The sequence below is a fragment of the Sparus aurata genome, chromosome 4 (genome assembly GCF_900880675.1).
Source record: "Sparus aurata chromosome 4, fSpaAur1.1, whole genome shotgun sequence".
NCBI lineage: Eukaryota > Metazoa > Chordata > Actinopteri > Spariformes > Sparidae > Sparus > Sparus aurata.
In genome coordinates, this window is record NC_044190.1 from 33,095,937 (window position 1) to 33,240,115 (window position 144,179).

General features: G+C 42.9%; 1 protein-coding gene and 1 long non-coding RNA gene across 4 annotated transcripts; one reads left to right on the forward strand and one right to left on the reverse strand.

The window, feature by feature from the left end:
- The first annotated feature begins 10,321 nt into the window (after nucleotides 1-10,321).
- unc13c (unc-13 homolog C (C. elegans)) lies at nucleotides 10,322-115,340 on the forward strand. Of its 3 annotated transcripts, XM_030413846.1 has the most exons (34): nucleotides 10,322-10,953; nucleotides 16,781-21,217; nucleotides 30,239-30,261; nucleotides 30,919-30,965; nucleotides 32,030-32,108; nucleotides 34,723-34,728; nucleotides 35,050-35,121; nucleotides 39,164-39,383; nucleotides 40,429-40,656; nucleotides 43,875-44,016; nucleotides 46,289-46,458; nucleotides 48,817-48,932; nucleotides 49,211-49,374; nucleotides 54,322-54,478; nucleotides 54,923-54,991; nucleotides 63,535-63,624; nucleotides 64,689-64,817; nucleotides 71,258-71,391; nucleotides 73,569-73,654; nucleotides 89,380-89,506; nucleotides 91,031-91,127; nucleotides 92,240-92,383; nucleotides 92,612-92,689; nucleotides 95,000-95,077; nucleotides 95,879-95,905; nucleotides 99,163-99,251; nucleotides 99,617-99,754; nucleotides 101,739-101,862; nucleotides 102,355-102,414; nucleotides 104,517-104,597; nucleotides 107,753-107,900; nucleotides 110,827-110,919; nucleotides 112,557-112,716; nucleotides 113,600-115,340. In XM_030413846.1, exons 2-34 carry the CDS (start codon nucleotides 16,975-16,977, stop codon nucleotides 113,883-113,885), a joined length of 7,905 nt encoding a protein of 2,634 aa, XP_030269706.1. In that variant the 5' UTR covers nucleotides 10,322-10,953; nucleotides 16,781-16,974; the 3' UTR covers nucleotides 113,886-115,340. The 3 variants fall into 3 exon arrangements, with proteins under 3 accessions (XP_030269706.1, XP_030269707.1, XP_030269708.1); XM_030413847.1 differs by lacking the exon at nucleotides 34,723-34,728 and having other exon boundaries at nucleotides 35,068-35,121; XM_030413848.1 differs by lacking the exon at nucleotides 95,879-95,905 and having other exon boundaries at nucleotides 10,323-10,953.
- Nucleotides 115,341-138,037: 22,697 nt separating this feature from the next.
- Nucleotides 138,038-139,356, reverse strand: LOC115580016 (uncharacterized). Its single transcript, XR_003983789.1, has 2 exons — nucleotides 139,009-139,356; nucleotides 138,038-138,437 (listed from the first exon to the last, which is right to left on the reverse strand). It is a non-coding gene; the product is annotated as an uncharacterized LOC115580016 (long non-coding RNA).
- Nucleotides 139,357-144,179: the final 4,823 nt, after the last annotated feature.

The following is a 144,179-nucleotide window of genomic DNA, read 5'->3' on the forward strand; positions in this document are numbered from 1 at the left end:
CAGCAGGCAGTCATCAGGTTCACTGGCCTGCTAACAGCTACAGTTATAGTCACAGTCATTTTAATCAATATGTTTTGTGTTGTTTTCTATTGTAGTTTAAAAGGAATGGTTAAACATTTTAGTAAATATGTGTATTGATTTGTCTTTTTGAGAGTTAGATGAGAAGATTGATACCACTCTCAGCTCTGTGTTTATTCAGTATTATATACTCTCTATATAGCCAGTGTTGGGGAGACTTAAACTACATGTAGTTGAACTACATAGCTTAACTACCATTTGCTGTTACTTGCTAGTAGCTACACTACATTCATATTTTGTGCTTCACAAGTATTTCAGCTACTTTTTGGGTCATTTTTTGTAGTTTAACTACTCAATTTACAAACAATTTTGGCCAATAACATGAAATATATTTTTTTTTTTATAAAAAAAGACCTGTATAATATAAATCTTATTTGATTTTTCTTTGAAAAAAGGCATGAAACATGTCATGACATGCTAAGCCAACGCTGCCTCTGATTGGCTTGCCCTGGCAGCACTCAAATGCTTCACAGAGTGGGCGGGTCTTTGTCCCAAGTAAGGCAGTGCTCATATGGCACAAGCACGTCATGGACAACCCCCCCGCTACTCCTGATGCGCCCCTGAACGCACCAGCCCAACCACGGCCATATTTGAGCATGTACATGTTGGATATAGATGCATCTACAGACACGACCTACATGTTCACATGTTCGGGCTTAAGTGTTAGTGCCTCTGAAGTTCCTGTGATGTTGACCAAAAATGTCAGCTTTTGTTCTTTAAAAAATAAAAGCATATTTCTGCTGGCATGTGAATTTTTTGTAGGCTATTGTAATTTGTGTCATATACACTATATGTTGTTTTATTCAGCGCTGAGTTCAATATGAGTATAATGAGTATAAGTAGGTGCTAAAGCTACTTTTTTTTAGCAGCACCTAGTGTAAACTATCATTTGTGGCTTCATGGAGTTATGTGCTTGACTATTTCTTGACTGGGAAAGATGACTACATAGAGACTCAGCTGGTTTACCGGTAACATAGCTGTGATGACATGATGTCATGCTATAATGGTCTACGTGTGACTAAACTATTAATCACATCGGGTGACAGAAATTTTTGCTGCCAATGACAAAAAGGCATGTGTTTATGAGGTGGGCAGCCAGATGGTGAAGATGTTTCACATCAAGCAGTGGTCCAGTCAGACCTTCTCTGACAAACAAGATATTAATCATATTATTGCTATCATGATGGTGAGGATTCATTGGAGGTGACTGGACTGCTCTTTCTAAAAAGAGGCAGGAGTTTGGTTTTCATGTTCACAGCCTGAACAGCGGTAAGCCAACTTTACCTCAATATATGAATCAACTCTACTTATGAACCTTACACTGTGAATAGGGACCAAACTGTGTAATCACATCATCACATAATGCCCAATTTGAGCTTTTTTGGCTTCAAAGTGCCACTGAGCAGCTCTCATAGGAATGAATCTCCAACGTTGTGTCCAAATTTTATGTAATGTCCTTGGTAACATCCCAGTTATCATGTAATCCCCATTTAGATCCATAAGCATAACATAACAGGGTATCTTGATTGGCTGACAAAGACTGGTCTTCTCAATGTGTTCTGGGATGTTTTAATGCAAGTAACTCTGCAGAAGCCAGACCAGATTATACAAACTTACGCAACTCATGTGCGACCTGAAACCCAGGTGTCGAACAACATGTCCACCAGCTTTCTTGTGGTAACAATCAAGACAGCAACTGTAGAGCCACATGGAATTCCCATCATCCATTTCCCATTGTGCATTACAGTCTGACAAATTGCTTCCAACTCCAAACTGACGGCTAATCACAGTTAGTTAGGTTGTAAGCAGAAGCAATTGAGACCATTCTGTGGTTAGGTAGCGTGAGCAGCAAGAATGATGATTGTGATCTGAGCTGTGAAATGCTCCACTCAAAAAAGACGAGGGGGTTTCAGGGGAGCAGGACAGCTTGTCATCTGGGGCCTGACATGCTGTTTCCTGGGGATAAGCTCTCGGCCCATTAAGGTTTTAAGTGCAGAGCCTCCCTCAGTCGCAAAACATCCAAGTTCACCTGTCAACAGCGAAGATGATAATTAGCTTAGTGAGGCAACGCCGTTCTGTAGTTGAGTCGAAACAAATTGCTTCGCCGCATCTGAATTCTGTTAGCGTACATGTAATCCAAATGCTAAACAGATGCTCTTTCACTGTTATCAAATGGCTGTTTGAGTGAACCACATCACGTCATTATGAAACCCAACGGCAACAAAACAAGGCGATAGCGCTGGATTTTTTTCTGCCATGAATTGTTTATTTTACTGGCAGCATGTTCCACATCAGCGTCATTTCCATCTATATTATGTTGGTGTCTTTGTAACTTCTAATATTACGATTTAATTTCCATTATTATTGTTTGTAGTAGTAGTTCAGTGTTTCTCATGCTATATCTAGGAAACTAAACTACCCTGGAAGATTCACAAGCTTTAACTGTATCAAACTTTTAATTGCGTACCATAAAATATCTCATTAATGACAACAATTGAGGCCCCAGAGTTAATATCTTGTCATCTTGCCATCTTGTCATAATGCAGTGATGTCTATCTGCAGTCTGACATTTCCACTGATATGTCTTTACTCTGTGTATATATCTGGTATGGAGAGTAGAAGGTAATGATACGTACAAGTAACCCTGTGGATGTGAGAAACTGTATTTTAGTCTGACGCCACGTGCATGTCAATATTAGACTCAACATGTGAACACCAGCCCTGAAGTGATAATTACAAGATATTTTAGTGGAATTTATGTATATATATGTATGTATGTATATATATATGCATGTGTGTATATATATATAGATATATATATATATATCTATATATATATGTATATATATATATATATATACATATATATATGTATATTCAACTAAAATAAAGCTACTTTTTTAGCAGCACCTAGTGTAAACTATCATTTGTGGCTTCATGAATTTATGTATATATATATATATATATATATACATACATTTAACTAAAATATCTTGTAATTATCACTTCAGGGCTGGTGTTGACGTGTTGAGTCTAATATTAGACATGCATGTGGCATCAGACTATATATATATATATGTATATATATATATACATATATATATATATATATATATATATATATATATGTATATGTATATATATATAAAAAGAGAGAGAGAGAGAGAGAGAGAGAGAGAAAGAGAGAGAGATGTTTCTGCAGTATTCTTTTTTATCCACCGGACATTGAAGTGCAATTAAGCAAAGCAACTATAGCAGCACATTCCCCAATGGCATTATATTAATAAACCATACTTACTACACAGAATGAAAGATGTCATGAATGCAAATATTTTTGAATGTGCAGTGCATTAATAACTGTGTTCAAGTTTCTTCAGGTATGACATGAGTGCAACAGCAAAGACGGAAGGACTTGATAAACATCACACTGACTGCTACAACGTTGAAATTATATACGTACAGAGAGATAATATATTTATCCTATGCTATGTTATGTTTGGAAGTGTTAAGGAGATGTTTTTTAACCATTAGCTGCAGAGCTAAATGACAATTTCAACAATCTAGTGGAATAAAACTAATCTTGCAAATAACCACAATTATTCCTCCATCTAATCCCCACCTTCGTAACACATCGACTCAGCTCTTTTCAGTAATACCACAGATGGATTTCTCCCATAAATTCTTGGTGCATTACAGGCCATGTATTGTAAGTGTGATGTGAAATGGGCAGAAATGTCAAGAGCTCCACATTTGTGTGTTTGGTATACTATACTTTCCCAACTTAATGTATAACAAAAAGTGACTGCTGAAAAACATATCCGCTAACTGATAGAGTGTGATTTATTGAGTTTAGGACGTCAGCTGGTCCCTGTTGTGTGTAAAAGGTGTCTGGCAGAGCAGAGGGATTTTTTTTTTTATCTGCAATGCAGCAGTTGGGCGAACTGAGGAGAGGACTCTGACTCTGCCAGGGACTTAAACACCCTCTGATTGATCCATTGCATCTCTCTCGACAACTTGCGACCCACAGAGCTCTCTCTAAAACTGTAGGCTGAAATCCAAGTGAGCTGGTGGTGTTCTGTGATCCTGCATGATGAACAAAGAAATAAACACGGGAGTACAGGAAATCTCGGCCAAACACAGCCTTCGTCTTGACCCTGATACTCCAACAATTGTATTAAATCTTCACAGACTCACCAGCTTTCTTCATTTAATCAGGTCTCAGCAGAGTCGTCAACCACCACCAGTGTGTGGACTCCTTGGGGGATTTTTCTTGCTGCTGCTCAAGGCAGATGCCAAAATCTCCCTGTAGAGAGGAGGCGCCAAAGACTTCCTGACAAGACTCAATTATCACCTATTGTCTGCTGTAATAAATCATTATATTAACTTCATTCACTTGTCTCTTCTTATAGAAATGTCTTTCCGTCAGTGGACAGATTTTTGTCAGTGCGATACCGTAACAGCTGTGCAAGATGTAGTCGCAAAACTCTACAGGTGAGTTGTTGAGATGAAAATGAAGGATGAGTTCAGGTCTGATGTAATAATGTAGTAATGACTACTCATGGGTCAGAATGCTGACAGGTGTCGTGGCTGGTGTGATCCCAACGCTGTCCAGGTCATTCTTAGGTTCGATTCAATTGATCAGCTGCTACCACACTCCAGTGAGCTCCAAGGACTGACAGTATACGTTATTGAGCAGTTGTAATTCTACCCCCCCCATGGTAAAAGTGAGTCTTCAGGATGGAAAAAGAAAGATCATTTTTTATGACTTTCGTAGTCTCCCTTGAGCATTGTTGTCCTACAAAACATTTGCTTTCTCGAGAGAGAGACCAGGGCTCTCCTGGGAAATATTTTCCCTGTGTTCTGACAGAAGCAACATCAATAAGACTGAAACCTTCTGAATTAAAATGCCATCTCTGCTGACACAATAAACTTATATTTTTTTGACAAACTGGACAAATAATATGTTGGACCAGGTTGATACTTTATTCATACTGTATCTCTTTCTATGATTGTTTCAGAAACACCACTGGTCGATAATTGATGGTGACATTTTGTGTAGTAAAAGAGCTTTGAATGTGAATACACAAGTGACTTTCAACTTGCACCTGCTGACCTGTATTTACTCCTCACACTATTGTAAGTAAAAGTTGTTATTTTTAAATTTTTCTCTAATCTTCTTAAATTTCTCCCCCATTATTATTGGTTGTTACACAACCTCAGCTGCAGAATTTCTTCTAAAATATTTCAACAACTAATGATGGATTGCCGAAGATGTTCATGGTTCCTAGAAGATGTATCCTGATTGTTTTGGTGATCACCTGACTTTTTTTGCAGTGAGAGAGGCAGGTTGCAACTTCCACTTATCCAGTAAACTATCTCAACAGCTCCATGTTGGATTGCAACATCATTTTGAACTGATTCTTGACTTTTGACAACGTGACTTTTCCCTTAATTCTACCTGATTTTGACATTTGTGGTTTTGGGTAAATTATCTCACATCTGTTGAATTTATTTCAGTGACATTTGGTAAAAGCATTCATGTCCCCCAGAGGATGAATGTCACAACTCTGATGATCCCTCACCTTCCATATTGCACCATCATCAGTTTAAAATTAGTTTGTCCAATACTTTGACATTTCCATCGGCTTCAGTTGTACTTCCTGTTTGCAAATGATGCCGCGCTAACATGCTAAACTGAGATGGTGAACATTAAACTGCTGAGCACCAACGTTAAGCATTGTCATCCTTAACATATTAGCATTATGACATTGGCATTTATTACTAAGGAGAGCTGTGCAGAACTACAGTCTTACAGATTTGCTATAACGGTGGACGAGTCCCAGTCTTGTTTTCTTGACAAAAAATTGGGAAACAGTAACAACTATGATAAACAGAACTGGATCTTTTATACAATTAGATCATAATGGACCTCTGGAAACATGGTCCTGTATTCACGTCAGGTGTGAATTTACTCAAGCGCAGCTTTCAGACTTCATCACCACTGGATGGTTGATTGGGTGTGAAAAATATTCCACCACCATCATTACTTTCCCTCGTCTTCTCAACCCACAACATGTTTTCTTTGTTATTCTGTAGACCCCCAGTAACAATATTAAATTCTCTCTGGTTCACCAGGTGCTAATATGATGAAAATGTTAATCCTCTCCTATAGTGCTGAAGGCAGCGTGAATTGATGCCAGCTGTGTGTCGACAGCTGTGTGATCTAAGTCTTCTTCCTTTAATGTGCTCACTCTCTTCTCAACATAAATGAAAAAATGTTTTCCTTCAAGCTGATGGTCATGTGCTAGATTTAATGCTACATCAGCCCACGGCTATCTCTTTATGCTTCAATGGAAGGATTTTAACCACCAAAGGGCTAATATAAAGGCCATCTGCCTGTCTTATTGGTGCCAACTTTTCCTGTGTTTTTTCCTCAAGAGGATAAAGGTCTGTCATGGGAGATAATTGTACGATGTTTTTGATTCTTCTTGGTGAAGAGCAACTCTTGGGCCAGGAGGTTTTTTTAGGCATACAAACCTTGTTTCTTCAAAGGTCACACATACTCAGCAGCTCAGATTTTTGTGTTCCCTCTGCAGAAAACAAAACAAACAGCAAAAGTGTGTATGGATATTGACAAGCTCAGCCAGATGTGCAGTTCTCTGGCTCTGGGCTTTATGTAGACTAGTAGCCAACATAATAGAGGCGGGGAGGGAGTTTCAGTTTGGTAGGAAAAGGTGAAATAGCAATTACGTTGGCAGATTTGAGGAAAAAACAAAATACGGTTTTACTGGGGAGCAGTAAAGTTTGAACTGATAGAAGTTAGAAATCACTTTAGAAATCATTTGTATTGACTTTGCTTGACTCTGAGGCTTATAGGAAAGCTGTTTCAAGATAATGATGTGTAATCAACATATTCATTTTTCAGCCTTGACAGTGAAACAGCAAACAGTTCCTGGACCTGAGACTTGTAATGGATTGTCAGCCAAAAATGAAATTTTGAAATGCACTGAAAGGAACACGTAATCATTTGTAAACTCTGTCTTGTTTTTTCAAAAGCCTTTCTGTGAAGTCCATTACTGTTTGGATCTGAGCTAGTGCTGTGTGCTGGTCTGTTTGTCTGTTTTAGAAACAGCTGGTATGTGTTTTATGTTGTTGTTATCTGTGTCTGGACAGCCTAAGACAAATGTCCACCCTGATTGGAAAAAAAAAGGTTTATTCTGTTGTATTCTATTCTGTTCCATAATCGTCTATTATCCGCGTGACAAGAAAAAAAGAGCCAAAATTGCAAAATACAGGTTGCAAAATACACAGAATATGACTGGACCAAGAACTGATCCCTGAGGCACACCACTAACGGAGAATGCGAGGAACAACATTAATTTGTAAGTAAGTTGCAGAAATGTCTTTAAGACAGATTTACTTTAGAGTTTATCCAAAAAGATCAATACTGTCAAGTTCCGCACTGATATGAAGCAGAAGCAGCAGGTAACAGCCACCAGAGTCAGCCCACCAAATGTCATCAAAATGTCAAACGATGGTGATCTCTGTTGAGTCAAATTGCCAATAACAGACACAAGTATTGATCACAAATACTTTTGTCCTCTGTCATTTCCAAGAAGTGCACAGAAAATGTACATCTGAATACGAACAGAGATAGATCTACAGTATAATCTATATAGTGGAACTGTGCAATGGCTTCTCAAAGTACATAGTATGGGACACAGCTGTAAGAGAGCTCTTCACATGTGGACTGAGACCAATAGTGTCAGTAAATCTTTCAGAACAGATGGTGGTACATTGTCAAAGAGGGTAGAAGATGGATTCATATGTGACAATAATATCTAAAAGGTGGATTAAGTGAGCTCTGCACAGCAGGAAAATCATCTTCTGAATTACGATGTCACGTTGACATGATTTTATATGGGATGCATGTGATTCTATTGATGAGCATAACAGATTGAGTGATTTCTTAAAAGCCTGTTGGCAGTCCAGGAAAAGAAGTCAGACATCCTTGAGCCGGGAGCTATTTCAGAAATAACAGATGCAACTCAAGTTTGTTTCCCTTCTAATCAGCACTCGGACTGACTGAACTTGAATTTCAAATGACGCTATAGTATCTTTGTATAGAATGATTGACAGCTGTAACAAAACTTGTTTTTAACGGCTCAGTGGAATTTAAAGAAGGACTGCTTGTTAAACCTCCATATATCAGGATATTTTGCTGAAAAGTAGAGAAAATACTCCCTGTCAACAGTTAAATCCACAATAAAGCGAGAAAAAAAAAGCATTATTAATTGAAGACATGCATGTGTTTAATATGGAATGTGTTTACACTAAGCGCCATCAAGATCTGAGAGAGACAGAATGGGAGAAAGAATGGACGATATTTGTTACACAAGCTTGAAGAGGCAAGGGCTGGAGAGAGGAGAGGAGGGTGGGGGATGGAGGTGGAGAAGACCTCGGGAGTCTTGGCTAGCTGTCCCTTGGCAGCTGAAGGCACAAACGGGAGCAAGGATCTCTGTTTCCAGAGAAGGCAGAAAGTGGGAGAGTGAAATACACGAGAGAGGAAGGGTTGGAGGATGAAACTGAAATGGAGCCACAGCAGTAGGCATTGTTGTTGTTGTTGTAGGGAAATGGATTTTGGTACCGATAGGCATTAATCGTGACAGAATTGAATATATTTCCAGACAAAACTAATTTACCATAGTCTTAGATCACATTAACACTTGAACTGAGCCGTGTCAGATTCTACAATAAATGAGCATTTTCTCTGATATCTTTGCCTGAACACAAGCGCTGCAGTAATTGGAGAGGATCATTTGGGTCAGATTGGGCTCAACGCTAGCTGACGATGCAGGGTGCGGTTGCCTCTACCGCCGGCAGGGGGCGATCAGCAGCCACACACACACACACACACACAGCATCAGCATCTGCGCCGCCCCCCCTCTCTCTCCCCTCTCATCCAGCCCCCATCTGCAGGCGCTTGCGCACACAACCGCACACATCTCCCAACATCCTACCTCTCTCCCATGTGACGGAGAAGGAGAGAGAGGGAGGGAAATGTGATTTCGCTAGAAGGCCAGACAATTAGTGGCTGTTGGAGGAACGCATGACACACATCTCAGCTGAGACGGGAGAGCAAGACTGACAGAGGGAGGCAGACTCACGCACGGGGGAGCGGGGAGGGGAAATAGGGGGGAAGAAGGGGGGAGATGGCTTTTATTTGGAGCTTAATCAGCACCAAGGCTGGGGGGAGTGGGTGAAATGATATGGACCATCATGTGACACTCTACCTGCAATGTTTTCATTTCACTGTGTCCGTCTTCATTTGTCCCTGTCAACGCGAAATTAAAGCCTCAATTAGCCAAATGTCACACAAGGACAGATTAGAGCAATTGGCTAAAATTGCCTCCGTCGGACTGCCTTTATTGTCGCGAGTGTATTTTTCACTCTTAAATAATTGATTTTTGGTTGCACGGCTGTGAATCCCGGCCCCGCGCGCCTTTGCACGACGCTGATGGTGTTTTAATACAGCAGATTACATCTTTGACTAATCTGCCGCGCGGATGAGCGATCATGTATGACGACATTTCCAGTGAGAGACGTAATTAGATGATGTGTGGCGTGTGTGCGTGGATGGGAAAAGGTGCTCTGTGGAGACTGGAGGCTGGGTCGGATTAGAAAGTGCGCGTTTTGACGGAAGGAGATGAAAGTGCGCTCCCCGTGCCCCGCGGGCATGCCCAAGAACCCCTCGCGCGCGCACGCGTAAAAGCAGTGGCGCACGTGCACGACAAAAGGCACGCGCCCCTGACGAAAAAATTTAAAGCAATACCCCTGAAGCCTAACACTGTTCTTCAGTGTGCGGGATCTGCGGTGTTCGAGGCTTTTTGACCTATTACATCACTGGAATGTTTCCATCGGAATGTGTAGGGTTCTTGCGGTGCTGGGATCAGACAGTTATCCAGCCACACACACACACACACACACACACACACACACACACACACTTCTTCATCCTCACTCACTTCCCCATCCCTGTTTTTCTTTTTTTTCTTTCACTCAGCGCGCAAGCCCGTGTGTGTGTGTGTATGTGTGTGTTTTGGGTTATCGTGTGTGTGTGTGTGTGAGAGAGAGAGAGAGAGAGAGAGAGAGAGAGAGAGAGAGAGAGAGAGAGAGAGAGAGAGAGTGAGTGAGTGAGTGAGTGAGAGAGAGAGAGAGAGAGAGAGAGAGAGAGAGAGAGAGAGAGAGAGAGTTTAGTACAGGGGAGGGAGAGACATTCTCCAGCCGTGGAGCACAGTTTCAGTCTGGGCATCCAGCAGCAGCAGTAGCGCTGTCTGCCTTCCCCATCAGCGACACCGCCACCCGTCTGCATCCATTTTTGGACTAGACACCCCGTGCTGTGACACTGTCTACGAGCTGGGGTGTGTGTATCTGAGCGCGCGCGCGCGTGTGTGTATGTATGTGTGTGTGTGTGTGTGAGTGTGTGTGTCAGTCGGGGAGCAAATAAAACCCAGCCGCTTGTGGCGTTAAAAGGCAGCGTCTTCGGGCCCCCCCATTAAGCGAGCAGGGGGGAGCGCACAGCAAGAGGAGCGAGAGAGAACAGCGGCGGGATGCAGAAGGTGGCATGGAGGAGAGGTGTGTGTGCGTTTGTGCGCGGAGGCAGGGCAGTGGGATGTGGCGTCTGACGGACGCGGAGAGATGCTGTGAGCTCTGGTATTAGCAGGCAGCTGCGCACCGAGCCGCTCTCTCCCCTCCCTCCCCTCCCCGGCTGCTCTCCTCGCACCGACCATTCGCTGAAACCGGGGAATCGGCTCCACACGGCTCGCTCTGCTCTCTTAAAAGCTGGCGTCCTGCGCGGGGATTTGACACAACCAGGTATGTGCAGCGGCGGAGCCCGTTTGGGCGCCGGATGCCTGTTTGCATGGCGGGGAGGGGTGGGGGGTGGTGGGGGGGGGATCTTAACTGTTTGACTTCATCCTGTATCTTCTTGTTGCTTCCCTCCCCTCCCTCTGTGGCCCTGTCAGTGGAATAATGAAACGTTCTTTGAGAATGGTGCGGTTAGATGGAGTCATCTGTCCATGTAGCTGAGGTGAAAATACACAAGAATCAGAAGGTGTAAGTGTTAGTGATCCTTCTGTTGTCTTTTCTTAATAAAAAAAAAAATAATAATAATCCACGTCCGATACAAACACTGTCGATTCCACAAATGGCCCACTGCTCTCATTCACACCTCTCCTATGTTGTTATGCACATGGACGCATGTGAGCAATGCTGTTGTTTCACACTGGGCAAATGCGATGAGACTGCCACTCGTCCTGCCGGCCAAAGAAATGGAAATATTTTGATTTATGAGGGGAGACAATCTGTTGTGATGTTGGCTGGTGTCCTAGGGCTGCAGGCAGATATTCCACTGTTGGGAAAATACACAGGTTAGGGGAAGGGAGGTAGAATGTAGCCGAGGATGGGCGTGAGGGCAATACGATCCGAGGATGCACACACCCTCACACACTCATCTCCCCCCCCCCGCTGCTCTGCTCCGCTCCGCTCGTCTCTCAGAGAGCACAGAAATGCATGCTTAAAAGCAATCATGCACGGAGGCATGCATGTCGCACATGTGTGTGCACGCACGGCTGCACACATGGGCGCGCGCGAACACACACACAAACAAACACACACACACACACACACACACACACACACACACACACACGTGCACTAATCCACACTGGGCAATAATCCACAATCATGTGTTCTGGAGACATGACGTAACACACGAGCATCTCTCATACATTTCTAAAGGTTTGCATAAAATATTCCCTCAGTCTCTGACAGGATGATGAGAGAATGAGCCGCAGATCGCAGCATGCAGTATAATTGCAGTATAATAACCACCAATTGGCATACTCTGGTTTTTGTGAGGAGAAGAGAGCAGATTGTACTACGGTGAGAAAATAGGTTAGCATGCCTCCAACTGACACTCATTTTCATTTAAGGGAGAGTGGCAGAGATTTGTAGGACTGTGAGAAATGGAGTGTGTTGAGAGTGCACTGCTCATTGGATGCATTAGGAAAAAGAGTGAAATTGGTCCCTGGGCAGTAATGCAGGGCCCCGGGAAGCAGAGCCTCAAAGCACAGGGAGTGGGTGTGGTTGAGGTGCTCCCCCTTTTCTCTGGAGGTTTCTCTAGTGTGACTCACAGATGGGAGGGGCTCTACCTCAGGACCACAGGAATTCCCAGATTTTCTTTCATGGCAACGATTTTGTTTTGGGGACACTCATATTCCCCCCGAGCATGTTGATTGTGGAACAACTTTTTTTACATCATACTACACAAGTAGCTGTCAAGGAACACACACATTGGAGCAGTTTGAGGTCTGGTGCCTTGGTCAAAGGCCTCAAACAGAAACCCAAAAATCTTATACTGGAATGTCACCAGCTGTAGAGCTTGTTAACATGTTTGAACATGTTATGTCATGTCTAAAAACACATTATTGTATGTTCCAGGTCAGTTGATGTGTAACCTCAATAATTACAACCGATTAAAGGGACTGTGTGTGTGTGAGCAAATGCCTCTGAGATAAATTCATTGTTTATGACTCGTTCTATTATAAAAACCAATAGCTACGGTCCACTGATCACTGCATAGGTGCTATAGAAAGAGTTCAATACTTGAATCAGCTTATATGAACAATAGAGGAGCTACCGCAGATCAAGATAACCCAGTATGTAATATCATTCTCACATGCTCTCGTCATGCTGGCTCGGAATAAATGATACCATTTCATTTGTAGCTCACACGCACGAGTGGGATAAGGTGATCTAGTTATCTGTCATCCCTTTCTCCTAATTCTTGCATCATTACCCCCTAATGGCATGATACAGGCGATACCTCTTGGGTATTATCAAGTCATTTGCCTATCAACTCTAGCTCTAGAAGTGGGTGAATGCTTCATTTGTCAAACCTTAACATGCAGATGTCAGGATGTTGGCTCTGTAAAGAGAACGGCAGTCCCCTAATAGGTAATCAACACTCATTAAACACTAGTACTCTCTTAGTGTGATTCGTCCAGACAGAGTGCAGCGCAGTGCTTTGCTACAGTAAACAGTGACATATTCTAGATGCTCTCAGCCATGATTGTTATGGATCGCCTGATAGAGTGTTGTTAGGGTGATGCCGTTTTTTCCTAATCAAGGAGAACGTTGACTGATTTTTTTAACTGATACACATTCATAGTAAAATAAATATCTCAGCCTGAAATTGTCGAATAACCAGCAGATTGTATACAATCAATTGTATACTATCCAATTTGGAGGTGCTTTACTTGCATATTTCCATTTTCCACTACTTTATACTTTCACTCCACATCTTATACTTGTGACGTGTAACCAATAAGATGTTGTCATGGGTGGGACATCGATCGGGACCACAGAATGGTGACTGCAGACAACGGACGGATTCTGCATCAACCAAAGTATTGCATTTTTAAATTGATTTACTTTATTGGCTATCGGACACAAAAAACACTGATCTGGTAATCGCAAACATTTTGAATATTGGCCCCGATAATCAGCCAGGCAACTCCCTAGAGACTGTAGCTGAGTTTTGGACAACTGAAGGTTGGCTCAGATTAGTCAAAGTGGGATTTTAATGAGGTGCCTTTGCCACAACTTTTTCTCAACCATATAACACACAATGTATTATACTACGAATCAGTTGTTTGGGTCAGAGATTCAGCTGTGGATGGATGAGCAAATGTTGTGTCCAATGACTTGTCAGTCACAAGTCGGTCACACACAAAAACGAAAACCCTGCTTCATCGTCCATTTCGCTCTAAATGGGACCATTTTTTACAAAATGACCAACATACTGTGGAGTCGCCACCTGCTGGCCAAGAGAAATAATGTAGGTCAGAGGCAATGCACTGGCTTAACTTTTCAGGAAGTTCCCTCCACTATTTTTGGACTCCATTTTTTGCTGCTGCCCCTGTCCACAGCAGTACATTGCTTACCATCTGTGGTGGTACTCCTACTTGATTCCCCAAACTGGGGATGTCTTGACCGCCATCTACTGTAGGTAATAAACTGATAAACTGGTAATAATACTTGCTGTCTTTGGCTAAGAAAGGTTGTCAGTTATTATTATCATTCACCATATTCCTGCAATTGTTTTGCACCTAATTGATTTAGTTTGTTTAATCTGTTATGGTGCCACCCAAATTTGTAAGTCATTTATAGTTTGGTCGTATATTTTTTTCAGTTTCATATTTATTCCATTCCCACATTCAATTCTGCTTATTATATTGTGCTTTTCAACTGTGTAGTCAATAAATAAGTAAATTATTATACAATCAGGCTGTTTCGAACACCCTATGGTATAAAAAAATCCCTGACTGGGAAAAGATTGACTGATTATAAGTAAAAGACTTGTTCTCCAACTAATTAAATAGTGCCTCTCAAGACTGTATAATATTAATATTCTTGTCTTAGTTCATCATGCTGAAATCCTCCATAGTCACCACGCTTCTCAATCAGCAAAGCCGAGTGCACCCACATAGGCGTTTTCAATTACTCTGGCTGATTAATTAGACCTTTGCTCAGGTTAAAAGTTGTGCTGAGCTGTGCTGGGAATTCAGTGATGTCACCAAAGATGAGAATGATAACAGAGTAACTTTTCCGCTACAACAGATAGAACGAAACTAACTAGAGATTGAGGGAGATGACAGTCAAGTGCAGTCAGTTCACACAAACACAGTCCTGAGAAGATGTCTAATTAGGCCACAGAAGTGAAAATGTCTGTGTGGGTGTGTTGCGGCTTGAAATATTCAACTAAATTGCAAATTGATTGAAAAAATTGGAAAGCCATTAACTATTTTATGGACACAAGAATCCCATAAAAATGTCTTATTCACTTATCCTGCTGGAGAAAGTGAATGAACTATCATTTTTCTACCCTACAGTTTCCCTTGAGCAAGGCACTTAACCCTCAGCTGCTCACTGATTAACACAAGTTGGTTGGGAATGGTTGGGAATCTCTCAGTTTTTGCATGCAGCTTGGAGACAAACATTTCTATGAGAGCTCAAAATGTCAGTGAAAGTAGTTGAGGCCGAATGTCAGTACATGTTTAAACAATATCTTATGTGCTGTATTTATGGGAGGGGTAGTTTTGGGTTGTGACCCATCAGTTGCGAAAGGCTGCTCTTGGCGTGAAGCCAGTCTTCAAGAGCGCTGAGTCATGAACCTTCTCATACTTTCAAATATACTGTAGTCCCTTGTTACCTCATTCTGTTTTAGTTCCATTTCTAGCTCTAAAATGACAACTTTCTATGCTGCTTTTCTCTTATTTTCATGACTGACCTGTAATGAGCCATAATTCTCAAGGAATGTTTAATTAATGTTTGAAGGATGGTTTTAAGTACTTCATACGGCAGTCAGTAAATTGCAGCTCGTCCATTACAATTGGTACTACTTCATAATACCTTTCAATATTAATTTAAAAAATCTTTTACTTTTAAAAACATTTCTGCCCCAGACCTGCCTCAAACCTTATTCTGTCAAGTGAACAAATAGTCAAGCTCCTGGATTCATTCACTTGAATCTGGCAGAAATTGCATAGACATCTATGCTGGCAAACTTAAGCAATATTTGCTAATGCCTGGTCATTCTTCAGAGCCCTGCAATAAAAGCTAACTGTGATGTTGTGTTTCACAGCTCATTTAAAGTGGGCATGTCTCTGTGGTCATGAGACTGTAGACACATCAAGCTCTAAACCCCAGAACTAATGTGGAGCAGCTGTCAGATCCTCTGCACAACAAACATCCCACTTTGGACTCAGTTGGCCAGTTTTACTCTATAGAAACATAAACCTATCAGAACCACTCCAAGCTATTGAAGGTATTGCACTATGCAGAGTCATTCCAGAGTCTATGACCTCTTCTCCGTGAGACTAAGATGGCCATTTTGTTCTCTTTGTAGCAATATAATCTGCTGCACATATTCATTATGATACCTAACCGATTCAGGTGCTGAACAATTCCAATTAAACTAATTGGGACATTAAATGTATGACAACATGGGTCATTAAATTAATCTAAATCAGTGAAAGCATGCACATCATCCTCATCATTATAATGAATAAGTTGCATATAGCCAGCACAACTGATATATTGTACCACTGTATTTAGACCAAATATCATCTTTAGCTGAGCTGATTTTGCATCCAGCTAGATATCTATATATGGTGAACACAATGTTGAGGTACAATCATGGTTTGATTTGGTGCTCCCTGTGTTTCACACACTCTGTCAAGAGTATTGTAGCACAGAGGCAATTAGAATAATGTATACTCCTGTAGAAGCTGGATACATCAATGCAGCCAGTGGGTCTATTGACCTTGACTGACACATACACACGAATCTACGCATACACACGTGCAATTGATTACCCCTCAAACCCCCTTACTTGCACCCACAGACAAGCACATACTTCAGTCTCTGTCTTTGTCTCTCCTGCTCTCTCTGCATTAGTACCTTTGGCATACACTTTAAATGGTGTCTATTATGGCTGAGTCTTCTGAATCATCAGTTTCTTTGTATAATAAGTTTCTAAACTGAGCAGTTTGACATTTACATTCTTCTGTTTGTGCTAAGTGTGATGTGGGAATCTATAACCAAATTGTAAATATTCTTATTTTTCTTTGTCTTTCAGGGAGATGTTCCTTTTCTGGAAGAAGACAACTGGATTTAAAACTTTTAATGAGCCTCTTTGTGGACAGTGGTTTTAGAGATTGCGAGCTGGTCCCACTGTCAAGCACAGGTTGATTGTGCTTGGCTCATCACTGCTGTATTCTCAGCCAACTTCTTTCACTGGATGATAAAAAACAGTCCACAGGATTGCCATCCATGGTTTCTGCTCTAATAAAGACTATATCATCCTACATTAATAAGATTTGCAAAGGAATGTTTACAAAGAAACTGGCAAACCCAATCAAGAAGAAAGAGAGAAGCGAAAATAAAGAGCCCAAATTGACCACTGATTTGCAAGCACACAATCTAACTCTCTCTACCACACTAAAGACTACAGTTAAAAAGATTTCCAAATGCTCTTCGGCACGTAACATATCGCTTGAAGAAGACGACGGGAAGAACGACTGCTCATCCCTGTCACCTACTTTCAGTTATCGGGTAGCTATTGCAAATGGACTCCCGAAAAGCGCTCCTTTTTTGAATAACAATGAAAGTATCTTTCCTGAGGTTCTTTCAATTGATAGTAGTTACTCTGACTCCTTGAGTGAGCCAAAACCTGTCAGGAGACTTGATGAGCATAAATCATACACTATGCCAGTAAGACGAAACAGGAAGAGCCTCATCAGTTTGGCTCCTTCTGATGGCAGTTCTGAGGGTGAACGAGTGGAACGCTCTAGTCTACACACACTTAGGCTGGGTGCTCTACGCAAATTAAGAAAATGGAAGAAGAGTCAGGAATGTGTCTCCTCAGACTCCGAGGTGAGCAATTGGAGGAAAACCCTGGGCATCAGGAGCAAGTCCTTGGATCGTGCTGGAAGGCAGCAAAAGAGCTCAACCCTGGAGCCTGGCTCCTCCTCCACAGGTTGCATCAGTCAGACCCAAGATGTAATGGAGATGATCTTTAAGGAGCTTCAGGGTATCAGTCAGATAGAAACAGAACTGTCTGAATTACGTGGCCATGTGAATGCCCTAAAAAGCTCCATTGATGAGATCTCTAGCAGTGTTGAAGTAGTTCAGAGTGAGATTGAGCAACTTCGTTCAGGATTTGTCCAGTCTAGAAGAGAAACTCGTGATATTCATGACTACATAAAACAAATTAGCCACCAGGCCAATAATTCAACCTTGCGATTCATCAATGTTCCTGAAGAGAAGCCAGAGAAAACAGAGATTCTAATATATAAAGTACTAAAAGACAAAATGGGTTTCATTGATGCCCATAAAACAATTAAAATTGAGCTTGCTCATAGGTTAGGGCAACAAAGAGAATGTTCTAATGCAAAACCCCGCCCAATTATTGTTATTTTTGCAACACCCCAAGATAGGGATGTAGTCTTGAAAAAATGCTATAAACTAAAAGGAACAGGCATTACAGTCTCTACTGATAGCTTAACTCATGATGGGAAGGAGAGAAAAGACAAAGCAATGTCCTCCTCACAAACCTATGAAAGCATGGATATAAAGGTCTCAGGAAAGGATAAAGTAGTGGAGAGTGATGACTGGGACTCAATGGACAGTGATAAAGAGTTGGATGAATTAAGCAGAAATAAATATGCAATGGTAATTTCAAAGCCAGTACACAAGGGCAAATCAGAAAAGCGGCGATCCCACGACCATAGCAGGTCAGGAGATGAAGCAGGCTACTCAGGCACAGTTCACTATGCTGATGACACTTACTATGACCCAGACAAGCACGGAAAGGCCTACTACTCTGATTTGACCCCTGGTTGGCTTTCCCAGAGTGACTATTCCACCCCCAAACTCAGCCGCTCTGAGTCCGACTGCTCAAAACTTTGCCAGTCATACTCAGAGGACTTTTCAGAGAGTCAGTACTTTACACGGGCCAATGGCTGCTCCCTGCTGTCCTCCTCAGATCAGGAACTGTGGCAGAGAAAACAAGAAGACATGGCATCCTCTTGGTATGCTAGCCCTAGTCATCAACTTGGTGATGAGAGTCAAACCTATGAACACAATGAGGTTGAGACTACAGAAACCATTGACAGTGGAGTGAGCAATGGACTTGTCTGCATGTCTGGGGACAGAAGCCACTACAGTGGCTCCCAGGTCTCTTTGCAAGGTGACCTTTCACCCTGGAAAGACTGGCATCATCTGGAGCAGGGCGCTGACTCTGGCTTGGAAGCCTCCATAGAGGTCAGCAGTCCCTTTGACCCATCAACTATCCCTGGTTTTCCAGAAAACATCACTAAATGTCAGGAGGTTGACTTACAATTTGAAGGAGATGAGGAATTCATGATGCTCGACAGGGAATCTCCCCTACCACCTATTACTACCCACATTATTCCTCCCATCACAGAACGGGAGTCTGTCAAGACACCTGCCCGTCAGTCTAAAGAGGGATGTAAGGTGACTACAAAAGAAAGCACTAAGGTATCTTCTAAAGATGCCCCTAAAGCAACAGCTAAAGTGACACATAAACAAACTAAATTGACTCAGAAAGAAGAAAACACCAAAATATTGCCAAAGGAAAACCCCAAGATATCTGCTAAAGTTGCACCTAAAGTGACCTCTAAAGCAGCTCCTAAAGAGTCATCTAAAGATATTCAGAAATCGGCAGCGAAAGAATCCTCTCAAGCACTCCAGAAAGACATCCCTAAACTCACACATAAAGATGCCACAAAGCCCACTGTTAAAGAAGTATCTAAAGTAACATCTAAGGTAACTTCTACTGAGGCTGCTAAAGTCACTCCTAAAGTGACCCCAAAAGATAGCCCAATAATGACTCCTAGAGAAAGTCCTAAAGAGTCGCCTAAGGAAAGCCCCAAAATAACCCCATTTGAGAGCCCTGTCTCGACCCCTAAAGAGTCCCCTAAAGAATCACCTAAAGAATCCCCTAAAGTCATTGCTAAAGAACCCCCAAAAGTCATTGCTAAAGAAACCCCAAAAGTTGCATCTAAAGAAGGTCCAAAAGTTGCATCTAAAGAAGGTCCAAAAGTTGCATCTAAAGAAGGTCCAAAAGTTGCATCTAAAGAAGGTCCAAAAGTTGCATCTAAAGAAGGTCCAAAAGTTGTTGCTAAAGAGGTTAACAAAGAGGCTTCAAAACTACCGCCAAAAGAAGTCCCAACAGAGATGCCAAAAGTAACATCTAAGGAGACTGGTAAAGTACCCACTAAAGAGGTTTCTAAGATTCCACCACAAGAAGCCCCGAAGGCAACTCCTAAAGAGAGTCCTAAGTTACCCCCTAAAGAGACCCCTAACATGCCACCTAAAGAGAGCCCTAAAGCTTCCCCAACAGAAGCCCCTAAAGAAGCACCCAAAGTAGTCCCTAAAGAAACACCCAAAGTAGTAAGTAAAAATGCTGTTAAGGAAGGCTCTAAAACACTTCCTAAAGAAAGGGAAAAATTTCCAGAACTGGATGTCAATCACAGCTTTCACCAGACCCAGAATAAGTCTTCAACTATGTACCGCAGTCAGAGTGAGATTCGAACAGAGAAGGTTGAGGAGGTTCCTAAGTCTTGGAGCAGTAGGCTCAGCATAGATCTCAGTGAGAAGTCCTTTGGCTTTGGCTTTGGGTCTACACTGCAGAGGGCTAAGTCAGCTCTGGAGGTTGTTTGGAAGTCTGGTGCACAGCCTACCCCTGCTCCCCCTGAAGAGCCCACTAACCCCCCTTCTTCATTTATGGGGCGTTTCCGCACCCTGTCCACTTCTGGTGTAAATAACTCTAGTACTACAGGAGACTCAGATGTCTGCACAGAGCCTGTCACCTACAAGGCAGAGGACAAGAAAACAGGTGCAGAGGAGGAAGTTGGGGAACAACAAGTAGACAGTGAGACCCACTATGTTGAAGTGATGGAGCAGGTATTAGCTAACTTGGAGAACAGAACTAATGCTAATGAGACAGAGGAGACAGATGAGCCCACACAGGAGACTGAGACTTCTCAGGACTATGATGTGTCCGATGAAATTGAGGCCTCTCAAGACAATGATGCTTCTCAGGATTTTGACGCTGCTCAAGATTTTGAAGCCACAGAGGACTATGAAGCAAGTACACAGGCACGTGTTCTGGAGTATGATTGCAGTTTGGATGAGCAGTATGATGAAGAGTACAGTGAGGATTATGAAACCCAACTCACTGAGGACACTGCTGAATATGATGCAATGGTGGAGTATGTAGATGTAGAAGAACCAGATGAGGACAATGATATGACAGAGGAGATGGAGGAGGGTGACGAGGAGTTAGAGGAGGTAGAGGAGATAGCAGAGGAGGCCACTGAGGTGTCTGTAAAAGTTGGAGAACAGCAGGAAGACGAAAACAAAAATGTTCCAGAGGAGAAACCCGTAGAGGCCCCACCCAAGAAACGCATTCGACCAACATTTAAGGAGGCAGCACTGAGGGCCTACAGGAAACAGATGGCTGAACTGGAGCAGCAGATCCTGGCAGGGGGTATGACTCTTCTTTTTGTTTGTCACAGTGTCACTTTGATTTTGTACAAGGCTTTACATTGGCAATTCATGGCAGGTCATAACCTTGTTCCTCTATAACACATATAAACATATTTGCCAACTATCCTGATTTTCTTGGGAGACTCCAGTTTTTCATTGCCCTCTTTCGGTTTCCTCCGGGGGTCACAATTATCCTGTATTTCTCCCAATTTATGACAATTTTTCACACTTTTTCCACTTTTAGTTATCGCAACCTTTTTCTTGCTCTCTACAGTGTGTAGTCTGCTGTGCTGTTGCGCCTTGTCCTCCTTAGTGAGTGAGAGATGGACACAGAAATGGAGAGGAGAAAGAATATTTAACCAAATTTCAGACACCCTGGAGAGAAGAATTCCCCTCTCTTAAATTTTTAAAAGAAAGGGGCTATGAAATCTTCCACATCCAATTTTCTGTCAATCAGTGGGGGACACGACGTCAATCCTCATCAAGAGGCTGACATGGTGCAGTGACTTGCACAGCGGCATGGGCATGAGAGATATGAAGGAATAAAAGGTGATAAATATTACTATATTACTTACTATAGCAGTAGTAACATTAACAAGTTGTTACAACCACCTGAAACCTTAAGAGCAATTATCAGTGGCTGCTTTCTAAGATTTGTCTGAAAGACAACAAGCAAACATGGACACTTGTGCTGCGCTCAGAAGATACTGCAATCAACTCTTATGTCTTAGATGTTGGCTTATTCCTGACAAGTTTCTTAGTATCATGTGGTAGTCCTTAACATCTACTGGGTCCTCTGTGTTCTTAGTGAAAGTCTGAGTTCTGTCTGATTTCTTTGGTGGTGGCAAGGCAAAGACTTTAATCTTGCTAGTTTAATATGGTTAGATTTATGGGACGCTCTGACTTTGATCCACTCGAAGGATCTCTCTTTGAATTGGTAATTTACTTGAGAAACTGAGGAGTGGACTCTCTCTGAAGGTGGACGGCAGTGTTTCTGGTGGCATTGACTTTGTATTCATATTCCACTGGCGCAGGGCTAGATGGCTCTTGTAGCGGACTGTGGCTCAAGAGATAAGACTGTCAAACATGTTTCTGGAGGTTTATCATTTATCATTAAAATTTCATAGACCTCAAAAGCTACAGTTGGGATGACCTACAAAACTACCATCAATTCCACACAATGAATAAAAACATGACAAGAGTCTGTTATTGTTTGTCATTATAGTGGCGCATTGAAAACAATTAAGTCTGTACATATACCACTGAAAATGTTCTGGATGTCCCTGGTTTTTGCCCTACAGTGCTTTAAATTAGTGATATTTTATACACATAGAAGACTATTCTGCCAATACGCTCATTTGCCTTTTTATATCATACTTTTTCCGCCCTGCAGTAGTTGCCTTGAATCAATATGCTGTGTAGCTGATGCATCACTGCTTACCTAAAAAATAACGCAATTTATAATCACCACAGGAGTTTAAATTGTTAAGATTGATTCACTGAAGAAGAAGTAGTCTTTCAAAGAGAATGAAAAAGGAGACCAGGGAATTTCCACTCTTACTTAAAATGAAAAAGCTTTTGACCTACATATGTAGCTGAAACTGTGGTACTCATGGTGAGGTAAAGTAGTTCAGGGAATACAGGCTACACATGAAGACTGACAGACGCATGCACAAACCTTCTCTGTGACTATATTTGCCAAACACCCTGCAGAGAATAAAAATTATCACTGTTATCCACTGAAACTCTTAAATTAGGAGAGCTCTCTTCTCTGTCATATGGTTGAACGTGACCCTGCTCACCAACCTTTAAAACCAACAAACTGCAGCTTGTATGAGATTTTAATACCATACATTATCATCAAAAATTATTACCGTGGGCGATATATGCACTCACATTTAATTCCTTTTGCTTTTAATTTATGCACTCACTCATCCATATTAATACCATGAGAATACAGGCAGAAGGTGTGCCCCATTAATTCTGAAATTAAAGTGCAATTGATGATGGATATTTTGAAACCATAGAACTGATTATATTGATATTGGAGTTTAAAAATCTGGTAGTATACACTACACTTGTTTTTCAACATCACATGTAACATAAATCCGCCCGATTCTTAAAGAACCATAGCCAATGCATGCTAAGTGGGGAACTTTGCTCTCTGATGGATAGTTATTGTAATGGCAACATGAGTCTAAATCCTAAATCCTTATCTTTGGACATATCTTTGGAATTTCTGAACTGCGACTTCTTGCTTTTTACAGACTGTGATTGTCCTTTTTGATTTTTTGCTTCTGTCTGTCGAACCAGCAAGAGCGTTAAGAGCTGAAATGACTGACTGACTCATTGACTGATTGACTCACTTGTCACTGTTGAATCCTGCATGTGCGAGGTTAGGCTTGCAGTAGACTCAGGGCATATGACTCCAATTGAAAATGTCTGACGAGTTCTTCCACTCACTGACAGTTTTTTTGGTTCTCTTCTTCTACTCTCTATAAATCATTTAGTGGCCTTGTCTGTAGCATCCTATAGTGTTTCCATATTGTTCTTTGCTGGTTGGGTGAAAACTGATGTATGAGTCCATATGTCATGGCCATTATTTGTTTTCACTCTACCAAACAGTGCAAGTAACTGAGACAGGCTGAGACAGGTTGTGTTGAGGAGATTAAATGTGAGACTGGAGTAACTCTAAACAACAGGACGGCTGTTTGTTTACTTCAATCTGGTGTGCTGTCACTTTTTGGGTCCACATATCATACAGGAAATAACCAGCCTTGCTTATTTATCCTCAAAATAGTGCGATGTGTTTGGTTGTTTTTTAATTAATTCCCAGTTTGTTTTTACTTTGATGATATGAGGTCAATGTAAATACTGGAGCTACTGATTGCTGAGCATCTTATGCATTTTGTTTCATACAAACAAGAAACAATAACACTAACAAGGTTTGTACACTTTTGTTTTGAGGTGATCTATGAACTAAATAGGATATCGCAACTCACTGGTAAACAAAATCATGCATTGCAAAGACCAGCTTCAAAATCATTCAGTGCGTTTACATGACACTCAAGAAAGCCAAATTATTGGGTTAGTCCGACTGTGATCGGACTTTTAAGATACGTGTATACACCTGACTAAAATTGGACCGGATCGGATTTCTCATAGACGGATTAAAACATCTAGATTATTCGATTGATAGTCGCATTACTAGTGCATGTATATGTTCTATCAGATTGGATTGGATTTTGCATTCTGTGCAGTCTCGAGCTTTTTTTCCCGGGGCCGTGAGTTGGAAGTATAAGGACGGCGGCGGCGTCTTTCCTCCAAAATAACCACAAGCAAGAGTGCCATTTGGGTACCAGGGTATGACATGCTTCGTCCAATAATTCGATTTTCTCACAGGCATGTATACTTGGACAATTGCAGTTGTCTGATTGAGTAGCATAGTCGAACTATGGCTGTAATCCGACTAAGCTGTGCATGTAACAACCTGAGTGACGTACTGTTTCTAGCGCTATCCAAAACATTCCCATAATGCACTTGTTTGAGACATAAAGTGTAGCCATTGCTACGGTCTGACCAGTGTTGAGCATCTTTGAATATTGTTACCACAACTACCTGACCTATAATACATTTACATTTTTTTTTCCTTGATAGAATTGCATCAAGTACGCAGCTATGTGACATTGGGAGCAATTGTTTCAATTTATTATAATACTAATGAAGATGTTGTCCGAATGGAAGAACAGACGGGCATACTCTACCCACCCTCGTTAGCTTTATGCCTTCATCTCCTGTAGCTGATGTGTGCTCATCATGCTCGTGCTCTGAAGCGTGCCTGCTGGTCTGTGTTGGAGCTGTGAAGGGAGTCTCAGCAGTACTGCCACTCCTGCCAGGCCTGTCTTCAACTGGCTACAGCAGCGTCTGTATTCAGATGCTAATTCACACTCCCAAGGGCATTCTGTAACCAGGTCAGCCTTGCTTGGAATATTTATAGAGGTCTGCTGCTAGTGAAGTTTGCTGCTTGCTCCTGGGGGAGCAAAGGAGGTAGACCCTCTTTATGCTTAGTGAACCATTTCTCGAGAAAAGTGTGGATATGAAAAATGCAGATGCAGGAAACGCAGGAGTCACTGTTGTTGTTTTTTAAGTGATACCATCCAATTCAAAGCACTGACTGATTCGATGTTGCTCTATTTAGCTGACTGTTGTAAACAGGGAAAGCCTCTTCTCCACAGAGCACACACATAATTTGGAGGAGCTATGAATCTAGTTTGCAACACATTACCTCTGGCTTTCAGATTAGACATTTAATACACTGTACTCTTTTTTCGGCTTGCACTTTTGCCAAATCCGTCCTATTTTGCTTGTACTTTTCCTCTAAAATTCATGGCAGAATAATTTCATAATAACTTAGATCAAGGCAATAGTGTTGCCTTTATGTGTGCAATTTGTATTTCTGATTAGATACGGGCAGATAACCAATTTTTACCCCAACGCTCTATTCCTGGTTCATGTCCACGGGGATTCTATTTTTGCACTGAAATTGAACTAAATAAACTCTCTGACATCAGCCTCATGTGTGTTGTTATAGCTGAAAAAGATATGAGCTGAGGGGAACAGTGAGTGATAAGATTACTCATATACTGTACTTGATGTTTTGTCTCCTATAGCAGGAAACGGCACAGTCACATATTGTTTTGAGTCATCAGAGGGACAAGCAGGGAACAAATTGGTAGCACAGGCAACCAGGACTTTTCATTACGTCAAAGCCTTGAGGGCGGCTACCTCACACTACACATGTCCTCCTTTGGTCCGCTTTCATCATAAATCTGTTATCCTGTAAGTAATTTGTTAAATTATTAATGATGCTTAATATACGGTTGTATGAGCTGCCAGCTGTAGTAGGGAAATGTCCTGGTTTTGCTGTCATCTAGCAGCAGTATGTATCAGTCTGCACAAATGTTTAAAGATCCAAACAGCGATAAAAGGGATTCAAGCAATGAATACATACAACATCTTAGTTATAAGAAGAATGTATGTTATGGAAAATCCAGTATTACATAATATGTGAATAAAATTAAAGAAATATACAAATGAAGTGTATGCAGAATACATCCTGGTGCTGTACAATTAATCAAAAATCCCAATATGGCCAAGTGCAATATGCAAAAGTTGCAATTTTTGACAAGGGTAGAAAAAATGAAAAGTTAGTTAGTTAGGTTAGGGGCCTTATCAACAAACAGCATAATCATAACAGTCACTATTTTCTCAACAAGAGAGTGTTCATGTTGAATTGCCATCAAAGATAATACATAAACCTATTAATAAGAAATAGACACAAGAGGTTTTTAATATGTTGCAAATATGAAATTTAATTCCTCCTTCCACAGATTTAGTTATGCTGGTACACACATTAGCAGTGTAATTAACTTTAATATTACCCTACCAGTTCCAAGTGTGGCGTTTAATTATGGGTACAGCATTTAAGGTCCACAAATTAATAAACTGTTTAGTGACAATCTTGGCATGTGTGCTTGTTTGCTGCCTTGACTTACCAAGAGCTGAGTGGCGTTGAGACGATGGGCATACATGTCTTCTTCCATGAAGCCACTGGACCAAAACATGTTAGCTGCTGCAGCAGGTGAGAGGTTAGCTTGTTCCAAAGAGAAAGAGGATAAGCTCACAACAACATTGTCTTTTAAACATGTTGTGTCTCCATAGCAGGGCAGGAAGGGCGGCTGCTTGGCATCACCTTGGTTTTGTTTAGAGGTGGAAGGTTGTGAGAAGCACCACGGCTGTAGGACGAGGCCTGGGGATCTAACAGCTAACGGTACTTGTTGCTAAGCTAACTTAGCTGTTATCTGTTGCTAGTCGGTGAATAACGGAATTTTGAGAAGTGTGCAGGTGGCGGAGTCGATGGGAAGCACACTACATTGAGTTTGGGTGAATAACTTAGATGTTTTTCATGGTGATGTTACATATTTTCAGAGGAGAAGACGAGCACAGGTGTAACTAATCACGTTGAGGCTGTCGATGAAATACTTTGACATCTCAAAATGTCGGCCATGAAAAAGATCAGTTTGTAGGCTAATGTGAGTATTTCAGTGACAAAGTACAGGTCAATTAATTAACGACATAAGAATAACATTTTAATATCATATTAATAACATTTTAAAGTAGCATGAATCTCAGCACGGGTGAAGAAACGCCAGCTTACAAAGTCCTTTTTATTGCCAAATTTAAGCAGCCAAAGCTGGCTGAGGTCAGGTAAGGATTGTCCTAAAATAAACTCATGTTGAGTGTTGGTAGCAGTCACATCCCCTGGTCTCTAGGTAGAAGTGAAAGTGTTGAATGGCACTGATGCAGCACCACATGAAGGTCAAACTCATTCCTGCCTTGGCACTGAATGGAAATATGGGCCATTTAAAGGCATGTGAACAGAGAACACACCCAGCCGGCACAAAACTGCCCCTTTGTTGTTAATATTCTGTGATTTTATATCTAAATCCTGCCCCGATTTTATAAGGTGTTAAGTCAAGTTAGGAAGTCTGGTCTTAAATATCCTAAAAGTTAAGTTTCTCAAATATTGAGTGAGTTCAGAATTCAGTTTGTCATGACTGGAATTGGTTTTCTCCAGCGGGACTGGAGGCTTTTCTGCTCTGGTGAGCTCGTCTATGTGTGGTGTGACTGGTATATTAAGAATGACAGGCAAAGTTGAGATGGTCACACTTGTGGTGGCCAGTGGTTGGCTTGTCAATGGGACATTTTTTTTTTATCAGGATGTGTTCAGTGTGAGGTCGGCAACCTCTGCTCTGTGCTGGGGTCTTGGGGGTCTCTTTGTTTTCCAATGAGCCAGACTACATCTTAAAGGGTACAAACTCCATCCCGTCATCACTGTCGACTTCAATGGTTGCAGGTCGTGCTCTGCTTTGTCATCTTGATTTCCTCAGGTTTTTTTTTTTCTTTTTATCAGCTCCTTGAAAATATATCCTCCTGCCTGTGTTTATAACCTAACTTGCTGGAGATGGTGGAGTTAAAGGCGAGATGCTGCCAAGGCGGCGACTGCAGTTTGAGACTGTGTTTCAACATTTGTAAGCCAGTCACCACTGGATATTTTTAAGAAGATAGTTTTCAGGTTATTGCAACGCATTACTGTCAGGTGGAGACAAAAAACCCAACAACAATATTATTGGCAGGAAGTTTGGATGTCTAGTGTGTTTGTGCCAACAAAACTGGCATTTTTATTTAACAAGACCTTTGGACATCTCCAGCCAAGTTTGTGGCGACCAAAAGAGCTATTTTAAGCCAAAACGTGATCTTTTCCTGATCCGAACCAAGTGGTTGTTGTGCCAAAACCTAACCAGAGCAAAAGCACAGTGTCGTCACGAGATAAGATTCAAAAGTTAACTAAAATATAGGTTAATGTTCAACATATCGGTGGTTTGAAGAGTCGTTCGTTGCAAACATTTGCTCTGGGGATTGTTTTGTCCCTCATTGTTCATTCAGATGTTCACCTGAATGTCCGTATAAGAACACATGTTCGTGTGTGTCGGAGTAGCGGTCCTGGTTCTATCACCCACGTGCAGGCTTTTCTGATCCGCTGAGCTCTGATCTATGTGCTGTGTGTGACCATGTGTGTCGGCGCTGAAATTCAGGATTTACTGCTACTGTTGAGATCTCAACACTTTGCCCACAGTGCACACACACACACACACAGGTTTCCGACCATCAATTACATTTTCGTTCCATAGATTTAAGGTACCGGTGAAATGAGGTTTATATCAGCAGCCTGTAGCCTATCTTTGTGCTCTGGCTTTATCTTGTGCAGCTGCAGACTCGCTGGTAGAGGAGATGGCTCTATCTTGTATAGTGGTGCTGAAAGTAGCTTAGCTGATCGCTGTCCATGGTACCGACTTGCAGCTTAGCTCCTCTGTGGGTGCCGCGTCTCTGCATGCGTGCAGCTCTTGGTGTCAGTATATTGTCACAGCTGTCGCAAAAATGTACTGTGCTCTACGAAAATCATCCTTTTCAAGAATTTGTACTATCTAATTGGTTTCACATTGGACTTGAAAGCATTTTAATGTTTTTGAATTATCAGTGCCTCCATGAGAACCATCATCATGGAAAGATAAGCACTTGTGGTGAACACTAATGGCCCTCTAAAGCACTCTGGATAACAGCATCCAACAATTACTATGTACCGCTTTCTCAATGAACGCACAGGTACAGGGCTATGAATATTTCAATGGTTATGAATTGATATTTTGCTGCGCTGATTTTTTAACCAGTGTCCACTTTCAAGTAAAGAGACAAAACAAAAATTGAAAGGGCCTCGATGACTTGAAGATTATGGAAACAAGCTCAGTGGTCGTTGCCTCATGCTGCACTAGTGATGCAGTATCTGCTCGCCGACAGCAAACGGTGTATCGCGTCGTTTTAATCGGAGGGGCGAGTTGATCTTTCACTAGCGAACAGCTGTTTTCTGTTTGTATAGCATTAGATCATGACCATGCCGCCATTTATCACCCGTGGATCAATAGCACAGTAATTACACCTCTGTAGTCTTGCTTATTTAAAGGGCATGCCCTCTCACAGTTCATCTCTAAAATGGCAATATAATACTAATTGCTTATTCTCATCTAATGTGCCACGTCTACATGGCCATGACTGTTATCTCATGTGGTCTTATCAATCAAAGTCTCCATTTTTCAAACCTATGCTGCACTGATTTGAGATATTCCACGTGCAGTGATATTCAAATATCAACCTTTAGCTGTGAGCCCTCTGTTGTCTAACAGAGCTTCTTTTCTACTGCATCAACTTTATACAGTATGCTTCCTTTCACAGCCATTCACCCCGAGGGGTGTGTTGACTCTGTCTCCGTTTCTGCATAAATTGTTTGGCAAAACAGAATTGTGTCATCAGGCTGTAATAGTATATTAGTGTCCTAACTAATTGTGTGTATTTTCCAGTGGGCTGCTCTCTCCTAACGCTCCGTCCTCCTGTCATTTTCTCCTTCCAGACAGCACTGCTTTGGACACACAGGTTTTAAGTCATTGTTAATAATAAACCGCGTGGATACTTGTGATTTTCCTTGCATGTGCATGTCTTGTGTTTTGTTTTGTTGTGTGACGGTGTGCGAGTTTTGTTTCTCCCTTTTTTACCGGATTTGAAGTAATACATCTACCTGAGTGTGTCTGTGAGTGCGTTTGTTCCCTGTGAAGATAAATCGATGCCGTATCTGTAGGTATGAAAGAGAATGCAGCATGCGCCTCTGAGCCATCTTACTGTCACTTTGTGCCGGTTGTCCCTTTTGTTCCTCTCTTTTTCAGAAAAATGATTTGTGTTTCAAACTGACCATTTTGGTCAGTGGGGAGGGAGCGTTACACAATAGGCAAATCTGGCCCGAAGCACCGAGAGCGACAAAACTCTCAGTCTTGAGCCCACAAATTACATTGATGTGGAATAATTTGGTCTTGTGCCTGTGGTGCTTCCCTCCCTTCTCCCCGTGCTGTACAGCTCCTCTCCTATCATTTATCTTATCCTCAATTGACCTCCAAATGTACTGTATTCTCCCCAATACGTGATGTTTTACCGTGTATTTCCCTTGTTTTGTTTTTTGCTGCTGTTTGCTTTGTGTTAAGTTGGATGCAGTTACCTCGCACTTCCTTGTTTTACATTGTGCGTTTCTTTTCTCCGCAGCCTCGCAGTCTTTTGGATCCCAAACTGCTCGGCTTGCAGACTGGAGGGTGAGTGGTGGCTCGCTTCTCGATCGGTTCGGTTCAAAATTACGCAAATCTGAGCTGCCGCGCTGTTTTGCGACTCCTCGTTGAGGCACACACGTAACAGAAAACATTACAGGCATGCTGACTCTCTGGCACGCGGCCCCAATTAAGGTATGGCACTCCCTTTTTTGTGCTATACCACGGAGACGAGATGAATTAGATGCCTGGTGCCTTCGCAACATCTGTAAAAACGTCGACATTAACGAACGATTAACGATGAAAGTCTGCATGAAAGATAGATGAAGCCAACTGTTGTCACATGCAGTCATGGGGGGAACAAATAGCTAAAAATCATATCAGGCTCCATTACCCCAGCATGACTGTTCAGCCTTCTGCGGCATGCATTGTGCATAAAGGCAGCGAGGGCCAGGGGCACCAGGGTGAGGCCAGGGCCAGCGCAGCTCGTCACGTTGTGTGTCTATAGGGTCATACCACTGATGTCGCCAAGAGGCCCTGACAGAAGAGCTTGAGGAGCTTTATCTGCCCGGAGGCACTGGAGCCTTGATGTCACGTTGAGGTCGTTAGAGAGGCTTTGAGTGACAGTTGAGGTGATGCCACTGAGAGCCTCACGGGAAAGGAGCTCAACTGGTGAGAGGCAGTCAGGGGGGGCGTGGAGTGCGCACAGGGGAGCGGGAGGATGGAGAGAGCAATAGAACTGAAACTCAAGTGCTGTAGAGACAACTCAGACAATCACATCTCATGTTCAGTATTCATTGTAAGTCAAATAAATCCAGTTTTAGGTATGATATGCATCGGTAAGTGGCATCGCGAGACCCGTACTCTGTGAAAATGTAGATAGCTGTGTCTGTGGGAACAGCAGAGGGCGAGAGGGATTACATGGCGCTCCTGTGTAGGTGGCCGGCGTCATGCGAAGCGAAGAGGAAGGGGTGAGACAGGTTAGGCAGGAGGCATGATCCATGGCGTTTGCCGGCTGTGTAAATCAAGGGCCCCCTTTCACCGTAGTAATGTCTCCCCCAGCATGGCATTATTATGATATTAATACACCTTAAATCTGTCTGCTTCTCCAGGGCTGGCAGTATTCTTTATGGTATTGACAGCATGCCAGATTTACGCCGCAAGAGGACAGTGCCTCTTGTCCGAGACCTGGTGAGTCATCTGCCTCAACAAGGTTACGTGTGATTTATGTGAAATGTATCTTGAGTGACCCAAATGGTAACCACACTGTCGGAATCCTGCTCTGTTGTGAGTATGGTTCCCCGCGGAAGACAATGATAGGTTTACTGGGAAACTGATAAAAAATGTGCTACCGCTTTACAGAGACAGCGTTTGTTTCTTATCATTATGTGACATCCCAGGGGCTAGCCGAGGACCTATAATAGTCATTTAGCTGAAGTCCCTGCAACAGTAACGGTTACCGGAAAATGATTTGAATTGTGACTCTAATTACAAGTTTGTTATGGCGCGCCATTGGGATTAATGAAAATATTCCCCTCACACACTGTATGGAAAGTTGCGCCGTAGTTTAAAAAAACATAAACACGAGTTAAAAAATCATAGCCTCTCATTGTGATAAAAATCAAGTTTGAATGGTGATAAAAGCAACCACATAAAAGTGGTTATTTAGCGTAGAGCCCCGCCTACTGGGAATGTTAAATGTAACCTTAGCAGTAACTCTATGGCTTTGATTAATTAGCCTGGAGAGAGTGTTTAAGGCGCAGCACCACAGTGATGCTCCGCCATTTGTTTTTATGGCAACATAATGTGTCATAACATATCCCACAGAGAGGCCTGTTGTAGTGCGGTCCGCTGTAGCACTGTGCCACATGGTTAAGTCTGTGTGAACGACAACAGGCTGTCACGATGCAAATGCCATTCGTGTGTGTTTATAACTGTTTTTGTCCATTATGTGCTGCACAGTATGTGTCTGTCTCGTGTTTGTTTGTCTCCCATCTTCATGTATTTAAGACAAAAATATGAAAAGAAAAAAAAATAATACCAGAATTCTTCAATGACGTTACTTTAAAAACAACCTGTTTTAACACTTGCAGTTTTAAAGATTTAGTTTCTTGTGAACTAATATGATTATGTAGCCTGATGTCATACACGTAGATGCTGATGAATGTTTATATCACAGTGAACAACATGAGTTGATGCTGTATTTGTCCATATCTCTCATGAAATTAATAACCAACAATGTCTTTGGTAAGTATGGGTTGTCGTTTTTTAATTTTTAGTTTTTTTTTGGATTTTGCGTGTATATTTGCCATTCCTACATAGACCCATAACAGCTATGGGTGATATTTTTCAGTGAGTTGTCAGATTTCAGCCTCGCCGGCGCTTGGCCATTTTTTCTTGCTTTTTTCAGTTGCTCGGCAGGTGTCGAAAAAAAAAAAAAAAAAAAAAAAAGAACTGCACACAACTTGAAATGATGACAACTCAACCCAAAAATATATCCGATGAGACTTCATTGACTTCTGATTTAACTGTGTGAGGCTTTTAAATCATGTAAAAGTGACACTGAGCAAGCCTTTTACACCTGGGATGAAGTCAGTTGTCAGCAAACCAATTGGTCCCCTTTTCATGCCTCTCCTTTGTCAATGTCTCCCATTTGCTGTGTGATTGCTTCAGGGCAGCAACAGCGTTTGATTGGAACGGACAGCAAAAAAAAACCAAAACAACAACAAAGACATAAACCAACCAAAAAAAAAAAAAAAGACAAAAACGCAAAAAGTTGAAAATCGATTTGTAAAAAGCATTGAAGGCTATATTGTAGCTGAATAGATAATATCTGGACATTACAGGTACATCTTGTATTGCCCGGAGCATCCGCAGCAGTGCTGGTGCATGTTGATAAACTTACATCAACACTCACAAGTTCATGTAGAGGTCACGTTCCCTCCTACATTCTCCATGGCTTCCATGGATCTTTACCATAGCTGGGCTGTACAGACAAAGAGGGTCGTGGTAAAGACTGATCGAATATTGTCAGCTGTCCATGTCTGCATTCCTATGTTACGTAACTTCCTCCAGTCTGGGATAAATGTCTATCAATCTCTGGTCACCCAAACTCAATGGATATCAATATAACAGCTAATTTACATGTGTGTATATGTGCGCGTCTGTGCGTGTGTGTTACCTGTTCGTGTTTGTGAGGGCGCCCGCCTCGTGTGGGCCTGTGCTGTTAAGTGTTTAAGTAAGTTTGAACGTCTGAGCAGATGTGCGTGTGTGTGTGTGTGTTTTTCAAGAGTGTGTTTTTGTGTGTGTGTGTTTGTGTGTGTGTGTGTGTGTGTGTGTGTGAGAGAGAGAGAGAGAGCGAGAGAGTCGTCGTTGTGCAGTACAGCTGGCTTCACCCATACGTGAGTGCGTGTGTCTTGCGTTTCTCTGTTTGTGTCAAACTAATGTGCAGAGCAGACAGCAGAAAATATGATCAAAGCTTCATCCAACAGAGAAGTGGATATAAATGCCAAGCATGACTGCAATTTAGTAACTTTCAATGCATGAGTGGATCAAGAATCATGCAGCGGCTGTAAAATCTCTCTTGATGAGTAGTTGAATCTTTCTAGAGCTCTGTGCCCAAACCAGCAGTCCTGCATGGCAGTTGAGACACCTATGCGCCTCAGTATGGATAAAAAAATAAAAAATAAAAAAAAAATACAGTTCCTCTGCTGTTTGTGCTTTCAGCATTCATCCTCCCACTCCTTGTCTAATTCAATTACTGTATTTCTTTCGTTCTCTATTCATTTGCTCCTGGAAATCGCAGGCTTTGGTGAGTTCACGTTCCGTCTTTGCACGGCACAAGAGCAACGCACAAATGCTTTGTCTTTAGATACATTCATTACAGAAAAATCTTGACTTTAGACTTTCTATTTTTCAACATATTTCTCCTTCCAAATGGTATTATACATGCAATTCATTCTCCCCCCCTGGACTCTACCTCCTTTTTATAGAATATTATCCGATATTATCAAGCAGTTTAACTATATAGATGTGTGCAAATCCATTGAAATACTGCGTAAAACTGCGGATAGGTAAAATGGGTCGGTGAATTTATCCCTTTTCATCATCTCCCTTTCCCTCTTCCTCTCAGACCCTCACTGCTCGAAAGGCAGGCATCTCGTTCGCTCTGGTGAACCGATCCACCCTGAATAATGAGGACCTGGTGAGTACTAACATGCCCGCAGTGCCTGCATGGAAAATTATTGTCTGTTTATTGTGGAGTCTTAGTGGGCAATGTGGGGTTCCGCAGGCACACGAGAAGCTGGACCTGTGTTCTCATTATTTTTTAGGGCGCTGTTTGGAGGAAAGGGGGGGCTGGGACTCTGACAGACTTTTATAGCGGTGCTGTTCGCTGCAGCTATTGTACTTCAGGGCCCGGGATCACGTTGCCAGGAACACGGGGTTCCAAAATGAAAATGAGATGGATTGCATTAGTTTCTGGCCCCTTTTTGGATGTACATACAGCATGCCATCATCTGTCTGTCTGCCTGTCTTATAGTGCAGTTTATTAAAACGGTCTCCATGGAACAGCTCCTCACTCTTTCTGCTGTGCTCCTTCTGTCAGACCATTTGGATGAGTTCAGAAATTAAGTGATGGCCCAGTCACTTTATTTAGACAATGGCCCTGTGATTAATAACATGCGCTGCGCATCGAGGAAGACGGCGCTGCGGAGAAACAGGCAGAATGTCTCAGTCGATGGTGTGAGACACTTCTTGTGTTGACCTCCAAAGCTTCTCCCTGCATTAATTGATTGCAATTCTTCCCTCCCAGAGGGGAGATGGGGTTATAGGAGGCGAACAGCAGGAGAGAGCAGTTCCTCAGCAGAGACAAACAAGCAGGCAATTTCATATCCGCTGATGTGCAACAAGCTGACACAGTTGCTGGATCAAATGTGCACGTTATTCGCAAAGTGTCATTCTTTTCAAATGAGAGACGCAGCCCCACCATTTGTGCACACTGATTTGTGTATGTTTTCATGTCACGTGTCTATTTCGCACACTTGACCTGATCCTCATGGTCCACATCCCCAGTTGCCCCCCAAAGTGACATGGTCTAGATTGCGCACATATAGGCTTCGGGCTGATTAAAGGGGCTTTAGGGATGAACGACTCATGTCCCAGATGAGGGAGGAATGACGCGATAGATGCAACGTGTTCATCGTGTGTGAAGGGAGCTCATTCTTGGGCAGATTTTGAGAACGCACCACTGTGGAATGAAACAAATTGAACTTTTGGAATAGATGCCCGATACAGTAATTCAGAGCAAACAAGGAGGAGTTTTAATAACTGGTGGTCGAGGGAAAACAGAGTTCCGAGCAAAGCTACAGATTGTGCGGTCTTGGTAAGTAGGACGAGCAGATGTCAGAGTTTTATCTGCTGCATTAAGTCCAGGAGAGTGCTTCCCTGTGAGGACTGCGAGAGCACTCAGTGAACGACCATATGCTGTTTAAGAGTGTGGAGGAGTTGGGGGGGGGAAGAGAGGAGAAAGGAAGGGGAAGGGAAGGGCGAGAGAATGGGGGAAGATCGGAGCGAAGAGTGACTTGTCGCCGTGACCCTGTGGCCCTGATGTCACTGATCAGGCCGCCATGTTGAACAATCTGTCCTCTCCTCCCCGGAGAGCTGTTTGAACCTACTTAGAGTGTTTCCCTCTTCTACCCCCTTCTTGCCTCATCTCTGCCCTACATCTTCCATTTTTTTCTTTTCTCTTTCAACTTAATGCATTTTAATTGGATTAAAATGCCCAACTCATTGCTGACGTATGGAAGTCTCTCTCTCCCGATGATACGCTGCTTCGGCGTCACGTTTCCCGTGCATCTGCTTTTTAGAGCAGAAAGGAACATTATGTGTGGGCCGGCCAACGGCCCGCGTGTCTGCTCAATGTTCTGAGCTGCATGTGAGCGGAGCACCAGAGCCTTTTATCAGCGACTGTCAACGTAAACTTACCTGCTCAGACAAAGACAGGCACAAAGGAAGAAGGGAGCCACGGCCCGACATGGGTCAAGGAGGATCTGGAAATAAGATGTGATTTGTTGATCTAAGTCAGGTCGGATATCATCAGGCAGGTTGTTAGCAGCAGAATGCACCACACTGGTTTTAAAAATGCTTGCCTGTGCTATCTGCCCAAGTAATTTGGGATAGTTCTGTGAATCTTGCCACAGAGAAAGTATATGAGATCGGGTTTGGAATTGACTACATTTTACGGCCTTGCATTTTGGGAATAAAACACACGGGGTCCCCGTTAGGGCTTGAGATGGTAAAGTAGTTAAAGCAAAAGAATAGAGGTGTAGACGGCTGGAACAGGGTGAGGAGGATGGCAGCCTCAGTGAAGAGGTTGACAAGGACAATAGGTGGTGAAATTGGAAAGGAGGAGGAGAGATTAGATTTTTCACTGTCATGTCGCTCCTAGGCAGAGGCTGCGGCTGTCAATCAATCCTCGCAGTGTCTTGCACCGAATCATCAGGGTTACCTAACGGTGCAGCACATGAGACTCACACATGCGGCGCTCCTCACACATCTGCCGCGCGGCGTGTCGCGTAGCGTCAAGGCCGAGAGCGATGAGACAGAGAGGAAGAGAGGGGAAGTCAGAACGACAGGTAAAGACCGTGTCGGTGAAACAGATGTATGAATACAATAGGACTCAAAGAAAATGCCGAGGCTTAACAGGCTCAAAAACATTTAGCTGGCTGGTAAAATAGAGGGCTGAAAGGATATGGAGCCGCCAAGTCAACTCACTGAGGTCTCCGAGATTTCCCACGCTCATACAAATGTTGGCTCACTCATCTCCTGCGGGCGGTGTCAGCCAGAGACGGTTCAGTATTACATTTCGTGAGGGGCAGGCTTCCGGGTGTGGCCCCCGGTCCGGCTCGTGTGTAAGCAGTGGATAAATCTCAGACATCTGCTTCATCTCATCCTTTCCAAGATTAAAAGGGAAATCTCTCCGTCTTCCCTCTGTGTTTCATTAAGGTCCTCCAGGGTTCAGCGAGCCTCCGTGTTGCATCAGCGAAGTTTCACAATGTTAGACGGCCTTGTTGTCCTGTCATCTGGTGTCATTTAATCATCCGTGTAAGAGTGTGTGCGCGCGCGTGCGTGTGCGTGCGTGTGCGGGTGTGTGTGTCTGTTCAAGTGAGCACTGCAGTAGCCCTTTGTTGCAAAGTGCAGAGCTACTGTTCAGGTGTTAAAGCACACTTGTCAACACACAGAGGGGGCTGACAGCAGAGGAAGGGGTGGAGGAGTAGGGTGGAGCAGAGTGGAGAGCAAGTGCCTCTCGAAGATTTATTCAACCGCCATACATCTCCTTCTTTTGCCCTGTCACTTTCCCTTTCGGCCGCACTCTCTCTCTCAATCTGGATAATGCTCTCTTTTAAAAACCTTATTTACAGCATCCATTGATTCTGCCTTCAAGAATTGGCAAGTACCGGCCCCCGTTTTTTAGTCCTTGCGGATGGCAGGGCCGCTGCAGTAAAGCATTCAATTTGAAGAGGCTTCCGTTACACAGCAATCAGTCCAGACAGGCCTCGAGTAGACTTTCGCATTTGGTCTGGAGGAGTCCTTAGTCAGTAAACCACTCAATGTGCACAAAGCCTATAGGCTAAGGATGCTGTTAATCTAAGCTTAATGAGATGTAAGGGTGATTTACGCTCATATGGCTGACCTCTCCATTGATGATGAGGTAATCAGAAAAGGATCAACAAAGCCCCCTGCAAGCTATCTGTTGGAATAATGTAATCCGTCAGAGCCCCTTAAATAAAAGTAGCTGAGGAATACTGCAGTTCTGCTGAATGATAGCCGCAGTGTATAATTGCCAAGATTACTCTTACACAGAAGTGTATTGTGAATTTCATCCAACTCAGACTGCAGATCAATTTAGATAAATCCCACTGATATTGTTTCTGTCCAACTTTTAAACTTAAACTAGAACTTTATGTCATGATATCAGGCTATTATCGTCTCTCAGCAGGTGCAAAGTATTAACCTTTTGGAAGTTCTGATCTCTTGTTGTATTCAAAGTTTCTGAAAAGCAATTTAAGATCAAAGTTGGATTTTATTGACTTTTGAAATTGTCATAGAATCAGTTCTCCTCTACTTCAATGTGCCTTAACGTCAGCCCCACCTCCTCGGTTTCTCACATCCTCATTTCTTATCATCAGAGCCGTCATAACACATTATGTCTTACACATTTCAATGCCGTGTCTTCCTTTTTCCAGAAACTACATGTCTTCAAGAAGACTCTCCAGGCCTTGATCTACCCGATTTCATCCACAACACCCCATAACTTCGAGGTGTGGACGGCGACTGCGCCCACATACTGCCATGAGTGCGAAGGGCTGCTGTGGGGCATCGCCCGTCAGGGCATGCGCTGCTCAGAGTGTGGCGTTAAATGCCACGAGAAGTGCCAGGACCTGCTCAATGCAGATTGTTTACAAAGTAAGGAACGAGATTCATCCCATAATGCTTCGATGAACACAAAGACTTTAAAGCTCATAGAACATGTGCTCACTAAAATGCCTTTGTTAGTACGGTGCGTATGTGCATGAGTACCATTTGGGGCTTAAACGACATTGTTTTGAAAATGCCTTTCAAAAAAAGCTGCATTCATTCTCATTTTGATATACTCTTTATTTTACTTTACAGGATCTCTCAGTAGGATTGATTAATTTGCACCGTTGGCTATTAAACAATCAAATGATAAAATCCATATTACAGTCAGTTCAATATAAAAACATGGTTTGACTGTGTGTCTGTTCCGTGATCACAATGCAAGCCCGGAACCTCGTCCACAGTGAGCAGACTCATCTGTACTGTTTTTTTTTCCCGTCTCTTTAAGAACCAACTCTTCACCGAGAGCCTTACAGCACACGTGAATGCTGTTATGGGGCTTTGTGTGATTCATATTACATATCCCCGTGCACTCATTGCTACAAGTAACACGGTGCATTCACACCGCTCGCTCAGTCGCTGGCAATCATTACAGCTTCCAATCAGGTTTTTCAATCAGGCACACCCCTGTTGTTACACTGCGCAGACTGGTAGGAACAATGTGACATGCAGGCTTCGGGATGATCCTCAGGGCAATCCTCACACACTCTAAGTGGATTAGCTACACCCCGGCTGATACGAAACCCAGTGTTTTATAAAGGCTTCACACTAGCATAACAATATTTCATAGTTCCAACTCCGATTCATCTTTATCACATTTCAATCTGCACTCATGAACACACTCTACTTACATGACGCTGTGATCAGACACAGTGAATTAACCGTCGCATGCATCTCTTTTGTCTTTCACAATCACATACATTTAAGCACACGCACCAACATTTACACGCAAATTTGTGATTTCAGTTATTCATAGGCATAGTCAGTCACACCTACTTATGATAGTAATGGATCAGAGTTGTCCCTCTCTCTGCTTATTAAATATGCAGACTATTGAGTCTAAACACTCCTTCGATCTCTTGATCTGCTTCAGGGGCGGTGGAGAAGAGCTCCAAGCACGGAGCAGAGGACAAGACCCAGAATATCATCATGGCCATGAAGGAGCGCATGAAGATAAGGGAGAAGAACCGACCGGAAGTGTTCGAGGTGATCCAGGAGATGTTTCAGGTCTCAAAAGAAGAAGTCACCAGCCATCTGAAGACAGCCAAGCAGGCTGTGCTGGATGGGACCTCCAAGTGGTCCGCCAAAATCAACATCACAGGTCAGTCTGGTTCCTGTCATTCTCATATTAATTAATGATCATTAACAGTCGGTATCTTTAATTACGAGTCCGTCAGCTACGATTGACTTTTCCCAGCTTGTCTTTCCACATTAATCATCGATCAGTTGAATATGGATACATGTCTCGTAAGTGGTGGAGTCCTGATAACGCTGCCGGTGACCCTTTATCTTTGGACCACGACCTTTAACCCTCTGCTCAGTCCTCCAGTGCCAAATCAACAAAACTGCCATCAAATGTCAGGCTCATCTCCGATAACAAACACTCTTATCCTGATCAGTATTCACTTGTTATTAACCTCAAGCTCCTGGTCATTAACCTTTGACACTGAGCCACAAACTGCAATGCATATTTAATTAGAAACATAAATAGGAAATTGATTTGGAGACAGGTCATTTGTTGAAAATACAATGACGGTTACCGCTGCATCACTGTTTTGTTGACAGTAGTTGATGATATTCGGGCTCGTCACGAGGAGACTTTGAATTTTCTAGACTCACCTACCATCTACTCTCCACGTCTCATGTACCTAGACAGTGACGTATTCTTACCAACACATGAATTATTTGATAAGAGCTCCGTGGCATATAGCTCCGGTGGAAAAAAAAAACAAACTGCAACGATGCTTTGCGAGTGTTAAACGGTGGCACAGTAAATACAAAGCATCTGCGAGGGAGTAATAAAGAGGCAATGATGACTTATTATTATAGCGGAAGAGTACTTGCTGCAACTGCCACAGAGCTTTTCAGAGCGCGCTAGCATGCTAGTTCGTACAGTGTGCTCTTGAAATGAATCCCCCACAGCTGCACATCAAGCTCCCTCTCAGACATGCCAATCAAAACACTGTGCGCCCTCCTGAGTGCATTTTGACAGTGCAGCACTTCACTGTGCATTCAGAGGGAAAGTTATTTGGTTGTGTTTTGAGACATGACCGGATCCAACAGACTCACATGTCCGTGTTTTATTGTAGTTTTCTTCACAACCCAGTTCGATTACATAACCTCTGTTGTTTATCCAGATTTCAGAACACCATAAACTTAAAAAAAATCGTTGTGTTTGTGGATTTTCTTTCATTCCAGTGCTTCTTGTTTCACACACATGGCACATACTGTCACTGAGTTTCATTTTATCCCTAGTTTCCTACTTTTTGAAAAAGAAGGTCAGGAAGTAAGCTTTGTAGCCTCGACACCAAACTCCAGCTCCATCCCCGTGGTACTGTGCCAGGCCCGGCTCGCTTATTGCTCGCCTTGCATTTTCTCGCAGTGTCAATACGCCAGACAGAAACAGAAACAGAGAGGGAGGGAGACAAATAGAGAAGGAGACAGAAAGGATTGGGGAGAGGCGAGGGAGAGGAATGCAAAAGCGGGGAAGGAAGAGAAAACAGAGAGGGAGGGATAGATACAGACGTTGGAAAGACCCAGGGCTACCTCGGTCAGTTTCCCTGAGGCTTATCGAACGTCCCATTTTAAAATGTAGCCATTGAGTTGTTATTTATTCACCGTTTATTAGATAAACACTGACTGGCATTGACTCCGCAGCAGTCTGACAGCGACCATGAGATATCCTGCGTGTGGTTAATGCGCTCGCTGCAAGGTCTGCCAGTGAATATGAACCCGAACCACCAATTTATTCTTTTGTGCCAGCAAATGCATTGATCACAAAAATGAGGAAAGTACATTACATTATTATATATGTGCTATTTACCTTTACGTCTCGTCCTGGAACAAACGCATTCTTCATAATGCTTGCTCAACAAAGGTCGATGTATTGAAAAGGGAGAACACGCATTCAGTCTCCTCTGTTCAGAACAACACTTCATCTGTTTGCTTCTCAGTTAGTCTGCTCTATGCGAATTTATGGAATGATTCTTTTCCTATTCTGCTTTACTTTTTGTTCTCACCTTTTGTTCTCCTCAGAGCTGTTGTGTAAGTGCGCATTTTGTGCTTCACAGATGGCAATACCAGCCAAGCAAGTGGGACGATAGTAAAATAACTTGACAGGAATTAATCCGGCTCCAAGTTGTTAAAACACACACCCGCAAATCTTTTATCTTTTTTTTTTTTTTTTTACTACCAAAAGGCAATGTAACGGGGTGTAAGCTTGATTATGATTCTTTTAAATGTTGCTTCCAACTTTTTTTTTTTTTGCTCAAAGTTTTAAAACCGAAACCAAAATACACTCATTAGTATTTGAATTTCATGAGCAGACTCTGTACCGAACTAAAATGCTATCAAAGCAACTCTGCGCGCAGGCAGGGGAGCGCTCAAACCAAGGACACACTGTGGGGCAGAAAGAAGCTGTGGTGTTGCAGTTGCTTGTGCATGGTGGTCGCGTGCTCTTCACCTCTGCACTTTGGGCCAATCAGGCATGATTGCTGGAGTGTCTGCTGGCTTAGAGCGCAGTTTCAGATGCTGTCGGATGATCTGACAGGCACTTTCATGTGAAGCGTACTGACCTGTCTATACACCCGCCTATACACCCGCCTTCCAACCTCTATATCCTGCCCACCAACCCCTGTCAGCATTGGGCTGAGAGATATATATGTACCCTGAATTATTTAGACTGTCACTTATGCATATTTAATGCTCCAGTGTCCTTTTTCCCTTTTATGGCGCTGTGAAATACTACTGTCTCTCCTTCTCTGCACCTTCCTCCCTGTGTGTGTGTGTGTGGAAGGAAGATTCTGAATCGGAGATCTTTTATTTTTGAAGCTCAGCAAAGACATATTGTAGCAGTGGGCAGACACGCAGGGGTGGGAGCTACCTATAGCCTCGACGTATGAATAGATAAATGATGGATGGACTCAGCGCTTCACATTCACACAGAAAGACAAATAATGGCGGAACTGAGCGGTTTTTGTTGCCTCAGCTTTTGGCAGGCGCACAAAGTTGTTGTGGGCAGCGGAGGCAGTTCCTGATTCTTATATTGAAGCCCATAGGATGAAATAAATCTAATTCCAAGCAACTGGGAAGTGGGCACAGAAATAAAGCACGAAAGCTGATTCATGACTGGGTTTTAAATCTGCTGTAAAATATCGCCCACCAGACCAACGCTTTTGACTTAAAGAATAATAGAGTACAATAATAGATTCAGGAAAATGAAGCTTCCATCTTTAAAATAAAAACTTTAAGATTGTCAAATTGCCAGTTTGCTGGTGACACCTGACTCTTCATACTTCTCCATCTTTGTCTTCTCTCCAGTCATGAGTGCGCAGGGCCTGCAGGCCAAGGATAAAACCGGCTCCAGCGACCCGTACGTCACCGTCCAGGTGGGAAAGACCAAGCGCAGGACGAAGACCATCTTCGGCAACCTCAACCCGGTCTGGGATGAGAAGTTCAACTTGTGAGTGCTCTCTCTTAATTTGACCTCTGTCCAACCAGATAATCTCCAATAAGATTAAGGATCTTGAGTTCAAGGGAATCTTAAGACATCAGTAAATAAGGAAAAAGTAAATTCTTATCTTTTTTTTTTAGTACAGACTCTTTCTTAATAGCTTAGGAAATTGCTATCACTTCTAGTGTTACGCGCCGGCTGCACTGCAGAGATTCTGGCGATGCAGACTCTGCTAGAAAAAAGCTTTACGATGGCATCCATCAGTGAAGGCAGCTAGGGTCTTAACTCTTCAGATCCTATTGTGCTTTACTGCCTTAGTAGTACGTGGCTTCTCATTCTGAATGACCTCTCTGTTGCTGACCAGGCGTCTGTGTCTTCCTTTTTGGCACAGGAGTTTCTCTTTAGTCAGTATGCAATAGTCAAAGGAGTATCACCACTCGATCTACTGGTTGCCTCTCTGCCACTGCCTCAAATGTTTGTGCACGGCTGCGAATAAAACTTTGTGCATTTATGAATCAGTTGATAGGTTACCCTGCACACCTTACAGGAAGTACATTGGCAGTGTAACCAAGTAAGCGAGTTTCCAGGAGACTACTTGAAATATTTATTTGAAAAAAAATGTGGAAGAATTGAGCCTTTGTAAAACATAGACAACCACATTATTCTGGTAGGCATAACAAACCTCATACAAGTATCTCAGAGCGTCAGCACTCCGGGAAAAAAGAAAAAAAAAAAAAAAAGAACCAGGATGAAGAGTAAAATGTAATTTTCTCTGAAGAATTGTAGAGCTTCGCCCAGAGCTCTGTGCAAAATATTATTTGCCAGCAGTTCTCTGCGGTTGTTCTGCTGTACTTTCCTGCATCAGACCAAGAGCGAGAAAGAGCAAAAAAATATGTACTAATCTGACTTGCAAATACTTGTTATGCTGTCATGCTGTCAGATATTGATGCCTCCTGGACCCGTCTTTAGAACAAACAAAGTGTAGGTCTGGCCCCAACACACTGGGCCTCCACAAAGTCTTTGTATTATCTGTTTATTTATTTCTTTTCCTTTTTAAACTCTAATCCTCCATCTAGAGATGGGGCACTGGGGAGCCACCGTCAAAGGATCAGTGAGCGTTTGTCATGTTTGCTCAGACCAAAGACAGAGCAGCTAATGGTATTTTTTGATTCATTCAAGTCCACGAGTCTCCCAGCATCATTCCTCTGGAGGAATCTGTCCATGGTGTAGGTCATAATATTTCTATGCCTGTCGCTTTCTCTTCTCAAGATGTAGGTCTTTAAAGTTAATACTTTTTTTAACAGTTAATTGTAATACTTTTCTTCATAAAAACCTCACAGGAACATGTGTCCTACTCTCTGTGCGCGTCCGTCCTATGCCTGTTGCAAACAAGGCTGCACACCTGTAATGAGACTCCAGTGGTGACTGTAATAAAACTCTTTCCCATTACTACAGGGATGTAGATTAATAGAGCGATACATTACTGTGTGCTTGGCAGGCAGCAAAGTCCCAGGCTAGTGCAGCAGCAGCAGCATGCAGCAGCAGCAGCGGCGGCAGCAGCCGGTGCTTCCCCCCAGAAAGGGATTAGTTAAAAAAATACCGCAGATAGTGTTTCTCTGGCTGTCGCACCCAAGATGTCATTAGAACAAAATGTAATCTGTCGGTTTTAATTCCAGAGTCGCACAGTGTGACCCCCATCTGAAGCTAAGTGCTTTGGCCACCTCTGTTCTATTTAGCAGAGTCATTATTGTGAAACGTCTGTCAGCTGCAGTGATGCAGAGGGGGGGCACCAAAGAGATGGACGTAAAGCTTTCACAAATAAACAATTCTCGCTATGAATGCTAGGCAGTCGTTCTTGTGAAACAATCGGCAACTCTCTGATGGTTTAGCGTGCAGTCGGAGAGAGAGAGAGAGAGAGAGAGAGAGAGAGAGAGAAATATAGAGATGCAGTGTAAAGGTCATGCAGTATCTTGGGGTAATTCCTCCTTCCAGGCAGAGAGCCCTTCTTCACATATTCACATACACATGCACACACACATACACACACACACACTCTTTTGTCTCAATTAAATCCAGGCTACTATTGTTCTCCATATAATACTTGGTGTGAAGCGCGTGCTTCTGAACTTGCATTTATGCTTGAATAGTGCATTTGCCTGTCATTCCGCTCCGCCGGACGCCGCAACCTGATGAGCTGTCACTCAATATGCTGCTGCTGTTGTTGTTGTGTGTGTTGTTGTGATTTGTTCTGACCCGGGCGTATTCATCTACCACATCGCAGTGAATGTCACAACGCCACCGATCGCATCAAGGTGCGAGTGTGGGACGAGGACGACGACATCAAATCACGGGTGAAGCAGCACTTCAAACGCGAGTCGGATGACTTCCTGGGCCAGACCATCATCGAGGTTCGCACTCTCAGCGGCGAGATGGACGTCTGGTACAACCTGGGTACGTTACCAGCTTGATGTCAACCAACAAGAGATGCTGATTAACTAGAAATCCTGGTAGCAGTTATTATGACACTTACCCAGATAAAATGTTAACTTCATTAGATATAGTGACATTTTTTCATACTGTAAAATGCAGATATGAACCCAGACTTCTCAAATGTTTAAGCTTGTCTGAATGCATGACTTAAAATGGCAAAACTATGACTGAATTAATTCCCTAACTGATGAAAAGTTAAGCAGAACTACAAATCTGATTCGACTCTTGATGACAACAGTTGGCGCCCGACAGTGGGGCTGCATGATTCTTTTTATTATCGATTCATCCTCTGATTGTTTTCCATGAAATGTTTACAAATGGGGAAAAAAATGGCCTTCACACTTTCTTGAGGCAACAGATTTCTGCTGGTTTTGTCATAGAAAACTGAAAGAGCTGTAACTGGAGGATGTTTGGCATTTGTGCTTGAAAATTTAGTGAAAGTGTTTATTGATAATCATTTGCCAATCAATTTGTCATAGGCGTTTTTTTTTTTTTTGCTTTGCTCCATTTTGCCTAAACCAGTTAAAGTTCAATCAATTTTTTCGCTCAGTTAATGAATAAAAAAATCGATGAGTGCATTCATTTTTCAACTTTCCTGTACCCTAAAAACTGTGATTTGATGATTATGACTATCACATTTTGTACAAGGCTTACTTGTGTATAGTATGAACATAAACAAACTCTTCACATCTCCACACATCCCCATTACACTGTTAAACAGGATATGAGGATAAGTGTATAGTCAGATAAAGTGTGGTCCAGCTGAGATCACCATTAATATATCGACATTGATACGCATGCACCGAGAAGCCACGGAGGGACCAGTGGTTTAGTTTGGGTACCGATGCTGTTGATGCAGGGGTATGTTACTGTCTCCGCTCTACACCACTGGTTTCTCCGTACTATACGAGGCTCAATGGCGACATAATGGGAGCTCCCACTTCTGTTGAAGCATTATGACTGCAGGGTGCTGCCTTTGTTTGGCTCCCTCGCTAAAAGGAAGCAATTTGTGCTAATATTGACCCCTGTCCACTGGTGCTGCCCTGTGCCTTTTTAAATGAGCACAATGAATGTTTAAACATGCCTTTGCTGGTGTGGGTGTCCACCCCTCCAGCTGCGCTCCTCTCTAAGCCTCTTCAGCTCCTCTTCAATCCGGGCTTTTGCGTTTGTCTCTGACGCTTTGTCACGTCGTTATTTTTCACTTGTCTGTCTCTTGACCAGCTTACTGTAGAGGAGAATAATTTATCACAGTGGAGATGAATTGTATATGAAAGCACAGAGGGGGGGGGGCATTTAAAGTCTGTGAGGAGCCCCAGCAGCTGTGGAGTCATTAGCTCCTCAGACCAGTCAGGAATGTGTGCGCTTGCGTTTTTGTGTCGGCGTGTATGTGGGCACTCAAGAGGGATAGTGCATGTGCATACACAGGATGGTTGTTAATCCTTGCATGCACAGAATATTTATGTAAAGCTGCAACCCAGCAGAGGCAGCGTGATTGTTAATGTGAAGGTGTTTTCTTATACATTAAAGGTATGTTCATATCGGATATGATGTCATTCCTATTTTACAGGACAAGATGTTATGCCATTAATGTCTCTTCATTACTGTTTTTGTGTTTAAAGTAGTGTCATTCATTTCTCAGTTTTTAATCCTTTGGTGTTTGTATATGTGATTTTCTTATAGTGTGTCAATGACAGATTTTTATCATCGTCAAAACAAATCCTTATGTTCTCGGGCCTTCATATTTTCACTGAATGGAATAAAACTTTCTGGATCATTTTTTAGCCGGTCGTCCCAGGGCATAGTAGCTTAACTGCACTGTATCATGTAGGAAACAGAACAGCGATGCTACTGTGTACCTCAGTGTCCCTTTTGATTGGCTTGTGTTTGTTGCTTTGGAGGGTTACGGTCAGATAGTTGGCTGGATGGTTAATGTTGGAAGAAAAGCATCAAGCTCAGAGCCAATCAGAGGCAGAGTAGGTGTGGGTCTTTGCAGAATACGAAAAATAAGTAACAAAGGGAATCAGAGCAACAGGCAACAACATTTTCATGTCATTTGATGTGGATTGCAATTGGTATTTACTGTCCACACCGGAAAAAAAGGCCACAGTTTAAAAAAAGAATAATTAACAATTACAAAGAAAAAATCTGTCAGCAGGACAAGTGAAAACTTGTTGGTTAAGATTTGTTGAAATAAGATGCGTTGTCTAAAAATAAGTTAATCAGTCTCTTCGGAAAAGGAATTAGCCAATTACACTTGGTGAGATTTTGAGTGCAGTCGATTTCCAGTTATGACTAAACTACCTTGGCTGTGTGTTACAGATAAGAGGACAGACAAGTCTGCGGTATCCGGTGCCATCAGGCTCAAGATCAGTGTGGAGATGAAAGGGGAAGAGAACGTGGTTCCTCCTCACGGCCAGTACACCTGTTTACATGAGGTAACTGTCATCCTGTGATGATCGATTTAGCTCTCAACACTTCAAACTTCAATCATCAACCTTGCTGTGATTGAGTGTGCCATTATTGAATTGGAAAGAAAACTATCAGGATTGTGCGACAATCAAAAGTTATAGCTAAGTTAAAACAAAGTGTGATACGGGTCTTCATTATCTGGCCTGCAGTACATCACACAAAGAAGTGTAACTTTTATTACTTGTTGTGACACTGCGCTCCGTCACCGCAACCTGCTCTGTCTTATCTCCCGTGCCACTCACAGAACCTGTTCCACTACCTGACCGAGGTGAAGAACGGCGGGGTCGTGAAGATCCCGCAGGTGAAAGGGGACGAGGCGTGGAAGGTCTACTTTGACGACGTGTCCCAGGAGATTGTGGACGAGTTCGCCATGAGATACGGAGTGGAGTCCATCTATCAGGCTATGACGTTAGTACCACCCTGATCTATGGCCTTTCGCCTCGCCGATCCGTCAATGTCTCATTCGGCAGAGTGGAGGGGAGAAGGAGATGAGAGAAGGAGAGCAGAAGGAGAAGAGGAGCAGTAAAGATGTCTCCTCAGCAGAATCAGAGCTAGGTGTACTATCGAGCTCCCGGGCTGATTGATTAATTGCTGGACTCCTGGAAAAAACTCCCGACCAGCCGCGGGTCACATTGATCATGGACACACATAAACAGTCTCGTTTCCCTCTCTCTCTGTCTCTCTGATCCTCTGTGACCCCGTCCATCCATAAATGTCTCTATCTCTGTTTCCTCCTCGTGCACACACACACACACACACACACACACACACACACACACACACACACACATGCAAAGACACACCACATTAAACATTGAAATTATTGATCAAGGTCATGCAATGCCATGTAACATTCTGAAGTGCTGATGCACTGTGATTGTTACCGCTGCCGAAGTATACATCTACATCTTGCGTCTAACATTACACGTATTTAGCTCCCAGTGCACTTCAGTTGCAGTGTGTCCCATATGCAGTATATAATGTTCATAGTGCCGCTCACCTCTCCCACAGGAAACTTAAATTGGGGAGAACGTCTCAAAAGTGCATGCAAAATGGCTAAGAGAGCCTTTAAAGTCCCACTTCAGTCAGTGTTGCTTCCTGTTGAATGGTTAACGCTGTTTCTCAAACAGGGAATGGGGGTTTAGTTAATTGTCTGACTTAATCCTTTGGCACCGCAACCAGACTGCCACTCTAGCAAGAGCAACAGCATTAGCGTGGATAGCAATATGAAGGACATTAGCAGGGATAACCTCTTCTTCATTTTCCTCTAATCATTAGCAGTGACATTGTTTTTATTTAGACTCAGTTTGGACTTGCCCTTTTTATTTTTGTGGGCTTTTGTGGAGAAGAATGAAACCCTGCCGAGCTCTGGCAGAAATCTGAATAAATATGGCTTCTATTGCGTTTAATTAACTCAGTGAGTAATAATGAGTATCTGCAGCATCGCCACAGTATGATTTCGATCTGTTTGAAAAATGCACCACTAAAACTGCACCTTTTAAGCGCTCCTTCCTTTGCCGAATACTCTTGTTGGGCAGTCCCAGTAGCCGCCAATGTAATTAGCTGCTGCCTTAGTAAATCAGATGCTAATTACACACAGATTGTGTTGGGCAAATTGAATGAAAGGCGCAGCTCACATTTGTTCTTTCATGTCCATAAATCTGGCCGCATGCGCCCCTGAGGTGAATCAACAGTGAGAAAATTGCGTTGCTATTATGGTCTTATTATAGTCTGCTGAATATTTTCAAAAATTGTGCTCCATAAAATAATCAGACTGCACTAGGAGTGTTGATGGCCTGTAGTAAAATGAAACCGAATGGTTTGTTCGGTTAGTTTATGTTAACCTGTTTCTGATTTTTAGATTTTTTTACTGGGCTCCATGCATGTTTGATCCCCCTCCCGCTACTCTGCCATTTTCCAATCCCAGCAGCTTCTTTATTCGACATTTTTGTTGGCCCTGTAGGACAAAAACGTTGTTGGGTTTCTGTCAATTTTGCACATCAGTAAGGAGCGTTACTGTACTGTATGTAGGTTGTTGTGATGCTGCTGGTAGGTTTGGGTGTTGTCTGTCAAAGTGGCATATGACAATGTCTCCAGCGAAACTTCGTGATGGACGATGACATCGTTGTTTATGAATCTGAGGCAGTGTGTCCCCTCTGTGTTGTCGTAAGGCGACAGTTGCATATTAGCTCACCACTGCTGACGCTGTTTCCCACCGTTGCTCTGACATCAATCTCCAACTGTCTAGCCCTGCGGAAGAAACCATCTCGTTTGCACCGTCAAACATCCCTGTGCCAGTTTGGAAAGCGTTCTCGTCTCCCTACCACATGTCCGTAACTTAGCTTCGTCAGCCCCATTAGCATAAAACAACATCGGCCGACTAGCCAAGGAAGCTAAGCTAAGGACACTGTATTAAAAATGCATGACTGAGAGAAACAGTGGCCAGTGGGACAAGAAACACTGCTGACAGAAATTGAACTGAGCGTCTTGGGTTCGCTTAACTGAGCTGGTTTAATAAGAAAATAACAAACGGGACATGGAGACGTAATGTTAGTGCACTGAGCAGCAACATGCTTCTTTTCATTTCCTCTCCCCACATATCACAAACAACAACAACTCTTGCCCTACGGCAACTCTGAGGGGACACGCCACTTAATTGTGTGCTCCGGTGGGAAGCCTTATAAACCGCAATGTTACGATGGTCGGGGATTAAGCGGATGGACGATGGCATCGTTCATCGGCCCAACCCTAGCTGCTGGTGTGGAGTTGCTAGCTGTTGTTCCAGTGTGACAGGGTTTGCGGCGTATGTGGGGCTGTCAGGTTATTTAAGTGCATACCGTGAAACAGTAAGTGGTGATTTTCCGGCGCTCACGAGACATGGAACTTGTTTAGATTTGCGCTTATTAGCTTCATCGGGAATTTATGGAAGCCCCTTTCTTTCCATTTTCTCCATCATAGAGCCTTGACTCCCAGTCACTCCTGACATGATGGCTGCATAAATCACTGCAGCTGTGGAGACTCACCCTCCCTCCTGTTCCCCCCACCATCCCCCCCTGCAACCCCCAACATACCCCTCCCTCGTTTTCCTTTTCCCTCATCTCACTCTATCACCGCTCCGTACCTCCCACCCCCCTGTTTCTCATCATCTTCTTCTCATATCTCCCAGCTATCTGAGACCGTAAAAAACATTCATGTGGGCGGCGCGTCTCATTCGCTGGTAAAAACCTAGGCCAGGGTAACACTAGGACAAGGAACGTTTCATTCTTGAAAATTGGCTCAGGACATCCAGCTCTAAAAGCACCATGGGAATTGAGCGGATGCCATCATCGCTCTCTTTGCATCAGTCTCTCTGCTCGCCTAACCCCAAGTGCTCCTGGGTAATTTGGAGGCTGAAAGCAGAGTAATTAAATAGGCCTCCTGATGAGAACATGTTTGTGTTTCTATTTGTGTGTGTGTGTGTGTGTGGGTGTGTACGTGTGTGTACGGGCTGCACTCAGTAAATCTATAATCATTACTCCACATAACTCGGCGCATTTTCTAACACTTGGGCTTATTGAAACAATGCCTCACCCTGCGATATCTTCTTAGTTTCTGTGTTCTCCATGCTCAGCATTCAGCTTCATGACACTAATGATCACCTCCAGCTGGACATAGTGAAAATATTTATGTCCAACCACAAGTTCTTGTCTCCTGTATCTGAAAGTGAAGGGTGTGAGTAATATCCTTCGTGTCCTTCGTTTTATTGCAAAAGCGACATTTTGTGTTGTGTAGTTTCAAAAGTGATGTGAGTGTTGTTGATATGGAACAGATTACAGTGAATTCTGTTTTTCCATAGATTTCAAAAAGAGCATTAAAAAAAAGAATGCTATATTTATCAAGCTCAGCCTACATTTGCTGGCTTTAAGCTCGCAGGCATGTTTGCAGGGAAAATCAGCCCGTGCATCTGGATGTTTGGTTGCTATGGGTCACGCCGGAGGCTGAAAAACAAGCCCCCGCGTATATTATTGTCTGCTGTGTTCAAGTAAACATACGGATTATTGCACATATATTTTTTTTTTATACGTGGTTTCTCAAGAATAACATAAATCTTTATGTGCCTATGAATGTATATGGAAATGGCAGCCAGTCTCGACGTTCCCTCTAGGTAGAGTGAATTATAGTGAACGAGGCATTCACGCGGCTTGTGAAGCAGCAATATGAAGTATTAAAAGGAGCATATGCTCTTCACTCAGCCAGAGATCCCTTCTCAAACCAGGCCTCTCCAGCTCCAGCATTTAATTACTGCTGGGTAGCGCTGTTGGAGATGTGTGTCTGTGTGTGTGAAGGGAAATACAGAAAGAGAGAGAGAGAGAAAGAGAGAGAGAGAGAGAGAGAGAGAGATCAGCCCAAATCTGAAGTATCAACGCATGTGCCTAACTCAGTGCATGTAGTTTTAAAGTTCAGGGAGTTAACAATGTGCTGGAGACAGAAGAGAAGGAAACAGGATTTAAGACATCAACATTGCAACAGTAAAAGGCCCCCGCTTCGGTCCATCCCCCTGGGAAAGATGAATTATGTGATATTAGGCCACTGTGTAGTACTCAGATCTAGTTTTGTGCTACGCTGACATACCGCGTGTGAATTCATCTCACTAGAAAAACACTCACAGTTTTCTCGGCTGTATTTTTTCGCAGTGCGAGACAAACAAGGAGGTTTAATGTTTCACAGTAACATCCACATTTCTCTCCTCACTTCCCCTGGATGTGATTTTATCTCGGCTCCAACACGATTGCGCGGTTTACAATCAAACTTTCTCGCTCCATTGAATACTTTGCAGGATTATGTCCTTTAGTATTCGTTACACACCTGTGATTTAGGATGTCATTTGCTGCGGAGAGTCATTGAAGACACTATATTACTACACTAGCAGGCCAGTGAACTACTTAAGCACTAACTCTGCCACCAGAAGTAATTGTTTGGAACATTAAAAATATGTTCTCTGCTCTGCAGTCAGAAGGTGAAAAGAATCAAGAAATACCGCACCGCAGTGTCTCTGCATACTTTTAAAACATTTAATTGTGGCTACTGCAGTGCAAAGCAATAGATTGAAAGGGGATACAGGGTATTTTTGAGCTTTATATTTCAAGGTAACAATGTTCTTTTTCAGCACCGAATAACTTTGTGGATTTTGAGGATTAGTGAAGAGCAAGCCAATTACTTGTTCATTTTCTCTGTTTGGGGTTGTGCGGTCGATCTCGGGTTTTAAAATGCCTTTTTTTTATATATTGTAGGTTGATCCTTTGTTGAGAAAAACATCTCTTAATGGCTGCAGAACTGCCTCTCATGCTACGTCCGCTGTGTTTTTCTCCTCTACAGGCACTTCTCCTGTCTGTCCGCTAAATACATGTGTCCCGGCGTGCCGGCTGTGATGAGCAACCTGCTCGCTAATATCAATGCCTACTTCGCCCACACCACCACCACCACCACAACCACTGCCTCCGCTTCTGACCGATTTGCTGCATCTAACTTTGGGGTGAGTTACAGCAGTGATATATCGCATTATAGTGCTAGATAAACAGGTGGGTCATCTGCGGCCACCAGTTAGAATTAAGTAACATCTCCCTATGCCTTAAAGTTTGAAAATGAAGCCTTGACATCACCACTTTTTCATCATTCTCTCCAGAGTTGTTTCTCTAAAGCGAGTTGTGCACTTGAAATCAACAACATCTCAAAGGTTGCCAGTGCTCTGTGATTGAGCCTTTAATAAGCTAATGTTGTAAGGCATCAAATAATATTTCCAGGCAGTAAGCCGAGTCTGGCAAAAGAGCTAAAGCTCTAAATTTTTATTCCAGGAAGTATAAATGAATCACTGCCGGCATTGCAATGCTACCAACCACGCAGTGTTATAAATTTCTTGACACAATTTTCTGGGTGTGGTCACACTTTGGACTAAATTATGGCCGTCTCATCCTGACAGAGGGAGAAATTTGTCAAATTACTGGATCAGCTGCATAACTCACTGAGGATCGACCTCTCCAAATATCGGGTATGTATGATTTTTTATTTTTTTGCTCCTGGTGTGTTTGTTAAAGTAACGTCCATGTCTGGCCCTGTGATGTTTGTCACTTCAAAAGCCGGAACATTACACATTTAATATGATGTAGACAGACCGCAGCAAACAGTTCTCCTGTGAAAATGCACTTTGTCATTTAGCACGCTCTGTTTGGTATTTACATCCTGTTTAATCTGACTGTACTTTTTGACAAATTGTTACGGTCTAAGCCACCTGCCACCTGGTTGATTTGATACGGGTTTCAAGGTTGATTCAACTCTGTTTACAGTACACCGTGTGCTTACTATATCTGGCTTGGAGCAGCAATCTATTTACACTTTGATGTTAAGGCCAAATGTGTGTCTGCTGCCCTCCGAATGCGGTTATTGACTGGATTCTCTTCCTGTTTTTTTTGGGAAACAGCTCAGTGTGTATTTTATTTCTGTTTGCCTCATCTGAATCGCACGGTGTAATCACACAGGACACACGCATGAAGTAAATGTCATTCTAGATGTGGTGATGTCATATCGAAAATGACATTTTAATAGCATAACATGAGCCGGATTCGTTTGGTCATAGTATTAACAACTTAACGTATGCGGCTTTGAAGGCTTTAAATTGTGGTAATGATGAAAGACTCGTACAAAGAGCAGAGATTCAAAAATAGACACATATGAATACGGACAGACTTCATATCATAGAGAAACAGAAATGATCGAATCGAACTTTGTTACAAGTGAATTGGATGATGAATGAAGTGCTGTTGCGGTCTTCAGCAGACTGTAGCCAGTGGTGTAGCCGGGCACATAAATATCGATAATCAGCCCACAGTGTCCAGGAGTCCATCAGCCTCTTAGGAAATAGGGGTCCTCACGGCCCGATAAATAGACCCTGTCATAAGAGTCCAGCACTCTCTCTGCCATGGTTATTATGAATTTAGGGTACTGCACACCGTGTAAACATCTGTAACCTAGGCTGTGTACTCTCACCAGTCTGTATGTGCGGCTATAACATCTTCAGGCTGATTAAAAGTTGGCCATTGCTAAAATAAAAAAGCAAACAATAATTTGTAAGAGCTTCATTTTGGCGATAAGGCTGCAGCATCCAGTGTCAGAGGTTTCGTAGTTAACTGCTAGCTACTTACCCGTACACACTGCAGCAAGAAGCAAGATGATGCACCGAGGGGAGTGGAGGGCTCCACTTTGTGAGCTCCTTCTGCAAAAAGGCAAGACGGCGTCTAGGAATAGCTGCTGATAACTATGCATAATCATTAGGTCTATTTTTAAAATATATAGAATCTGTTATTCTATAAAACAGCCCTGCAACAAACCTTCTCTGTATATATTGTACTGTCTATCTACGGCGCGGTCGTTTTTCAAGCCTTAGTGATGAATTGGACATTATGGTGAAAATGTGTTTGTGATGTTTCGTCCACCTCCACGTCAGCACATGCTGGGGAAATACATTTTCTATGTAAACACCTGTAATGGCTTTCCAGCCCCCACTGAGTCGATCACAGCCGTAGTCCTGTTTGTTGAATGATACACGCTCATTCTTCATGGCCATTCGTTGGTGATTGTCACTGAATGATGAGTAACAGGAAACATCCGTCAGCGAGCTTCACTGTACCTTTTTATAAAGACAATTTTCTGGTTGACCTGCTGTTGCTATGTGTAAAGTAGAGTGCTGTCTGTCACCATGTGGAGGCTCGGTCCATGTTGTCTCCGTACTTTCAGCTGCTTGGCATGTCTTCCATGACTTCTGCTTAACTGTAGCCTATTCTTATTTCAAAAATATATATTTCATATAAAATAACATTACTCCCCCAATTCCAAAAACGTTTGGATGCTGCAGTCATTTGTGGACCAATTGTGTTTATCGACAACAATTTTACAGTGTTCCCCAGCCCATGTAGCAATATCCTTGTTTCACAAAGTGGTGAACCTCGCTGCATCCTTTCTTATGATCAACCGAGGCTTTCAATGCTTTCATGATACTGTTACCAGTGACCCTGTGGAATCTTCCAAACAGACGTTTTTTGAGCATATATTTAAAGATATTTACCAAAATCAGGGTTCAAGTTAATGAAGTAAAATAATCAATATAGATGTCTTTATACTGTTTTTAACTGAGTGTATGTTTACTGTGTGTATTTACACAGTTTCCCACCTTTATTTTGGAGTCAGGGGTTGTACATGTAGTAAAATAAAATAGGATATAAATGTCAACAGAAATCTTTTCCCCTTAGCTTTCCCATGTGGTATTAGCTTGCTACTGCTGTTGCTGAGTCAGCTGGATCATTTCCATTTTTCCTCAGACTCAGAAATAATAACATCACAGCACAAAATGTGATTTTATTTAATTATTTAGAGTTAGCATTAGAGAAATGGATCGCCAGTTAACCTTTTCTTTTTCCTGGGTGACCGTGTGCCAAGTGGGAGACAAAATTGTATAATGATAGCAAGGTTCATAGGGAACCAGTGTAAATGGCAATGATTTAATTATTCTGTATTACATTCTGCAATTAACATTTCCTTCAAAAGGATTTGTCTGTTGCCAGCTGAAATAAAATTACAAGATTTGCGTTATCAAGTTTTTGCACCGCCCTCACTCCTGCACACCAAATCAAATTGGCCCCAAATAAATAGGGAATTAATTAAAATGTCTTCCCGCCCATAATGTAATCTGACCTAAATATGAGATAAAAGATGCCAGTCAAGCCCGAGGTTTACATTAAACAAGAAACTGGAATCAGAAATTAATCTCTAATTTCCAGAGCTCTGCCACTCACAGTCCACTCGGGGTGTAGATGTGTTTTACTCCGGCAGATTAAAAAAAACCCTGACATAGCTACAGTACATAATCTTCCAGAACAATCCCAGGAGAGCTAATCCTGTTAGGCACCACTCACCACCACCACAAACACGCCCACGCACTCATCTGCCTGACCCGCTACGCTCACATGTGTGTCCATGCAAACGGGCACAGAGCAGTCTGTCGAGTGTGGAGCCAGTCGAACTGCGGCTCTCACACACAAGGAAGCACCTGAGCAGCCAAACACACACACATGCACACGCACACCTCCACACCTCTCCCCCAGCTGGTGGCAGGACACTGTGAACTGTAACTGAAAGATGACCCTCTCACCTTTAATGTGACACAAAAGGCGCCGTGCCGTTGAGTGGCCGATTGCTTTAGTTCCTCTGTTCTCTGCCACGGCTCGCTGTGTGAAGCCACGTGTGATTACAGAGACACACCCTGACGGCGGCAGATCCTGCTGTCTGCCCACAAAAAGTAAAAAAAAAAAAGAGAGGATGACAGGAAGGGCAGCAAGTAGATAGCGTGAGACAGTGTGGAAAAGAGAGAGGGGACTTCAGGGAGACGGAGAATGGAGTTGCAAATTGTGAGGGAGGGATAAAGAGGATTTGGGGAAAAAAGAGAGTTGGATGAAACGAGCAGAGACGGAGAGAGAGAGAGAGAGAGTTGGAGGAGATGGGATTTGGACAAAGAGCGAGGGAGCTGGAGGAAAGGAGATGGATTTGGAGAGAGTGGAAAAGGAGAAGGAGATGAAGAGTGAAAGGAGGCATGGTAGGTGGGTGGCCGAGTCGGAGAGAGAGAGAGAGGGTTAAGTAAAGGGGAGATGGCCTCCTTTAGTTTTTTTTTTTTAGACGGCCTGGCTGTCTGGTGATGACACGTTCACTGAGAGCAGTCACAGAATATCACATTGGCTTCACCTGCCAGCGCTGCCCTGCTGCTCCCTTGTCAAGCCTGCCACAGACCAGTGGTTTCACACACACACACAAACACAAACCTCACACTCAAACAGTCCATACTCTCTCTTCTCTTCCTTCACTTTCACCCCCAGCCGTCCCACGGAGCCGGCCTTGACACTGTTGGACAGTAATAAGATTCAGATCGGGCTACTCCCCCCCGCTCACCGTATGGATTTCCCTGTAATGATATTCTGAGGGAGATTGAGTTTGCTTTTGTAAAACTGAGGGCTTGAATCAGAGGAGAGGGAGCAGGGCTGCAGCTGCCACTCTGCATTTTGCTACACATGCATTTTCGTCCCATGAAACTTTATCCAAACGGCCCCGATACACGGTGACACACAGTGTATAGCCAGTCAGTCTCAGCTGGGATTCGCAAGGCTCCTCCGGGGTCGCACATAAAAATACCAGCGTTCAGAGCAGGCTACCAGGGATTTGGGCTATTTGCCTTAGTTTGGACAGTTTGATATAAAGTGCTGTTTGTTCAGTAAGCACCCCTGGGAGATGTGCGCTATTCTCTAAAAATGGAAGCCTGTGCAGTATTACAGTTGGTCTTCAGAGAAAAGGTTGTTTAATGCAAACAGCTGGTTTGGTGCTTTCCATGGTGCAGGAGATCCTGCGGTCTCCCTCAGTAAAAAAAAAAAAAGAACATGGAGAGGAAACTCGTTCCACGCTGTACCTGTGGCTCTCTACAGCAGGATTATGTCACATTCAGTCATAGCAAGCCTTTTATGGCGATGATAAAGCATCACATGAATAAAACATTAGAATTCTGGGATAATATCTTGATCCAATCGCCAGAATAAATGTTGCTTCTTCTGCAGACCACAGATGATGCTGAAACTGTACTTTTCTTTGTGTTGCAACTTCAGGTTACATTTTCAGTTCAGTTTCAGATCATAATTTGGTTTAACCAGCTAGTGAATGTCCCGACATCCCACCAACAGGTATCCCGTTTTGCTGCCGCAAACGAAAATGTCCCGACGTCTCCTTGAAGTGGTTTCACGCTTGAAGTGCTGCCTTGAACAGCGGTCCTTGCATGACAGCCGTCTCGACTGGCTGTAACGCCCCCGCCGTTCCCTGCATCTCCTGAGATGAAACTCAGCTCATATACATGTAATGCCAATGTGACATGACAGAGGCATTATATAAAAGATGTAGACATGTTCATATGACGCGCATGACACGAAAAAACTTTTAACCGAACCGTGGTTTGCAGGAGCTTGAAATACCGGCATTTTATTCTGGCATCTGTGCTTCTTATGCACACGGTTGCATAGCACTGGCAAGGATTATTTGTACATAGAGGCTGGCTGCATGCTTCTATGGCACACTGTGCTGTCATCCGCACATGGAAGACAAATATAATTTTCTGTTTTCTGGAGAAGGCAAATGTTTAGAGAACAAAGCTGCATCTGCATAGTTTGGATTATCTTGTTCTTTGCAGAGCAAAACCTGCGTAATCCAAAAGTAACCCTTTGAAATTAATGAAAGTGAAAATTTTGAGAGCGAAGCACAAGAGACAAGCCGGTATCACCTTTCAGAGGAGATAAGGAAACCTCTGTGCCAACTCCGATGGGTATAAAAAGAAATCCTTAAAGTTACTGCAAAGACACGGAATTCAAATGTGTGAAGTTCTGCTTCTAAACTAAATAGGAAGGATTCCAGTATTCACTGTTCATTCATGGTGACAACAGTTAAAACAGCAGGTAGTTCAGCAACTTTGAGTGGAGCTAAAGAGATTCCTCCTTTTTTAACAAAATATCTAAAATACAACGCCACTACTATCTACACCTTATCACTTGAAAAGAGACATAAATCCACACACACATACGCATATTCTGTGGCATATGCTTACCCTGAGGATGCTCAGAGTTCAGGGTGACCTGTTCCTCTCCCCGGAGGCAGTTTGAGGTCCAGTGCCCGTCAGTGCCTGACTGCTTTTGATCCCTTTTTCCACATGATTACCTGCACTAACCGGTGTTTGACCACTGACTTTCATTTTTTTAGTCATACCGCTGCCTCTGTGTGTTCTCCAAAGAGCAGACCAAACAGCGGGTATAATCATCCATTCAGAGTTGAACTTCCAACCCAAAGGGACAATTTACTCAAAATGTGCAGTGTTAAAACACAGTGGTATTCACACATAGTAATCATCAAGCTGTGCGGTGTGTATGTATATTTATTTTAATTTGGATGATAAGCAGTCCCCGCTCTGGAGTTCTGCGCTCAGTGAAGGCACTGGCCCAACATAGTATTCAATTTAGGCTAGAACAAAGACAAAGAACTAAAAGCTCATCAGCATCACTCACTTCTCGTCCCATCTCATAATGGACTTTCCGTCATCTTTGAGGGGCAACGCTGATGCTGTCTCTACTTTTGGCTCAGAGATGGATGCTTTGCTTTTTTAGTATGCTTGCCTGCTTCTGGGCAATAAATCTGCTTCTCTTCCTCGTTTTTTTTTCTTCTTCTTCTTCTGCTGATGAAGTTGGAGTTCCTCTACTCTGGTCATTGTGTATTCAGAGCTAGTGGCATGTTAGAGATGGACAAAGTTCTGTCGCTACTTGTTAAGTCAGCCGCTGGTTGAATCATTTTTGTATGCTGATCGGCAGTAGTGAGTTTTATAAAACAATGCTTTAACCGGTTTGAAGGTGCGTGCTGCTTTTAAGCCATCTAAGCATCCAGAACTTGGTTCCCCGCCTAAAGCTATGATTATAATTTAGATAAACCCCGTTCGGTTGCTCCTTGCTTCACACAGTTGTAGCCAATAATTAATGCGTTTCTGTGCCCCCGTGCCATCTGCAATCAAAACTGGTTGTGAAATACCAAATTAGATTGGTGGCTGATCATAACATTTTGCATGTCGACATTTGTTTTTTTGTTTTTTGTGTGTGGAGCCCACCTACCTCCTTTGCAGCCTCTGTAATGAGTGTCAATGAGCCCTTGACTTTACTTGATTTCAATCGCTGTAATTACACAGCTAGATTACCTTTTGATGTCAAAGGGAACCACTAATTAACATCAGAAATGCTGCACTAAAGTTTTTTTCCCATTTAAATGCACAGAATGTGATATAAGATTTAATTTCCAAACCGAGTAGACTCGATGAATCAGACCTACACTATCACTGAAACTCAGACTGGGTGTGGTAAAAGTTTATTCCGTGCAATTTCCGCTCCTTTCATAGGTGGCTTTGCTCTCGGAGATAAAGGTGTCACTGCCTCTATTGGGAAAAGCAAGAAAGCACAGATTAGTTTGACATCACTTGAGAAACGCAGGGACCTTAGTGGATTAGCTGTCTTTATTTACCAGAATGACTTTTTAGCAACAAAATCACACGGCAGTCTTTAATTAGTTCCTCTCAATAAAAGCTGCAGCTCCTATCCCCCCAAAAAAACAAACAGATAAAACACACGTCGAAGTGCTGTGACAGCGGTTCCCCACACAGTGATTTCAGATGGTGGCGTTCAAGGTTGCAGCGCAAGCTATGGAATCCGTGTTTCAGACGGACTGATGATTTCACCTGTTCTCGAAGGCTACATGCATGTGAGGTCGTCGGGAGGGAAATTTCGCCGTCAGCACGGGGAGAAAGCGCAGTGACTGATGGCACTGATGGGCCCCCGCGCTGCGAGTGTGACTGATGGTGGTACGGCAGCTGCGAGAAAATACTTGTCTTTGCTCGTAACTGGAGGGATTATATTAGAAAGGAGACTGCATGGGACAGGTTGCTAGAGCTTCATAATCATATTTTGAAAATTGAATGATGTGTTTTAGCTAGAAAGAAATGATGAAATAATAGAAACTATATTGCTCGTTCGAGAGGGAGTGATGCAAGCCGCATTTTGTCTGAGGCGGAAAGAAGACGGCTCAAAAACGGATTTTCTTTTCTGCTTTTTCCCATCAGCAGCTATGTATTGTATAACTCTTCCTTGTTTGTTTGCAGGCTGTGTGTCGGGCTTGTTTGCCTGGAGGCTGTTTAGTCTATCTTTATTGGAGGCTACACCTTCACCTCTCAGGAAGTCTGTTTTTTATTAAATCGCGGGTGCAGAGGAATACACCAAGCCCTCAGTGAACGGCTGACTGTCTGTAAAGCATTAGCAGGCCAACCGCATTTATTGTTTTTGAGAGTGACCAGGTTGTACAGAACAACTATTCTCTATTCTCCCGTTTTGCCTCTTGTTTGAAAACTCGTCATCTTGAATCATTTATCAGCCCAATAACAACCCCTTACACTGCTCACGTCCAAAAAGATGTTGGGCGAGTTTAGCTTGTGCTGATTGGCCTTGATCTCAGATAGACCTCGTGTTGTTGTCAAGCCCGGAGGCCGCTGTGAAGATTTGGCTCCATTTCCCTGAATCTCTGTTGTGCATTTATTGACAAGGTAGGAAACAGGCAACATTTTATTAGGAGTACTGAGAGAGTACAAGAAGTAGGATAATGTATGGAGCAGTGATGCCTTTCCTCAGGGCTGTCAGGGCTTTATATGCTCCCCGTCACGCTGCTCTGCACTGCCTGATGGCTTCATGGCCCCGAAATAGAGGTTTTCATCAGCAGAGACCTCCCTTGTCCACTAAACGATTAGACAGACAGTCATTTCGTTATGATTGCTGGGCGTTGCTCTGTAATCAATTTCAATGTTTTCGAATAAAGCGATGTGATGTGTGTGTGTGTGTGTGTGTGTGTGTGTGTGGGGTGTGTATGTCGGGGGCTTTCAACAAGATGTCCTCTCTCCTCATGTTATTTTCCCCTCTCTGTGTCTTCCTCCAGGATAATTTCCCAGCCGGAAACCCAGAGCGTCTCCAAGATCTCAAGTCCACTGTTGACCTCCTGACCAGCATCACCTTCTTCAGGATGAAGGTACTGTACTCCAGCATGTGTGTGTGTGTGTGCGAGAGAGGCGTAGAGAGGGTGCGTAGGTTGCGTAAGTGGGGCTGAAGAGCGACGGGGGAGCACGGCACTCAATTGAAGAGAAAATTGAAATAAACATAAACGTGATAAACGATGATGGAGCGCAGCGCTAACTAACCTTTGTGGACGCCTGGAATACATGTCATTAATAACATTTTAGCGCAGAAGGGCCGTGCCGCTGACTGGGACAACTGCAGTATTGGTCATAGTTGTAAACTCTCCCAACATTCATTTATAAACATAAACCCGCATTGATTTCAGGCAGGTGTCATTTAGGTGAAATCAATCCAAAGTCATAAATCCTGATAGCCTGTCCCTCTGTACAGCGCTGACCGCTCAGATCCCAATGATGTATCGTACCACGATATCTTTGAGTGTATGCGGATGCGATGGGGTTGTTGTTCGCCTAATGTGTGTTGACCTGCACACTACAGCGAGACTCCATCTTTAAAACGCTCCCATCTCTGTCTCTTTCCTCCCCCCCCCCTCCCCACGAGCAGTATGCCTCGACTCGACTCGACTAGCTCGGCTCCATTCAGGCTCTCTTTTTGGCGGGAGTGGGGGTGTAGCGCCGGAGCGCTGAGGCATAGCTAAGATGGCAGCTGCGAGCAAAGGAATGAAAACTGTCACTTCAAGTTATCAAAGCTTTCAGTCCGTGCCATGCCCGTGCTGAGCTTTTGCCGTGTATACACTCACACGCGGGAGCCACAGTTTTACTATAAGATGCAACGCGCCCACACCTAAATGCCGGTCTGGCCACATGTCAATTATGATATACATAATAGATGTAAGAAGGTCGCCCCTTTCCCACAAGAAAGTCATATACGTGGATTCATATTTCAAACATGTAACATGATAGCATCACTTCACTGATGGATAGTACTATACACAGAAATGCACTAAAGTCACAGTAACTGTCAGTGATTTATATAAACTGCTAGGAGACCCAGGAGAACACACACTTCCCCTGAATGTATACATCTTTATAATGGCTGTGTATATGTGTTTTGCAGGTACAAGAGCTCCAGAGTCCACCAAGAGCCAGTCAGGTGGTGAGGGACTGCGTGAAGGCGTGCTCCGACTCCACATACAAATACATTTTTGATAACTGTCATGAATTATACAACCAACTCCTGGACCAGGTAAGCAGCCTCCAGATCGTTCTGACTGCCGCTACTAATCAACGGTTTCAGCTCATTAAAGTCGGCGCACACACACTTACACACACCTACATGCGTAGACTCCGCAAACTCGCCTGCTATGCACGGAGAGATGTATTTCTCACATTCATCGCACGTGCAGCTGTGACGCTTAATGCTCTCTTGGATTTAGTTTGCATATATCTCCAAGCCTTAAAGTTGAGTTGAATCGTACACAAACACAGTTTAGCAAAAATAAAGGAGAGTTACTCCAAAATAGTTGTGTCAAAAAGATGAGGAGAAGGGCGACGTGACAGGTTATAAGACATGGATAGTGTTGGGGTTGAATCAAAGTGAGGCTGTTTGCATGGACCCAGTGCATCCGATTCAAAATCTGAATCATCAACTTCTCTTGCTGCTGCATCCGCACATATCAGCTTGTTAATCATTGGTCGGGGGCCCGTCAATCACTTTCTCCTCTGCCTCCTGAAACACAGCAGCAGTCGGAGAGACATTGTATGTTTGCTGCTCATCACGGCTCTATAGCTCGCTCGGACGGTCGGTCTGTCAGTCATTCCACAAAAAATTTCGCCATTCACCAAACGTGCGTGTCTGTGTTGTTTAGCACAGGCGAGACTAGCGGGTAAGTTTGAAGGGGATGTGCGAGTGGGAGTGGCCTGCATCAAAAAGGCGCGTAAGCCTGAAATGGATTCACATTACGTCACCAAACCTAGCAGAAAGACACACACACACACTATTTTTGAAAATGTTCGTGAGGTTGGGTGTTTGAATGCATTAACGCTCAGATGGATGCACGCAGCTATCGCAAATTCAAGCTTGTTTTTAAAGACGAAGAACAGAGAGGCTCTGAGGGTTTCACATCTGGTTTCTTGTCTCAAACAATGAGTTTTTTTTATCAGTTGGTTGAAATCCTGCTTCAGTGCTTATCACTGATGGAGCCCTTTTCAGCACAGGCTGAAAAGCTGAATACGAAGTTGTTCACCTCTTTTTTCTATGTGGAATTTGTCTTCCATCCGTTGAGCTTCAGCGTCGTTTCGTTACTTCCATTATAGCTGTTGTTATGGCTTCCCTGGGTTTGAAAGCCATAACCACTGCTGGCCCATCCAGAATAAAACACTCACAAATAATTTTTTAAAAGGTTAACGACAGGATTTATATATATGGACAGCACACACAGAATAATGGCAAGCAGAGTAATACAATCCAGGCTGCTGTGTTAACTGTTATTGTAAAGGTTCTTTGATATCATTTTATGAATTTCTAAACATTGATTTGATGAGTAAACACAGTGTGAGAGGAAACCACAGCGAGCCGGCTCTGTACATTCATACATTTAACGTTTAATCTGCAAACTAGCTTCTCGTCATCTGGTAATGAGCCAGGCAATACCCAGCAGATAACTAATGGAGTCTTTCGGAAGGTACTTCCTGCATCAGTGTGTAACGTAAGCTGCTTAAGCTTGATGATGTAGCTATCGTAAACCTGCAGTTTGTATGAAAGCTGCCGGAGGTCTCTCAATAAAATAGATAAAAACAGAAGACTTGAGACTTGAGACTTGAGTTTGAAGTCGTGATGTAGTGTTGGATCGACGCCGGTGTTGTCTTTATCGTTAAACAACCACCACTGACGATGAAAATCTTTCTGACGTTACTGAGGCAGAAATGTTCACAGATGAGGTAATGTGTCACCCGCGGTTCATTTAGTCACGTTCACCGACTTCCTCTCTCACTCTCTGATGGATCATCTGATGTTTCCCCCGAAGTCATGACAACGGGCGGCCAAATGAAACGCACCGTTATCTTGAGTAAAAGTACTGATTTCCCTGGGTTTGAATACGGTTGGGAAAAGGTGGGATTTAAGAAATCAATGATACGTATAACAACATTCTGGCCCAAGGTACTTTAATGTGGAACTACTATATGTTATATCTTTAAAATTATATATTAGACTGGCTGAAGAATTTGCCTTTTTTTATAGCGGTAGCCCTTAAAAAATCATTACTATTGAATACAGTTATTACTTCAAGGCTTTTCCTTATTCACTCGTCAGAAACCCAAGGTAAAAGCTGTCACCTGACATCTCCTCTGTTCCCCTCTTTCCTTTATCACCCTCAGCCTGTCATAAACCTGACATCCTGCCTTCCCTCCCAGCTTTAGTATGCTTTGTGTAGATGTGTGACAATACCGGGAAAATATAAATTCAATCCGGCATGGCTGGAAATCAATAGGCTGTACATCAGGACTGACATTTACCCAACAATAAAAACCTGCACTGCATCTCCTGCAAACTTTGCATCAAGGACTTCAACCTTCTGAGGAAGATATAGTCAGTGAAAGCAGCCAAGCACTAGGCGGCACTTACCTGATGCAAATCACCATCTCATTTATTTAAGGGCCCTTTTGCCTCTCAAAAGTCCAGATGGATGTGTGAGCACAGAAATACATTTCAGCTGGCTTGAAAGCGAACCGCCATACTGCCTCCTGATGGGAGAATGTATCGCTGACATGCCATCAGTGGCTGGAGGCATGTTCTCATGTTCAGAGCACACATACTTAATTACATTTTCAAGAAGCACAGCAGCATCACCCAGTCCTCCTTTATGGTTTGCCTCTCGGAACGCATGACTCCCTGTGGTAGTTTACTTGCTTTAGCCGAGTCACAAGCAGGCAACAAGCAGCCCCGCCTGATTATTTTACGGTTTACTTCCCAAGGAGAATGGCCCCCACACCACAGAAGATAATGTTTTTTTTTCAAGATAATGGCGGCAATCCGCTCAAAAGTTGAATAATAAGCTTCCTTTGTTTAAACAGCCTGAGGGGTTGTAAGCAATTACCAAACCGGAGAGATAGACACTTTGGCTAATTACATCTTCGTCCACCACAGTTTCACAATTGACAGCCTCTCCATCAATGTTTCCTCCACGGCAGAGGAAAAAGGCATCGGCTTCGCCCCAAAGCAAATCTCACTGTGACTATAAATTATTATGTTCACACACACTAGGAGGCCCTTTGACTCAGCGGATAGAACACATTACAGACCCCAATTCTCCAGTCGCTAACAGTGACGGAGTGCGGCGACACGAGAGCTGACACGGTGGCCAGGCAGGCAGTGAAATATCCCAGCCACGACGAGGCATCTTGCATAACATAACAACAAAGCTCTCTGCTTCTGCCAGGGCGTAAAATGACTGGGGGGGAGGAGGGGCGGCGGGGATCGAGCTTAGCAGTTTCTTGAGTCTTGGCAGGAAAGGGAGGATTTCAAGAAGGAAGATGAAGGGGAAGTGGAAAGAGGGCAAAGGAATCATGGAATAGGGCAAAAGGGAAAACAGCCATCGTTTTGTTTCTGGCTCAGAGATGTGGAGTGGCAGTCGTAGTGCACGGACAGTAAATTCCTGGTAGCATGCACATGCATCTGAGAGAGGAATGTAAATAAGCTCACATGCATATACATTATGTAAATATGAATGCATAGGTAGACAGATGATTCGGAGCAATGTGGTTTTGGAGATTGAGTTTGGTGTTCATTGACTGACATGCACAGGCAGGGATTCACTCTGAAGAAGGGACGCGGAGGAGCTTCAAGGCGACTACCCTTGTTACCGAGCGAGCAATTCAAATTGATTTGATAAGCGTCTCTCTCACCAACATTATCAGATATTTGCCAACAATGCCCAAATGGTCGATTGAAATGCGTTGGGAGAGGAGGCTGTTTGTTTTCTTCGGACTACGCGTCTTTGAGTGCATTTTTCCATACACACATTATTCACACACGCAACCTATTTTCACTGAGCACTTAAAAGGCACTGCAACAGCCTCAATCCCCCCAGACGCTATTTCTCTTGGGAGGGATTTGATCACATTCTCTGAGAACATCCTTCAATCAGAGGCTCTGTAATTTATGTCACATTGTGAGAATTGATGAGGAGCCGGTTGTATGCTAATGCTGATTTCTCCCATAAAGGGAGGGAGAGTGCTAAACAATAAGCATAAACCACTAGCTACCCTCCAGAGGAGTGATAGGCTGCCATGAATATTTTGTGCCAGTGCCTCCCACCACCCTGTGCACTGGAAGTAGTGGAACTACACTAGCACTCTTAGTTCAGTGCAGTATTCACCTCCTAGTACAGCTGGGAGTGAAGCCCATGGGTGTGTTGTTGACTGTAAAAAGGCAGCAGCCTACTTAATCACCTTTAACAATGTGTTTGTACCTACTCGAGGTGAATACAGATGAGCGAAGGGAGTCTACCCTAGGTTTTAGTGGGATGCATACTGCATCCAATTTAGTAGGGATGACACAACCTTCGGTGTCCTTCGTACAGTCATGCAGCTGTGCACACGCGCGTGCACACACAGATACAGTACATGTACGGACAGGTTTTTGCATATTTGACTCACCTCCCGCAGAGATATTTGTTTCATTATTCATGCCTCCAATTTTACAGAAATGCACCTTCCTGCATGTTCTAGCACACCTCCCAATGATGACCCGGGCCTCTCACAGGCCGATACGTTTCTCTTTGAAGTAACGATCACTATTTTTTAATTTAGATTGAGTCAGGGGCAAAATGGTTGCAGGCCTTTTTTCTTGTTGCTTTGATTCAAACTCGTAAATTGCTCATTTTGTTCTCACTAGTAATCACCTGTTAACCTCTCAATATCTTGAACTAAATGAGTCATGGGTCCGAGCCAATCTGTCTTTGCCACTGCTTGCGTTAATTTATGATCACACTGAGCAATGTTGTTTCACCTCTCACTTCTTCACCAGCACTGTTAGTTTACACTGCAGATGATTTACTCTTGTGGGTACATATGAGCCGAGCTTAATCTGAATCCAGCATCTACTGCATGTTCCAACACAGTCTTTAAGTTGAGTTTCTGTTAAATATAAAGCTCAGCGGCCTCCCTGTTGCTTCCACGTTGGAAGCCAGTGCATTTTTCATGTCTCGCTACGTAGCGTACATACGTTGAACATGCAAATGGGAAATCCACAAGCCTTTGATCAATACGACGTCTGCGATGGAACCTCCAACGGAATGAGTAGTAATCTGTGTCCATGACCGCACCGCGCAGGGTGATAGACTTAACTTTAACAGCCCAAAAAACCCGAATGATTAAAGTGGTGAACCCTTGGTCGACATGATTGACTGTCACAGAATCAGCTGTAAGCCCCGTCTGTGTTTCATGTTCCCGTGAGATTAAATTCTGTCGTTCCCCCCAAGCTGCAGCATCGGCAAGACATGCAACACCGTTAGATCCTTTATATCAGCAGATATTTAAAACAAGGAGCACAAGTTGATTATTGCAGGAATTGATTAGTTTCTGAGGACTGTATTTGTGATAAATGGGCTCGCGTTGCATTTCCATTTTCCCCAGCTCTCACTGCCACATCGCCGCAGCGTGCTGCACCAAAGTCAATACGCTTAAAGTTATTAAATCATTCGGCCTAAATTATTCAATAACTGATCTGAACATGTTTCATTTTCAACATAATTTTCTTTTCATCAAATAGGCATTTTGCTCCAGTCGGGGTTACATCCACAAATGAGAAACTGTGCGTTGCTTGCTCTTGGGAGGGCACATCCCCATAGTCCACACTGTATATGTCACTGTCGGTGTAAATAAGCACGGTGTGTGTTGCATTTCATCATGTCTGTGTGTGATACAGATCTGTCAGTGTTGCTGAGTTTGTTCCAGTGTGTTCGCTCGGCTCTGTGTTTTTTTTGTGCCTGTGGCCTTGCTTTGTTTCCCATGGAACCTGTTTGTGGCAGAATGAAAGACTGTGACAGTTACTTGCTGACTGGAGATCAGCGTGATTGCGCTCAGTGTGGGGTGAACAGATGGTAGAGTCAGTGAGAGGCTTCAGATTGCGACACCTTTCACCCCGGGACGCAGATTTTTATGCAGTACACTTTGACGCGCAACCGCATCGACATAAATACAGTTCTGCGGGGTGATAACACTTTTAAAAACTAAGAGATTTCAGCTGTGGTTGATTTGGTGACACCTGTCACGACAGAAGGTAACAGCAGAAGAACAACCAGTGCATCTGTTTCCAGTTCAGCCAAGCAAACTCACATTATTATAAACAGAGATCGTACAAAAACATGATACCCAGGTCGCATTTTACGATTTTCAAATGGTTGCTTTTATTGTCCCTATACTCTGAACATCTACAGTAACACTAACACTAACTTCCTTTCCAGTTAACTGCAAGTTTAGTATCAGTTGCATATAAAATGTTATGGCAAGATAATATCATGTGTTGAAGAGTCCCTGAAGCAAAACAACCATCTTTTCCTGAACACCAGGCAACAAAGTATTTTAGCCAAATCCCAGAATTCATCATCATCACATCTAAAGCTTCACCCGAGATGCACTCAAACTGCCTGCTAACTCTTGCCATCCTAATTTATGTCTCCATAGAGCCGGAAGCAGGACATTCCCCGGGAGGAGCAGGGTCCGTCGATAAAGAACCTGGACTTCTGGCCAAAACTCATCACTCTCATGGTGTCTGTAATCGATGAAGACCGGACGGCTTACACCCCAGTCATTAACCAGTACGTACCCCTTTATTATACCGTGCATATTCTTTACTAAGCAGTCTGATTTAAAAAAAAAAGGTACTTTATTGGTGGCTATGCCAGCTTTCACGGTAAACGTTTGATTATTCTCATTACTGTTGATCATTGTGTTCATGTTAGACTATTTGCTTGTATCTAACCATCATTTGCCAGTATTTGTACATAAGTTAAATGAAAGTCATAGATGACCAAACTGAAAACATGCCTAACGCCGAGTTTCCAGTTTTCAAGGGTCTGTAATAAAAGACCCATGCTGATTAAAGGTTTAAATATTTGTTCAATATGTTTTACTGTATCTAATTATTTGGCTTAATTAAGGCCCATTCTGGCTCTGTTTTTAATCACCGATTACAGATTAAATACATTAAACACGTCCTTTGTTTGAAAATGTGAGGAAAAATCAAAAAAAGCCTCCTTACCCATCAGCTGCTGCCCCTTTGAAAAATGTATTTACTGACAGTGGGGACTTGAATGAGTGCAACGTTGCGCAAGAAAGGCTGTGAGGCATCCAGAGAAGCCAGCTTTAAAAAATGCTTTGTTTGTATGGTGAGCCATAGTATGGATGGATAAAAGGGGAAAGCAGTGCTGTTGCATTACATAACGGATAAGAGATTTGTTTATAGAGAAATATAAAAACGGAGGGCTGATGGTGGTGATGGCGTCGAGGGGCACGCAAGTATTTGCATCCTTCCGATGATTTGGTTAATAAAATCAAACAAATTACACGACCTGAAGAAAATGGAGTGGAGCTCGCCTTGAAAGAAATGAGATGAAGCTTATTTTTCTCTGTCTCCCCTGCTCATACATATCCTCTCACATTCTCGCCTCCCCCTTTTCCTTTTCTCCTTCCTCTTGCTGATTTACGATGCTTATTAACACTCTGTTTATGCCCTGAGCTTTCTCTCCTACACTGTCTAATGATAGATTTGCAATATTCATGCCCATTTCCTCCACATTCCCCCGGTCAAGTTCCAAAATGACAGCCGGTCCGGTGCTTTTTCATGGGAGCGGACTTGTTACCTTTAGATAATTGGAGCTGCTGCCAGAAGAAAAGAAAATGTTAGTTTGTTGCTCTGTGCTGAGATTATTTACTTGGGAACCCAGCCTAGAAATCTTTTTGAGCCTACAGACTTATATTTCCAATCACAAATACAATTCTTTAGATCGAATTGGATGCTACAGTTGTTTTTAAAAAGTGTAAAGAATAAGAAGCTTTAGAGATTAAATCCAAGAATACTCATCATGGGGATTGTAAACCGCATAGCATCAGTTATTTCACCACATAGAAGTAGATAGTAAACTATGGGGACGTACACAGAAGCTGCAGATGTTACATTCATTATTGTTTTCATTGTCAGCCTAGCCTGCTGTACGCCAAGTGGGTGCATGACTGAAGAATAAGCGAGGTTGAGAAACAGATTCGGAGCATGATGGAGATAAAAGGGGGGAGCAATTGTTTCTGGGATGCTTGTTGTTGTTTTTTCCTCCAGTTGCCGGTGGGAGCACAAATCCGCCTTCTAGTCTCAGCCTTTGTTCCTCTGCTGCATAAAAAAGATGTGCCGAAGGTTGGGGAGTGGAGGAAAGGGGAACGGCTGTGTTTGTGTATGCACGCTTGGCATTGGTTTGTGTCCCGGCTGAGCAGATGATCACTGTTTCAATAGAGATGGTCGGACAAATGAGTTTGTTGTTGGAAACAGGGCGGTCTCTTGCAAAAGTAAAACATTTCCGGATAAATCGACCTTTCTCAGGACAAGGCCCAGTCATCTATAAATGTCCTCCCATCACTGTCTGAAGACACGGATAATTAAACCATTGACATCTCACATCCAAGCTTTGACTGAAAATCTATAGGCATTCAAAACAGCAGATTACTTTCCAAATGGGCTGCCATCTTTTAGTGTGTCGTTTCCTCCTGGGTTTTTTTTTTTCCTCTCCCCCTCTGCATGCATCTCCATTCCAGCCTATTCAGCCAGGTTTGGAAATGATGGGGGAGGGGGGGATTATTAGATTATGAGATCCACCAACCGTGCCTTCTTGCACATCTGTTAAGTCATTTGTTAGAGATTCAGGCTGGGCCAAGCCATCAGGCCACCCAGTCGAGCGTGTCATTATACAGAAACGAGCCTGATTGGGATCCGTTTCAATTCCACCAGGTTTCCACAGGAGCTGAGCGTGGGCAAGATCAGCGCCGAGATCATGTGGAACTCCTTCGCCCTGGATATGAAGTATGCAATGGAAGGTCAGTATCGCTGCGGATCAGACGATTACCTCTTGTTTTGAGGGCCCGTGTGTGTGAGTGAGAGCTGAGGATGAATGATATAAGATGATTGAGTGTTGGTGAAGTAGGAGAAGGGTGGTTCCTAGTTGAGTAGTTACCACTGAGTATAACAGGTCGTAAGCTAGTCACTAAATCAGTTCCGACATGTTGCTGTCGCCATCCTCCATGTGTAATTAGTACAGTAATAAGTGTTGAGCGTTATCAAGTCATACCTCTCTGTGTCTGAGTGCTGTTTATTGGCTGATGTCTCAGTGCTGTTTATTGACTGTGCCTGGCTGTGGTCAGCTCTACTGCCTGTATCTACATTACTCTTACCTGATTTCGCTCTATCGATCATTATGGAGGAACTGGAACTTCTTTCAATCGAGATAAACAATTGATCAGCGGCATAATCAAAAACAGATGCTCAGGTTTGTGTGTGCGTGTGTGTTCCCATATTATGGTCCAGTTGAATATGAGTCAAAAAGAATATCTACAAGGTATAGACATTTTACTTTTAAATGATTTATGGGACATATAAGGCTTAAAGTTATTTATTATTCAGTAGAATAGTGAGTTAGGCATGTAAGGTTGAAAGCAGGGATGTGAGTCAAACCCATTACTGGTGGACAGTATTACCTTCAGTAGACAGTGAATGCAATAGTACATTTAAAGAATTGTCTGCCTCACACAAGATAAAGGCATAAAAAAGGCGATTTTGCACCATATGACGGAAAATTACAAGCTGTGATTGAGCATGAATAATAATACTCAATTTCTTCCACTATGACTAATTACTCAAGAGTGTAAATCTGTCATTCTGAAGCAGCCTTGTTGAGCCTAGTTTAGACGGTAAATATGCCACAAAATGTAATTCATATTTGGTGTTCTTTTAATCTTCAGTAGTTTGGTGTATACTTTGTCAGCGCAAGTAAGTCTATTCTCCAAAAAAACAGCGAGTCACGGTGATCAACCAGCACATCTCTGATCTGCTCTTCTGGCAGGGAGACAGATGTGCCTCGTTTTAACGTGGGCTTTGAGTTCAATCCACACCCTCTCTATCTGCAGCTCACCTCCCAAACATCAGCCGATGCCTCCTGCAGGTTATTGAACGAGCTGTTTTTTAAGGTTGGAGGCTTTTGGATCAAACACTCTGGAAATGTGTTTGTGTGTGTGTGTGTTTGTGTATATATGGAGCCCCCTCTTCAATAGGTAGATGTCGCTGGAGGATGCAAATCCCCTCTTGGCAATTTTCTTTAAAAAGAAGTAATGTTATGGTTAAATACCTTAGAAGAAGCTTTTCTATTTTTCATAGGTTTTTTCAAAATGAACAGAAACAGAGGTCTCCTTTTAGATAGTGGAGAAATGCAGTGCCCTGTTGGCAATATTCACGTGTATGAGTGTGTGTGTGGCGCGTGTGTGTGTCTGTGTGTGTGTGTGTGTGTGTACGTGTTTGTACCTAAAGACTCAGCAGAATAGCACCCTGTGTTTGGACTCTGAAATTGTACTCAGCTAAAGTTTGCCACAATCAGGTCGCAGCGAGGCTATTTGTGCTTTATTACCCAGAAATCAAGCATTTGTATGCAGAACACACGTTGCTCATGGTTACCAAATTGCTCTTGCTCTTGTGATCAATTGTCTCACTCAGACTTTCTCAAAAAACTCTGTGCCTGCTGTGTCGGAGAAGTTGCATCCCATTAACACCTGCTATTCCACGGGATACGTTATTTGGATGATAAGCAATCTGATCCTGCCTTTGTATTCACGCTTTGTATTTTGTGTTTTCGTTATCCCCACTGCGATTGGATCACTGTCCTGCAGGGCAAAAACCTGCATGCATGTTTTGTGTTGCTAAGTTTGGGGAAACTTCTTGAATGCTTTTGATGACAAATTTGCAATTATTTGTCCCATCTTGTATTTTAGGCAAAGTTAATACATTAAGTTACTCCTTTCTTTGCATGAAATATTGATGCAGTACCTTCGGCCAGATGAACAAAGTCTGACAAGTTAAACGCGTGTGTGTGTGTAAACATTTACACTTCATATCCATCTATAAACGGATGTAGCAATTCCCTTAAACATCTGTCTGCATATTGATCCTTGCACCCACTCTGTAACTTGTTAGACCAAGGTTTAGCTGGCTGTGTTTTATCAGTGAGGTTTACCAACAGCATCACAGCAGTGATCATTACGAGTGGCCATTACGCATGGCTGAGGCCATTCACAGGCTATTTACGCAGTGCGTACCTTTAAACCATATTGCAGTAATATCTAAATCATCATTATTAAACCTCCGAGGGACGATCAATGATTCATTTATGTCCCTCAGATTGAAACAGACTTTACAAAATGTCACACAGTCACCACATGAAAAGATCGTAAACAGGGATGCAATGGTTTCAATGTAAATAAGGAGCATGATACAGTATTTACTGAACGTACTGCAAAAACAACACAATAAGTGAAATTGGCAAACAACCTGAACAATTTTTTACTCTAAGGTTACCTCATCATTCAACTTCACCAATGCCTATAAAAAAGTATGTACACATGGTCTGAAGAGATCTAGAAGTCACCTTCTTGCCTGCTCGCACTCCTAATTTAATCATCATCCTATATTTTATATTCTGTATTAATGTAATGTTATGTAGGGATTGCGTTGACACCTACCTAAGATCTCAACACAATACGAGCCAGCCCCCCTTTCAGATGTGGTCAGGCAGATCCACTTACATTCTGATCAAATCACATTGACACCTCACAAAAACATGCATTTATCCTTATCTGGCTGACATGTCCAGATACAGATTGCGTTTTACAGCAATAACGGGTGAAAATGGGTTGATAGTGGACCCAGTAGAACATCTTATATGATACATATTGTTCCCTGCCCTGGTTGAATTCCTTTGAACCACCTCTATGTAGAACGGTTTTGCTACTTTAATGATGACAGAAGAGGTAGAGAGATAGCAGCGAGAAAAGCTCGGATCTTATTGAGGTCAAATACTGAGACTGCTCTTCACACTGTGTGTAAGAGAAAAGGCAGAGAAGCACCAAAAGCGCTCGTTTGGTGATTTATCCTCATCTACGCAGCGCATACCTGCTGCCTTCTCCATGCTAAGCCATCTTGAGTTGCCATGGCGACCAGGTGCCAAGTGAAGACACTGCAAACCTGTAAGCACATGCACATAGGAAGCATGTATAGATGCAGCGCTATCGTTTGCTCTTAAATACAATATGATTTTTGGATGCAGATTGTGTTTGGGCTATATGCATATAAATGTGCCCATCCGTCAGATTTTAATGAGACGTGTTGATTCCTAAGTGCGCGTGCACAGATGGATGTGTGCTCCTGTGGCGAGATAATGAGAAGCTATAAAGCAGCAAGAAGAGGTCTCGGATTATGTGAACTGAGATTTACATTAAATCATTAATCTTTACTTTTTCCACGATGTTTCACTTCTAGCACAATGTGTGAGACTTTTGATGTAGGATTTACTTAAAACAAAGCCGGCAGCCATGTATCTGTCAGTAGCCTTGATCTTACACTGGTGGTTATGGTTAGGTTATACATTTTCAGCCTTTCATTGCCTTTTGGGTGGAAACAGGATGTTTTTACTTGTAACGCCATATTCTTCCATTGCCCCGAAGAGAAAAAGCATTTTAAAAATGAATGATTCAGACATCAGCCCTTATTTTATCATCTTGCAATGCACCGCTCTCTGAAACTGTGTCTCCTGTATTTTTTTACTGAACGAATTTTGGCCTCTCTACTGTAGGTTTTTGTTGTTACACAAGCCGCCACATTTTGAACACAATCCACCCCAATGACATACTGTAAATTCAGTGTAGAGGATTGTAGTAATCCAGCAATCTGGCTTAAGACACGACAACAGTCCAAAGTGCTCAGATCACGCCAGAAATAAAGGGAATACCACCAAATAATGTGTTTTATAAATAAACAGTTTTTTTTTTTTTTTTTTTTTTTTTGGTGGATTTGTTTTTTTAGCTTTCGTCACAATTAAAGCCAGAACTGGGACATTTTTACAAAAAGCACACATGGGAACGTGTTTACTGCAGCATAAATCTGCATATCTGGAAATCACAGTGGTACCACAAGAGTATAGCAAGCATTTAGTCTCATTAACATCTAAGGTTGCTTTTGAAGATAAAAAAGTTACACATTTTTAACATCTTATTGTATTCAGTAACTCAACACTGAACAATGTGTCAGCAGTGTATGTGTATACGTCAGTAAGGAGGCAAATTGATATAAATGAGCAAAGACTGAACACTACCTACATGACAAAGTGATAAAGACTTTTGCTAAAAACAAACAAATATTGAGATCATTAGTCTTTGAAGCATAATGCAAACAGCTATGTAGATCAGTAAAGAGCGCAGTGGTGATGTGGTGTGTATATGCTCATATCTGAGTCAGGGCAGCTGGGCATGTGACCACCTAGGGTGTTACTGACTGCTGTCATAGCAGGTTTGGGCAGTGTGTGTGTGTTTGTGTGTGTATGCGTCTGATCGGCCTGAGGGTGTCCGTGTTGCGAAAGGAGACAAGAATCATGGATGCACTCAGTCACATATACCCTCTTTCTGGCTCCTTGAGCCCGAACCCCTCTTCCCCTGCTTTGCCTCCTCTTGTCAGTACATCACCGCCCGCCCACAGCGACACGTGCCAGGAGGAAGTCTTGACTGTCATGTTCCTCAAAGGAGCACTTTGTATGAATTATTGCTCATTTCTCGTCCGTCCTACTGGCTGTCAGAGTTCTGGGTCTGGTTTGGTGTAGACAAGCTAGCAGTGAAATTGGGAGTTTGACAGCTCATAAACCTTTTAACATTGCGGTGCAAATATGCACATTGTAAACCACATAATGTGTTTTACTGTATAGATTGTAAAACCACATAAAGACCAGATGGTGCCAGTTGCAACTTGGAAAGCAGAGCCTACTTTTATGGAATGATCCTTTGTATTACTCACTTTCAATATCCCAGGCATGTGAGCGGACTATTTTGTTGCATGATATGATGACGATGATGTACATAGACATTAATATCTTACTATCCTGTCCACTAAACATGACATATTACCTCATGATACATAGCTGCTGTGTAACCAGTGTGGCAACATGTGGATGGTGTTTATATTTTATTATCAAAAACCTTTTTACAGATGAAAATACACCTCATGCCTGAGTGGACATTCTAAGATTGTGGCCGGTTTGTTGTAATTTGCCAGAATAAAACAAAAAAAGTGATGTATATAAGAAGACTTGATCCATTAGTTTAGTTTTTTTACATTCATCTCTTGAATTGTTTCATGTTTCACTGGAGGAAAAGTCCTTCTACTCAGAGAGAGATGGAAGTAAAGCTAATGGATTCCCCATCATTTCGTGTGGATATTTTGACCGTCACTTAACGACATTGACACACCGAGTGATATGAGCAGCGTGAAGTTAATATGTTACTCACGTGAATGCTCATTGAGTTTTAATGGCAAAGTTAATGTTCTTTTATACATATAAATGTATCTGGCACACCCATACATGTTTGACTGTGTCAGCTGTCCAGAGGAAAGTGTGGCGACAGATGAGAACATCATTGGCTAAATGTTATAGAAAACAGGGCAAACCACGGGGGATTTAATTACCCTACTCTACAAGGATCATCAAACGTATTAATTCAGTTGCGCATCCACAGATAGAAATTGTTGGAGGAATACCAGAAATTGATCGCTTTTAGCTGGGTCGTCTTTGAGTCGATGTTTTGCATCCTTCATGTAAGAAAAGCATCCCATCCTCTGCCAATCCCATTTTTGCTTTAGTTTTCAAGTTATGCGAGTGTTTGTGTGTTGAGATGATCGTCAGACGTCGTCAGATCACACATGTAATCTCTGCATGCTGCACACAAATACATTCATCCTACTGTGCGTGTGTGTGTGTGTGCATGTGTGTGTGCACATTCATTCATTGTTGCATGTGCCGTTTGTGCTTTTGCACAATGAGTGACAATAATGAGGTGGTAGGAGTGGGTACTGAGCCAGTTTGCTGCCTGCCTTTCTCATTCAGACAAATGGAAATAACTCAGAGTGACCTGTTTACATAAGACGGCGCAGAGAACTGGCAGGGGCGGCTGACAGAGACACCCCGAAGGAGGCGGGCCAGAATGTCCTGTTTTTCTGTCTACGTCTCTCCCTGAGTGTGTGTCCGGGCGTGCGTGCAGGCGCGTTTGTCTGCACATTTTTTTTTCTGCAAGCGCTCGGTCGTGCACCCTGGTGCGAAGGAATGAATGAGAATAAAAGAGAGAATCCGCTGCGTGCGCGTCCGCGTGCGCACACGTGCACGCACATTACTTAATGAAGTCTTTGATGCATCCTTTGCTTCCTGCTCGAAGGCCTCTGGTGCCTGTGCTGGTGCAGAAATGGATGCTGCTAATTTTAGCGTCTCTGTGAGAATCTCTGAATGTGTGAGAGGAGGAGAGGGAAGGATAGACCACAGAGGGAGGTCGGAAGGGAAGACAAAAAAGTGAGAGGGTAAAAATAAGACACAGAGAAAAGAAAGAGGAGGCTGTGAGAGAGTGAATGGCGAGCTGAAATAACTCTCGTTCAGGCATTCACGAGCTACACGATGAGCACTCAGAAGGGTGCACTTTAGATCCGAAAAACACGTATCATTCGTCATTATTATTTTTAGGGAGCACTGACGGAATCACGTGAGATTTAGCTCAGACTGGAATAAGTATCAGCCGTTAGGTCGTGTGGAGTCAGCTCATTAAACCTCTACTTAAGATAAACACAGTGTATCTGATAAAAGAGGAGATCCACTATGTTGACCCAGATCAAACATGTGCATAATTACAGTCAGGGTTTATATGAATAACTGCACTGTGTTTTAGCGGCAAGCAAGGAGTCCTCCCTAAGAGGAGGAAAAAGTAGCGCTTCTTCTCGACTTCACAATACTCGTGTGATGAAGTTCTACAGTACACGGTGTATATCCACTGTATAGCTGTTTAATGGCCGTGGTCTCTGGAGCATGTCATTAAAAATCGAATGCTCCAGCAGCCCATTAACTCATCCTCAGCCTGTTGGAACAACCTCACTCCGTGGAAAATTTTAATTGAATTTCAATTAATGTACCTGCCTCTTCAGGGGGGAGTTTTGTTTCCACAGAAATACATTGTTTACAGGGCTGGGGCATGGCTAAAGGTTGGATGTTGTCCTGCAGTGTGATTTTAATAAGCTCGTCTGTTTTCCTGTTGCTGTGTCTAATGCCTTTATTGCAGTTTTCAGCACAGCGCTGCACACTCAGATCTGATCCCTCCGTGCCTCAGCTCACTTGTGCGTAGCTTTTTATAGAGTATATTGAGTTCATAAAGCGCTGAATGTTGCAGGTAGTGCATTTATTCCATACATGCAGACCTCATAAATTCCTGATAAAATCTCTCAGACGGTCAGTCCAGTGGAATAGGGTTCAATTTCAGTGATAACGATTTTTGTGACGTTCCCGTCTGTGCTGCATTTTTGTGGGATGAACAAATCCACCTACAGTAACCGAGAGTTGACCTAGACTTCTGTACATTCCCACCTGTAATGAAATCCAATAATGTTAATTTAGTATATTCATCCATTCATTTTATTTCATTCATTCATTCATTCATTCATAAATGTAATGACAGTAAAATGTTAGATTCCTGTGAAACAGCATCGAAAAGAACCTGTCGTGGACACCGCACATCTCCATCCAGCCCAGTGGAGCAGCACTGTATCCTGCCTCTTTCCTTTTAGACTCCCTTCTTGAATACCTAATCTGCTCTGATTGGTCCTCTTTAACATGCCTGACCCAGCACCGCTCACTGTGTGTGTTTGGTTTGCTCTGTCATGTTTCTAGCTTTGCTTCTACAGTGATTATAGGCAGAAGTCATGCAAATGTCTGACACGGTGATGTAGTGTGATGTCAAGAAGTCACAATATTAAAGACGAGACTGCTCGTGAAGTGCCTGAAACGCCTCATAAGTGGTGTTTTCTGTGGGAGGAGTTACTTTGAAGAATATTTTACATGCACAGGAACATATATAGCACACTGAGGGAAAGGGGAAAAAAAACCCAAAAAGTATATTTTAAGTTTCTGTCAACTTTTACTGAGGAGCAATAGAAAGCACCTTGGCTGGAAACATCATACACGAGTAAGGTGTGTGCATTGCCCAGGACAGGAAGGCTCTGCAAGACGTCATTAATACTATCAAGCATTATTGATATCGGCAAGGTGAGAGGCGGCCCGAGCAGATGGATGCTTTGAGGCAACACCCATCCAAAGAACAACAGGAGTATCTGCTGCTGTACCACCAGACTACATAGCAGCTTCCCTCCACAGTCTGTGAGACTCCAAATCTCATCCTCCACACTCAAATACAAAAATTCATTTTGTTTTGACTCATTAATTATTAATCCATCTGCATATTTTTGTTTTCCGTCGTAGCCTAAAGGGATTACAAACTACACTGTTATACAACCTTCTGTTGTGAAATGATACTTCATTAATCTTGTGTCTTTAATGTTCGTACAGATGAAATAGACGAGTGAAATATGAGACTACAGTGGTGATTCACGATAATGAACCGAGAGTGGTCTCTTAGTTTGACTCTGTCCTAATGGATTAGAGTCTATGCTTAAGTCACATCAACAGGAGTTAGTGTCTCTGGTGGGCTCTGGTGTTATAGCAGAGCTGTGTCAGTAGGGCCCCTCTGATAGGGCTTAGGAGGCCCTTTGACAGAACTGGGTCAGAAGCCAAGATGAAGGAATTATGTCACAAAGAGGAACTATACTGGCCCCAGCTGCAACTCCGGTCCTCCAGCCTTTTGTCTCGAGCAAATCTGTCCAACCACACGCTCCTATGGAGAAATTCACCGAATGGTAATTAGGGGATGGAAATGCTGTGGTGTACCGCCGCAGTTCATCATAATATCCACGGCATTTAAATCAATGAGGCAGAGAGTGAGTGAGTCTCCTGTGAGTTTGTCCGTCCCTGTGGGCTGACTCAGACAAGATGACATCCTCACCAGGGACCCTGAGCCTACTCCTCCCTCAGGACAGCCCACACTATTTACCACCAGCAGGGCACAAAGGCACACACACACATATAGACGGCAGATGTGCGCACACGCACACACAAGCATGATGCGATACACACAGATATGATGGGCCTATTTAAGTGGACTGATTGCAGCGCTAGCTCATACATTTGTTTATCTTCATATATATTAGCAGAGGCGTGGGTGGAGTGGAATCTAAATGAGATGGGTGTGGCGATTAATCATTATCTTCTCAGCCGGTCTCATTATCTATTACACAGCTGTACTACTAATCACAATGGCCCACAATGAAAATGTCACACGAGATAAAGTAAACAGTGCCGGGATCTGCTGTTGTCCAGGAAGCAGAGAGTGGCAAGGTGCAAATGTACACTGCCACCGAGCCATTTGCATGATTGCATAAACAGGAAATTCACCATCACAGTATAATGCAGTTCGGAAGAAAGGCTGTGTGGAAGAGATTTTAAAATAATAGATGAAGCGAAAGTCCTCCCTTCATCACTGTCTTATTTAACCAAAGCCGTTACAGTCATAATTCTACTGTGTCACATCATATTGCCGTTAACGACGCAGGCATTGAACCTGTTGCTGTATTTTTGGCTGAAACTATAGAGGGAGAATAATGGGAAAGGGTGGCGAGGGAGTTCAGTGATGTAGAGAGAGCGGTGTGAAGTGTGTGTGTGGACCGGCATAGTTATTTTGCGGGAGCCTGTTATTGATCCCCTGCATCACTTTCTTAATAAACTGCAGATGAAGCACATAATTTGGGTATCAACCAGTCGTTAATCTCCAGCTCATTACAGACTCAGCCTTGCCGGCATTTCTACTATAACTTTTATTAAACTTGCCTTTTTCTAAACGGTCAAGCCAACACACACAAACACAGGTATTCTGGTTCCCAAAAAATTCCCGTCCACACCAACAGTATGAAAACGCAAACGCAGGCTGCCAAGCGCAACAGGTGGCGATGTAACCTCTACCATAAGGCCACGTTGGCTAATCAGAATCAATCAAATGAGACACGCCATAAAACTACAGTTTTCTTGTCCACACATTAATACCGAAAACGGCGCTTCTGAATAACTTCACCCAGGCAGGAGTTTTCCGTTTCCATTGACCTGGAATGCCGTTTACGTCTAAGTATTCTGAACGTATTCCACGTAGTAATATTACAGGAAGCACCGGCCGTGTCCTCAAATGTTCTGAGTCTTTGGCTGTGCACTGGGAAGCAACGTCTAACACTCTGGTGCCTTATTTGCATGCAACTACGGTATTGTTGTGTCTTCTGTGCAGGGAACACAGAAGTCCCATATGAATGGATAAAACATATTTCATCGTAGCGCTGCTTACACCAGTCTGTGTGTCGCTACAAGGATAGCATACGTTCATGCACGCACATGCCTGCCATGCTTAAATTTTTAATGCGGCAATCTTTATGACACCACGAGGAGGCTCCACGTGGCTGGATTTGCATAAACAGCATAAATAAATAGCAATTGACTTACTGTCCAAAATGACGGATTGCCCATTCGAAAAAGTGTGACACCTTAACTTTACAATGTAATCGCTGTCCTGAAAGTAAAATTCCTCAATGAATGATAAATGAATCATACTGAAGTTCATAGGACTGTAATTAATTTTGAGCAGACCTTGATTGTGTTTGAAAGCTCAAGAAAAAGTCTGTCGCCTCCAATGTTTTCAGGTGGCGCCCCTAATGTAATACCATTTTCTGGGGGAAAAAAAAAAAAGTAGATGATTCATTCTGAAGCTGGACTATTTCTGTTTGTTTTGTTGCAGTATTTTTAAAGCACTTCCCTCCGCGGCCTCAATTTCCCTCAATTTTTCCCCCATTTTCAAACATCATATTGGACCCAGTGGATGGAAAATGATATCTTTTTTTTTGTTTTCATTCAAAGTGCGCATTCTGTCATTCTGCCCGTTTTCTAGATACAGGATATGAGCTGTATGAGTCCGTACCTTGAAAGCCGTAAGATTTTCAAGAACTTAAAAGTCTTTCAACCTCTGGCAGATATTCCTGTCTGCACACCACAGGCTTTGAAGTTCTAAAGAAAAATGCTAATGCAGAATATTTAGCTGGCACAGTGATCCATCCCTTTTGAGAAACAAAATGCTGATAAAGATACTCTGGAACTCTGTGTGTTCATTTGAAAAGCCAATGCATCAGTGATGGTGCGTGCTTCTCTTGCAGTTCCAAGCACATTGATAGGAAGTTCCTCTAAAGACGTATTCCAATATATTTGATGATCCTGACCTTTACTTTAGTGCCACTATCAGGATAACATTTCCACTTGTAGACACAAAATACTGTATTCACACTTACAAGGAACATTCTTCATGTCCACATTGTATGATCTGTCATACACAACCACTGGCCGGACAAGCCTTCTCCTTAAGAACTGCATGATTGTCAGGAGAGTCGGTTATTGTTATTGTCACGTACAAATAATACTCTGCCAAGACTCTTTTGAGACCGTTTGTTTTTTAAGCCCTGTTGCAGTAAATCAATCATCATTTCAGAAGACAATGTAAAATATTTGTTGGAAAACAAAACAACGAGTCACTCTTTACTTAACTCAAATGCAGCAAACGTATTGCGCATTTCTCATTGATAGTTTTCTTTATAAAGTTCGGGCTTATATGAGTGATTGAAACCTTTTAATCAAGTTTTTTAAGATGAATATTATGTTTGGAAACAGCCGCAAATTCATATTTTGGGCAGTAGAAACATGTTACATTAATTATGTGCAGGTTTTGATAGCGTAGATGTGTTTGAGTCGATGTAATGCACGGACACGCACACACAAATATACACACGTACGCACTCACATAGCAAGCTAGCAGAACTTGGCTGGCAGCGCCAAATAAAACACCTGCTGACCTCCACTTTTCTGTCTCCCAGCTGACCTCCATCTGCTTCCTTTAGGTGACTATGAGTGTGTGACAGCGAGGGTGTGTGTGTGTGTGTGCAGACAGACAGCTTAGAGCAGATAGGTTGACAAACTGCAACTGTGTGTGGTTGTGTGTGTGTGTGTGTGTGTGTCCATCCTGTATGTGTATAAGCTGCCTCGCAGTGCCAGCTCAGTTATTAAAGCGGCACTGCCACAGTGGATCCCTCGGTTCAGATATTACTGTACGCATCCTCTGCGGCAGAATATCTGCAGGTCGTCTCTGGTAGAACAACCCCGACTCAACATTCGCCCTGCTTCCAACCACCTGCTCCTCCTGTGACACACACACAGGCTGAGTAGGTGAATCCAGGTGAAACCTTAAATCCCTCTGCAATTTCTGCCATCAAAGCCCACTTTGGCTATGAAGGTTAGGTGCAGATGAAAGCCGTGATCCCAACCTTCTTTCTAGTGTTTGGCCCGAAGAGAATATAACCGTAAAGGTGCCGGGATCATTGCGGCTTTTCAGCAGCTATCTGCACGACTTTACAAAAACTTTGAACAGTCATCTGGTGTCTAGTGTGGCTGACTGCTGGGATTTATGAAAAGGTGTTAAAAAATCTATATGTGTAAGCTGAACAAACTCCACCTCAGGCTTTGACTGCGTGAGAGGAGAAAATAACTTGAATAGATGCCGGGCCAACACAAATGATAGTATTTCTCGTATCATAGGATATTTGAAGATGTCAATTCTCTGCCACTTTTGGATGCATTTTCCACGCACCACTTGGCAGCTGGTCAGTGTTGCCAGTGCTGTGATTTTCTGCTCATCAAGGTTCTATTTCTGACACTCTGTTACCTACTGTATGTGAAGAGTCTTGGTGGCTATGGCAACTGTCCACTTATTCTTACGCAATATTTTGCTGTATAAATCTTTACAGCCACTGTTTCTGCTGTATTTTTCGAGAGACACACACACACGCGCTGTCAAACCTTGAAACGAAAGCTTTGCATGTTGGGCAACATGTGTCCCATGTTGTTATGCAGTCACCTCAGATGACTAATGCTTAAGCCTTGAGTCTCTGTTTTGTTTTTCACGTGCGTACATGCCACACATATATGACTGCCTTTCCCTTTCAATTTTGATCAGCGTTTTTGGTGTGCGGTGCAGTTTCTTTTTCTCGATTTTCAAAAGTGGAGCACTCGGTTTCTTCTCCATTCAAACGGGAGCAAACTATAGCATTGTGCACTTGGAATACATTATCCACAGGTAAATATGTTAATTGGACATATGTAAATATTTTCCTCTGAGCTTAGAGTGGAGTGCAGGCTGGCAGGCGTTGCACTATTCATCAGAGTAAGCACCGGGGTTCTTATCAGGATTAAAGCGCGACAGGCAGGGCACAATGCCTGGATTTAAACATGTCTTTGATGTGACGCGAATGTATGTATCGTGTATCTGCGGAAGGGCGTGTGAATATGTGTCTTTATTTCTGCTTCTCCATTCAGAGGCACCCACTGTAAAATTAAGAAAAGAAATCCATCGCACTCTCTTACATTCCCTGCTTCTGTAGCCCTGTGTAAGATGGAGTATGCATTGCCAATTTTTTGTCTCAAGAAAGCCGAGATGAATCGGAGTTCGCCACCGTCATTTGAATCAGTTTCAAAAATATTCTCAAAGAAGCATTCAGATGATCAGATGAAGCTTCACCACTATCTGAGGGGAAACTGTAACAGCTACCGAATCGATAAAAAAGATGTCTGCACTACACGCCATAGAGAAAGGGATTGTATGGCTCTTTACATACAATATAAAATGTGCTAAAAAATTTGATTGAGACTTGACAGAGAAGAGAAACAATGCAGGTCACTAAAAAAGAAAGTGAATCAGACAGGAAGGGGGGGAGTGAGACAGTGAGGCGAGAGCGTGGTGGCTCGCCTCGGGTAAGGAACGCGTTTGGGAGGTTTTTGTGATGCAATACACAGACAGCACTCGCTCGGTGATTGTGCATTGCGGTTGATGAGGCGTTTATTACAACGCTGTAATGTTAACAAATGTGGGACTGACTGATGGGGAATGTGACATGGTGGATTTCCGAATGCAACTGTTCCGGTTAAAGTTTATGGAGTTACAGCTTTTTCGGTTAAGGTCAGAGGAAGATCATGGTCATGGTTCAGTGAGCTCGATGTTTACTGGTGGTCGGAGACGGGATGTGCAGACTCCAGTGTCTCAGTAAGACACACTGTCTGCACACCCAACGACCGCCTTCTACCATCGCTGCTGACATACACCGGTCATTATCTGCATGGCCACAAAAGGTCACTTTCTAGGAAACAACGGCTGTTTAAACCTTTAAACAAACCACCGACTCTATCATTTTTGGCCATGCCAGAGGCTCGATGGAGGTAGTCAAGTGTAAGTCATCAGAAATATCAGAAATGTCTCAATTGATTATCTCTCAGTGTTTAATCAGCTGCTCTGCGTAATCAGCTGCTCTACGTTTAGCTCTCAATGGTCGCTAACATGCTAAACAAAGATGGGAACTGTTAAACATCACCGATATACAGTAAAAGGGTTTTCATCACAAGTATGTTAACATGCTGACCAACCACCAGACAAATGCTTGAAAAATAAAATGATGATTTACAGCTGAGTTGCTGGTGAATTTGAATGTTAAAGTTAAATTCCAGTCCCGATCCTGACGTTAGCATTTAGCTCAAAGCTGCTCTGCTCCTAAGTACACCCACAGAGCTCTGGGTATGGCCCTACACTCTCAGAGAGCATCTGCTCTTCTCATTCGTGAGAGTTTCATCTCTTTTGCATGAAATGTTGTTTTGCTCTCTCATCTTTGATCTGTTTTCTGTTTTATGTCTCGCAATCATGTCGTCCTTTATGTTGCGCCCATGATTCCCCGCGCTGCCAGGATAATTCCTCTACGCTTGTTTTGTTCCTTGCCCTTGTTCTTAGTGCCACGGTCTCATCTGCAGGACTGTCGCAAAGATAGTTTAGTTTACCGACCACTGCAGTTGTAGAACAGTTTTCTTCTCATGGTCTGTCGTCTTTTCTCTTTTGTCTCACATCCCTCTTGCTGTTTCTACTTCACTGGTTTTTCTTTCTTTTTCCCTCATCTCTTCCGCCCTCACTCCCTCCATCTCTCCTCCAGGGGATCCCATGGAAATGTTTAATTGTTCTGAAATGTCTACAGTGAGCTGGACTAAATGACTCAGCAGCCATGTCGGCTGACATGAAAATCGAATGCCATTTAGCCTCAATGTGTTTCCAGCTATTCAAGGGCTTGCTTTCTTTTGTAGCGAGCCGAAGACATTCCCATGCTTGGTTTTTATTTTCTTATTCTTTTGAGAGCTCAAGGCTGTACATAATTGAGCCTTTTAAGATGTCAGATTAAAAAGCAACCACTTCTACCCAGGTCTTTTTATACGTATTAAGATGTCTGCACAATTATCCACGTAAATGTGTGTGTGTCTATGCTTGTGCTTCGAGTTTTGTGGAGAAAGTCGCATAATGTGAGGTGCTGTTTGTTGTGTACAGATCAACACATCAAACACATTTACTGCAACTACATGGTGCCCTACAGTTTAACACATTGTGTCCATGTGTGAGACTGCCTGTTTTAAGAGCTGTGACTTTAGTGTACACACTGCATATGCTAACATATGGTTGATATGTTTTAATCTGCATTACAGAGCATGACAAGCACCGCCTATGCAAAAGTACTGAATACATGAATCTTCACTTCAAAGTCAAATGGTTCCACAATGAGTACGTCCGTGACCTGCCGGCCTTCAAGGGTGTTTCCCCAGAGTATTCTCTGTAAGTGACCTCTCATTTTTCACACACGGGTGCATGCTGAGATGTACAAAAATGCAACACTCATTACTGTAAGATCAAAGCTTTCATTTGCACACGTGCGCTGTACATATTGGAATGTGATTTTTAACTCATTATAGAACACGATAAGGCTTTTGTAACATCCAAGTTAAAGCAAACAGTGGAAAGATGTGTTGAAATGTCTTTGATGTGTCTATGTTGTGTTATATTCTCTGTTTATTTCTGCCTGTAATCATTGCCTACATTTAGCAGAAAAGAAATTCTCATTGGCAAAATGAAATTTTACAGGTTCTAATACTTAAGTAAAGTGGATTACATGGACAAATGGAAGGGTCCATGTATTGATCTCTGTGGAACGCCAGGGGAAACTATTTTGGATTAGTTCATAATTAAAAAAAAAAAACATTTTAAATATGTTTTAATCATTTTTCAGTACCCCTTAAACCATAATGAAAAGGCCTCTGTAATGGTGGGACTATCAATCATGAGCTCATCGCTCCAGTCACTTTCTGGTGAAGACTAAATCTGTAAAACGGTCATGTCCGTGTAATCTGTGTTGGCAGTTTATTCTCACAAAGCCTTTAAGGGAGCTGATCATAAACTGTTTTGGATGAGGAGACAAATTTATAGCCTAAAAGCGTGTTTTTGTTCTTCTTTTCACGCTTCCCTGTTTTCCATTGTGCATGCATAATTATGTGCGGCAAAGCAGGCATAGCTGCAATATAAACACGTGTAATGCAAGCAGGGAACGCAGTGCCCTCTCTCCCATCCTGTCGGTCTATCAGAGTAATGACTCACCCGCCCCATCTCCAACACTGTCACTCAAACACCATCTCTATCAGGATTGATTCTTCCACAGGCACACACATCATACATACAGGCACGCACACACAGACTTCCTCTTCCGTCTGCCTGTCTCTCTTCTCTTTCTCCGTCGACACGCCCACCTTATTTATTGGCTTTCCCTCCTGTAGCAGATGCCCTTAGCCAGAGTACAAAGCAGTTTTGGGGGGGACATCCGTTGCTCTGAGGACAAGATCAGGCACTATATTAAACAAGGAAATGGCAAAGTGAAACAGACAGAACAGCATTATTATTCCGCTAACAAATGTACTTCCGCACCCGACTCATCCGTCCCGGCCTGTCCTGTCCTCTGCTGTCCTCTGTCTGAGCCTTGCAGTCTAATCTGTCCACAAACTGAAACCTGATATCAGTGCCCACACGGATTGCAGCCTCGGCCAAAACCACACTGAAATCTGCGAGGTCTTTTCAGGATACCTTTCTGAGTGTAACACGATCGATTTTCATTGATCCCCCTTAAATACAGTGGTTCCTTGAAAATGTTTAAATAGATATAAAGCCTTGGTCTCAAAATTGTTCGGATGAAGTAAACCCAGGCTCATCTGGCGCTCCAGACAGATGAGATGAACCATAACAATGCTAAAGAAACACACTTTCCAGCTATGATTTGACCTTTCAATGACAGAATGATTTATTCTTTTTCAGATGGTTCGAGCCGTTTGTCATTCAGTGGCTTGATGAGAATGAGGACGTTGCCATGGATTTCCTGAATGGAGCGCTGGAAAGGGACAAGAAGGATGGAGTGAGTATATCATTAAATTATTTCTTCAAATGTAGCCTTACATTCAACCGTGCCAATCCACTTAAAGACCGCTTTTTTATTCACAAGAACAGCCCGCTACGACTTCAACTTACCTCTGGAGGGGGAGGGTTGCAGGGATAAAGGAAATGTGCGCAAGATTTGGTTTGGTTCAGAAATGTTTTCTATAACTTGATGCACTGTTTAAACAGGAAAAAGCACCACAAAGCACATTTTGGTACAGTTTAAAATGTTTTACTGTTTCAAACTGTATCGTGCAGCTTTCTATTGCAAAGCAAATGACAATATTGTAACCGACTTTTTAATCTACACGGTTCTCTTCATATTGTTACTCGTACTTCAAAAACAGGTATAATGTTGTGCAAAATCTTCTGTGGTTCTATACCAACCTTTTTCAAGTCAGAACATTACTCAAGTGAAATCTTCTCATAAACTTGTCAACTTTCAACAGAAACCATTTATTACAAAATGGAGGTGAAAATGTGTGGGTGTTTACGAGCCTGTCAAAGTGTACACAAAGGCGCTGCGCATTATTTTCAGTGTGGGTACCATTTTAAATTAAATACTCCCCAGCTTTATTAAAGATTCACCACTAAATTAGCTTCCGTACTCTTTTAGAGGTGATGCAGCCTGATTACGTTTAATTTACCTGAGAAGAGAGCAAACGCTTCAGGCCTTCTGCTTAGCTAGACAAACTGTGTATCACCCCCATAAAACTCATATTCCACTCGGGCTAATTGCAACATTTTCAATTACCGCTGGCTGAAAGGTTTGAGCCAAGATGTCCACCAAACAAGGGTGAAAAATAAAACCCATCATTCGCTGTTTCTTTCACACATGAAACAGGTGGTTAAATGCAGGATTCCAAATGCGTGCAAGACACAACTCTTAAGTGTTTCAGTGTTGTCAGTGCATCTTAGCAGCAGTTAGTACATCAACCTGCTAAGGTCAGTGGCAGTTTGTGTTTTTTTTAGATTTCTGCTCTGTGAGCGATGTGGTCATAGAGTAACTGGTTCACTGAATCGTATCTAGTCTTCACTGTCCTCACCTCTCTGCTACTCTCTCCACCCTCATGTCCCACTCTCACGCAACAGTTCCAGCAAACCTCGGAGCACGCCCTCTTTTCCTGTTCGGTGGTGGATGTGTTCACTCAACTTAACCAGAGTTTCGAGATCATCAAGAAGCTGGAGTGTCCGAACCCGCAGGCCCTGGCTCACTTCATGTGCCGCTTTGCGAAGGTCAGGCTCTTTGGAGAGGCCCCCTCAGTGAACCCTGAATGCTCCTGCGGGGAGTAATAACTTACCGTTAAAGAGTTTGCTATTGATCTGAGGAGACTCTGTGGTCTATTTATTCTGTCTGATATTATCTTGTTATTAGGTTGTGACTGCTTTAAATGTTCTCAGAAACTCAATAATAGAACAGCAAACAAACTGTAACTGTAAAAAAATGTCTCCCCCTCCCTACAGACTATCAACAAAGTTCTTCTGCAATATGCTGCAATCATATCCAAGGAATTTCCTTCGCATTTAAGCAAGGAGAACGTGGTAAGTGCCCTTACTCAAACGTCTGCAAACGTTAATAGCAAAGGTTACAATGGAAATATGGTCGCCAGGTGATGGTGTTTCTGTGATGACAGCGGTTTGCATGCAGACCATGTAGAAAACGCTTCAGATAGCAGCCCTGTCTATTCTAGGCTGAGCCCTGCCTCGTCTTCTGTTATGCACTTAATAGTGTCTCTATTAACCGGGATGCAATTATTCATTTCACAGCCCACAGCTGATAGGGAAAAAGTCATTGGTATTTTTCCGGACTCTCTGTCCATTGTTTAATGTGACGGATGACTAAATGCAGAGGCTTCCGAGTGGCCTAATTATCCACACTGGTCTTTGAAGTTGAAGTGAGAGATAACACACAGGGTACGGGCGGAGGAGGCAGATGTTTCCTTACAGTGTTGACAGGCTCATTACAATTGACCCAGAGAAAACATGAAATGTCCCTCCTCGAGACGGGACCCAACAGACAGCTGATGGGAGAAGAAAATAAGAGGCAGATGGAGTTGCACAGCGGCAGGATTACATCAAATTAAACCTAATCTCTAATTGTCAGGCTGTCAAGTACAGTACACGACCCACATCGTAGCCATCTCGACCGAGAAATTTACTGTGCGTCTGCGTTTGCCACCCAAAAATGAAAATGTACATTGAGAGAGGAGTAGTGTTAGACCACTTATATCGAATCAGTGTCTACTTTTGACCCCTGCTACAACAGTCGTAGTGAGGACATGGGTGGTTCAAACTTTCACTTTAAGGACTTTAAAAAGCCTTAAGGGATAAAAGTATGTATAAAAAAGCACAAATTATACAAAAGTCACTATAATACCTCAGATTTATCTCACGATAACCCAAGTGTCTGATTCGACTGATGCAGACTATGAGTCTAAGCCTTAGGCACCTATTACAGGTGGCATTACCCACTCTCCCAATCTCTACAGGAAACAACAACAACAACATTCAAGGTAGCAGTTTAAAATCTTAAAATGGCAAATTAACCTAGCCATAACCGGGTCACGAACAATACAGACATTAACAAGCTAGCAGCTGTTACCTTTTCTTTTGCAGGTATCTAGCCATTTTAATGCCAGGGCTCCCTTCCCTACAAGCAAAAAAAATTCCTCTCCGACACTATTTCACAGTAGCACCGTAGCTACATCATGGGCTTATGTAGTGTTAAAGATAATTGTGATTGGCTTAGAGAAATACAAAAAGAGCCAGAGTATTCTTCCCCCTATCGCAGGATGATAATAGTTGCAGCCAGACATTTCTGCTGTAGAGACAAGTCTGGCTATTCAGACTAGAAACCACTGACCTAGAGGATCTGCTTTTGCAAACACAGCACAGATATGAATCCATTTTGTGATATTGATAATATTTGCAGACAAACTTAGCTCAGCATCACCATATTCAAACATCATTACCCCGCTGAATACTGTAAATCAATAGATACGCTATTATTCTATTATCTGATATCACAGCAGCCTCTCACATTTAAATAAAATGTTATAATATAACCGATAGGAGTGTTAGTGCACCAAACTGTTTATTCTATTTATTTTGCCACCCTCGCTCAAGCTAGAAGTATGAAAGGGGAAAAAAAATCTTTTTTTTCAGAATAAGAATATCTAATCACTCCCTTCAAAATATGTCCATAAATCTAGGAGAGAGACAGCCATTACGCGCCACCACAGAGACACTATTGGCTGCTGTGCGGATTCAAAGTCACCAATCATCCTTCTCCTGTGGGGCGTAGAATGATCATTTTAGTGCTATCCATTATCACCTACCATAATTTTTGGGGTATGTTTGTCAGCTGTTCTTTGGGCAGATAATGTTCGTAATGTGTGACTGAATGAAAACTCTGAAGAATTGCCCGCGGTCGCCGTAAAAAGCAGAGTGATTAATGTCTGTCATCTGTTAAACTTGTTGTTGAGCCGAGGAATCGATAACAGCTGACATATTCAGTGCAGACATTTCTCTCCCTCTTGTATTATGTATTGCGTTGCCCCGCTGACTGCCGATGTCGCGCCGAAACCTTGCATCTTTCTATAGATGACGTGTCAGGAAGTCAGAGCTGATGGATTTGACATTTTGCAACGTGTTTTCAATTACACGGGGCCGTCGAAAGCTCAAGTTGTCACAGTACGATGTCAATAAATCTGGGACATTTGATATACTACTGTTTGTATGATGTCAGCAACACTAAAAAAAACTTCACATTTGATGTTCTTGTCACATGTTGGATGATTCTCTGTACCGTACTGCGCACAACACTTATTTTTTGTTCTTGTGCTTTTACAGCCCTGCATCATCCTCAACAACATTCAGCAGCTCCGGGTCCAACTGGAGAAGATGTTTGAGTCCATGGGGGGCAAACAGGTCTGTGCCTACCTAAGTACATGTGTCCGCTATGTCCGTGGCAATTCACTTTCAGTAAAGATTTTCTATTTCTGGCATGTAATATATGAATTATTACAACGCAATTCCGCGTTGATCCCCGTCCTTCCGATGGAAGGTCGAACCATAAGCTAGAGAACAGCATCCCCAGGGCTTCAAAGGCTTCTGTGTCTTGCTAAAGGACACTTCAGCAGTGTTGATACCGGTTCATATGGAGGCTTAAACCACCATCCCTCAGATCAGCACTCTGCTGTGCGATAAATGCTGTGTCATGATTATGCAAATGATGGTTTTGAGATGACATTCAGACAGAGTGAAAGTGAATTGACCCCAACAGTGATGTGGCGTAATCCTTCCTCCTTCAGTTCTGTACTTAACCATCCAAAAGACTAATCTGACGTGTAGTTTGGTTTGCTAATACAACCTTTTCAACTCCTACCTCCACTACAGTTCCCCAATAACTTCCTCCTCTGTACCCCATCATTATTTTCCCACCACTAATCCCCTTTCTTTTCCTTTTTTGTAAATATTGAGTTTAAAGCTTTTAAAGTCTGTGTTTTGGGTTTGAAACACCATTGAATATTTCACCCCCCCCCCCCCCCCCCCGTCAACCTGTCAGTGTGTCAGTCTGACCTGAGAAGAAGCAGCCACGGCTTCTTATAACTTACACGCATGTTTCTCTCCAGTATCTAACGCCTGTGTTGCCTTGCGTTTTGTCTCCTGTCGTTGTGTCTTCTGTTTCCCCCTCCGTTTCCTTTCTGTGCTCTCTCTCTCTGTCTCCAGGAGGAGGGGGTTGTGTCCTTCTGTAAGGTGTGTGTCATAGGACTCGTCAACACCCCTTCCCACCATTTACCGAATGATACGAAAAAAAAAAAAGCACGCCCCCTCCCCCCCCCGTGCCTCTCCGCCACCCCTCACGCTCCTACGCTTCTCACCCCACCCCACCTCCCCTACCCCCACCCAACCCCCCCCAACCCCTCCAGCAGCATGTGCCAAAGAGCATACGGAATTTGAATTACCCATCACGCCTCTGGACAGGCTGCTCAAGCTCACCATCCCCGGCGCTGTGGGGATAGTGGCTCGACCCACCCGATCCCATCTTTATTTTTAGCTTGCTTTTTTTTTTTTTTTTTTCCCACGTCTCTACCACTTCTCTATCCATGTCTAATTTAGAAATGCGATATTTATTTTCTAAGTCGTTGTCCCCCCCCCCGCCCTTTTTTGTCCCTGACGCAAACAGCAGCGTCAGATGCTCACCAAAATCTCTGGCTGTGGTTTTGATCATCTCTATCCATTCCCCAGGCTGCAGCCACAAAAAAAGCTCCTGACAGGATTTTTCAGACCGTGTTTAATGAGCTTCTCAAACACTTACAAATCTCTCCAGCTGTGCCCTCAGCTGTGGGCTGCTACCTCCACACCAGTTAGCAGATCTCGACCTGGATCACTCCGAGTCTGTGATTGTCTGCAGGATAATGACACCAGAACTCTTTACATCCCATCAGAAAGTAAAGATGTGAACATTAACTGTCGATGTACGATCTGGTTCATCTTGAAAAGGCTGTTTTCAGTAATTTCTCTTGAATACTAATTACACAGCAACGGCATATTTCAGGTGAAACTCTCCCATTAGTTTCCTCCCTGCACAGCAGCCTATTCAATACAGAATAGGTCCCTATCAGCAATTAACTCCCAGAGAGCCAATGCAATTACTAAGAGCTGTTATCATAGCATTACCAATAACAGAGATTAGCAATAATCTCTTACAGTGCACACATTTGTGGAATCACCAAGAACTAACTCCCCAGATAGGTAACAGGTTTTATTCTGGGTGTTTGTTAATTTTGCTTTTGTCACTTTAAAATGGTGCTTTATTAAATCTTTATTAACCTGCCAATGTTTGGCACAAAGTGTGTTTCGAAAAATAACAGTCTGCCAGTGAGCAGATATTGTATTGTTGAAACAGGCAAAGCGAGGCAAAAGCTGGCTGCTGTTGATAGGCCGTCAGCCAGGGGACAGTTTGCTCACTCTGGATGTTCATCAGTGTCAAGTGTAACTAGCTACCATGGAGGAGCCAGGTGCTCCATAGTCTCCAAAATTGATGTTTCCTTTGCAGGAAGTTCAATTAGTGTAATGAAAAATGTTGACTATCTCTTGAGTGCATGTCTCAGAATGTGTGGTGGTGTTATTGGTACCATTGTTGACAACTTAAACTAGTTTCTGACAGTGCAAATGTAGAAGAAGAGACATACTGTAGGACACCCCAACTATCCATAGTCATTATACACATATATGTAAATAACAGTCATCGTATTATCCTCGACATAACATTCAGTTTCCTGGCTAATCCAATACATCCAATAATCTTTTCATGCTTGTCTTGAATCTGACATTTCAGAGGACGAACCTTTGAGATTTCTCGGCAAGTCGAAGAAATGCCCGCGACTACTGTCGAACGGAGGCTTTTCTGAAAAGATTGCAGTCTTGATGTGGACATCTGATTGGAGCATCAGACACTACACCAAGTCTGAGAGAAAATGTCCTCCTCTCATGAGGTGACAGGTGTCTCGGTTTATCTAACAGCCAAGTGAATTTCCTTCACCGGCATTCCCATTAAGACACAGTGTTCTTAAATAGAAAAGAATCCCTATTTCAGAAGACTGCCAGGCTGCAGTCTAAAAAACTTTCCCCAGGCCAAGGCAAACTGATAAAAGACCTTCTGTCTTTCCCTGCTATCACTTGAAGAGATGTTACCCGTTTCTCAAATAGTCAAATAACAACCACTACCTCGATGGGCAATTTTCTCCGTGACAGAAAAATCTTATGTGCCGCTATCCTTTTGAATGAGGTGACAGCAGCAGTATGCACATGTGCGCATGTTAACACACATACACACACATATATACATCTATCCGGTTCGTGGTGCGGAAAGAGGCAGAATGACAATATCTACAAAAGGTTTAGTTTACACATCCACTTCCCAGCTGAGCCATCCGCCATTACAGTGTGTGAGATGAGCGGCTCCATGGCTAAGCTTATCGGGTCTAATGGGACGATCTGTTATGCATGTGGTGCGGTGCCTGGCCTCACACATCCATCTCAGGCGCTCAGCGGCGTGTGTTCTCCACCCCCCCCATCCAAAACATCAATATTTGGACATTTGTACATGGCGAAACCTGATTCATAAGCGCCGAGACAAACAGTGACACAGATGCACTCATACATTAAGTCACCGACACACGCAAACCCACTCGCACACGCGCACGGCTTAAAAATATCAACACAGTCATTTTCTCAGAATATGCCACAAACATCTGCGCAACCATCACATGCACATGCATACATATGGCACCGGAGAAACCCTACACATGCCATGCATGGGCCGATACATGTTGTGAATCAGTTTTTTTTTGCAAATGTGTTTGTGTGGGCTGGTATTGAAAGTTGTTCAGTGCTAGCCATCGATTCGTCAATGTATCTCACTGTAGATGTTGAGGTGCATAGTAGATGGTACATCACCCCTGTGTAATAAAACAGAATTTGTACAATTCATTTCATATCAAAACCAACAATGAACAGTATTGTTGCCTGCAGGAGCCCTCTTCCTCTGCGACATTAAAAGTTAGCCAGAACTCTGTACATTCATCTATGACAGTAAGTGTGACTGCCTGTGATTACCAGGAGATACAATGTTGAGGCTCCCTGACAGCACACTCTCTCTACTGTAACTTGTGTAGTGGTGCACAAAAAAACGCTCCCTTCCGAGAGACCACCAGCCAGCTGCTTCTTTGCTGACACCGTGTCTCATGACGCGGCGAGCAGTCATCGTCGCAGCTCTCGGAGGTGAGCCGCCCATTTGTATTCAGAACGTCGCTCGGCACAGATGGCAGGCAGAACGAGGGGGAGGCCACCAGCGAGGCAGGTTACTCCTCTGTGCCTGTCGTCTCCCCCCCTCACCCTACCCCGCTGAGACCCCCACCCCAGTTGAGGCAGAGATTCAGAGGTCTAGTCAGTGTGGGGCTACTGTATGGACTGTAATGATGTAGTAACTGTCTGTCTTCCACTGACAGCTGGACGCAGAGGCCAGTGATCTGCTAAAGGAGCTGCAGAATAAGCTCAACACGGTGCTGGATGAGCTCAGCGGAGTGTTTGGCTCCAGGTGAGCATAGCTGTGACTCACCTCCATGTGTCTGTGTGGTTTTTTCCTTTTCATTCAGGGTTTTAACGTCTTCCATTCATGTGTTATCCCGTCAAAGAAAATCACACTTACAAGGCTGCTTCGTTACAGACGGACGTGTACTCGAGATATAATTGACTGGAGCTCTTGCTGTGCACCGTGGGAGCGCAGCAAGTTGCTAAACATTTCAGCTTGTAACAGAAGACACGCCTGCTCTTAAAGCCTTTTGAATAATCTAATGGGGCCAGTAGGAGTGAGATAGCGCCTCTTTAAAGTTGTGTTACTGCTGCCACCGGAAATAAGCACCCAGTTGCAAGGGATTTCACAGATTGTTGTTTTTCCCGCAGTTTCAAACCTGTGATCGAGGACTGTGTGAAGCAGATGAACCAGGAGCTCGTGCAGATGAAAGGCTCCGCCAAAGGGAGCAACGCAGCCATGGACGCGGAGTCTGTCCTCAGGCCTCTCATGGACCTCCTGGATAAAAAGTGGGTAAACACCAGATGCCAGCTCAGAGATTAGATGCTAACCTGGAAAGGCGTTTCTGAACTTTGCTCTTTGAAAGTCATTTATTGAAGAGTTTTGGCCTTGAGTTTATGCCAAATAAGGATTTTGTCCAGTGAAACTAACATTCATGGGGTGGTGAAACAGGTAGAAGGTGGCATGGATGAGGTAGCAAGATTTGTGGGTTACACCCCGCCTTTCCGAAACCCCGCTGTTCCGAACATAGACTTCAATTAATCGTAATGGCGTGGTTTCCCTCTTTTTTCAAAGACCCCGCTATTCCGAAAAGGCTATTGGGGAAACCCCTCCAGTCCGAAACCCCCCCACTCCGAACTAACCCTTACCTTAACCCACTTCAGAAATGTGCGAGTGCGGCTGGAAGTGGGGATTTCAGCACCACGGATAGCGGTGTTTAATTTCGGAACAGCGGTGTTATGGGGGGAGGGTCGGAACAGCGGTGTGTCGAAGTGGGGGGTTTCGGAATGGGGGGGTGTCGGAATGGAGATGTGTCGGAATGGGGGGGTGTCGGAATGGAGATGTGTCGGAATGGAAGGGCGTCCCCAGATTGGTGATAGCAAGCAAGGCTAGTAGGCTAACAACAGGCATTGCACAAAAGTTGTATCAATTGTATTACTTTATTACTGACTGCTGTCACTGTCCTATAACTACAACTAAATTTCAATGGTACATGGACATAGGAGAGCCTCTGTTTTAGGATGTTCAGAGTTAACTAGTCAGGTTGATTAATAAATACGTGTCCACATTTTAGAAGCTTCCTATGCCTGGTCATCTCCAAATTAGGGGCTATATAGTAGTAGTGCCAAGGCTGGATGACCCAACTGGACAAAGTGAGCGACTGCTCCCAAGCCCCCAAAAGTCCTGGGTACACCGATGTTATCTGGTTTTGGTTATTTAATCAATTCCATTTTGTTAGGGACCACTAAAGTTCAATATTAACTATGGTAAGTTCTGCTTCAACAGGGGTTGTGAGTCAAAATAGACGCATTTGCTTTATTGTTTTTGTCGAGGCAACAGGTGCTTGTAAATCCGAGAAGTATGCAGTGATGGCAGCATACACATTTAACAAAGCTGACCTTATGGAAGGTTTTGTACATCTGCGACTTCAGCTCTCAATCTGATGTCTGTAGGAAAGAAAGTCTGTCTCTTTTCAACTTCTAGGTCGCAGCTGCACTATTTACTATTTATGAGATGGATTTCTGAATGGGCAGGTAAGCAGATCGAAACAGAGCCATTAAGACAACGTTTCTGAACAAATTAGTTTTCGAATTGTAATTTAATTCATATTGTAATAGACAATAGTGTCATCAGTGTTCAAACAGTTCAGTGGCTTGATGACAACAACACAGAGCAAAATGCTTTTGAGAAGCGCGTGATTACGCTGATGAAGCTCAGGAGCTCCAGTTTATTTTCCATCTTTAACGCCACTTTACTTTTGATGAATGGCTGAAAATAAAACTGCCCTATATAAAATGAATGCAGTAGTATTATAATATCTACCACTTTACATTTGTTTTCTGAAAAAAAGAGAAACCAGCATTATCTGTGAATGTCTATTAATTCAACCGAGGGGACTGTATTTACTTCTGTGGCACTCTTGAAAGAATAGCGATGAAATGGTTCAGCTGAGCTCTGGGAATCGCTCTCAACAATTTGTCAAAGCGACATTGAGGCCAATGGGGTATTACGGGGAATCCTCTTAATGATATGGAAATACCAAATCCTTCTTCCTGTCTCTGAGACACTGCTGCACAATAGGATGAGATTAAAGCATAAAAGCTGCTGCTGCATTTATTCTTTGAATCACAGGTGTTTCTTTATTCAATCACATTATTTATGAAGACGTCATCGCTCGGAGCCTCGAGCCACGTCGCTTCAGTTTGAGACGCGTGCTTTTTGACTGTTGACCTGACAAGAGCTGTTCTTTTTTCCCCCCCCCCCGCTTCGCAGTTTGATGTTATTTGCCAAGATTTGCGAGAAGACTGTGCTGAAACGAGTCCTCAAAGAGCTCTGGAAAATAGTGCTGAACACAATCGAGAGAACGATTGTTCTGCCTCCGCTGAATGACCAGAGCGTGAGTGTGATTAATTATCTGTCTCTTTCCTTTTTTTATGTCACTCTTCTCATCTCCCCGCCTGCCCTCCACCTCCCTCCTCTCTCCACCTGTCTCTCCCCTCATTTCCTCCATCTGTTCGGCTCTCTCCGTCATAACACACAAATTATTGTACAGCAGACGAAACAACATGGCACCTCTAAATCTTCACACGCGTGGAGCGGATATTCTCATACTATTCGTCCGTCCGCAAGAGCCAGATTGACATTTTCTAATCTGCTGTTTGTTGTTGTTGTTAATGGAGAGATGAGCATGCAGTTTAATGGGAACGTTTTCTTCTCCTTTTTCTTTGCACTTTAAAACATAATGACAAAAATGTGCACGTTTGAGGTTTCGCCCCCTTCTCATCTCCTGTTACATAGTGTGCTCATAAAACCATCATGTTTTAATGTTCGCCCACGTTTCCAACTTTATTTTTGCCAATGACGGAAAAACTGTCTCTCTCACCAACAGCAAGGAGCTCAGATGATCTTCAACGCTGCCAAGGACTTGGGACAGCTGTCCAAACTGAAGGTAATTTCTGGATGAACCCCAGGCAGCTGTTGCTAATCTCGGCACACGAACTCTGCAATATCTGCACACTATAATGTCGGATTCCGAAGGGATTTCTCGAAGCTTAACCAGCTCACCGTCATCTCAGTAAAACATGCATCATGCCCGTACGTACACTGAGATCTGTAGTTATCCCGATTATGGATTATATTGTATATTATAGTGTAAACAGTACATAGGAGGCATTAAGGATGATACAGATATGCACAGACTAAATGCACCACAAGAAATTCACTACAGAGCCTATGAATTCATATCTTAGCTAATGTCAACATCATGACATCAACTTACCTGATATGTGTCAATCTTCTGTTATCCAGGATCTGAAATTGTTTGGATGGAAAGACTCCAACAGAGTCGGTTAGCAGCTGCACCTAATTGTGCACGCATATTTACTTTAGCCACACATTTGGGTCCATGGATTATGTCATTTGGAAGCAGAGTCATGTAAGCTACTGTAAGCTTGTGCATAGCGCAGTGTAACTCAGTGCAACACTAGCCAGACCGGTATCTAATTGCTGGGTTGACCGGAGGACGTTTAATCCCTCAAGCTCCGAGTAGTGAGGGGCGTTGGAATGGATCAGCGGTCGCGCTGTGTTTCCACTAACAACCGTGGTACGACAGCCGCTCAGAGAGGTACTTTACCTCCGAGTCATAGAGGGGATGCAAACTTACTTGCTGCCTTGTCTGTGTGTGCTGTGTGTGTCCGATGTCGTTTGAGGTTTATTATCCCCCCCTGTTATTTGTGATTTGGACCCATAATCTTCAGCTCACGTTACTGAAATGTTTGTCTTTCATCTGGTCCAGTATGTCTATGGTTTCTTTTGTGATCAATATATGTTTGGGGTTAAGTGTCAATTAAATACACCTGAATGAACACCTTGTCAAATTGCTGCTGCAGTGCTGTGACCCTTGACCCATTTAATGGCCCTGATTCATGAAACAGGTCAGTCATTTGGGCTGATATGACGTCCGAAACAAACAATTGCTCCGTCCATCACGACCCTCACAAATCCCCCGGACATTTCCGCGCTGCACTTATCTGCACGAGCAAATTTGTTGCAGAGTAGGATCTGTGGTGTTTCATCTGCTTCCCCTCCCAAATATTCTTGGGAGATTTATTTCTTTTAGAGAATACACAATTCTGGATTTGTGAATAATAATATTAGAAATCAGGGGAAACATTCTACTCAAGCAATCAAAATTAATGGAATCCAAAGAAAGGGCCTGTTTTTTTTTTTTTTAATCCAATAACAAGCGCAGAGTCCGTACCATCTGCACTGAGGGGTTTTCATTAGAGAGAAGTATTTCCTCTGTCTGCCTGCAGCCATTAGTTATTTTGGGGCTCACCATCTCATTGTTTTCGCAGAATGGGAAGATTGCTGGAACCAAGTCAATACAAATCAAGTGGGCCCGGTGCAATTTTGGCACCGAAAGCAGATCAGATCTCAGCGCAGATGTTGATAAAAGTGATTTTGTCTCACAGCAGCTCTTTAAAATCAGTTTAAAACAGGCTGGTAGTAGATTTTATCTATATCATATCATGAATATAAAAGACCTATCGGTGTGATTCATCTGAGGCCTCTTATTTGATGGATGGTATGTGCATTTTCACAGAACTGCAAGTCGTACACATTTCTTCTAATGTGGCTGTGTTGATTAAATCTTCCAACCAACATCTTAATTTCACAGACGTGTGCTTTTTCACACGCACAGGTCCAGACACATGAAACTATAGATAAGGATCAACGTTTACAGTGTCTGCATCTTTGTTTGTTTCTTCAAAAGTGCCTTTTCCAAAGAAAAATATGCCATTTTGTCTATTCCCTGTGTGGGAAACACCTGGAAAATCAGCCAGTGGCTGAGGTTATTTGCTGTAATCAATTCACAAATCAGAAGAACTTCAGTTAGTAGTTTTATCAGACGCTCCTCAGTTGAACTGACTGCTGGTGCCGTTCTGTCAACTGTAAATTCTCGAGGTTTTCTGGAGAAACATCGTAAAATTCCAAGCATGTAAATGTGACTTGTGTTCGTGTGTTTGACTCGGTCCTGTATCCCTCCAGGAGCACGTCACTCGAGAGGAAGCCAGAAGTCTGACTCCACGACAGTGTGCAGCCATGGACCTCGTGCTTCCCACCATCAAGGTGAGTTTAATGTCGGTTACAGCGCTGGCCATGCAGCAAGAGACAAACTTGAACTTTAAAAAAAGGCAAGCGAGTCGAGGCGGAGCAGAAACATTTGTATATGAGAAACAACATGACCTGGGAGGCCGTGGTTTGAAATGTTATTGATCTTCTATTGATTTGTTCTACTTTTCACTCTTGTTCTAATATACTTACACCAGTAAAGGCAGAATTGTGCGTTTTCTTATTTTTATTTGAACGTCATCAGACTAAATGGTGAACAAAATATTCCCCACGGTCACCTCACAAATTGCAAAAGATTGGTCCTTCATGTCTCTTGACATTTGCAAGAAATTTCCCCTCCCCCAAATTACTGTGCTTTATAACGCTCGGAACAAAAGGAAAGTAGCATTTTATTTTTAAGAACACTTCACACAGAACTAGTCCAGACTCCTCTGAGCAGATGTGATTAATATCAGGGAATATGGAAAGATGCCCAAAGCCTCTCAGCAAAAAAGAAAGTGTGAAATGCAGCCGTGTTAATTTACTACCACACGACTGGTTGTTGTGAAGCCATAATAGACAATTTCAAGAACCAAGCTTCCATTCTACCGGGACAAGAGGAGAGTTATGGCGAGGTGCCACTGAGGGAAACACTGCATCATAAAGTTCCCAGAAAACTAATTGATTCTGCGGTCTCCAAGGAAACTACCTGCAGGTTTAGCTCAAAGCACGTTGCTGGAATACTTTCATCAATATTCTAACGAGAACAGTCAATTAGCACAGTTCAGTGATGCCTCGGGAGGGTTGGCCAATCAGATCTATAAATGTTATGCAGGCCGTTACTTGCATCATGCGTTCGATATTGCAGGAACAACGGCTTTAAACCTGGGAGCTAAAAGACACAAAAATGGGGGATCGTGCACTGAAGAAGAGCCAAATACACACCAGAATATCTCATTTCAAGAGTAAAGAGTCGCACTGAAAATACTTTTACCCAAACTGAACTTTGAACCTGTAAATGCTAATGGGTAGGATAAGGGGGGGGAATGCACTAGATTACATTTATTCTAAATAATGCACCATTTGTTCCTTTTTTTTAGCTCCAACTTAACTCTCCTATGAATGATTTGGAGCTCTAAAAACACACACATGTTGTCTGTTTTAGAGTAGATTTAGCCATTTTCTATAAAGAAGGTATGAAATAAAAAAGACTTCCCGTTTTTTCCGGTTGTCAGATATTGGTATAAAATCCTTGATATGGAAATGATATTGAGTACATGTTTGGGTGGATTTATCATAGCCTACACTCAAGACGAGTGTAAAGAAAAAACACAAGGAAGGAATAAATAAATTAAAGAAATACGGACAGATATCAGAACGAATATAAGGAAAGGACCAGAGAGGAGACATGGATTGGTTGGATACTGATGTTAGTCATTCTGGTTTTGATGTTATGATGGGGTCGTTAAAATGTCATGTCTTATATAAATAAACATAACCTCAATATAAAAATATAGCTATACCTTAAAAAGGCCCTATGTCATGTAATGAAATCCTTAAGTGGAACCATTATTATAATGTTAAGTTTTAGTCTGTCATAATGTACAATTGCATCCTGTACCCCAATCATCAATAAGTTTTACAAAAACTACAGCGACATCATCACTCATTATATCCATTAATACATATTATTTTGCTGTAGGCTACATTTGGATCGATTACACGCAGTTTTGCATTCAGCGCGTGCGATTTCATTTGCCTTCTCGTGATAAACTTCGTCCATGACTCACTCCCCGCATGCCAGATTATGTATAGTCCATGAGAGGCACGTGTTGGTCAAATGTTGTGGCTCATGAGTCATTAGTGAGGCAGGAAACAGGGCCTCCTACCTTGCTGAGTCACAGTCACAAGTCGAACACCTTATATAAAAACTGCTGATGAAAAAGATATGGTTCAGATATCACCTGGCAGCTATATATAATGTGCGGATGCTATCTCTATTTCCGTCCAGCGCCTCGAAGGATATTAAGATTTGTATCAGCGTTTTAACTTGGCTCACGACAACATACCCCACACCAACTACTCCTTTGTTCCTGTAATCATCATGTGTTAACAGAGGAGAGCAACAAACCACATAACACCAACCACACAGGAGAATAAAGCCTTTGGAGGCTTTAGAAACACGTCTCCATGTGCACATACTCGTCTTCACTTCTCCCCAGCAACGCCTCTTTTCCCAAGAAGATCTGTCCATGGCCACCCTCCCAACTTCACCATGTGGGAGTGGTGACAGCGTTTGAAAAGAAAGCGGAGCCTTGTCTGTCCCCAGCTATCAGGCTTATCAGCACAAATGGGCATTAACCATCCAAGCATGGGTTTCAGGTTTAAATGCATGGTAATTAGCCACAAAAGCGGCTATTAGCACTGTCGCTTGTCTGCCTCCGCCTTTATAAAATGCATGCTTGTCCATATAATCCCAGGCTATTCTCTCAGCCCACTGTGACCTGCCATTATGTATAAACTCAAGAGGTTGCCACCATGTTTAAAGTTTCTGTTTACCTTCAACACATCGTAAATCTTAAGTGGTCTTTCTTCCTTTTTGCAGTAATACTTAAAGCAAAACCGATCAGGACTGAACTTTGAACCTGTGAAAACTAATCTGTAGGATAATGGGTAAATGCTCCGACCCATGGAGGAGTTCTTATGTGATAAAGATGACGTGCCGTCAATCTGACTAATCCGCAATAATGCACCATTTGTTCTTTTCTTTCAACTCTGACCTGTGAGTGTATATAGAATAATGGCAGCTGCTTTTTTCTTTGTATGCATAGAGATAAACTACGCAGGTTGTGTATTTCAGGATAGATGCCATTTTTTACCCTTGCGATTGCATGAAGAAGTCCAGGGTTTAGGACTTTGAAAATTGAATACAATATCAATATTTTCTCTATTAAACATAACCTAAAATTAAGATTTATTGTGTATTCTTTTTCGTTAGTAACAAGCTCTTTTAAATCTCCAGACCCCAGACAAGAGACAGCTATAATAATAGCCATCTTTGTAGCCAATTACCACGCACCAGAGGTTGCCATCGTGTTCCAAGTTACTCGGAGGTTTCTGTATACCTGGGGAAATTGTAAATCTGAGCCCCTCTTTCCTTCTTTTTTTCACAGCAATACTTCCATGCCGGAGGAAACGGGCTGAAGAAAACCTTCCTGGAAAAGAGTCCCGATATGAAGTCCCTCAAATATGCTCTCAGCCTTTACACTCAACCTACAGATGCCTTGATCAAGAAATATATATGCACCCAAACCTCTCAAGGTAAGGAGCTCGCCAATGACAGGCTCAATTAGGTTTTCCAGTTAAGGGAGTGGGGATTACTTGATGTTCGGGTTAAGAGCTGCTTTCTGTGAGCGTGGAAAGTGTCTCTCATGGCTAGTTTCAGACTAGAGGAAAGCCGCCAGGAAAGCAAGAATGCTTCGATAGTCAAAGTCGCTAGAAAGGTGTGAGAAAAGCACAGATTGTGGGATACCGCTGTGTCGCAGTCCGTCGTGAGTGAACATATTCTAAATAAACTTGATAAAAAAAGTGGCGCATTACAGGTCTGCACCCATTCAGGATTAAATGAGAATGAAAGCCTTTAGACAACCAAAGCAGTTGCTGCTACTGTTGCACCGTTTGCATCCTCTACGTGACCGCATGCGTGTTTTCAAGGATCTCGCTGCGTCATTTTGAATTTGTTTACACTCACATGTACACTTTATATTGCGGTAATGGCCTTCATCCCCCAGCTGTGTGACTCCTTTGTCTCCATCACTGTAAATGAATAAATAAAACGCAAACAAGGCAAAGATACCTGTGCCCCTTTCACCCCGTGCCCTGGAGGGCTTATTGCTCCCTTTCTGTCATTAGGAACGTGTGAAACGCTGTCACAGTAAATGTATAAGATGCATGTGCAGCTCGAATGTACAAATTCCCTCTTGTGCTCCTCCTCCTCTCTCCCTCTCTGTCATCACCGACCCACTTTCATGCTGTTGTCTTCAGTCATCTGTCTCTATTTTCAACTTTTTCCCCCCCCCCCGTCTCTCTCCGCAACAAGGCGGAAATACCTTCAGGTGTCCGGAGAGATTGGAGAGGGAATTCAGTCCAGTGGGGCGGTGAAGCTTTAAGCCCCTGCCCGCCTCAGTGTGTTCAGCCTTGCAGAACGCTGCATAGGCAGGCGGCGGCGAAACAGAAAGGCAGCGGCAGGAAAAGCTATTCAGGCGGGCAGCGGGCAGGCCCCGACCAGCGCTCGCTCCCTCGCTCTCGCTGGCTGACTGGCAGATGGGCATGGGCGCGCGGCATTTTCCTCGGCGTGCTATTTCGGGACGCGTTTCTCCTCTCCCTCCCTCGTCGCATCCCTTCCCCCCTCCCCCTCTGAGTTCACACCACGTTGTCGCTCTCTAGCCGAGGTGATCTAATGCGATGCCTATAAGTGGAGGTAGTGAGGTGGTTGATGTGCATTAGGTCAGTAAACAGTGCCGGGATGTGCTGATGCTCCGCGTAGCACAGTGGACACCGTTTCATTAATCACCGACCCTCTGCTCCGGCAGCGACACATCGAGAGACCACGACACACACACACACACACACACACACTCACACTCGTCTCTTCGTGCCAAGTGTGCTCTCTGAGGCGTACATGTGTCTTTCTGTCTTGCGAGGGAGCAGAGTGAGGTTGTACAGCTGCTCCGTGAGTCAGTGGATTTCCGTTTGAACACTAATAAACACGTCTTTCTTCATTCAGCAGCATAACGTAAATATTTCACAGCTTTCTGCTTATTTAGTAATCTTCTGTTGATGTGTCACTTCCTGCGGATTAAGGGCCGTACGAAACGGCAAATGCGACGAATCAAACCGCAACTCTGCAACAGTTTCCCCCTCCTGCTCACCTCTCTTATCTGTTAGTTCATTTGTTAGCATTTCTCTCTCTTGATCTGCTGACCTTCCCGCATTGCAGCCTTTGTTTTATCGACTTCTGCTTTCCTTTATCTTCCTCGAGTACCATTCGTCTTAGTCGCGCTCTGCTCTCACATGTCCCTCAAACTGCCTCCGTCGAGTGTCTGCCGCGTACATGCCTGACGACGTCTTGTCTAAGACAGAAAACACGCTGAATCATTTTTTTCTGATTTATTGAAATACTTCAGACCAGAGCTGAAATAAATGGGCTGTGGCGTTTGCTTGTTAATTTCCCACAAGTCCAGGGCTTAATTGTGCCGCAGCAATGTTTTCGGTGCCTTCCCTCGGCCTCTCAGGGCATCATTATAATAAATCAGGAGGCTTGTTTCTTCATTACCAGCCATAATGGGCACTGCATGTTTGGCACATATTGATTAGCTATTGGATCAACATGCCCCTTCATCAACCACGCCGCCGCTCGCCTCCCAGTGTTCAGCATCTGCTTGTCCCGGGCTGGGCGAAGAATGCGAGGCTGTTTAGAGGCAGCCTGAAATGGGCAGGACTCCCTGCGTCAGGGCGAAGTGAGACACATGGTCAGCAATCAATTTCTAATTGTTTCCTGGCAACAACTTGTCCCCGTGTGAAACTGTAACGCTGACGTAAGTTCGCAGGGTGTGATGCCCAAAAGAGTATTTCCTTCTTTGGACTCAGATGTTGTTGTTCTCCCTTGCACCTCTCCCCCCTCCCCCATCTCTACCTCCTTTGCATCGCTCCGAAGCCAGAGTTCTGTCTGTGTTCCTGCCGATTTGAATAGTTTGATGACTTCACTGTGTAGAACACGATTTGTTTAGCGATCCCTTCACACCATCTGCCTCCTCCGTGGCCTTCAAACCAGGATTATTCCATGTTCCCTTTCCCCCCCCCCCCCCCCTCTTCTGCTTTTTCTTGTTCTGCCTCGAGCTAAAGGAAACCCTGGTTGTGCTTTGCTACCAGGCTGCCATGGGGGTGAAATCATGTTGGCTCCCCTACTCTTTTTCTCGGGGTTTAGTTTTTGTAGCTCTGACACACAGAGAAGTGTTTACACACCGCTTTTTGGATCAATTTCTGGATACCTCATCTACAAAAAAAGCTGCACCCACAGTTTTGGATCCCGTCCTTTCATCCTCGCTCTCTTTTTTTTTTTTTTTCTTCTTCATTCTGATCTCTCTATTTTCTCTCCCTGGCTCCCCTCTCTGCCACTCCTCCATTCTCTGTGATTTTCATTATGCCTCTTCTCAATCCTCCTGTTGTTGTTTTGGTGCGTGTCCAGGTCAGTCATCCAACGGATCCGTGGGGGAGGTGTCGATGCAAGTGAATCTCATCTCTCACCCTGGCACCGGAGAGCACAAAGTCAGCGTGAAGGGTGAGATTTTCCTCTTTACTCAGACCTGCTTTCTGCAGTTTTCTATTCAAAATGTGTTCACACTTGCAAATGTTCAAAGACTCACCACGGACAGCTCATGGCGCTAATTTAATTTGTCTGATGGTGCTGTAGTGTCATGATCTGCAGCATTATTTTTCTTGCAGTTTGGGAGCTTTGAGACAGATAAAAAAAAAAAAAAAAACAACAATAATTACAACGACTTTTTATTAAGCAGAATGGTGGCATTTTCTAAAGGGCTGTATCGTAGGCAACTGGACGCATTTCAGTTTCTTGGCGACGTTTCACCTCTCATCAGCCTCATGGAGGTGAAACGTCTCCAAGGCACTGAAACACGTCACGTTGCCTACGATACGGCGCTCAGTCATCCAGGTCATGGTAATTCTGAGAACCTTCAACATACTAGCTGCATGGCTCTATGGATGGCGATGGCGATCTAGTCGAGGGTCCACCGCTCTGACTTTTGATCTGGACTGAAAACTTTCGGCAGCTACTCCATGGATTCCAGTGACATTTTGGACAGACATTCATGTTCTCCAGAGGATCGATCACACTGACTTTGATCATCCCCTGACTTTTTCTTCTCGTGCTTCCAGCTGGTAGAAAACTTGATAACTATTAGATGGATTGCCATGAAGCTTGGTAATGATATTAATGGCCCAAAAGAGAATCCTAATTGCACAGCTGATCCCCTGACTCTCCCCTCCAGTAGGTCAGCGTCCACTTTATATATTCAAATATCTCAACAGCTACAAGATTGGTTTGCACAAATTTTTCTGCAAAGGGATTCAGACGATCCCCTTACTTTTCCCTCGAGACCCACCAGAATGTGTTTTTTTTTTTTATCAGCTATTCGATGCATTGCCATGAAAAAAAAATTGTAGAAAATATTTGCAAGTTAGAAAAAAAAAAAAAAACACTCATTGACATCACAGATATCGTTCCATAGCTGCAGTAATATCTTTCACACCCCCTGCAGTAGCACCATATGCACTCCAGCTGACAATCAGCTGTAATCTGCCGACAGCGCCAACATGAATATGTGACTGCCAGTCGGGTTACTATGGCAATCACATATGGATGGCTCTATAAAAAGGAAAATCCATTATTACAGGGGGAAGAGCTGCAGTTTATGTATTTTCCACACTTGTCTGTTCGTGTTAGTGAGTTTTCTGCATTCACAGAATTACTTTTGGCATCCGAGACAGAACAAAATGCAACAAAATAAATAAAAAAGCCTCAGCATAAGTGGCTGCACGCTGCCATTGAACTACGGTCTGTCGAAGCCGCTCCGTCGATCAAAAATCTCCTTAATCTCCTTTTTTTTTCATTTGTACAGTTTTTCTGAGATTGTCCGTGCAAAATAAATTCCTGCAGTTTGTCTGATTGACACCGACACCCAAAGATGTTCGCCAATAACGTTCCAAAGAAGCGGAAATGTTTCTGCTATCAAATTCTTTAATACCCGCTCTGACAGTATCTCAGCATAATGTGACGTTTTGTGCATCCAGACACTTATCTGATGAAAATAAAAGCATATCCAAAAGGGAGAAAAATGAGAATACTGTCAGATGTGGATTTTCCTGCCGCCGATGATTAATTTCTCTGGCTTTCCGCAGTGGTCGCAGTGAACAACCTCATCTGGCAAACCAACGCCATGTTCCGCCCGTTTGTGGAGGTCAACGCCGTGGGACCACACCTGGCTGACAAGAAGCGCAAATTCAGCACCAAGACCAAGAACAACAACTGGTCACCAAAGTACAATGAAACATTCCAATAGTGAGTAATCGTGAGCTTCCTTTGTGTTTGGAACCTTTGTGTAGAGGGTGGAGCGGAGCTGTGAGTGTTTTACAACTTCTTATCCGACCTAATCCTGCATCATCCCGTATCTTTTGCTGCTGTACCGTCAAACCAGCATTCAGTATGCTGTCTGCACACTACAAAAGAGCTTGCAGCAACCTTTTTGCAGTGCCACATGATACCTCTGATACATCAACAACAATTCCTCCAGCTGTTTAAGCAGTGAATACGATGTTATTGCTGAACCAGCATTCCTGCTCATTGCGCCGAAGCCGTTTAGAAGCCGGCGGGTTGATCTAAAGCCTCGTCCCCTCCTCAACACTGCCATTCGAGCCGTTAAAGTCGCGGAGGTAAAGTGATCCAAGTTGAGTTGTAGCAACGCCAATGTGATCAGTGCAGACACAGCGCTGCCTACATATGGATTCACGTTGTCATTTGCATTTTAAGAAGCTGCGAGGTTGCCGGGGATAATTAGGAAACGGCCCTTAAAAAAAGCTGGCTCAGATGAATGGCTCGTTTGAATAGAAACGTTCATTTCACTTGCAAAACATGGAGGGATTGTCTCATCACAGCCACACATATAATGGAAATGTCACCCAGCCGGAGTCTCTTACCGACACGTTATATTTAGCCGTGAACAAAGACGAATGTCACTGTCCAAAAGGCAGTTTTTAAAAGAGACTTTATATAACGTTTGAACCATAATAAAAAAAAAAAAAGTACTTCAAAGCCAACTTAGTTAACTTTTAACGACATACTTCACACCATCTGTACTGTCATGATGTGGTAAATCATATATTTTATCATGTGAGCATACTTCTTCAGTTTGACTTTTCCGATCTCTCCGTGTCATCCTTCCCAGTGTTCTAAGTAACGAACATGGCCCGGAGGCCTACGAGCTGCACGTCTCGGTGAAGGACTACTGCTTTGCCCGCGAGGACCGCATCATCGGCATGACGGTCATCCAGCTCCGGGAGCTAGCCGACACGGGCAGCTGCTCCGCCTGCTACCCCCTGATGAAGAGCGTCTCAATGGACGAAACCGGCCTCACCATCATGAGGATACTCTCTCAAAGGACCCACGACGAGGTGGCCAAAGAGTTCGTGCGTCTCAAGACAGACACGCGCTCGACGGAGGAAGTGTCGTAAAAATGCGGGGCAAAAAAAAAAAGAAATGCAGTATCTAAAAAAGAAAAAAAAGAGTTGTGTTGTCTTAAAGAAGGAAGATAAAGAAAAGCGGTAAGCGACAGTTGTTCTGTCTGGATTTGAAGCTGGAGAATGAGATTGTCCAAAGAGCGGAGGAGGCAAGGCAGCGAGAGAGAGAGCGAGAGAAAGAGAGAGAGAGAGAGAGTTGTGTTTGTTTGTTTGTTTTTGTGCATGTGCGTAAAACATCTGTTGGAATGTTCATTTTAAAAACTACAGTATGTACAAGTGTTTACTTACCGTATGCTTACTATTAAGTACTATATTCTACGAGTTATGTTAACGAGACATGAAATACCTTTTGTACAACATTTAGTCTTTTTGAACAGAGATTTGTTCCAATAAAGTGCCAAACCAGTGGAAAAAAAAAAAGAACAAAAACCAACGTATATGAATTATGGTGAACTTAGTATGTTTGAAAAATTTGCTCGATTATTTTGTCCGGTGTAAGTCATTTTTCTGACCGTGTGGCGTTTTGATTGTCGCAAAGTCTTTCATTTTGCACCCCTCCTTTTTTTTGTTGTTTTTTTCTCTCGGCTTCACGTTCTTCCACACAGCACCGTTTGTGCATGTCCTCTTCTCGGTCATGTTTCCCCCCACGACTCCACAGCGACCCCCGAGCAGGGTCCTGTCCCTTCCCCCCCCCCGCCTTCAAACTGTTTGTATTTTAAGTCGACCTGAAAAATAGACCGTGTTTTTTTAAATGGCGATGACTGCTATGTAAACCTTCATAGGTGTTTGTAATTTTATAACCATGACAACAATGACGACAGCCTCCAGTGCTAACAGTCTTAGCAGAAAGGATGGAAATGTTTACTTTTTCTTTGGCTTTTTTTCTTTTCGTTGGTGTTGTTGTTCGTTTTTTTTTTTTTTCTTTTCGTTTCAGCCATCAGCTTCCAGCCTTTCTGAATGACCACTGTGAACATGAGCTTTGGAAGGCAAGCTTACATGACATTGCAGACCGTTTGATATTATTGTTTCATATTTTTTCCAATAACTTTGTTCCTGATAAACTGCCAAAGTTATATAAGATATTTGTACAAAAGCAATCCATTACATGTATGAAGATATATATGTACATGTGATCTATTACTTTTTCAATGCTTAAATATTTGATTATTAATAGGGTGGTACTAAGATTTTATTTTTTTTATTTCCTGTGAAGCTGTCTAACCAATATGGAAGTTGCACATGTTACTTTACACATTAGTTATATCAGCTTCTGTCACTGGAATTATATTTCTTCATAAAAAGGAAAGAGTCTAACATTTGGTAAATATGCAACATTCCTATGTATTGCACTGATGGCGAATTGTATGTCATGTAAATATATTTAGTGAGATATTGTACAAAAGTCTACTTTTCTTCAATGTGCATAAAGTATGTGCAACTGTGTTAAAACAATCTCGGTCATTTTGAACAACTTTCCGGATAAGAAATTTCTCCGACACCGAGCACACGTGTTGCTAACCTGACTGCTAATATTCATACGAGGTCACTGGACGAGGTTTCTGGCACTTTGCCTTGAGACCAAGGACGTAAACATGGCAGGAACTCACCTGCTATGACAACCTCTGTGTGAAGGTCTGTCCTGCTTAATCCGAAGTAGTGAAATTGGGGTAATGGAACTAAAAATATTACGACAGATGTGGTGAGTTGAAGTCAAATCAAATCAAATGAGAAACCGACAAAATAGGCTTCTTGGCTGTTGATGTGTTTTGTTCCCATGGTGGCCATCTTCTGTTGACAACCAGCACATCCACTGTGACAGTTAAACCTCTTAAAAATGTACTCCACCAATTATGCATGACACTTTTGAATTTAAAGAGTTAAAAAAAAAAGAAAAAAATGATCTAAACGAACCCATCGGACCCTGATACATTGTCTTTAATTCCAATAATTCCCCCCACCTTGTCAAAACATGGCAGTATGCACAATGCAGCTCGACCACCGACAGTTCTGTCGGGGATCCTGGTGTGCTGTTGTGCTGGCAGCGGCTCACGTTGCGCTGAGCTGCCCCCACATATCCAGTGGTGCTCCTCAATGCCTGACAGACTTTGATGTGTATATTTAGTGGAGTTATACTTCAAGTGCTACAACAACCCTCAATACACTATTCTCATTCTGTGAAAACTAGCTAGCTCAAAATACAATTCAGATAAATACAGATTAATTTACTTCCATTGTCTTTGCTCACACTCACCAAACCTCAAGAAGGAGCCAAGCTTGCAACCTAAAACACGACTCGTGTGTTTACGTCTCGTCGTTTCACCATCCCGTCGGTTCGGCCGTGAGGAACAGACATTCACTTTCTCATCAGAGAATCGTAGTGCATCTTAGAGTTGCTCCCCCTCCCCTTGTCATTCAATACAACAACATTAGAATTGGATAATTTGGATTCTAGGGGGACAACCCACACTAAAGATTATTGTGATATTTCAAAAGCACAATAAGAACACCCAGGATGAGCCGATCACTTTGCTGCTGGATGGGAAAACTTTCCTCCCCATCTTCTGCATCGACTTTTCCTTCTGGTTTCCGCACAAGACGTTTGATTTTGTTTTTCCCATCTGATGCTGACAGATACTTTCAGGAGATACTGTAATCCATTGCACTAAACATGAAGTCTTCACTTTTTTTCAAACTCTTTCCTTTTTTTTTGTGATTTCATGGCGGATGAGATGAGTGTTTTCGGATCGGTTCCGCTCTACTTACTGTCAGTCATTCCACACCCACGGGAGGAAAATGCAGGAAAAATAATCCCTCACAAACATGTCACCTGACAAAACTTTAATTGCACTCTGTGGGTCTTTTTTATTTGAGCCATCTGCGTTGCGTTCCTCTCTGGCTAAACGTGATAAGGCGGCCTCCAGCTCGACACTTTAAAGCCAAAAGACAATCAGTCAAATGTTGCACTACATGACATGGGTAATACTTTAGGTAAATGCAAGCTGTATAAATGTAGACAAAAGGTTTGGTTTATTTAAAGAATCACTACCGCGGACACACAGGCAATAACTTGAAAGAAAAACTGCCGTTCGTCAAAAGCCAATTATCGCTGTCTCTTGGTCGAAAGCCCAAACTGTGGATCTAATCACCTGGAACCGGGACATAAGAGAACCAGGACAAAGTAAGTCCATTTGTCAGTGTCACCTTTTTTGTCTTTTCTTTACAGCTGTAGAACAGAAGAGAAGAAAAGAAAATGTAATGAAGACATCCAGAGAAAAAAAAAAAAAAAAAACGCTGTGAGGAGATACAGACCTGCAGAGAAACCAACGGAAGATGTGGGAGATATTTTTAGTCTCGAGTTGTGAGACTTTGGTGAAATTCTTCCACACAGACATGACAGCGCGGCTTTAAATTGAACATTTCCCCCCCACCGGGATGTACTTACTGATTAATTATGATACGTGTGTGTATGTCTTTAATTCTCAGCATTGACTGCTTGGACACCTGATGGAACTGAGCCGCTGTTAATGCAGCGTGTCTGACCAGCCTTTTCCCACAAGTCGAAATGTCTCCAGCGAAAAAAGGTCAATTTACACACAAAAACCAAACAAACATTACCTCACGCTGTAGGCTAGCTATTATATTATTATGAAACCGATGGTGTGAAGAGAGAAGTCACTGCTCCTGGCTAAGAAACAGTCCGCCAGTATTACCCCACAACCCGTCGTTTTTCACCTGTGTTTCTTCCTTCAGATAAACAATCCAGATATTGTTTATCATCTTTCAAGCATGGGAATAAGTCCTAAAACCTGAAAATGTGTTAGCATGTTTGCACTTTTGGTTTTTGCTCAAAGTCAGTGGGTTTGTTGAATGCATTTTCAGTAAAGTGGCTGAAATTTGGTCTGTGGTTCGCACAACACTTTTTGACAATTTGCTCTACAACATAAAATATGCCAGTAAATACCCTTTTTTTAAAAGTGTGTTTCTTAAAAAGGTGGCTGCTAACAAGTGGCCAAATGAGACGATATCTTGGACAGTAAACTTCATCCAACTGAACACAGAGACTCATCTACTCACTCGTCCGTCTTTACAGGCCGACTTTGGTCGCTAACTACTCTCACTAACTTAACTTGTCGATTGATCAATTTACAGCAAAGTGTGTACAGTAAAGTGCAGAGAGACACTTCAGGGTGATGATGTTTAAGTCACACAACTGCAATGCATCTGTATTTTTAGTGGAACTTTAGGTGGCGATCTTATTTATCTAAAAAAAAAAAAAAAAAAAATCATCAAGGTGGTGTTCATCTGTGAGGATTGTCTTCCTGAACAAGACGGGTAAGTAAAGTAGGCTACTATGAACTCGTGCTCGCCACAGAGCTTTACATCCGCAATAATCAGAAAGCCAATGGAATCATTCGGCTTTTTGACGAGGGAACCTTCATTAACCAAGCTTACCTCCAGTTTATCCTACAAAGTTACGTCATCCCCGCGGCAATCTATTGGCTGCTAGCTTTTGCGTCGTTAGGCCAAACCTGAAACACTCAAATTGTGCTGACTGCAGAACTATTTCTAATTCTGTTGTTGCCGTGGTAACTGCATGTGGCCTTAATTAAGGTTTGAGATGTGGTCAAACAACAGATCAGAAAGAAAGTATAAAGCTGCACATTTTCTTACTCTGTGCCATCTTTTGGTTCACGGCCACACTTCATCTGAATGACTGATGTAGTTCATAACAGACTATGACATTACAGGGCAATCAGCATGGATATAAATGCATAATGTATAGGTCTTTAACACCATAAACCATTAACATTGCCAATACAACAGCCGACATAACAGTTACAGTACAGATTTATGGATTTATATGCCGCTCTGAAATAAAAGGGTATGGGGAACATGGAGAAAAAGCTGAAGACCACCAAGAATAAGTCAAACACTGACGGCTATTGAGAATGTCATTGTCCTTCAAAATAAAAAATGTGCATACCATTAATATATTTATACTGCAGCTATTAGCGAGGCATTAGAGCCACAGCTGAGGTTGAATGTGTCTGAATTTAGATCGTATTACATTACAGGAAATTGCATCATGGTTTTTCAGAAAAAGAAAAATCCCAAGATGCTCCGATCCCCCCGCCCTGCCGGAAATTGTGTGTGTGTGCGCAATTTTTAATCTTCAGTCCTTTTGTTTTCCTGAGCCAATTATGCCAGTTGCACTGAGGCTTGCTTCCTCGCCGTGTAATCAGAGACCGTGGAAGCAGGAAGTGCAGACAGAATTTTAAAAAAAAGGAAGGGAAGAAAAACACCAACCTGACTCATCCTACAGTGGAGCTGCCAAGATGCAAAAAAATGACATCAACTCTTGACTCCCACAACCTTCACCTCACATTTGCATATTGTCAACTCCTCCAGGAATTCTTTTTCTTTTTTTCTTTTTTTTTTTACACATCATCCGCTGCCACATTTCAGAGGACACGCTGACGCCGGGCAAATGATGATCAGAGGATGAGCTGGTTGCTATAATTCACAGTAAGATGACCACCGCGTTGTTAACCTCGCGGTCCGGCCTGAGTGTGTGTGTGTTTGTGTGTGAGCGGGTTTCTCCTTTCTGACGATACTTTGGATTTAAAAGACCAAAAAAAACATAAAAGCCTTGATGAATTCCAGCGGTGGCTAATTGAGCAGATGACGGGAGGATAAAACACGAGGAGGGGTGCATTAATCCAGAAGTTATGGGCCACGGGAACATGTCCATCTGTGTGCTAATGGCATGCAGCCAGCTGTTGTGTAGGAGTAACACACACATGGAGGCGTCCAAACCGGACCCGGCGTGTCCTTCAAAAGAACGGAGGGGCTGTTTATTCTTCGGGGGGGGGATTGATGAAGCTCACCTCGAGGGAGGGATAAGTCGTTCACGGCGGTTCATCCAAATCGGGGGAGAAGATCCCAAACTGTTGGATTTCTAACCTTAAGGCGCACATCTATAAATCTAATACACAACCTCATTATAATTACTGCTGCATATAAAATTATACGTGGAGTTCTATACTCTGTAGACTGGTTTGATCAGATGCAATCAGAGTTATGTACCAATTCTACTGCATTTGATTCCCTCAAGCAACAGAATAAAATATAGGTGCCAAGTTCTGAGGGGAATGATTGCATGTGTTGACTGAATGTATGCATATTAAATGATTGAAATTCAAAGTCATTTTAAATATGTTTTGACGTTTAACTGACCTTCAGGATAAACGAGACCTGACTGTATCTCATCATAAGCGCTCAGTGGTTGCTTTTAACACTTCATACCTGTTGGGAACACATGCTTGAAGGGCCGTCACGTATAGCGGAGTGATATCAGTCGGATATTGAGTGGGAATGCGTTAAGAGCCCGACATCGGTGGGGACAAACGAATACATTCTTGCAGGAGGGTTTAATCAGTCGAGTGAGTTGTATGTGAATGTATGAAAAAAAAAAACTCTTTCATACATTAACAATGCATCAATATCTACGGGGTACCCCACTAGACCGTATTGATTTTTCATAGCATGAAAGGCTCAGGTCTGGAGGTCACGGTCGTTTCAGAAAAGGAGGGATATTGACTTGCCGGGCGCGGGTGTAGCTAATAACATTTACTGTACAATCGGCTGCGGCACTTCAGGGGTTCCAGGGCCAGCTTCACTGTGCACTTACCGGTTATACAAATCCAGGTGAGTGCTGGAAGCAGATAAGTCGGCATTGTTGCGGTGGAGTCTCCCGACAATACCAGTGCGTTTGAATGCAAGCTGGTCCGAGAAAAACAACAAGTGTCACATCTGACACCGATGTCTAGGACACTTCGAGTTCTCAGCTGCTCCGACAGTAGCGGCAAACTTCCACCTTCACCTCATGAACGGTGTCCTTTCCTGACACACCTGACAAAGACTCCCTGGGTATGCAGAGAACCAAGAATGTTCTTATTCTTATCATGATTCGGATAAATTATTAAAGCTGCTGTAAATGATACGCTTTTATTAAAAGTAAGTGTTAAATAGCTCTATATGCTAACAGTAGTCGCTGTCCTCTCCTTCGCTCATGCAGTAAAAGAGAACATTTATGTTTCTGGTATCCCTGCCCACTTTATCCAATCAGGACAGAGAACTACAAAAGGAGGCGGTCCTGTGTTGCTAATTCTGTGGGATGAATCAGATTTCTTTAATCCAAGCAGCCTGGAGAGAAGAATCAGTGTTCTCTGCCGTCTTCCAAATGTTTCAGACTTTCATACAACAGGAGAGCGGTTACATCCTCGAACAATGACCACCTGATGTTTGTGTGGATCACGCTTTGCCCCGGGGCAGTGACCCCTCGATATTTCATTGGACAGTAAGAGTAATCCCATCTACCGTCCTGCTAACACCTCAGACGAAGAGAATCGCCCCTCATATGACTTCCTGACCTGCTCTGACGCCGACAGCTCCCCAAATCGTAGGTGAAGCGGAATCTCCGGTCACATCCTGATATGTTCTCTACCAGACAGTGATTTCTGAACCCAAAAATGCTTAATTCCCACACTGCTCTTGAACACTGCACGTTCATGTGCGGACTTGGAAAGGAGGGAGGGGATTGCTGAATGCAAAATAGACAGGAAGTTAGCTAAAATGACGACACTAAGAGCAGCTTTATAATTATTATCATCATCATCATGATTCTTCGTGACCTAATGTTGCCAGTTTGTTTATCAGTAGGCAGTAACTTAATGTTTCCAATAATCTAACTGCTCAGTAATGATGAACTGTAAAATATATATATATATATATATATATATATATATATATATATATATATATATATATATATATATATATATATATATATATATATATATATATATATATATATATATATATATATATATATGCTAGTTAAAGAGCTGCTAAGCTCTTTATTTGCTAAATAGCTAGTACAGTTCATTATAGTAAAAGTTTTTTTTTCCTATTTTGCCATCTATCCTGGTTATTGTCGTAACCCATGTCTAATATGTAAAATCTGCATAATGTTAAGATGGCCATACGTATAAAAAAGGTACCTTCATCAGTCACTGGTCTACTGTCATCTCCACCGTCTACTGTCATCCATCCAACTCCCCGTGCTGCTGTCAGCGTCCGCAGACAGACAAACCTGTTGGTTGTTTATGTTTGTCGTCACCCTGTATTATATGACAGATGACACGTAACCACAAAGGCGGCGTGACAAAAGGTGACTCGGGAAGAACTACCTTCAATTGCTCCCCGCACAGAATGAACGCTTCAAAATACCAACAGGGAACTGAAACTTGTATAATCAAACTGATCGCTTCAAATCCACCAGACTACGTTGATAAAAGAGAGACATTTTACCTTGCAGAACATCATCATCGCCGTCTCAAATGGCTTGTTTGTATCTTTGGTGTTTTAATTCATCATCATCATCCCTTGGCGGACTGAGAGGAGGCATCCGAGATGGACCTGGTGAATGTGACCTCTCTCCACCTGCAGCGAGCCGGCGGGTGCTGCAGTGCAGCTTCAGAGCGACATAAAGAAATGATAAAGTTATATGTAATGGTCGATATGGAGCCAGGACAGTGAGCCAGGAGGCACCGCTCCAGGACGAGGGCACTGGCACACCTGAATGGAACGCAGCCAAATGGATGGTTATTTGTTGCATCTGTGTTGGACAAGTGAAAACATCTGCTGTGAGAAAAAAAAAAAAAAAGTGTGTTGTGATCTATAAGTCTCTGGGATTCATTGCACCACGATTGGTTGAATTCATTTACTGAGCAGCTGTATCACGCCGCACAAAGACTCTTCTCTCTAGAAAGCAGAGTTTCCCTGCTGGAGCCCTTTTTTCTCACCGCCTGATATCAATGTGACAAGTCATCCAGGTCTCCGCCCTGCTTCATCTCCCCACGGCTTCCCTCCCCCTCCGTTACTGCCGTCTTCCCCTTTTCTCCTCTCGCTGCTTTAATAAATCATCGGCTCCATGTGTCTGGAGCGTATGTGCCGTATACAGTATGCGACGTAAGAACATTGTGTGACCCGCATGTAGAAGCTCTGTCCCCGTGAACTATATATAGGGTATGCATGTGTGTGTGTGTGTGTGGAATGTGTCCTATGGGTGCACACTTGCCCTGCCCTCTGTCCCCGAACAAATCTGACTCAGTCTAATTACAGCTCGATGTGTCTCGGCGGACGCCGGGACCCTGCTCCTCATCCTGCCATTAAACGGCGGAGGAGAAGGTCTCACAGCCACAATGGGCAAGTAAGAGTCAGCCATTAACGCACAGAGGTGGTCAGTATACTTGTTGAGCACCAGCTAACGCGCCACCTGAGAGGCACGAGGGTGGATCTCATGTTCGTTAGACGTGGTGAGGGATCGCCACAGCGACCTCTGTAACGGCGTGCGAGGATGACAGGGCCATCGTTTTCCCGACCCTGATAGATGAGATGTTGAGTCGAGGCACGACGCTGGGCAGCCAAGCGTTAGCGTACAGTTGGCGCAAACAATGCTGTAATTGCCTCTGCTGGATGACAGTTATATAGCAAAACACACATGACGACGAAGGGGAGGGGGAGACATAATTTATTTGCTCCCGCGATACAGTCATCTGGGTGCAGTTTTCAGTTGACTGCACAGTTTCATTTCGCGGTTTTTGATTAAAAGGAAGCGCCTGCATCTACAATCTGGTCAGCGGATCGCTCCGTGGCGAGTATATCACTTTGATATGACAAATCATTACGTTTTCAAGCCCGGAGCCGTCCCATCTCCGTCAGGCGTTTAAAAGAAACAGCTCAATTGGGCCTCCGAAACAGTAAATATCTACAATCTCGTTTGCTCCAGAGCTCCGAGGCCCCAGGATCGTGTGTGTGTGTGTGTGTGTGTGTGTGTGTGTGTGTGTGTGTGTGTGTGTGTGTGTGTGTGTGATGGCTGTAAGTAGTTTTACATGAAGCTTTATTTGAAAGTTAGATAAATTCTGGCAGGAAACTATAAACCTTTCTGGCAGAAAGAACACATCTTCGTATTTAAATCTGCTCTAAACATCGTTGTTTTTGTCGCCTTCCTGTCCATTTTGCAGTTAACAGTCCCCTCCCTCCCATCTGCATCACCGTACACTGAAAATGTGACTGACCAGGGTATGTCCAAAAGAAAATATATTTTTTATTAAAGCAAAATTTTGTACAAATTGGTATTTTGTGGTATTTGGCGCCCCCGGCAGTTTGGGTGCAACACCACTGTGGTTAATACAAATCCCAGGTCTGTAACAACTTACGTAACGTAGGACTGCGAGGGGATACTCGTCATGTCAGGACAAAAGTTGTGTTGAGAAGTGAACATGTACGCAACACTGTGATCTAAATCCTCCCACTGAGGAACCATCCAAATGATTTTGCAGCTGTTAGATTGCAGTAAATGTTGTAACAAAAAAAAAAAATTAAAAAGCTTAATAAATAACAAATAGATAAAAATGTGTCGTCATTTTCCTGTCAATACATGTTCTACTCCTGAACAATAACCGGAGCTGCACTGAAATATGTTTCTGCTTGTGTCTGCACTGGGCCACTGATACACAGCAAAACACAACAGAGGCGTTATTCGTATTCCTCACTCGTAAATCACCTGCATGATTTCAAAGAGAGAACAAAGGACGCGGCTAGCACAGCAAGCATCCGCCCCACTCCATCGCTATCTCATGGGAGTCCGTGGAAAGACGGACTCCCATTCCAACTGCACCGTGCTGCATTTGGTTTTTTTCTTTTTTTCTTACTGCTGCAGTCAGTGAATGTTGCACTCATTTAAAATCTGAGAGAAAGTCAAAGTCTTTCTTTGTTCTGCCCAACAGATGTCTGTCCCCTGCATATTCAGGTTAATGGTACCCATCTCCAGACTCACATTGTTTTATACAGACACACACACACACACAGCAAAAAAAGAAAAAGTGGCTAGCAATGGGGGTTGTGATGGTTTGGGCTATTTCAGTGATGGAGCTCATGGCTCCCTGTCAACACAGCTGCCATCCTGCCCCCCCTCCCGCCCTCGTTCACTGTGGACGATAATGTATGTGTAACAATGCTTTGCGGGCAGCGAGGGCTCGGTGCGCTGCAGGTAGCAGGTCTGAGAGAAGGAGGGATCGAGGGAGGAGAGTCCTCCAGCAAGGCCATCTGTTCATGTGTAATTACAGCTCTGGGCCTCAGTTGGCTCAGTCTGAATCCGGGGCCCCCCTGACCAACCTATAGCCTGGCTGAGAGGTAAATGCTGGCTCTGTCTCCTGCATCGCGGCTTACATGGTTTTAAGTCAGGTGTGAGCTGTTAAATGCCTCTCTGGCTGAGCATGACAGAGAGAGAATCAGACAGAGGTTTATATTTAAGACGGGAGATCGCGTCTGTTGGGCTGTTCTTCCTGACATTTATATGACAAATGGCTTATTTGCAGCCGTTGTCACCCTCCGACCCATTAAGGTCCTCCTCCGGTATTTTTCCCTGTCAAGGCTATAGCGTCGCATCATGGACGACCTGCCCATAATGTTTGTAATGCCACATTAAATTCTGTGTCGCCTCGGAGCCGTCCAACATGTTAAACATAAATGACACGCGGAAAAACGCTCTGTGTGGATGTGCTGCCTCGCAAATGCACCACCGGTGCGACATCGCTTCATAGAGTGGAACATAAGCTTATATGCAGGCACTCAGCCATAGCTGCTGCACTGAGGCTGTTTTGCTATTAATCATAATCACTGGAAGAGCGCCACCTTTTCACAGTTCATTCACACACGGTTTGCATGTCGCCCATTCACTCAGTGACGTGCGGGTTTTTTATGGCTTTTCCTTTTTTAAAGCATGTCTATATTTGCGGACAGGAGTTAAGTGTGTTTGCATATGCATATGTCTGTCTCTGTGTGGGCGGTGTGTGTGTGTTTGTGTTGTGTGAGATTGTGTAGCATGACTTTTGGGAACGAGGCAGGTTGTCAGACTGCAAATATCAGCAGAGACAGTTTAAGACGTACAACTTCCTTGTGGCTACATCTCCCAGTCTGAACGTCAATAAACCGGGCGGGGATGTGCTGCTCAGTTGGAAGGCGACGATGTCTCAGTCTAAACATTAGGTCACCGCAGCGCGCCCCCCTGTTTCCTTCCAGACTGCGGAGTATAGAGGAAAGCCCCGTGGCAGATGGTCAGACGGACGAGTTTCATCACTTTCCACCAAACTGCTCGAGTGTCTGCGCTTATCTGAACAGACATGTGGCACTACGGCTTCCGTGTGTGTGTGTGTCTGTTCCATAATTCACACTTTGAACAGAAAAATACAATATCTCTTAATCACTTCATGATTTATAATTGTCTTTACAACATTTCTCGTTGAAAAGTTTATACAGCCTTCCCTCTGGCAGCCCAACAACTATTTGATGGATTGCCGTGAAGTTTGATGCAGACATCCGTGCCCCCTCTCCCCCTCCCCCGATCCCTCAGGATGAATCGTAATAACTGAGGCGATCGTTTAACTTTCCCTGCTATGGTGCTGTCGCCACGTTGTGGCCTTACTGGCAGTGAAATGCTGAAAGAACCAGCCCCAACCTACATAAAAACAAAAACAAAATTAAGGAACACCCACGGGGAATGCCAAATATGAACTTGGATAACAAACAGAAACTTCTTCAGGTGATAATCAAAAATCTAAAAAGGTAGAAACTGAAGGTGTATGGGGGAGACAAACAAAAGAAAGTCAGCAGGCGTCCGGCTATTTGTAAAGCCAAGCAACACTTGCACAAATAAGGACGGCCCAGATGCAGGCTTCCTATTTGACTGGGGACTTTTTGTGGTCACTCAACTTGTTAGAAGAATAAACACAATTTCCCTCAACTAGAACGAGACAGGGCAGCAAAGAAACCTCTATTTAGAGACTATTAGGGATGAGCTCTGCAGCGTGTCAGGGGACAGATTCAGAATGACATCGAGTCCAACCTGGGGTCCGTTCCCCACCTCTCTTAAGCCTTCACAAAGAGGCGTCGTCACATCCTAATTGGCTGGGAGGAGGAACGCCCCAGGCTGCTTCCACTCATTGATTAGGAGTCAGTCTCCACACCCCGCACACAGGTGATCAGAATCCAAACACAATGGAACTTCTACAACATCAACATTTGATTCACCTCATTAGAAACTTTTCTTACCTCTAGAAAGGAGCTACTTTGCAAAAGTCCCACATCGACACTTACAACCTGTCCAGTATGGATTTATGGATATGATTACAAACACTCTGAGGACAGACGGGATCTCAAACATGAGGCGTCATTTGAAAAATCAGGTTGAATAAAACACCAAAGTTTCCGACTTTAACTAAAGAAACTATATCTGAAAGTTACTTATTGAACATTAAAATACACATACGTACGTACAGTGATGGGCATGAAGCCGCCCTCTGGTACAGTCATGCTGGTGGCTTTGTGAGTCAGCGTGCACACAGTAACTGTACAGCGGTTGCGCTAAGGTGGTCGTGTTAAAGGCACACAGTAATAAGATTATCATATCTAATATAATGAAAAAATTGGATCACTGTTAAGATTCTAAAAATAGCAACAGAAAGAAAATATGTTCTGACCTTAAAAATAGATTAATATAATATATTAACGTCTGTGAACTCATGGTCTGGGCTGTATATGTGTAAAACAAGCAGCGCGTTCACACTCTGCACAGCTTACAGTCTTTGTCAAAGGTTTGCAAGTATATTCTTCCGGATACATGTAGCAAGATTATTAAGAAGACTGAGATCTGAATGAACTCTGGCTGACACCTCATGGTGGTTGTTCGTTTTTTTACATCGGGGCATGTCACCATGGTAACCGAGGTTCCACAGCTAACCTACACCGCAGCGGGTAATCTTCAGGGCCATCGGATCGTGATATATAGAAGCCTTTCTCCGAACTAATCGGCTCCCCCAGGTCGATTTGGGCGCACAAAGGACATTTTCCTCTTTTCCGCCGTGATTCATTATATCAATAAAAGTTTCTATTTACAGAGCACCCTGGCTATTAATAGTTATCATAACAATTGGTCTTTTACTGCATGCTGTGCACTGACATTCATATTATTTCCAAGAGTGACTGATGCAATAGACCGATCCCATGCTCTCTGTCACCACAGCCCCGGGGAGCCCGAGGCCAGCTCTTGAACTGGAAATAATGCCAGTCCCTAATATGATAGCACAGCATTTTATGAATGAGAAGCACCTCGACTGTGCCTTGGTGCTGGGGTTGCAACAACCCTATTTACACTAAATGTATCCCTCCAGTAATCCTCTCCAGGCCTCTAGCCTGACAGTATTACCTTTCAATGTTAATAGTGTTTATATTGCTTCTGTACAGGATTATTCTCCGGAGAAATTCACATTAATATGCTTTCCCTGTGCTTTGTTTTGCTTGAATTTATTTTCTATATCTCTGTCTGCCCCTAACCCAGTTGAATAATTTTACTTTTGCTGGTGCAGTAATGACCCAATTTTCCAGAGTGGGTTGATACAATTTGGTGTTATCTTAAAGCCACTGCTTGACTTAAGCCAGGCTATAGGTGGAGTGAGCGGATACAAGGGTGCCTGCCTTGATCCCTAGAATTTGGTTCAGTTCCCGTTGCGGTCTCCCTTCCGAGTGCTCTGCTCGAGCTTGCTCATTTCTCCATTTATGTGCACTTGGGTCTCTCAGTACAGGCCTGTGTCGCAGTGTGCATTTGTTGCTTCCTCTCTGCAAGTTAAGTGGGTTTCCTGAGCTACACAAGAAGTGCTGACCGGTAGAGGTTTGTACCTTGCTGGCTTAAAACGGTACCAGTAAGTTATATTGGTATAATATTGATTGTCGGGTAACACAGTTAAAACAACTATGCTAATGTTAACCAAGACAGTGAGCAAAAAAGTTACCTCCAACAATAACTTGTCCAACTTGTTTCTAAATGACATGAAGGTGTCAACGAAGCTGTTGATGCCTCACCTCACATTTTGTGGTCCATGTGGGGTTCACAGTAGGCCTAGACTCTTTGGGATTTAGATATATTTTATGTTTGACCAGGTGTTTCCTTCAGCACGTTGCCCTAATCAGCTTCACATTTTCAGGGTGTTGTCTGCATTGAGTCTTAAAAGTCTAACACTCTTTCTGCAGACTGCTTTCGCCATCTCTCTTTCCTTGACACTCTCTCACCCAGATGTTCTCCTAAAGGAGAACTTCGGTCGATTTAAACATGCAGCTTCATTGCTCAAGCTACCCTTGACTTGCCAGTACCGAAGACGCGAACAAATTTGGTCCAACCATTACAGAGCTCCGTGAACGGAGACTTAGCATTGAACGCTAACAGCATGGGGTCAGAACTTTATACTGTGTTTTAAGCGTCTTAACATGCTCCACATCTCACAACAAAAGTTATGCAACATCAGCAGACACCTTAGCACACAGCACTGTAGCGTGTATTACTCAAACTGAATAAAAAAGTAGTTAAAACAGTGTGTTTGTGCAAGGAGCTACTTACCTGTTTGTTGACATCCGTGTCTTCCGGTAGCTAGACCAAACTAGTCAATCCGTCGAGCGTGCACTTACTCCCTCACTGGCGGAGACGGAAACGTAATCCAGCATTTTCGTGTACATGTTCATAATGTACATGTCCATGTTACAGCCTGTCATGAGCCATGAGCCTTACAATAGCCGGTTAGGCCTGTTAAGTGCACACTCGATGGATATGCTAGTTTGGTCCAGCTGGAACACACGGATGTCAACAAACAGGTAAGTAGCTGCTTGCACAAACACACTATTTTAACTACTTTTTTATTCATTTTGAGTCATACACGTGTAACCCACTCCTGGTTAATACACTAGTACTCTAGGTTCATAAGGAGCTAAGGGAAGAGACTACAATAACCATACAGGAAAGTACACAGACGACAAGGTAGGTTTCAACTGAATGTTTAGTGAAATGAACTTTCAGGTGATAATTCACACACCATGAATAACACATAAATGACAATGAAATAAAAATGGGCCCTTTAAAATAATAAATCTGGTCAGTCAAAAAGTCAGTAAAGTCTGTCTGTGCTGTGATAACTATCACAGTAAAGTGTCTTTCAAATCCACTGTCTGAAGATTCCTTATCATTCAAGTGTCCAGTGTTCTTATCAATGTTCCTGGGATATGAGCAAATGTAGGTGAATGTGTGACAGTCCTGCGGCTGGCACCACCCTACCACCAGATGGAGTATTTGATGAATCGGTTCAGAATCACGCTGGGAAGCTCGCCATCAATTGGAATGAATCTCCTGAAGAAGCTCTCACTCCATCCATAAGACCTGACCTGTTTTGTTTTACAAACAGGAATTTAACATTTAACCTAATATATTCGTTGTACAACTATCACTCCAAAGCATAACAAAAATGTAACACTAAGCATGACATACAATATAATACTTAATTATTACATTTTAGGCCTTTCATTACACTTCGGTTCAGTTCAATAACTTTAAATCTCAATCAATATGAATCATTTCACAGTAATATCATATAATCAGCATACATTACTGTATTCTACTGTAAAGATTATGAGCCGTATATCTGTCACATATGGCTCTGCTGACATTTGCAATGCCCACTCTCAAGTGAAAATACAAGTGCATTTACATAACTGACATCTCTCACATTAAAATGTTTAACCATTCACATCTTTAAAGAATAACACAACAAAATGAACATGTTAAGGTATTTCAATACTTCCTTCTCATATAATACTGTTAAGTTGACTAATTAGCAGCATTAACATTGCGATTTTGCTTGCTATTAGCCGCTAGGCCGCTAGCATCGACCAACTCAATAGCAGGCATGCTACTTGACACAGCACACATGGTTAGCAACATTAGCACAACGCTTACCGAGATCGACTGAGGAAAAAACGGGACTTTCCCACTCCGGGCCGTCCCTGGATAGTCTCTTCTATGTTGAATCACTGGCGTGCATAAACTATACGTTTTAGCAACTACGAACTTAACTTGCTAATTCACTTCTCTTCTCTTGATAGTGCTCCGTTCGCTATGAGTACGTCTCCTCTCTTCCGCACACATCCGCTCATGCTGGTAGGTCATGATCTGTCAATCACGCCCAGGCAGAGGCGGACTTGCTGAACTCTGTGTTCTGACTGGCCTGTCATCTCTCGCTTTCTCAGCATAGAAATAGTACATCTAGATCAACAATCATTACTTTTAACCTGTTTTCTTTCACTGGGTTACACCCTCCCCCTCTAAATTGACATGAGTCCCTTCATGTTCTTCCTTTCAAAAGAATTATTACTTTCAAATGTTTCAACTAAAACTCTATTAAATCCTTCCAGTAAAGTCTGAGCAAAGGAAATCAAGGGATTTCCAAGTTCTGGGTAAGTGAACTTTCGAGGTGGTCTCTTTGAACGCTCAGATCTACGTACAGTGTCCATACTTTGATCACTAATGGCACCATCTGTGTTTTCTACAGAAACATGGTCATCAGCGATAGCTGGCTGGTTAAGATCTGTCTGAGGAGCATCCGCTAAGTCACATGAACTTGGCAAAGGAGTACCTTCTGCTCCAACAATAGTCTGCTCATGAGAACTGTTGGAAGTGGTTAACTGTTCCTGCTCTCTCTCAATTAGTTGTTCATCCCTTCCCATTTCTGATAAGGATGTATGAGTTGAGCTTTGAAGTTCAGTTACATCGTTCTGTGTCTCCATCCAATCAACGTGTTTTTCTGTTTCAGCACAGGGGTTGTTTTCAGGTTCCTGTTCCATTGGGTTGTTTTCCACAGGTTCAGAGTTGTTTAGAGTTAAATCAGGTAAGTTTCCAGTCAGATTTGTACTTCCTTTTTCCACAGGTGAGTTCGACACGTCTGCTGGTGAAGGTTCAGGTAAGTTCACAGGTAAGTTTCCTGCTTCCTTTTCAGATACACTTTCCAGATCAGGTGAAGATTTTGTTTGAGGACTTGTTTTATTTTCAGTTGCCATTTCCCTCTCAGGCAAAGTCATACTGACAGGCTCACGGACCCTTGCCTCTGTCTCAACCATTTCAACTGGATAAAATAACGGACTGTCATCTTCCTCTTCTGAGTCCAGCGGTCTTTCATCGGGTTGGATGGGGGTTCGTCTTGTTCTGGGCTTAATAATGGGTCTGGTTTCTTCAGACTCTTCCTCTACTTCAGAGAGGAATCCGCATGGAAGTAGTAGATCCCGGTGCAGTGTGCGTGTTGGACCATCCTGACCTTCAGGGCATACTGTATAGACAGGTAAGTCTCCTGCTCTCTGCTGTACCACATAAACAGTGGACTCCCACCGGTCAGCGAGTTTATGCTTACTGCGGAGGCGGAGATTACGCACCAGAACTCTATCTCCTATCTCCAGACTTGCCTCTCTCACCCGCATGTCAAACCTTCGCTTGTTCTTGTCAGCTACTTTCTTTGCATTTGACATAGCTAGTTGGTAGCTTGCTGTCAAGTAAGACTTCAAGTTTTTCACATATTGGAAGTGTGAAGTGACTGAGCTGTCTCTGACTGGTAACCCGAAAGCAATGTCAATGGGTAGTCTAGGCTGTCGCCCAAACATAAGCTCGTAGGGTGAGAAACCAGTTACGTCGTTCCTCGTGCAGTTATATGCATGAGCGAGTGGCTTCACATACTCACGCCACTTTTTCTTCTCCTTTTCCTTTAGAGTACCCAGCATGCTCAGCAATGTGCGGTTAAACCGCTCCACTGGATTCCCTCGGGGATGGTACGGACTCGTCCTGGTTTTCTTTATACCTACTAAGGTGCAAAGCTCCTTAATGATCAGAGACTCAAAGTCACGGCCTTGATCACTATGGAGACGCTCTGGGAATCCGTAATGAACAAGAAACTGCTCCCACAGACATCGAGCTACTGTGGTGGCCTTCTGGTCTTTGGTAGGTATAGCAATGGCATATTTAGTAAAATGGTCTGTAATGACCAGAACATCCTTGGTGTTATGGCTGTCCGGTTCCAGAGATAAAAAGTCCATACAGACAAGTTCCATGGGTCGGCTGGTTTTGATACTGACCAAAGGTGCAGCCTTTTCTGGCTGGCTTTTCCTTTTGACACATCTTTCACAGGTTTTGACCTTTGATTCAACATCAGATGACATTTTAGGCCAATAAAACCTAGATCTGGCCAGCTCCAGAGTGCGCTCCACCCCGACATGACCCATCTCATTGTGAAGACTACTGAGCACAGATGACTTCAATACATGTGGGAGGACAAGTTGATACATTTGTTTGTTGTCACATTGTCGCCTCCTGTATAGCAGACCATCCTTCAGTTCAAACCGACTCATCTCTCTCAGCATTAGTCGAAACTCAAGTGACTCAGACTTTAGACAGGCAGGTGCTGGTTCTCCCGACTGAATCATCTTTATGATACCACTAATGTCGGGATCTGCTTGCTGAAGTCTGGCCAACTCGGCGTCACTGTACTTGGGAAACATGGAAAACCCCTCAAAGGAGTCCTCCTCTTCAAATGCAGCTGGAATAGCATCTGGATGAATAGCGAGTGACTCAATTAGACAAGGAAACAGTAATGGTTCCTCCTTTTCCACGATGTGATACTGACAAGTTGCCTTGACTACATCCACAGGAGCCAGGTGGTGTGAGGTAAACTCACAAATCCGTGAACTCTCCTCTTGAGAGCAACTGTCATCAGTCAACTCCCCATGTGGCCTTCTTGACAAGCCATCCGCGTCCTGATTCTGCTTTCCAGCACGATATTTGATATCAAAAGAGAAGGTGGACAAGGCGGCTAACCAGCGATAGCTAGTGGCATCCAGTTTGGCGGTGGTGAGTATATACCTGAGGGGGTTGTTGTCGGTTACTACTGTGAAGGTGTTTCCATACAAGTAGTCATGGAATTTTTCAGTGATAGCCCATTTTAAAGCAAGAAATTCCAGTTTATGGGCTGGATATCTAGCTTCACTGCATGACAGACCTCTACTTGCATAAGCAATAGCACGACTCTCCCCATCCTGCTCCTGGTATAATGCTGCTCCAAGACCAGTTGTACTTGCGTCCGTATGAAGGACATATGGTAGCTGAGGATTAGCAAACCCTAGGACTGGGGACGAGGTAAGCTTACCAATGATTTCCTCAAAAGCCTTTTGACAATCTGGTGTCCATCTTTCTCCAAATTGCTCCTTGGGATTGTAGTATTTGGCATCGGTTTTGATTACTTTGGTCCCCTTATGTGTCGGTGGATAACCTGCAGTGAGGTTTGTTAAGGGCTTCACAATCTTTGCGTAGTCTTGTACAAATCTCCTGTAATAACCGGAGAAACCAAGAAAGGACCTCAACTCCTTCAATGTCTGAGGTCTCGGCCAGGTCTTAAGTGCTTTAACCTTTTCTGGGTCAGTTTCAACTCCGTTTCTCGACACAATGTGCCCCAAGTAGCGCACTGACGTTTGAAAAAAACGGCACTTCTCTGGCGACAGCTTAAGGCCATTTTCTCTCAGTCGATTCAAGACATTGGTCAATCGAGTTTCGTGTTCTTCCAAGGATTTGGAAAAGACGATCAAATCATCAAGGAAAACGAGCACTTCCCGCAGGTGTATGTCACCCATACACTTCTCCATTAAGCGCTGGAATGTGGATGGTGCATTGGTTATTCCTTGCGGCATTCGATTCCACTCCCAAAATCCCAAAGGACAAACAAAAGCTGTTTTATGCTTGTCACTCTCCTCCATCTCGATCTGATAATACCCTGATTTCAGATCCATTACAGAAAACCACTGAGCCCCACTGAGTGCTGAAAAGGATTCCTCCAAATTAGGTAATGCATATGCATCTTTGATAGTTTGAAGGTTTAGTTTCCTGTAATCTACACACAGTCTGATATCACCATTCTTCTTCTTGACAACCACAATGGGTGACGAGAATGGAGACTCAGATTCCCTGATGACCTTTGCATCAAGGAGGGATTGGAGATGACGTCGCACAGCTGCGTAGTCCTGTGGATGTATGGGGCGGGGCCGCAGTTTGAAAGGTGTTTCATCCTTTAATCTGATGTGATGTTTTACCTTTGTTGCATGGCCAAAATCAAGCTCATGATGAGAAAAAACATCAGAATAGGAGTTCAATGTTTTTGTTATTCGAGTCTTCCACTCCAACGGGAGCGGGGAATCTCCAAAATCAAACTGGAAGCTCTCAGGCATGTTGCCTGGCTGTGGATTTGTGTGGTTAGCAGACTGCGGTTGCCTTGAGCAGCTATCTGTTTGTAGTTGACATGACTGACTAACTTCTTGTTGCTGACAACTGGCAGTGTTCTGGGCTTGTGTGATTTCTTGAGGGACACTAAGCTCAGCAATAACACAGTTAGTTGGTAGGACAACGTCATGACTGGTTTCATTTCTTAACACAACAGGGATCTTGTATGGAGACTGCGTTGGAATGGAAATCAGACAACCATCAGTAAAGATTCCACCAGGTAAAGATGAAATGGTAGGTTGTTCAACTAACGCCCATTTCTCATTGTTCAGACTACTGACATTAACAAAACCTTCCAATACAACTTTCTGACCTGCTGGAATAATATCTGTCTCTGGGCCTCGCAGTTTGACAAAACCAAGTTGACCATCTGAGTTTTGTTTGTGCCTGAGCTGTAAGGTTCTTAGAACCTGTTGGTAGCCACAGTATGATTTAGCCTGTAGGGAACTGTCATCACAAAATTGCTCATAGAGCGGATCAAGAGCGTTAGTTCCAATCAGTACAGGTATGTCACTGTTGGAACGGACATCTGGCACTATCAAAGCTAGAGTTTCAACTTCCGGCTCAGAAGCAATAAATTCTCTTGGAAATTGCACACGTACCTGCACATAGCCTGCATATGGAACTGACTGACCATTTGCTCCTTCTATTTCTAGTATGTCGCTCACTGGATGGATAGTGTAGTCTGACAGGTGCGAATTGTAGAAGGACTGAGACACAGTTGTAACTTGGGATCCTGTGTCAAGCAATGAGCGGCAGTCAACTCCATTAACTTTAACGTTAGCGGTGCTTTTACTTCCTACAAGACCTTTAGGCAGTTTTCTGGTTTGTGCTGTTCTGTGTTCTTTTAGTGATGCTGTGAATCGTGTTTTATGCTCTGAGTTGGGACTTTTAACTTCACCTGTTCCCATTTGTCCCTCAATAGGAACGACTCCTAGTTTAAAGGGGGAGTGTCACTAGGAGTGTTTTTCTTGTCCCAAGCCTGTTGCCTTTCTTTCAGCTCTTTTCTCTTAGTGTCAACCAGCTGCGGATTTGGAGGATTGCTACAACTGGCAACGATATGACCATCCTCCCCACATTTAAAACAATACCATGGCCTGGGCCTCAATGACGGGGTCTTGCCTGGTGACTGCTTCTGAGGGATCTGAGGGATAGGTCGGTTCTCATTTGCCTTAGCTTTTTGAGTCTTAGCTGTTTTAGACCTAACAGCTTGTTCTCCTTTTGCAACTGAGAAAGCTGAAATCTGTGCTTGGAGATTGGCTATCTGTTTCTTAATCTGCTCCACAGCTGTTGACATACTGTTATCTTGGGTTTGCACATCATAATCATCTATGTCATTGATACATGCAGCTTGTGCGTTAGCCTGAACTTTTGGCTTGGTGATTCCTAAATGTTGCTTCATTCGGCTAGCCTTAGCTGCTTGCTTATCTTCTTCGGTACGTAACAACAGCAAAAGTTCTGAGAAACTGGGTGGATCATTCTGTTTTTGTTCCAGCTGGAGCGTTGCAATCAATGAGTTGTTCCAGCAACCCCTACAGAACTGTTTGAGTAGCTGCTTGTCTGCATCTCTTGCACATACAGTTTTCTTCCTCACAGCTGCATTCAAGGATGACTGTAGCCTATGAAGATAGCCAGATGGCTTCTCTCCTGCATTCTGGTGAGTATTAAGAAATTTAGCGAACAACTCATCTCCATCTTCAATGGTTGCATACGCTGAGTCAAGCAAATCCAGGTAAGCGTGTGGAGGAGCTTGGGGACCTAAAGGCTTCACTACATTAGCCGCGGGAGGTAAGAGACTGTCGGCGATTCGTCTTACCAACTGTGACTGAGAAACAGTGGGATCAGTCAAGTAGAAATCGACACTGGTTCTCCAGGTGTCATAGTCAACTTCATAGTTGGGACAGGGGACTCTCCCTGAGAAAGACCTCAGTTTAGCAGGAGAGTGGAACTGGGATGCAATATCTGTGCTTTTCACAATATGTTCCACGACTACACGCTGTACATCTGGGGTACTGAGATGCTCAGGGGACAAGTTGAAGTTATGCATGGTCTCTCCTTGTACAGGTGAACATAGCGGTGTAGCAGGTTCAGCCTGAAGTGGAGTTTCAACAGTGGTAAGTTTTGACTCTTTAGCTTGTGTGAGATTGGGTGGAGCTATGGCAGTTGTAGAAGGGGTCGTTAACTCCTCACTCACTGGTTGGTTAGGGTCATTAATGGTGTCTGTTATCCTAGTTAGCTCCTCTCGTAAAATGTCCTCAAAGGACTTTCCACTCAGTTTGGCTATGTCTTTAAGCTCAGATAGAAATGTATGAGTGACCTTAGTGCCTGCATTACCGCTGTAGACACTAGACAGGGTTTGTACATGGTGAATGATCTTAGGGTCTGCAGAACTTGGCCTCTCTAATGGTAATATGGCTTCAATTGTCTGTACTGCTTCACCTGATTCAAACTCAACAATGGCCTGTTTGTGAAATTCAGACTCAGAGTTATCAATACGAACTATCCTTGCAATTAACCCATACTGCTTTAGGTAATCCGCAATCTCCTCATCTACAGAGGTGTGAGACAGCCCACTAATTATGAGCGAGTTTGGTACTTTGATATTCTCTTTCTCAACAATCTCCATTTTTGAAGTGTATCACTCAAAAAAGTTTTATATCTTTGACCAGAAAAATAAACACCATATGCAACAAAATACTGCTATTCAAATCAAAATGTTGCTAGTTACAGGTGACCTTCATGTATGATTGCAGTCTGTCCACAAAGCTCCTGGCTAGCTCTCGCCAAGTTTTTTCCATGTAACCCACTCCTGGTTAATACACTAGTACTCTAGGTTCATAAGGAGCTAAGGGAAGAGACTACAATAACCATACAGGAAAGTACACAGACGACAAGGTAGGTTTCAACTGAATGTTTAGTGAAATGAACTTTCAGGTGATAATTCACACACCATGAATAACACATAAATGACAATGAAATAAAAATGGGCCCTTTAAAATAATAAATCTGGTCAGTCAAAAAGTCAGTAAAGTCTGTCTGTGCTGTGATAACTATCACAGTAAAGTGTCTTTCAAATCCACTGTCTGAAGATTCCTTATCATTCAAGTGTCCAGTGTTCTTATCAATGTTCCTGGGATATGAGCAAATGTAGGTGAATGTGTGACAGTCCTGCGGCTGGCACCACCCTACCACCAGATGGAGTATTTGATGAATCGGTTCAGAATCACGCTGGGAAGCTCGCCATCAATTGGAATGAATCTCCTGAAGAAGCTCTCACTCCATCCATAAGACCTGACCTGTTTTGTTTTACAAACAGGAATTTAACATTTAACCTAATATATTCGTTGTACAACTATCACTCCAAAGCATAACAAAAATGTAACACTAAGCATGACATACAATATAATACTTAATTATTACATTTTAGGCCTTTCATTACACTTCGGTTCAGTTCAATAACTTTAAATCTCAATCAATATGAATCATTTCACAGTAATATCATATAATCAGCATACATTACTGTATTCTACTGTAAAGATTATGAGCCGTATATCTGTCACATATGGCTCTGCTGACATTTGCAATGCCCACTCTCAAGTGAAAATACAAGTGCATTTACATAACTGACATCTCTCACATTAAAATGTTTAACCATTCACATCTTTAAAGAATAACACAACAAAATGAACATGTTAAGGTATTTCAATACTTCCTTCTCATATAATACTGTTAAGTTGACTAATTAGCAGCATTAACATTGCGATTTTGCTTGCTATTAGCCGCTAGGCCGCTAGCATCGACCAACTCAATAGCAGGCATGCTACTTGACACAGCACACATGGTTAGCAACATTAGCACAACGCTTACCGAGATCGACTGAGGAAAAAACGGGACTTTCCCACTCCGGGCCGTCCCTGGATAGTCTCTTCTATGTTGAATCACTGGCGTGCATAAACTATACGTTTTAGCAACTACGAACTTAACTTGCTAATTCACTTCTCTTCTCTTGATAGTGCTCCGTTCGCTATGAGTACGTCTCCTCTCTTCCGCACACATCCGCTCATGCTGGTAGGTCATGATCTGTCAATCACGCCCAGGCAGAGGCGGACTTGCTGAACTCTGTGTTCTGACTGGCCTGTCATCTCTCGCTTTCTCAGCATAGAAATAGTACATCTAGATCAACAATCATTACTTTTAACCTGTTTTCTTTCACTGGGTTACACACGCTACAGTGCTGTGTTGTAAGGTGTCTGCTGATGTTGCATAACTTTTGGTGTGAGATGTGGAGCATGTTAAGACGCTTAAAACACAGTGCAAAGTTCTGACCCCATGCTGTTAGCGTTCAATGCTAAGTCTCCGTTCACGGAGCTCTGTAATGGTTGGACCAAATTTGTTCGCGTCTTCGGTACTGGCAAGTCAAGGGTAGCTTGAGCAATGAAGCTGCATGTTTAAAGCGACCGAAGTTCTCCTGTAAGTACTGAAATTTGGCACTAAGTTCTTATTTTGGTAACCAACCTAACCTACAGGTAAAAGTTTTTTTCTATTTTCAAGGGGCTCTGTAGAACGACTGTGCTGTGCTGGTAGCCAGAGGTTTGTTTATGTTTGTGGACTCCATTTCTAAATTAAGGTTAGCAACTTTTGGTCTCCTTTAGCGACATTCTCAGAGAGGCACTGAGAATGTGCATTAAGTCCCACATACTAAATTGAATTTAAATGATTTCTGTCTAAAAAAGAGGTTGCTGTGTGTAGAGCAGCACCCAAACATCTCTCAGAGGTCCCTACTCACGAGCAGCTCAGTTAGGCAGGATGTAGGTACTTTACACACCTGTAATACCCCGACCGTACTGAACATCCTTGTCGAGACTTAGATTTTCAAAAATATAGAATTTTTAAAATAGTTCTCAATAAATTAATATGTGATTGTCACTTGTCGTATTTTATTTTGTCACTGATCTTACAGAAATGCAAAGGCAAAGCAATTAGACTTTAGAAATACATTTAGAAATACCTCAATGAATAAATGTTTTTCTGGTATAAGACACATACTTTAAAAATATGGGCCCCAACGCTGCAAACAGCAAGGTGGAAGGGAAAGTAGAAACATATCCATTCCCGTATTAGACAACCATTCTGAGCACCCATATAAGCGTGTCCCAGCCAAACAGGCCCTATGATTCAGGGGTCACAACTCATTGAGCTGATCCACATTGCATTGTCTAAAGAATGAGGACTGTTTGCCTTTACCTGCATCGAAAGACTTGATGATTTGTGGCACGCTGTGGTCCAGGCTCGTCCATAGGCTTAAATGGATGTCTGGGTCATTAATCTTTATGAGGAGAGGCGATGGCACGGCTATACAGGCCACGTTAAGGAGCTCCCCCTCCTCGGTTGATGCTTCATCTCCTGCGGCCTACCTCGCCGCACAGTCATTTTTGTTTGCACATCTGACAGCATCCCCTAACACCCACAGAGCCTCAGACGGCCAGAGACGGTCTAAGTTGCAGAACGATGAGACCAAAGTCATTCTCTGGCTGACTTACTCTTGTGAATACAGAATACAAAGTGTTGTGATCATAAGGTTTTATTGCAGATATAGAGAGCAATATATCTGAGGGGAAGACAGGGAGATTGTCTTCAGATGATTTTGGGATTGTTGTCTTCAACCTTGCAGCATGAAATTGGACAATGGCTACATACAGATGGAAAATTAAAGAGTAAACTCAGAGAAAAAGTCGAACTGTATCCATTGCAGACAATCATTGATTTTCCCTGGTCTAGTCACCATTAACGGTCTCTTAAAGGAATAGGAAATATGCTTATAATCGGCGCGTTGAGAAGATTGATAAAACTCTTCAGCCTGTATGACGAAGCTTCAGCCCTTTAGCTTAGCTTAGCATAAAGCCATAGAGAGACACGGGGAACAACCCCCCGCCCTTGAATAATCTTTTTACACTTTAATTCACATTAACATTAAACAACTGAGACAGACCATGTTGATTAGTATGCTTTTAAGTAGATTTGGTAAACCTTCAGACAGAACCAGGCTAGCTGTTTCTTTCTTCTTCCAGTCGTTGTGACGGCTGCTGGCCATGGCTTTGTATTTTAACATGAGGGTGGTGTGTCGACCTTCTCATTTCACCCACACAAAAAGAGAAATCCAAGTATACAGCAAAGGTGACTGGGGATTGCCTGGAGTCTTGTCATTGTTTTGTTGCTTTTAGACGGGGGCTGGCTTTTTCCTTCTGTTTCCAGTCTTTATGCTAAGCTAAGCTAACAAGCTGCTAGTTGTGGGCCCAGCTACATATTTACAGCATAGACATGAGATCAGTATCAATCTTCTTACAAGAGGCATTTAAATACACATTTGAATCAAGTCATCTCTCAGTGCAATACATGGAAATACATGGAAAACATATCTTTACTTGAGAACTACCTTTTTGTCCACAAAAGGTTTCTGTCCCTGCAAAACCCAATTTCTGTTTCTAATAAAATCAACCTTTAGTTCTTTTTCATCTCTTAGCAAGGCATTTTAATTGTATGAAATGACTTGATTAACTATAGGACTATAGTCCTATATCAAATTAACAGTTTCAGTGTACTACATAATTTGTTGAACACTTTAGAAGAAAAACAGTTTTTTGGCAGATTTTAGGATACAAGAACCCAGTTACCTCATTTTAAATGTGAGCTGTTTAATGACTTCCCGCTAGAACTACCTTTTAACTTCTAAATCACCAAAATCAAAAGCAGTTGAAAGGCAAGCTTTTAAATATCGGGTCGTAATCATGTCTGCTCATTATCCCTGGGTCAAATGTGCAAGGAAAATAAAAAAGAGTAGTTAATTGCTGCTGGAGGCCTGAGAGGGGAGACAAGGCATCCAGTAGGTAGAGAGACAAATCAGGGTTCAGAGATGAGCTTTTAACTGATGATGAAATGGAAAGTTGTTAGGTTAAAGTCCACATTTTCATCTAATTAATTCTAATTTAGTGGATACAAAAAAATTGCCCTCATGATCTCACAAATAAATCAACAGTCTATCGGAGCAAGGCATCAAAGACAGACATTAGTACCAAGGCAAATTATTGGTTGGTGTTGGGCAAAGTGCCAGGGTTGACATTTTTCACAGTTTCAACTAGAAAGCAATAGCCAATCAATGACAATCCATCAAGAATATTTGAAATTGGTTAATAATGATATTCTAATAGTATAGTAGGATGGCTGTCCCAAATGTTAGCCTGTGCTCCGGTGTTACAAAAAGAACTGCTCTTGCTGCTTAATGGTGGTGACTCATCCTCCTGAACATTTGCGTTGCCAAAAAAAAAAAAAAAAAAGGTCAGATTTGCATATGTTTAATTTGAGCGTGCTGGGTGTGCTTTGAATGTATGTGAATTAAACAGGGTTGTCTTTGTGTTTGATCTGGAAATAAAGGGATTGAATAAATCAGCGGTTAATGACAAGATAATGGTGGCTTAGATGCGGCAGAGTGGTGCTATGCATTCTTAATTGGTGGAAGGCCATTACCATACATTTACACACGTTAACGAGCATCTACTGCAGCATGTTGCTAGTACAAGTTACTGTTGTCTTTGTTGCTGAACTATCTCTGGTTTGATTTAAAAAAAAGGCTCCAATTTGTTCATGATTACGTCAAAAAGGCGACAGAGTTTATACTTGAGTCAATAATTCAAAGTTATTGTAACTTATAACAATATGATTGTCTTTTGTTGTATATTTACTACTAACTTAAAGGGGCACTATGTTGTTTTGGTGAAGAAATCCAAACTCCAAACTTTGCATATTCATAATATCAGTGAGGGAATAACACAAACCCAGAAATGTATATTTTCCATAACTCAATCAACAAGCTGTTTGAAGCTAGAAAGATGTCAGGGTCCGCCACATATAAACAAGGTAAAACAGTATGAAATTGCGCTGTCCTATAAGATCTGTTTGTTTATTCAGTCACGGGAACAGTCAATGAAGATCCTTCTCCTCTGATTAACATTCCTTCCCCAAAACTACGTAGTACACCTTTAACATCAGCTTAACAACGTAATAAAGCTCCATCAGAAACGGAAACATGTGGGATATGAAAGCACACAACAAAATATATAACATAGGTATCGTTGTTTTCAATGTGGAAATGTTACATATTAGATCTTTAAGTCAATTCAGCATGAAGCTTAATTTACCCAAGATGCATGTTTTGTTATTATAAAAGAAGTAACCTGTAATCATCTGTTCCATGGCCCTGGTGCTAAAGTGAGCTGAAATGTGAAGCTGTACTGGTCTTAAGCTTTATATCTGCAGGCCTTTGAGAGCAGTTAAGTGTTTGCTAAAGTCTGTGTCTTTTTTTTCTATTCTGTTTCTGTGCGGTTGTGGCCATCTGACATCCACAATAAATCAATTAAGACACTTTTGTAATTGCATTGGATTTTTGGAAGCGGTTTATGTTTGGGGCTTTGCTCTATGGTCCAATCTTTCAGGCAGAAATGTGTAAGATATGGCCAGAATTTAAGTACTAAACATTCAAGAAGTGAACTAATGTTATGACAGTTTGAGAAAACAACAGTGTTGATGTTATTTCAAAGACCTCTATGCCTCTATGACCTCTGTAGCTTCCTCTACTTTCCCCGCCTGCCACGTCTTGTCGTCCCCAGAGTAATAGTCCTGGCCAAAGCGGCTGTAAATCACCTCTGTTTTTTTTCCCATGTCTTTAAAATGGCATCTGTCTGAGGCTGTGTTTAGTTCCAGTCTAATGTCCAGCTGTGCTCACAGGGTCGCCAGTTAACAGAGCCCTGTTGACCTTCTTACAAATTATATCTTTAATCTTTCTTACACAGGTACAGACTCTGTTAGTAATATTTTTTGTTTGGGTTAGCACCACCGATAGTACCTAATATGACATGGATGTAAACATACTATGCGTCCGTAGCTACATGTCATAATCATGAAGTAATTGTGGAGTAACTACACAGTTATGGAGGACTAGACTTGCCAAAATACCCAATAATAACCTAATAATTCATTAATATAGT

Coding starts and splice junctions, on each gene's coding strand:
- unc13c (XM_030413846.1), top strand. CDS start 16,975: ATGGTTTCTGCTCTAATAAAGACTATATCATCCTACATTAATAAGATT. Junction 39,384..40,428: donor CAATGCAGATTGTTTACAAA/GTAAGGAACGAG, acceptor GATCTGCTTCAG/GGGCGGTGGAGAAGAGCTCC. Junction 44,017..46,288: donor TGGGATGAGAAGTTCAACTT/GTGAGTGCTCTC, acceptor ACCACATCGCAG/TGAATGTCACAACGCCACCG.